At 42.9% G+C, this 124,466-nt stretch overlaps 2 protein-coding genes and 1 pseudogene across 3 annotated transcripts; 2 read left to right on the top strand and 1 right to left on the bottom strand.

The window, feature by feature from the left end:
• Positions 1-17,034: 17,034 nt before the first annotated feature.
• Positions 17,035-61,000, top strand: LOC125903538 (1-phosphatidylinositol 4,5-bisphosphate phosphodiesterase beta-1-like). The gene is made up of 32 exons (XM_049600515.1): positions 17,035-17,496; positions 24,860-24,937; positions 25,778-25,846; positions 28,838-28,978; positions 29,061-29,140; positions 31,924-31,977; positions 32,547-32,622; positions 33,168-33,268; positions 34,928-35,091; positions 36,552-36,698; positions 37,626-37,783; positions 39,642-39,724; positions 39,852-39,936; positions 40,061-40,226; positions 43,513-43,568; positions 46,870-46,966; positions 48,762-48,846; positions 49,263-49,387; positions 49,642-49,796; positions 49,949-50,116; positions 50,202-50,301; positions 51,586-51,690; positions 52,581-52,693; positions 52,775-52,925; positions 53,036-53,089; positions 53,415-53,592; positions 53,815-53,947; positions 55,951-56,027; positions 56,459-56,548; positions 56,724-56,781; positions 56,979-57,065; positions 59,921-61,000. The coding sequence occupies exons 1-32, from the start codon at positions 17,398-17,400 to the stop codon at positions 60,071-60,073; spliced, it is 3,486 nt and encodes a 1,161-aa protein (XP_049456472.1). The 5' UTR covers positions 17,035-17,397; the 3' UTR covers positions 60,074-61,000.
• Positions 61,001-68,384: 7,384 nt separating this feature from the next.
• On the top strand, positions 68,385-83,169 carry napba (N-ethylmaleimide-sensitive factor attachment protein, beta a). Of its 2 annotated transcripts, XM_049600519.1 has the most exons (10): positions 68,385-68,636; positions 73,653-73,732; positions 74,259-74,375; positions 77,994-78,040; positions 78,183-78,260; positions 78,351-78,406; positions 78,780-78,864; positions 80,538-80,642; positions 80,735-80,803; positions 82,069-83,169. In XM_049600519.1, exons 1-10 carry the CDS (start codon positions 68,539-68,541, stop codon positions 82,219-82,221), a joined length of 888 nt encoding a protein of 295 aa, XP_049456476.1. In that variant the 5' UTR covers positions 68,385-68,538; the 3' UTR covers positions 82,222-83,169. The 2 variants fall into 2 exon arrangements, with proteins under 2 accessions (XP_049456476.1, XP_049456478.1); XM_049600521.1 differs by lacking the exons at positions 68,385-68,636; positions 73,653-73,732; positions 77,994-78,040 and having other exon boundaries at positions 74,268-74,375.
• A 9,025-nt stretch (positions 83,170-92,194) lies between these two features.
• LOC125903830 (NLR family CARD domain-containing protein 3-like) lies at positions 92,195-120,769 on the bottom strand (annotated as a pseudogene).
• Between the last annotated feature and the right edge of the window lie 3,697 nt (positions 120,770-124,466).

Genomic DNA, 124,466 nt, shown 5'->3' with positions numbered 1-124,466 from the left:
TGTGGGCTTTTTTGCTTTTAATGACAGGACAGAGAGTGAAACGCTAGGTGCACAACCTAACGCATTAACGGATTGACGCTGACCGGAAGTCATTCATTCCAATGGAGGTGAAAATGACGGGTAGTAACGGACTAGCGCGCAGCACGGCAGCGGTTCCGTTGACCATCGGACCGTGGATTTTTCCTACTCGGGCATGGACAAGATAGGAGAAACGGAGCGCAACGGTGCCGGAAGAAGGAAATAAATTGCAATCGCAGTTATAAACAAAAAATATCTAATTTTTTTATGCAAAAGAAAAATAAGCATAAGCATTTTTTCCATTATTAAAAGTGATTGTTGACCATAGGTTAATTTCTATGCGGTTGATAATTACTCTATATTTTCTAATTTCGCGTTCATTTCTATATCAGCTCTTTCAATAGTATACTACTCAACTCGCCTCAGTTCAGTTGGTACAGTGACAGTCAACATGAGAGATCTTCGCAGGAAGATATTGCTAGCTCTTCTGCTAGATGACTTTGCTCGCCGACAGCATGCTAACCAGCCACCTGCATCTGGCCAGGTCCGTCAACGACGGAACCTCGCGGCGTTGTTCTGGGGTGGGGAACGCACTGGGGAAACGCTCTGTTAAAAGAGGAAAAATAAGTTGTGCACCTGGCGAAATGGGGAGACAGAAAGTGGGGACTGACATGCAGCAAAGGGCCACGAGCCGGATTCAATCCCACGGTTGCTGCAGCGAGGCAATGCCTCTGTACATGGCACGCCGGCACTATCCACTATCCTACCGACGCCCCAAAACTGGCTATTTTAAGCCAAAAGATGATTTTTGTGTGATTAATTTTTTGCCAATATGCTGATATATAGCAACTCATTTGACTGATAACCAATGACGACATCAATATATCCACTTTTTCCCAACCTGAATTTAGTGATCATCATCAAGTCTCTGTAGTGGAATTAACATCTTAACGTTCTTATTAACATATTATATATACTCTCATCATGATGGCCCACCAGCAGATGGAGACATGAAATACAGTACTTTTGAGGGTATGTAATATTTATTCATTGTGCAAATTAAGAAAAAGCATGTTGGCCAGTTCCGAGAGTTCATTTTAAAGCCAATACCGGTGACGTGCTGATACTATCGTGCATTCTTAATAGTTTCTGAACCATTACCAAGTAGTATTTGGGCCTAAACTAACCACACATTAAACACAAAGATGTTGAAATGCATCTGCTTCAAAGTATCTGCTACATCGTAACGTGCAAATGTATCTGTGGTTCACAGAAATGCACAATGCCAACATTTTTGCTGCCGATTGGGTCAACGGAAAGCTAATATAAAGCTTAATTGTTGTTAGACGATGGCTGATGGTTGCAGGATTGCTTTACGTCCAATGTGTTCTGCCTCTCCACACGAACTGCTTACCTGCACTAAAACAGGATTGGTCAGTAAGACTCAGACAACAAACAGAAACTAAAACACTTCTGATACCAAAATGTTGTCCCGTTACATACAGATCCTGCATACATACACAAAAATCTGTTTTCTGGGATTAGTGTTTGACGTTAGTGTTTGATAAATGACTTTAAACAAGTCATTTCTGCCAGTTTTCTCTTCCTGTTACAGCACTGCCTCTCTTCCTCAGGTGCAGCACACAAATCTGAATCCTCTGCTTATTTCTCTGCTCACTGTTGTGATTATTAAAAGAACCACAAACGCCGCAGCGCTCCTTTCAAGCTCCTCCAGTCTGGAGATCAATAAGCCCAATAAGCCAGAGGTTATTTGGAGACAGCAGCCACTACTGGAGCTTTTTGGCTGAACTCCTCCGGCGGTTCTGTCTGACGCTGCTGCTTTTTCTCCCCCTCAAGAAAACTAGTGCGATGACGGAAAACGTGGCTGCGTAACCTTTTCAACTCCCCCACTTATTTACCAGCAATTTTCTGCACCGCTTGGGTAATGCTGTTTCATTACTGACCATGTGCCGATGACTGCCAGGCTTGTGCGAGTTGTTTTCGTGGCCTTGTGTGGGATGTCAGCTCATTATCTCCTCACTGAATAATTTAAAGAGTCTCATTCTAAAATGAGATATCCATCACTGGGAACAAATTGATACCTATGCTTATTAAACCAGTGCTTAAAGAACTTGTGGTGCTTTTTTTTATTAGATTTTATTAGATAGTTACTTAAGTCCATATTTGAAAACACAGATTGGGAGTGTGTAATTTGGAGGAACTGGATGATGCCCCACAGGCTTCTCATGTAGTGTTTGGGAAAAGCTCTTTAATTAGTATTGCCTCGGAGATGAAAGCTTAAAATAAATCAAACCACTCTTTTCTTTTCAAGCTCTCAGTGTGAACTCACCGGGCTGCGTGTGATTGTGATTGACAGATATTAACAGCTTTTATTTGTACAGTTTTTGTTCAGTGTCTGTAAAGTGATTTAGATGAACAGTCGTCATCAATATTAAAGGAATTTAGGACTTTTTCAATCAGAACAGTATGGAAAACATTTGAGCAGCCACCGGATTAAATGTACGCAAAGTTGACTTTTGACTTGATGGTTTTTCGGCTCTTTTGGTCGCTTTGAAAAGTCATCAGTCATTCTTAAGTAGGGCTGCCTCTAATGATTCTTTTCATTGTTGATTGATCAATTAGTTGTTTGGTCTTTAATTTGTCACAAAATGGTGAAAAATGTCAGTGTTACCAAAATCCCAAGATCACTAGGGGTGGGAATCGCCAGAGGACCCTTGATAGGATATTATCCCGATACTGCTGCACTTTTTTGTCTGTAGTGTTTGCTCCGGTGTGACTTTGGTGTACCGTTCTAGTTTGGAGACTGCTTTCTCCAGTCCTTGAAGGCGTCAAGTGTGTTTTTTACTAACTTGACATATTCGCGAGTCACTTTGGGTCCACGCAGGACGGACCAGTGACCCACCAGTTGGGAACCACTGCTTTAAAACATTACCTTAAAGTTATACCAGTAACAGTAGAGTCCTTCATTTGATACCCTTTGTTTTTTTACTTCATTCGACACCCGTCACGTCAATGGAAGCATCCCGGTGCGTAAAATGCCACCAGACGCCACAGGCGTGTTGCACAGTCATATTTCTTGATGTTTTGGTGCCATCTCAGCATGCTGTACTGTAAACTCCATCAAACACACCGTGCTCGACTACGACACGCCACAGACTGTGTTGTAGCTGCTGCAGTAGTGGCCCATTCCCGTGTCACATTAAATCGAGGAACGTTTGTGGTGATTGGCTGCAAACAAAACCATGCAAATATTCGTGTTTTTTCTTGATCTGCGTATAACAACTGTTGATTGTAGGTATGTTTTGAATGGAGAAGTTTCAATACTATGGGCTGTTGGTTATTTTGGTCATATTCAAAAAGGATCTCAGGAAATGAGATGGTCCAAAACTGTAGTTAACAAGTCGAAGATTACAGGGTGTACCATCGTCACTACACTTTAATGTTACTCACATTCAGCATTTACGGTACAGTAAAATGTTGTGATAGAGAATCAGACCTGATGAGTTCCTTTAAAGCCACGTTAAGATATCAATCATATAAAGTTTTGTTGACTTGAGTCCCTCCGAACCTTCATCCACAGTATTAAAAATGTTTTTATTAGAGTTGTACTGATACTGATACCAGTATCGGAAATGCCTCTGATACTGCCTAAAATGGGGTATCGGCGAGTACCACGTAATGCCTCACGTCATTACGCATAAGCACGCTATGGCAAACGTAAACATAGCGGAGTTTAAAAAGCATTCTACTGTAGCCTTTAAAATGTCTTTTTTAACAAATTGTTCGGCTGCACTTCAACCTGTGTCTTGACACTGGATAATGATAATAAAAGTTTTATGGCATTCATTCTACTATTATGTATTTATTTCTTAATATTTTACACAGAGTTTTAGGAGATGAGACATACAACACTTCATATCCCATCCATTTTTATTTTACACGCTGGTATCGTATCGGTACTCAGTATCGGCAGATACCTAACATTCAGGGATCGGAATCGGTATCTGGAAGGAAAAAGTGATATCAGTACATCTCTGGTTTTTATAGAGGGACCGAAATGTTAGCATAACCAATAGATTGTGATGCTGAGTGAAAGCCGTGTGCAGGATCTTCTTTTTAAGACTCAAGTGACACTTTCCAATATAGCTGCATCTGAGACAGTTGGATGTGCTAATGTCTCCCTTTAAACAAACTTATTTGACTAAAACAATATTGTTCCACTTGAGATGACAGCAGAATGTAGTGTGCACGTTAATCTTGTCATGACTGGTGCTGAATTCAGTCCGGTCTCTTCACCCTGCTGAGAGCAGTTTAAAGAAGCCACTGTAAGGCCTCTCTTAACCACTAGATGGAAGAACCAGATAGAAACACTTAAGATGCTTCAACACCAGTTACCTCATGGCTGTTTTTATTGGATTATACTGATTTAAATCATGTTCCATTACCAGGATTAAGGCTTCTGTCTGATCACAGCTACATAAAAATCAGTGTATAAAACTTTAAATAGAATATTATTTTCTCTGCACCAAACTTTTGAACACAAGTTTAATTGGTTATTATTTTAATACAGCGACAGTTATTCTTACAGTAGTCATTAATGCCAGTAATAATTAGTTTTGATGCTTCAGTGTTTGTTGAGGATTTTCAGGAATCATCAAATTATGAATTAATCTATGTGCAACTGCGAATGAACTTGAAATTCCTGTGGTCAAAAAAGGAGCAGCTGCCTTTGTCTCAAAAAGTTTTTATTTTGGTTTAAATGCTGTTTTTCATTTGTAGGTGAAACACAGAATCTCTGTTGGTTGCTCGTCCTGAAAATGTTCATATCTAAAGGTATTGAGTGAGTGTGCAAACTCTCAGCTGCTGGCAGTTTCAGAGTTGTGTTCGTCAATATCCCGTAACATGTTTTATTGACTGACTGAAATGCTTCAGAAGTGCAGTTTAGTGAGAGAAGCTGCAGGCGAACGTGCTGGTGTTAGACACGAGATCGTGAGAGGCTGAAGGTGGAGGGTTTAAACGGTTTCACAGAGACGTGTATGATGGTACATCTCTGTTCATTTTGTGGTTCAGTGGCTTTTATTTAGTTTCAGTCCTTGCTCTTCGTCTTTGTTGGCATCATGGAACATATTTGTGCTTCCACGTTCAACAAGACACATTCGACAAAAACCATTTCCAGAGGCTGTCCTTGTTTTGAGAACATGAGGGTCGGTTTAAAGTAAAGCAGTGATACAGATGATTTAGTGATGGAGGCGAGCGCCTTCACACTTCACAGCTCTCCGGCTCTCCAGAACCCACAGACAGGCTGAATCACACTAACAAGGACAAACTTTGGATCTGCGTGCTTATGTCAGCACGGCCCTCCAGCTACCGTTCACTGCTGCAGTCAGTCCTGCATCAAGTCAGAGAGTCCTGTCTCCACCAGAGCTAAAGACAGCTCAGGTCTGCTCAGCCATATCTCAGGATAGACCGTTTGTTTCCACCTTATTTTACTGAGCAGGAAATAAGATGGCATTTTATGTGGAAATGCCAAAAGCAGCAGGGAAAAAAACTCTTGCTCTAATATTTATACCTTTAGTTCCTCTTACAACTCTAAAAGCTGTTTCTGCACATCCTCCGATTGTTTTGTCTTGGTTTTTTATCATCCAGTTGTATTGTTGATGTAGAATTTTCTGCAGATTTTGCACACCGATAGTCACTTTACTTGTCCTGTCAACGTTACAGATCAGAAGCACAGAGAGTTGTTGACTAGAGATGATACGCCGTCTCATGGCGGTCACTTCCTGTCAACGTTACAGATCAGAAGCACAGAGAGTTGTTGACTAGAGATGATACGCCGTCTCATGGCGGTCACTTCCTGTCAACGTTACAGATCAGAAGCACAGAGAGTTGTTGACTAGAGATGATACCCCGTCTCATTGTGGTCTCTACTTGTGAACCGGCAGTTTTATACAACGTTGAGGAACGGAGCACTGCAAGTAGTTGCTTATTACAACTCGTCTCGTTGCAAATTAAGGAGCATTCTCTGGACACTTTGAAAATCCTATTTTGTCACAAAGAAGCAAAATGGCAGAAACGTCTCCAGCCACATTTTATGGTATGTAACAGTGCATTTATAGGTTTTAGTTTGAGCTGGAATTTAAAACAGTTCCTTTCTAAGCACCTTCAATCAATTTTAGTCCTTGACTGATTAACACCACAGAGACGGGTTCACCAAAGTCATTAAGGTCTGTCCTGTGGGGACCATTAATGTCTGAAGAAAAATTCACAGTTATCTGTCCAGTATATGAGGAGATACTTCACTGTGGTGGAATGACCAGCCATAGTGTTAGCATGGCTAAGAATTTACCCCAAGAGGTATACGTATAGTTTTGATTTGAAATAAGATTTCTGGTTTCACCCCAGAACAATACATTTAATTTGTGGTGATTATTGACCAGTTAAATTTCCAAAACTCTTTCTATCCCTCCTCTCTCTCTTTATATTCAGGAGAACATGCTTTGGGCAGATTTTATAGGGACTATTTCTTGAGTAGAAGTTGTGAACCCTTAAAATGCTTCCCGGAGATCTCAGGAAATTCAGAGGGGCTTTTTTTGGGAGAAGACTGCAATTAAAAGAAAGCTTTGGAAAGGCTTTTATCAGAGCTGTGAGGCAGAGGATGCTGCTGCCACAACATCCGGGTGCACTTGACATGTCTGTGGCTACAACAAGTAAACATGTAGGCATTTTCCAGTTGCTACGCAGCTCAGTGGGATCACTGCCTTTTAACTGTGTGTGCAGGCAGCTCCGGGGTGTGACTGAACGCGTCGTAGGCACAGAGACTCTCTGAGCTGCCAGAGGTTCTGAGCCAAACTTCACTTCAAACTTGACTGGTTATGAAACCCACTGAATCAGAGTCCTTATAGTCCTTGCAGCGGGCCTACACACACACACACACACACACAGCTGCACCAATACAAATCCATATGGGCACGATAGCCATGCACACACACACACAAACACACGCTCGCACACATGCACACTTGCGTCTTTTCTGGTCCTGAAATAGCTCTCAGCCTCCCACTCTCCCTTATATAAGCTCCCAGCACGGAGATCTGCTGGTGAAGACTGGGGTGTGTGTGTGTGTGTGTGTGTGTGTGTGTGTCAGTGCGTGTGCATGTGTGCGCCTCTGTCTGTGTGAGTGCCAGTGTGTGGGCAGTAGGAGTGTCTTGAGTCTTGTGTGTAAGTATATGTTTGTGGAAACATTAGTGTGTTTCTGTCAGTGGGTTTCTGCTGGTTATGCAGCGTGCCGCAAATTAGAAAACAAATTCTTGAAGGAGAAATTCCTGTTTTTATTCAGCGGTCTTGTTTTGGTAGTTTCGGTGGTTGTCAGTGACGACGCCGGGGGGAGATTCTGTGACGTCACCAGGATACAGTATGTCAGGATCAGAAACAGATTCAGACAGTGATACAGGTTGTAAACAAACACACAGCCTCATTCACCGATATCTTACCAAGTTTTTTCTTAAGAACGGTCCAATGAAAAGTCTGTGTCAGATTCATGACATTTTTCCACCTGTGTTCTTAAGCCCAGTCCAGACCAAAGTTACATTCTTGTGCTGCATTTAGCAGGAAGTCTGCAGTGTTTGCTCTGGTGTGACTGTTCTAGTTTGGAGAACAGTAGCCTCCAGTCCTCTGTCAGATAATATGCCGTAACAGTCTCATATGAATCCTCTGACCCTGAAGTCCCTGCTCTCCGTTCGAAGCTTCGATTAATCGTGCATAATTCTCACTGAAAATTTGCTGTTTAAAAACTGATATTTGAGACAGCTCTAACTTTCGATGTTTGTTAAAAAAAATCTGGGCAAAAAAGTGATTAAAAATCAAATTCCAGTTGGGAATAAATTTGGGTGGGGAAGAAAATTCATACAACGTAGTATTGTGATATTTTTTAATGGCAATATCGTACCATCAGTGCCAAGTATCAGATTTTCTTTATTATATAAAGTATTGTATTATTATAAATTATTATATTACCAGTCTTAGATTATGGTGATATTTTATACATGCACACCTCAGCTGCCACTCTGAGGCCCCTGGACTCTGTATATCAAAGTGTACATCACTCTGCCTTCAGGTTCATTCTCACTGCTGCGATGCAGAAATGCAGGACGGATTAGCAGGATATTCGCACAGCACTTTTCCGCGTTCAAACCATACACACAGGCGCAGTACGGATGCGGTGCAGAATTTTGCGTTGTTGTGTTCCAAGTCCGCGCAGTGTGAACGGGTGTGGGTGAACATGGACGAGAGTAGCAGCAGCAGTGAGCTAGCAAGCTAACGATTAACAAGCGTCAACATCAACTTTCTTTAGCACTTACAACTCTCACCGCAGCCACCAAGCTGGACAATGGACTGCCAGACGTTGTCCTTTAATTCATTGTTCATAAAATCACCCCATCTTTTATCAAAAAGGACGGGCTGCTGTGAAACAAGGTTTATCAACCTTTCTCCCTTACTGTCCTGCCTGACTGGATTTCGGACTTTCCCAGGTCTGCGCGACGTCACTATAAACAAACAATTTCATTGGCCCAGCTGTGTAGTTCCGCTGGCGAATTCCGCGCGGGTCAAAGTCTGGGTGGAAACTTTTTTCACTGCACAAAAGTTTCGCCCCGGTGTGCAAACTTCCATAAGAACCCATGAAATCAGCTTTTATATTTTTCACAAGAATAATCTGCGCGGATATTCTCTCTCAATGAGAATGGAGTTTAAGGATTCATCACCAGAGGTAGCTGCTAACACCCATCATTGTGATCTGAATGCTGAGGTTGGATGGCCCTGTCTCTGTGTGTAAGACGTGAAAGACACTGTGTTTTATTTATTTATAAAGCTCTATCAGTCTTTTACCTTCTTATATCAGATCAATACCTTTTCTTAATGTGGGCTCTTACCAAACTCAGTCCAGTGATTCGATTACACTCCAGGTGCCGGCTGTTTTTACTGAACTTTGAAAATCCAGTTTTCCATATTGTGCTCCTGCAGTGTAGAACAACATGCGCAACAGTTTAAAGCTATTTAGGCAATTCAAATCTTTGACTGTACCTTTTTTTTTTTTTTTTACATTTTTAATTGTGGTTGTATAATTGTGTTTTTTTACTGTGTCTAAGTGCTTCTGTTCTATATGTTTTTACTCGGCTATGATCAGTGAGGTCTGCACAAATACAAATTCAACTTAAGGTAGCCCACTAGAATAAAATAAACAGTTGCTTTTTCAGTCCACTAGATACATTTTGCTGCAACAAAAAAAAGGCTGAGGTGAGTTAATGAGACTGAAAACTTAATATTAAAAAACCAGATGATAATTTACAGTTGAAAAAAGGTAATTAATCGCAACATATTTAAAATCACAATCATTTTGTATTGTGACTGAAGTATCGTGATAATGTCGTATCGTGGCTCCTTTGGTGATTCCCAGCTTTAGGGGAAAAAAAGCTACGTACAGTGCCACGAGTCCAGATTTGATCTGTTCCACAGAGGTACGCTGGTGCATATCGACCTCTCCGGCTGTCTCTGCTGCAGAAGGACCTTGTTTATTGCAAGCTGTAATAACCAGTGTGTTCTTGAAGCAAGAACAACAAAATGTGTGTGCCTAAGAAAATAAAAACCTGTTTAAACAATCCGCTCTTTAAAAAAAAAATAAAAATTCCATTAAAGTCGGCAAAATCTGAAAAGACTGATCCTTAATTTTATTATCAGTGTGGGATTTAATTTACTGTACAACCTCTCCTGTACAAACGCAGTGTTGCTTATCCTAATAAAGACCCCACAGTGATATTCAGTCTTAAATTATGAATGTAGAGAAGAAACCCACAGGAGGAATCTCAGCTCCCAAAACTGCCATAAAAGGTAGCGTATGTTTACCTCGTTCATCCGACTCTCTGTATGCAAATTGAGCCGAAGCATCCTGAACTGAATCCATCCAAGACGAAACCTCCCACCCTTTCTGCAGGAGCTCCTCCGTCTCATCTCACCGAGGTGCAACACAGAGCACCTTAACTGCTCTTTTGTGCTGACAGCCATAAAACTGTTCAGTGCCTCCCCGGTGTTTACTGAAGCAAAGCGCCTGCTGTGTTTATGTGAACAATGCTGGATTGTTATCTGGACCAAACAGCGTTTGTGCTGGTTTGGTTTTGTAAAAGCAAAATCCCGTTTGTCCTTAATTATGATCTGGTGATGCCCAATGTAAAGACGACGCTCACGTCTTCTCTATATTTTCATCTTTTGGTGTTTTAGTTTGTGTTAGTCAATACATTGAGTATTTGCCAATAAATTTGGCTCTGGCAGCGAGTAACAGTTTCAGGTATGAACTCACAGTATCATGAGCCTCTGCACGTGTCTTTTAATGCATTAAAGTGTGTGTGTGTGTGTGTGTGTGTAGGAGGCTGCAGGCTGGTACAGTGGGCCTTGTAAGGCTGTATATCAATAAGTGATGTATTATATTTGTGTATGAGGCATTGTGTAGGTTACAGGGTCACACTGTGGCTCAGGCAGGATGCTGTGTGTTCCTGACTCCTGTAAAGTGTATATGTGGGAATCAATATTTTCCTGCATGCGAGTGTGTGGGCACGTGTGTTGGACAGACAGCTGTGTGGTGTGTTTGTAGTGCTGTGTGTTGTAAGAGGCTTGAATCAATCACAAGAGGTGATAGGAAGGAAAAAAAAGGGTTCATTGTTGTTTGTGTTATTGGGAAACAAAAAATGTGACGATAGAATGAGAGCCTTTTCTCGTCTGTGTCTGATGCAGAAATCAGAGAAAAAGTGGTATTAGTTGATGGCTTCAGAATGAGAATTAGAGTTCCTGTTTCATGGCGTATAATGTGTGCCATCGCCGCCTCCTGGGTGAAAGTCCGAGGTTTGTTGGAACCATCCAACAATTGTCCTATAGGGACTTTTCATGCTCCTTACATTACGTCGCTACTAGCAGCTTTTCAAACTGACGCCGTCCAGCAGTGTATTGTCCTGCCTCAACAAGTGCCGTTAAACTGCGTTATTAAAGGATGACAGTGTGCATGGGGTACATGCAACTCTGACACAAGGTATCCTGAGAGGCTGGGCGACCAGGTGTATTTTTACACTTTAAACCACATCTCAAGCGAGAAAAGTGTCTCCTTTGGATAAAGTTGTGTGGTAACGTTAGACCACAACATCAACTCAACGTGAATAAGATTAACAATGATGTCTACATCTGTTCTAAGGTAAGTCAACATTGTGTTTGAGGCAACATATTGTCACTTTGCTGGAAAGAAATATAAAGTTATCTTTAACATCTCTAGCTAACGTTAGCTAAAGTTAGCCTAACGTTAGCTCCTAGCTGCGTTGTTCATCATGTCACCTTGTTTGCTGGGAGTTCATTAGCCTATTTTGTTCTAGTTTTGTACTTTGGTGATGGTACATCATTGTTAGCTGTTGTCCAAAGGGCTCTAGTTAAGCTAACGTTAACTTCTGGAGCTTAGCTTCATTAACTTATCTGTAATGGCAGAGATAACAAAGGTTGGCAAACGTTATGCTGAATGATTCAGTGTAAATACTGTAGCACCAAACTAACGGAGAGACACTCTTGGTAAAGATGGTAAAAAGGCCGTTATCCTTTTCTCATATTCTGAGCCAAAAACCTTAACTTCAGTGGCACTTTAACTTGTTGTCTTTGATGGTGACGGCAACCAGATGCGGTTCACAAGCGTACACTGTGACCTGTAAATGTTGGCTTGTAATTTAAGCTTTTCATCGACCTTCTCAACAATAAAATGATGAATATATCCCTCCAATGCGTAGTTTAGGCCCTTTTGGTTACTTCTCAATGACATCTGATCGTTATGCAGGTCACTGAATGTTGACAGTTTGTCCAGGTGAGTGGAGGGGGCGGGGCTTAGCCATAGGTCAATTGGTCCAGCACTGAGGGAGACACATTATTGAAATCAGGTAAATAATCATCCATGACATCAGATGTCTTTTAGATAACACTCACACACCTCTGATTACTCTACTCTCTGCAGAACTCACAGGTTTCCACTGTTATCCACTGTATTCTGCAACAAGTGACATCTCATGATGTTTCAGAAAGACGAGGTAGTAACAAACAGACTAGATCAAGTGAAAGGTAATGAGACACTTATAATACCAATCTGAGCCACTCTGTCAAAAATAACCACTTATACTGGACATACAGTGACGATGTTTAATCGCCCCGTGTACCTCCATTACAGCCTGTTGTGTGGCTGCTGGTCGCTGTCGGCTCCCTCAATGCTGGAACAATTTCAACAATTGTTGTTCACATCAGTCTCTTTGATCAGTTTACATGGGGGAATAGGGTCCAGGTTGAAATATGCCAAAGTTCTCCTTTAACTGACGCCACCTGTTCGCATATCATACCGCTGTGTCAGGTGCCGTCCGGCCACGTTACAAACTGACACCACCCAGCAGTGTATCATACCGCCCTGTAAGATGGGTTTTAGGGTGTCTTTCAGTGTCTAACGTTGAAATCTCTGACAAAGTGACAGTATTGTCTCTGTTATTCTGGATAATCCACAGACCGCACTTTGGACAGTTTCACCACAACTACTTTCTCCAGAAAAAATCATTCCTAAGGGACCTGCAGAGTCTGTGACTGATCATTAGCTGCGTCCTACGGAGAGAGATAAATGCATCAGCTAACAGTGTTTTTTTTTTTTTTTGCCACAGACGTCCCTGTGATGTCACTGCCGATGCATTTTTCAGAGCGTTTGATTGCATGTATGTATCTATGTCGTGTGCTGCTCTGCAAACACATGACGACATGTTTTACTGGGATTGTTTTCCAGAAGACGTGACTGGACTTGAATCCACGGCTTATTTTTAAACATAACACGCAGGGCTGATATTACAGGCGTTCTCAGGGTCGTGTCCTTAAATGTCCTCATTACACACATACACTCTACACCGTGTTCTCTGATTCACCAGACTCTTCATGCACCAAAACTGTCAATTTCAGATGTTGTATTTTGAGGCAGGGACACATTGTCATTGACTGAATTTTTTAATGCAACGTTGCTCCGGTATGAAGTTATTTAATCTGCACTGTCGCCCACTCTCCTTCTTCCTCTGTTATAATCAGCTGTGTTTGTAAACATGAAAAAAAAAATCGAATTCCGACCTGTTTATTTTTAGATACACTATTTTGCCAAAAATATGTGGACACCATTGTACAGTTTTAGATCCCTAGCACTGACACGAGCGAGGATCCTGTTGAAATGCAACACATGAAACACATTTTGTGAGGAAATACAGCTGCTCGAAAACTCACCAAACTTGCACACACATTAGAACTGGTGAAAAATTCAATATTTTACGGGTTTCGTGCTTCGGTGTGACAAAATGGCTCTGAAGCACCCTCCACAGAAATTCAATAGACTGTACATTTCACTTACAAAAACTGGAAGGCACACATAACATCATAAAAGTCTCTTGGAGCCACACCCTCAATCCAACAGGAAGTCAGCCATTTTGAAATTGACTGCAATTTTTGTGTATTTTTTTACATTTGCAGCAGTCATACTTTAAATGTACATTTCTTGTGAAAACAAAGGTGGATTTGGAAAATATGCAGTGTATTTAGTGTCGTAAAATGACATGTTGTCCAGTAAGCTCAACAACAAACACAGGAGGATGCCTAGCACAGAATATGTAGACGTGAACGGCACTGACAAAGCAGCGATATTTGAAGGGTCAAGATGAGAATGTGTTCACTTTTTCTGTGAAAATCATAAGTTATCAGTATGACAGAAGTCAAAATGTTCAGTTGGAATCTCATATTTTTAAATCGGAAATTCTGAATAAACAAAATTTTGAGCTGTTTATTTTTTTTTTTTACTTATTTCTGCATTTTCTGAAAAGAGAAGTTTGATTGTGATTTTTCAGAGCTGAACAATGTCCTCTCATACAACATTTCGTATGATGTCCCACAAATTAGCGCCCCACACATGCGTTACGTAGTTAACATAAAGTTACTTTGGTTAGGCTTAGGAAAAGAAAAGCTTTGAACCAAGATTTGAACCAAACAGCTTCAAATTTTCTCTGTGCCATCTGAAGACCTTTGACATGAAAAGTTGTTACAAACTTGAGTGTCATTCGACGGTGTGGCCGTGGTAAGGTGGCATATTTCCATGTTTCACCACGTAACATGAAGTGGTTGTAACTCCAGTGTACACGGTCAAATCTGCCCCAAACTCACAACATGAACAATAATAAGTTATAGTTATGGTGCCACCTACTGGCGACAGGAAATAGCATGTTTTATACTTTGATTTACTCCTCCTAGCAAGTTGACCAGGTCCACCTCAAATTTGTTTTGAAAAGCCTGAAGACCTTGATGATGATTTTTAGATCGTTTTAGTCAAACGGTGTTGCAGTGGCGCGGCGACTATTTTGCATGTGAAGTCATTATAACTTGAACGTACATTACCCAGTCTGCCCCAGATTTCTCATGCTGTATAAGCGTCCCAACCTCATGACATGTATGTACAAATATTGAGTAATAGTCACAGTGCTACTGACAGGCAACAGGAAATGACATGTTTTCTACTTAACACGTCGACAAGATGCGACTCAAATGTGGTGAGAAAAGCCTCAAGACCTTGATGATGCTTTCTTGTGAAGATTGTGAGTTTTCATTGGTCGCCATTTCGATGGCGGGACATTATTCGCCATGAAACAGGAACTTGTCCAATTGTTGTCCAGTCTGCCCAGACATGACATGTTTGATAAGACCCCAGGCCTGAAGACATCAACATGCCCAACTTGTTCTCATTCCAAAGTCATCAAATACCACTGCTTTGTCAGTGATTTCCACATCAGGCACTGACGAGAAAAGGTATTCTTTCGCAGTAGTTCAATACACCACTGGGCAGCGTCTACTTGCTGTCTTTCTACGTTGGTTACGTTACTTTTTAAACAAAAAACATACATTTTACATGTGATATTTACTGTAAATGACACGATATAGCCAACAGCAAGTAGCTTAGCTTGTTATTAGAGAAGATCATTAGCATGGTCACAGCTAACCAGACTATGAGCTTGTTGGCGATCTCTCTACAGCCAGCTGCCACCATGTTTTTGTGGTGAGTAAGAAGGAATCATGTAGATAATTTTGGCATTTCAACTCAATGAATCAAGCCCTGCGACCTGTCCAGGGTGTACCCTGCCTCTCGCCCGATGTAGCTGGGATAGGCTCCAGCCCCCCCGCGACCCTCAAGAGGATGAAGCGGTTAGAAGATGAATGAATGAATGAATGAACTCAATGAATCAGCCTTTCTTCGTCCATTGTGGCACTTTCAAAGTGAACAACAGATGTAAATCGAAACTTTAGACAGTGCTGTGTCGCCTGCATTCACCTCTTTCGTCGGCTTCTAACCCAAAATGTTGTCATACTGCTGCAGTTTTCTTGAGAGAATAACTCTTGTCACCCCAGAAAATATGTGAACGTTTTGCCTCTGTTAAAATTTGATCTCTTTCATGTTGCCTGTGCTCAGCTCTGCGGTAAATTACATAAGGCCTGTCGGACCTTAGCGGCTCCATTCGTCTGTTTATAAACATAATGCTAAGTTAATCATGGTGTAGTATTTCTTATTGCTAATGTTGTATGAGTTGGATGTAGTGCTGTGACGCCTTCTGCATAGATGTAGAGTACTATTAATTTGTCAGAATGTGTGTCATAATGATAAATGCCAGTAAAGCTGGTTTGCCTAAAATCAACCGGTTTAAGTTTGTACATCAGACAGACACAACTCTACCATGTGTCATTAAATATACTGAGATGAATGCATCATTAATATTTCTGGGTATAGTTTTATGATGGACGACACAGTGGTGCAGTGGTTGGCATTGTCACCTCACAGCAACAGGGTTCCGGGTTCAAACCCCAGGGTGGGGGAGCTCCCCCATGTAGGACCTGCATGTTTTCCCTGTGTCACAGTTGGTTTTCTCCGGGTACTCGAGCCCAGGCTCACCCTGAAGTCGTCGACATGTCTCTATGTGTCAGTGTGATAGGCTCCACCACCCCACGACCCTCAACAGGATCAGAGGTTATGGAAATAAATGAATGAATAAATATAAATATTCAGTTTTACCACTCTCTGTGATTGGATTCATGTCAAAGGCAGTTTTGTAACAGTCAATGTTTAACGTGTGATATTTCTGAACTCACAGCCGCAGAGAAGCAAAGAGTGCACGGTCTATGAGGAATGATCCAACGTGGGATGGATCTATTTTTGTTGGTACAGATTCTATTGACGCGAGCATCGATACCCAAAACGAGGCCTAGTATCTGTAGCATCATCCTCTCAGCCCTAAAGAGATAAAAACCCGTCTCCCAGTTTGATGTGGAAGGACTTCACTGGCCTGCCCAGAGCCCTGACCTCAACTCCACCCAACACCAACGCTGACAGCGAGCCAGGCCTTATCGCCCAACACCAGTGCCAAATCTCACTAATGCTGGCCAAGAGCAAATCCCTGCAGCCAGCTTCCAAAATCTGATGGAAAGTCTGGAGGCAGAAGAGTGGAGGCTGTTGTAGCTGCAGATTGATGGTTCAGGCCTGAGAGTCACATATGGGTGTAGTGTTCAGTGTCCATATACTTATGATGATGTAGTGCAGATTCAAAAAGTGGCCTCATTTGACCGTAATCCTAATTTGGTTTGATTCGCCCTCCAACCAATCGCCCACTCTGTTTCCCTTTTCTCCCACTACCTCTCCATCCTCTGTCCTCTCCTTTTCCATCCTTCCTCTTCTTCTCTTTTCATTTCTCTCCCACTCTCTTCTTTCTTTCTCTCCATCCCTCTCTGTCGCTCCTGCTCTCCCCTCTCTTATCCCTCCCCCATCTGTGGGAAGCTGCCGTTGTGCGCATGTCGCCGATGAGTCAATTTGTGGAGGCAGTGCACGCACGCACACACACACATGCACGCACAAACACACACACACACACACACACACACACACGTATCCTGTCTCCCACGAAGGCATCTGTTTCAGTCTGTCTCTCTGTGAGATGCAGCACCAACAGAGGAGAGAGGGGGAGACAAACAGAGGGAGGCAGAAGGAAGAGGAGAGGTAAGAAAAAAGAGGAGACAGAGCAGAGAGGAAGAGGAGAGAGAAGCAGTGAAATTAAAAAAGAGTGAAGAGACAGAAGACAAGTGCAGCTCAGCCAGGACAGATCTGAAGAGGAGAGGATGCTGCTGCTGCTGCAGCTGAGCGTCTCTGCCTGACTTCTGAGGAGTTTGGGCTCGGACATGACGGAGATGCAGCACCTGTGTGTCTGAGCATCTTTCAGTTTGTGTGTTAATGTGTGTGAAGTCATGGCGAGCGCTCAGCCGGGGGTCCACGCTTTAAAACTCCAGCCTCCCTCCGTCTCTCAAACACTGAAGAACGGAAGCAACTTCATTAAATGGGACGAGGTAAGGACGCCGATTTCTTTCCTTGAGTATTTCCTGCTGACAAAAAGCAGAAACAATCTTCATTTGCTTTTTCATTTTGGGGTTTATTTTTATTTTTGTAATTTTAAATATATTTTGGCAATGTCAGAATTTTATCATCGTTATGCCAACTTGAACTGACTCTAGTTGGAGTGAGAGAAGAGGAGGAGGAAGAGGAGGAAATGTGCCATGTTGTCAGATGTGTTTACTATTCATTTGTTGATTGAGCTTTGGCAGTAAATACCTGAGGATTAGACGCCAGCAAGACACACAGGAGAGTGACACAGTGTGTGTGTGTGTGTGTGTGTGTGTGCGTGTGTGTGTGTGTGTGTAATGCAACTGTGGTCAGTTTCTTTTTGCCACCTGTTGGTATGGAGATCCATCAGTGTGCACACACACACACACACACACACACACACACACACACACACACACATAGTGTACAGTGTGTGATTGTGTATTTAAATATGTATAAAACACACACACATGCAGAACTCCTCCAGAGCTGTCATGTGCACACTCACACACAGTCACATAATTGTAGGTGTGTGTGTGTGTGTGTGTGTGTATGTGTGTGTGTGTTGGTATGCTGAAATACTGAGGTCTGACAATGAGAAACGTGCTGTCCGGTTGCCATGGTAACTGGCATGGTTACCATCACCTAAACGGATCTGATGTGTTTGAGAAAGAATGGATTAGTGTGTGTGTGTGTGTGTGTGTGTGTGTGTGTGTAAATCAATGCATTGAGCCATATGATATCATGAATCATACTTACGGAAGAACAGATCCAATATACTGTTAAATCTTCTCACTGTGATTGAACCAACTGAACTGTGTGTGTGTGTGTGTGTGTGTGTGTGTGTGTGTGTGTGTGTGTGTGTGTGTTTTGCTATTTGAATATTTTCTGAACACGTACAGCTGGGTTTTATGAAAAATAGAGTTGGTTGCCATGCCAACGAGTGACAACCAGGGATCTAGTTAACCATCTTCTGAGCCTCGTTTTTTTTTTCTTCTTCTAGTTTTTCTGCTTTTGAATGTAGGCTGCACTATTTATGAGGAAAGCAGCTCCGACAGCAGGATTCACGACCTTTTCACGAAACATGCAAAGTAATATTCAGAACTTTATGAGCGCTGACATCTCTACAAATATGTTGGCAGACTGTTTCCCCACCAGAGATCCTGCCTGGGCCCTGTACTGTGTGTCTAATGTGCACTTTTTCATGTATTTTTAATTTGCAAAAGTTAATTTGAAAACTCAAATTTTCTTCTCGACAGAGTACAGAAGCATTTTACAAGCTCTTCCCTTAAGAAAAGGTTTTAATGACCGTCCCCTCCAGAAATATGACAGGACTCATGATTTGTTCAAACAGCTTAAAACACTCAAACATGTTTATGTTCAGAGCCATGATGGGAATAAAGTCTTATCACACAATAAAAAAAAAGGTGCAGAAGTCCAAGGAGACCTGCCGTGTGTCTCAAATCACATACTTTGAACTAAACATTTGATATTTTGACTGCACTGAGTGCATTCACACTGCACAGTATGGAAATATGCAGTGTACAAAAGTTGAGTGTTGAATGATGGACACTTCTCACCCCCAACAGTCGCCATCTTTGAGACGTAGCAAACTTCACAACTTTTAACATGGCGGCTGGAGACAACAAGGAGCCTGATAGTTTTACGTGTTTTTTGCACAAAGTACCAAAACTTGTCGAATAGAAGCCGCCAGTAATGTTTAGGCCCGTTTCCACTGCAGGAACTTCAGGGTAATTTTACGGGGCCGTTGGTGCGTGTCTCCACCGCAGGAACCACCCCCAAAGGACAGAGTTCCAGAACTTTTACAGGGGCTAAACAAGTCCCTGCTTCGGAGTAGGTACTCAGAACGGCCCCGAGAAACTCCTGGCTGGGGCTTGGGGATTACTTGGTGCTGATTGGATATACTCAAGGCGGGATGTGACGTCAACAGAAAGCGACAAAATAGCCGGCATTTTTAAAACTCAGCAGACGAGGGTTAGCTCGTTCATAGCATCCATCGCCATGTAAACGAAGAGACACGCCAGGAACACAGCAACCACCTCAGCTCCTTCTGTAAAGGATAATGTATAGTGAGCCGGTGACTGTTGAAAAATAACTCCCGACGGGAATGGAACCCCGGCGCGCAGCAGAAGGGAGTTATTTTTCAGCTGTCACTGGTTCACTGTAGAGGAAATCGCCTTGTTGTTTACAAATACTTCGGGTAGAAAACCAGCAGAGTTTAGCTATATATCACATTTTTCACGTCACCATATCATCGTGTAGACTAATCTGATGATTGTAAAGTCTATAAACACAATGAATGAACAAACGTTACTGTGTGCACGTTTTGTAATTAATAACATGGTTATCATGGATTAGCTGGGCTAACCTTTAGCTGTTAGCTGTTAGCGGTGTCTGTAATAACTCAATAAACGGTCGTGAAAAAAATATTTTTTCTAGCGGATATCTTAGTTACAACATGATTGAGCTAGCAAAGCAGTTTTGTGTTGCTATGTGTTGTATTTATTCAGTTTTGGGAAATCACGATGTCTAGAAAGCATCAGCTGACAGGGACAGCTAACAGCAGCAGCAAAGCTAACATCAGGACGTCATCTGTTAAAAGCCTCCCGTTGTCAGATACGACATGAAACTACTCCAGTTAGCTCAATCATGTTGTAACTAAGACATCCGCTGGAAAAAAAAAAAAATTCACGGACCTTTCATTGAGTTATTGAGTTATTACAGACACCGCTAACAGCGTCCCTACGCCCCTCCATCGCCCCGGTCAAAATGGTCGTGCAACGATTACGTCACATCCAGAGCCCGGTAACTTTAAAGGAACCTTGCTCGTACTCCGCTCTCTCAGTGGAGACACGGACTTTGAGAGGGCCGAGCAAGAGGACGTTCCTGTAGTAGTTCCTGCCCCCCAAATAGTACCAGGAACTTCTTCAGTGAAATGGGCCTTTTGTTAGGTCTGTAATGATTTGGTACCGCCAACAATAATGGCGAGCTAGCTTGCTAGCTAACTTGCTGCTAGCTATGGCAGCACATTTTAAGCAGCATTGACACTGTGGCGTAAGTTTTGGTTGTGTGTAGGTGGAGATAGCGGTCAAATCGTGGCGATAATACTATACTACTATATATATACTCGTTACCTGGAGAGGTTGGATGGAGTGATGCTTTTCTTCCCAGTTTCAAAACTAAAATCAAACCCTGAAAAGTGTAGGGTTAGCTAGCTGAAGGTATAGCTCACTGAACATACACATGCTACTGTTGCTTTTTTTATTTAACCTTTATTTAACCAGATAAAAGACTCATTGAGATCAAGACCTCTTTCACAAGGGTGACCTGGCCAAGAAAGGCAGCCGCACACGTCATAATAAATACTACAGATGTAAAGACGGATAAAAACATACAACCATTGAAATCTAAACAATTTGACAAATAAAGTAGTAGTATGGTAGTTATGGTTTCAGTAACAGCTTAAGAACACAAACACTGTTTGATAGATTTCCGTTCTTGGTCTTTTAGGATAGGTGAAATAAACTCTGGTATTTTAAGTTCAGATTGGAGAGTATTCCGAGCAGAGGGGCCGAGAAACTGCATGCTTTTTTCCCATTTCAGTCTGAACACGAGGAGCAGACAGGTGCAAAATGTTGTCAGATCGTAAGGCAAATGGCTTTTAGTTCTCTGAAGAAAAGTGCATAAATAGGCAGGAACCAAGCCAAATGGAACTTTATAAATCAGAATCATCCAGTGTGTATACCTTCGTACATTCAAGGAGGGCAAACCAGCTTTAGCGTACAGTTCACAGTGGTGGGTGAGGCGGCTGCAACCAGTAATAAGCCTCAGAGCACAGTGGTAGACCGGAATCAAAGACTGCAGACAGCTGGTTGAAGCACACAGAACATCGTCATAATCAAGTACAGGCAGAAAAGTAGCCGATGTCAGAAGCTTCCGAGCTCTGAGGGAAAAACACGACTTATTTCTGTAATAGAAACCGAGTTTAATGATTATAACGCTGAATAAAGACCGACCCTGCTGTTAAAGAACCAGTGAAGGGAAGCACGGGCACTTTGCTGATATTGAACCAGCTGTGTGTCATCGCAGTGTGTGCTGATGAACGGTGTTTGGCTTCTGGCGGAGGATCTCGAGGTCTGACAGCTGGTGGCACAAGGGGGGAGCCTTTCATCTGCGCACACTGTGATGACACACAGCTGGTTCAATATCAGCAAAGTTTCCCTACTCTTGACATCTCACTCGCCATTGGGTTCAAGCGACAAGCCATCGTGGTGCAGCGCAAACCCACAGAAATAATGGGTCTCAGAGCACAGGGATGCCGGTGTCGCGATGTATCTAAAAGGACCACGCACAACACAGTGGACTTAAGTGCTAACTGAATTGAAACTTTACAGAGTCCTGTGTCTTTGTTGCATTGTGGGGTGTTTTTAATGACTCTGGATTCTTTCCTTCTTTTCATCAGTTCATTCTGACTTCAGTTTGTCTGCCAGCTTAAACACAACATTTACTGCAGCTCCTTTTATGGCTGCAAAATCAAGATTTTAATGAAATACTTTTAGGAACCCTACAGTTTAACATAGTTTACACCACATCTTATAACTTATTATTAGACATATATTCATTATCTGATGGCGTCTGTCTGTACCAGTCTGCTGAGCGGTGTCATTGTTTGTAGACTTTTCTCCAGTATAAGTATCCACATGATCCTCTGAAGTGTAAAAGCTTTTCAAACAGCAAAACATCAGGACACCTGCGATGCCTGAGTCCTCCTGGAGCCAATTAGAAACTGTCATGGTGGGTTACTATGGCAACAGGGACAATAGTTGGATGCCATGACGACTGAACAGAACTTTAGCTACTTTTTGTGTCCAACAATCAACCAGTGTCTGCTGTTTTAATAAGCACAGTTAAAAGTTGACACTGTAGAGAATCATCATCTTTTTGCACCACTGAAGGTGCAGTTGGCATTTCATACAATGAAAAGACAAATTCAGAGTCAGAGTCCAGTTTTAATTTGGCTCAGATTACTTCAGTCAATTATAGAACCCATTTTGTTCCATGGAAGCGAAGTGTGATGCAAACGATCGAACCTAATCAATAGTAAAAGCATTGGATTGAAAATGCACATACTGAATTTTGTAAAGGCATCCATGCAGAGCTTAAGTAGGCCAGTGTCTGTTATTACTGAAAATCCATAAGCTCCATCTAAAACAAAGTGACCCCTGCTCCTGCCAGCACAAAGCCCTGCAATTAGAAGAGATGATCAAAAACAGAAGTTGCCTCACTCAGCTGTTTCTGACGCTTTAGCCCAGTTCAGACCAAAGATTCACGACGAGATGAGTTGAAACAGGCAACTACTTGCTACGCTCCGTTCTGCAACATTGTAAAAACCTGCCGGTTGACAGGAAGTGACCACCGTGAGACGGCGTATCATCTCTAGTCAACGACTCTCTGTGCTTCTGATCTGTAATGTTGACAGGAAGTGACCACCATGAGATGGTGTATCATCTCTAGTCAACAACTCTCTGTGCTTCTGATCTGTAACGTTGACAGGAAGTGACCACCGTGAGACGGCGTATCATCTCTAGTCAACAACTCTCTGTGCTTCTGATCTGTAACGTTGACAGGAAGTGACCACCGTGAGACGGCGTATCATCTCTAGTCAACAACTCTCTGTGCTTCTGATCTGTAACGTTGACAGGAAGTGACCACCGTGAGACGGCGTATCATCTCTAGTCAACAACTCTCTGTGCTTCTGATCTGTAACGCTGACAGGAAGTGACCACCGTGAGACGGCGTATCATCTCTAGTCAACAACTCTCTGTGCTTCTGATCTGTAACGTTGACAGGAAGTGACCGCCATGAGACGGCGCATCATCTCTAGTCAACGACCCTCTGTACGTCGTTCTGATTTGCAGCTTTTCAGACTTATTTTGTGGCTGAATATGATTTGTAGCTTCTTAAAATCTGAATGTGGATAGTGATAGTGAGATACTGGCTACAGTGATGAAACACAACCAGCATCAGATGGACTGTATTCATAATCAATACGCCACAATAATATAAATAACCAGCACCAATTCATCAGTCAATGAGAATGTGTGTGTGTGGGCGGGGCATAAGCACATACAGCCAGCAGCAGCAGCGACCCGCGGTTTGACACCAGCACACTCAGACCGGCCAGTTCGCACTGCTGCTACTTTTCTCTGCAACGTTCTAAAATGGTTTGATCTCGTTGCGAATCTTTGGTCTGAACCAGGCTTTAGTTCTCAAACCAGTTCAAGCAGTATTCAGATGGCAGATCACAGAACGATCAGACTCAACTGAATGATAACACAACTGAAACAAAAGCACCTCACTTAATGGAGCATACAACTGCATGACGTAAAATGCGATGTCCAGGCGCAGACGCTTCCAGTCACCTCTCTGTGGGCTCTGCTACATTTAGGCTAAATTTAGGCTTGTGTCTATTTTGGACGTGCTGGTGGTGTTGTTTGCGGTTGCCTTTGGATGGTTCTGGCGTGTGGCTGCGAGTCAACTCACCAGTCTGTAAACTCTGCTTTCACCAACTTCTGCTAGCTCACCAGGTCGATGTTTCAAATGTAAACATCAAGGAAAGATGGATGGAATGAGCATCAGCTGAACAAGCATCCTGCAAGTCATCATACTTACGTTGGAAATAAAGTGGACGACCTTTGTGCTGCATCAGTTTCAATTGGATATCAGGAACTGTAATATCTTTCAAATCACCAAAATTTAGCCAACCCTGGACAGGTAGTTCCTTTTCTATGCCGATGTGACAGCACACAGTACTCTGGTGAGAGCAAGAGAGGAGGTGGGTAAGGACTGGTGCGTCGGTGGTAATGTGAGGTGCAGTCCGAGCCGGTCCTGCTGTGGATCTCCACTGTCTGTGTTCAGGGAGTGCAGCAATGTGACAGTCTTGCTGAGGTCAGGATGTGTGCACAGTTAAATCAGTCCACAACCAGAAACCATGGATCACCAGAACCATCCAGAAACATAGACGTTGATGAAGCGTGACATGTGACGAATAAATGATTCTAACAGGCATCCACATTTAATTAACTCAGCAAATAGTAGACTAGTAATCATACAGGAGGAAATGTAAGACTGTTGCATCCTGCAGGAACGTTTGTCTTTGTCTGCCACAACACAAGAGTCAGACTGACCTCGTCATAAATACACTTCATAAACTTTTCATGTTGTATATATACAGATATGTATATGTGAAGGTGCTTCTGTTTCAAAGCACTGTGATAGTTTTATGTTTTCACCTGTCTTTGTTTGTAGGATCTGTCCACCGTGACTCCGGTGACTCTACATGTGGATCCACATGGATTTTACCTCTACTGGACCGACCAGAACAAGGTTGAGCCCAGCGACACTTACACAGTCTTGAAACACTTCTACACATAGATTTTGATAACGAGCCAGATGATGAGGAGCAGGTTTGGCTTCATGCTGGAAAAAAAGTGAGATCATCAAGTCCAAATTTGACTCATCAGTGTTGCGATCTTAATTGTCGAGTCATCAGAAGTTGTTATATACCTTTTACCTTACCTGCTTAATTTATTCATTCCATATCTAAGCTATATCAGAATCATTTCAAATAAGACTCGGAGAAATTTTCTGTGAATAATTGTCTGTATTTACGTTTGACCTAATTACATATTAGTTATAATTAGGGAAGTGCAATAATAGCAGCTTGGTATCGGACAATATTGGCTTTAAAAAGAAATAACAGAATCGGCAAACATCGGCCACACTGGTTCAAATCTGCCAGTAACCTCCAGTCTCATGCCCCTCCTAGACCTTGTTTCAGGTATGTAACCAAAAACCCACTCAAATAACCCTCTGACTTCAAGACGAGGGAGGCGGATGTGCTAAAACACTAACTCAATCTGCGGTTTTGGAACCCATTCCTGCTCCAGTCTTTATATGTTAAAGGAAAACTTGCACAAAAACTAAATTCACTTTTGTGTTTTTTTGTTTGTATTGTAAATGCTCTACCTCAATGCAAGGCTGAAGGAACAGGTGTTACAAAGGACAGATGCACAGAGCAAAAGCACACAGACAACATGTGATCATTGATTGTTACAGACACACACACACACACACACACACGCTCTCCAGGTGGGATTAAATCCATAGCAGGAAACAGGATGAAGCATTTAGCTCCAGCTGACTCTGTGTGTGTGTTTTCTGTAGGAGACGGAGGTGTTGGACCTGACGTTCGTAAAAGATGTCAGAACGGGGAGAAGCACCAAAACACCCAAGGTACCATCACCGCTTTCTTGCACATCGTATTAATCTTTTATAGTGCACCAATCTCTCTCATGTGTGTATGTTTTATACATTCAATAACATTTTCTACTTTTATTTATATTTTTCTACTGTCATATATTGTTTTTAATGCTTCACTGTTCTGTCACTATGGTTTATCTTCCTATTACTGGGATGGTCTTTGTGCATGTTGCTTGAAAAGAGCTCTATAAATAACAAAGAATATGAATTACTGAGCGGCAGCCATATTAACACTAGTATCCTCCTGACTGGGGTTCTTGAATGATTTTGCATCATGATTACAGTGGCTGCTTCACAGACTTCTAATTATCTTCTGTCCTCTGTTCCGTTCACTGCCTCTGCATTTATTTTGTCATCCAGAAATTGATGTTCATATTGTGACGTTGTTGCTGTAGCAGCAGAAAAGCTCCTTGAAAGCTGGAGGATTCCTCTTTACTAAAGTCACTTTTAAAGAGAGAGAGCACTTCAGGGCTGCTATGATGTCCCTTCCTCATGCCACCTTTGCATTTTTACACAGAACCAATAACAATCATTTACTGTCCCTGTTCTCTGTTTGGTGGATAAGAAGCTCCTGGATCTCAGTTTTCCCAATTTGCAGACATTTTCATCTGCTTTTCCTCTTTTAAGAGTTAGCCACTAACAGCTACTCGTCACACACATGACATGTAGTCGAAATGTCACACCCGTCCTGCCGGCTGTCTCCTTTATAAAGACATTGTTTCGACACTGTTACTACCTCCGTTGCCAGCTCACAAGCGAGACAACTCAGTCCCCACATTCCACCATTGTACCTTATATACAGAGCACAGAGGCGGCAAAATGGTGCAATATTCCCGACTCGAACAGACAGTGAAAAAGGGGCACCTAGACCCTTGGTGTGTTCAGACAGTCCTCTTAAATGTGGGCGGGGTTGTTGTCACTCACTGCTCCGTCCAGCACTCGCTGTATTTCCTCATCAGCGGTGACACAGATGGAAGTCTGCACCTGGTTTATCGTCCACAGAACGAGGCTGCACGCCCACATTTTCACAACAAAATAGAACAGGCTGCAGTGAGAGTCTCTCTCCATGGGATATTTCAAAATAGCAGCTTTGTGCATTTAGTCCTTCTCAGGCAAGCTCAGGGGTTTAGTGTTGCTGTAGCCCACAGGAAGTGAGGATTAGAATATATGACCTTCACATAATCCGCTCCAAATGAATCTATATTTTTAAAGTCATTACTAAAAGTGTGTGTCATATAAAAACTAAAGTGATGGTCAAAGTTGTCACAGTGAAATTTAAGGTGTGCTGATGGATTCACGTCATCAACTCATGCATTGAGTAACATTACAAGTTAACGTTCCACCTTAAAAGTTGCCGGCAGTCGGCCCAGTGAATGAAGTTATTTTTTTCTCTTTCATTTTATAGTTGTAGTTTACTGATGTATGAACAGAGGTTACATAAAACCAGAGTGAGCGTCCTCTACTGACCAATCAGACTGCAGGGTTTCTAGCTCCACCTTTTAGTACCAGATCTGTGTGCTAGGTACCCCAACAGAGGGGGGACCAAACATGGGGACGCTAAGGAACGCTTCAGAAGAAAAACAAGAGTCAGATTAGTTGAAATTAGGTCCACTGGTAAAAGGCATCCTCAGAATATGACTCACGTGTGACTAATTTAACACCACTTTGACTTCAGTGATGATATTTGGGACATTCACGACTTTATTTGGATCATATTACACATTATTGGATCAGAGGTGTGTGAGATTGTTTTGTACATCATGACTAAATAAATGTTGTGTGTTGAACATGATGCATAGTGCAGGGTCAATCCTACGTGCACTCCAAAACCCAACACGTTGGCAGTTTGCAGGGGATCAGCAGATTTTCCACATGAAATGGCACGAGCCGCTCGTGCCAACTTAAACTGACACCTCCTTCAGCCAAGAAGCAAAACACCACGTGTACCATGAGGATGGTAAACAAGTATTTAGCACATATCTTTTAGATGCCTCGACTTGACTGAGTTCAAACGAGGAGAAAGCTTCATATATCCTAATAAACAGTAGTATGATTATTTATTTTCATTTATTTTTTGTTGAACCACCTGATAGTTAACTGATTTTTTAAAATAAATCAACAAGAAGCGTTACCACAGCTTCAACCAGACCTCCTACAACTGCTTAATGGCGGGAGGACAGCAGAACAGGAGGACTTATAGTGACTGATAAATTTCACTCAGTATTGTGATGTCAGGAATATTATTTAAATAGTGATGCTGCTGTTGTAAAAATGACTGTAGCTGCTCTGAAACAACATTTAGTTATATCTGACATATTCAGTAATCCAGTTCTGAATTTATTACTTTGTAAATTAATGTATTTTTCTAAAAAGCATTTATTTAGAAATGAAAAGGAACCGATAAGGAGTATCGATAAGAGCAGCAGTATCAATAAAATCTTCCCCGGTCAGGAGACGGTCCTTCAGCGCTGCGTCTGACCTGTTTAAGGACGGCAGGAGGGTGATCTGATGGGGGTGTTGGGCGGTTGGGGATCAGACTCCTTCCTCTGAAAGTGAAAGACGTCCACACACCAGCAACAAGGCGTGTTCGGCTCTCTCGTTAGCGTGCTGCTCATGGTGCTGCGCTTGTTTCTTTTCTTTGTCTTTGTGTTTATTGGTGACTTGTAAACCAACTTTAAAGGTGTATACTGCCACCCACTGTGTCCAGGTGTGTAGGTGCGGCAGTTTTGCTTCATCATATCAGCGCTGTTTGTCAGCTTCATCATCGCAATAATACATGAAAATATAAATGTCTCATTATCAGCCAGATTTATCGTGCACCCATGATAGTTTCTCATGCTCCACCTGCACCCAGTTGAAGCACATTTCCACACCTTCTCTTCGACATATCATCCGTCTCCTCTGTGCGCCTCCAGCACGGATCCATTTCGGCCCACTGCTTTTTGATTCTGTGTCATCCAACAGGAGGCCAAGCTGCGGGAGCTGCTGGATGTGGGAAACCTGGTTGGCCGTCTAGAGAACCGCATGGTTACCGTGGTTACGGCATCAGACCTTGTGAACGTGAACCAGCTTAACTTCATCGCTTCACAGGAGGACGAAGCTAAGGTACCGAACTCAGGACCGATGATGGTGATGGTGATGATAATGATGATGATGATGGTGATGTAGAAGTGTCTGGTTTCTGCAGATGTGGTGTGAGGAAGTATTTTCTCTGGCTTCCAACCTGCTGAGCCACAATCTGAACAGAGACCACAGTCTGTTGAAAGCGTGAGTACACACACACCTAAAGCCTGATATATCTTCTCCCTCTGTGCCGTAGAGCTCCACTGTTGTCATAAAAACACATCACTGAGCAACACTGTTGCGCTGGGTGATATGTTTCCTTTATGACCATGAACACACACACTGTAGTTCATTCACACTCACCATCCTGCTGACACAAATACTCTCTACATGTAGATTAAATGTGTGTTAATCCACATCTGAAAATAATCCCCAGCAAATGCACAATTTCCTCCTGTTTTCATGACGTTTGTTGAAAACCACAGCGCCCAGCTGTTTCAAACATTTTTAAAGATTTATATTTTCAGAAGCAACAAAGAGGCTTGGACTAACATGTTGTTGGTTGTGATCTCTTCCTGGGATTTGTTATAAATAATTAAAAATACATTAAAAAAAATATGAAATACTCAGGTTGTAGATGCTTTGACTGATATGTGACCCAGCATACGATGACCTGAGTATTGGTATTTCTGTAACTGTCACGTTGCTTGGTTAAAACTTTCTTTAATGTGCTGCTGTCTGTTTTGGATGGACGCTCTTGTGACGGAGATTTTTAATCTCAATGAGGCTTTTCTTTGTTAAATAAATAGACCTAAATTAGCATAATACAACCTAGTCGCCAGAAAAGAATGTTGGCATTGTAGGATTTTTGCAAACCACGGATAAGTTTGTGTGTTGAAACTTTACATTTCAGCAACGCTGTGGTAACATTTGGTTCAGTTTAGGCCAGGGGTCGGCAACCTTTACTATCAGAGGAGCCATTTTTGGACAAAAAAACCATAAGAAACTAGAATTACTGCCTCGTGGTTGTATGACTCCACCCACCAGTCCAGTGTCTCTGACAGTCTCCATCCATGTCAGTGAAAACATGGATGCTTCACACACAGAAGATCTATACAATCAGCACAGTTTCAAGATTAGAGTCACCAATTCAGTATCTGACCAAATGTCTCCCCTTCTGTTCCTGAGATATGACGTTAAAACATGATGATGTCACAGTCAAGCTGACCTTTGACCTTCATTATTTTATCCTGTTAGACATTTGTCATAATCAGCATATGAATCCTTGAGTTATGGACAAAAATACATTTTGTGAGGTCACACTGACCTTGACCTTTGACCTTCAATCACAAAATTCTAATCCGTCTGTTCTTTTATCCAAGTGGACGTTGTGTCAAATTTAAATAAATTCTATTCAGGTATTCTTGAGATATCATGTTCACAAGAATGACACAGGGGGTCACAGTGACCTTGACCTTTGACCACCAAAAGTAATTCGTTCATTGTTGAGTGAAGTGAACGTTTGTGCCTAGTTTGAAGAAATTCCCTCAAGCATTCTTGAGGTATCGCGTTCACGACAATGAGACAGACAAGGTCACAGTGACTTATGTCTACCAAAATCTAATCAGTTCATCTCTGAGTCCAACTGGACATTTGTGCCAAATTTGAAGAAATTCCCTTGAGGCGTTCTTGAGATATTGAGGCGTTCTTGAGATATTGCGTTCACAAGGATGGGACGGACAACCCAAAAACATAATGCAGCTACGAATTTTCTCAGTCGACCAATAGTTGTCATTTAGGGCCATTAGTCGATTAGTCACCTGCATGTTTCCAATATAAATTAATTATTAAATTCTATATTTTTACGGTGCAGCGTTGGCGGTGAAAGCAAACACAGCTGTCCGTGCACTGTTAAAGTGTCTGTTTTTCTCTGAGACTTTCCTTTGTTGGATTAGTAATCCATGACTAGGCTAGCTAGGGAGATTCAAGACGAGCCCTGGCTGTGAAGTTGGGCAAGATGTAGAGAAAAATGTTGACCCACATTTTAGTTGTAGTCAGTGTTTTTGCAACAAGAACAACAAGACAAGACCTCCAACAAACGTTGCTGTCTATCTTAACTGGTAAGTTACAGATACACTTGCTAACACTCGGGCTCAATCCTGAGCGAGGTCTTGCAGTCTCGTGTGGTCAGGCACAATCTGGCCTGACCTTGCTAATGGAGTAACTGAGCTCATGCCGGGACGCCTTCCTCTATTCTCAAACTCTTGTACTCTTTTCACACTTTAAGAGTACTAACTTAACTCATGTGGGGACCTCTGTCCCTGTCTCTTAGTCCTCTAAACCCTAGTTCCCAGTAAAGCAGTGTATATGCATATGTTAAAATCAAATTTGCAAGTCCCCCATGTCTCTTAATCAATTTACAATTAACTTCAAGGTTCTTTTTGGAGGATTTCAGACATCAGCCACTGCATCTCGACAAACTCTGGCGAGGTCACATAAAGAATTAAATATCAAAAGGTCTCCTCCTCGCACACAGTAAACTAGATGTCGTTTCCAGGGCCCTGTCTGCCGACAAGGCCAATTATGTTGTAGCATAAATGAGATTTAGAATAAGAGAGCCTCAGACATAGAGTTGCACATTTGAGGGTCTTTTAATCCTGAGAATTGGTACATCATTCACATACTTGACACTTGTACAAACTTTCCCATACACACATTCATTGGTGCTTCCCGTCAGTGAAGCTGCTGTTTCCTGAGCTTAGATCGCCAGTTGTGGGAACGTTTGCTTCACCTTACATACCCAAATTTGGTCAGTCATGTCAATTCATCTAAACCACACAGGGGGAAGATTGAAGGAGAATCACTGAAGTCTGTGGTCATGATAATTGTTCTCATATCCACTCTTAACCTCTTCCTCATCTTATGAGTAGCCATCGTGATCAAGGAAAAGAAGAAGGCTCTCAACTTTGGTCCACTCTTTGTTCCAGGTACGTCAGGTTAACCCTCCAGCCGAACGCAGAGGGGAGAATCCCCGTCAAGAAGTGAGTTCCTGATTATTATTACCTTCCTAATCTTTAATCATGTTAACTTAGAGGCACGTGTAAAGGTAGGTGGTGTAGAGGATGTGGAGAAAATAGCCCGCCGAAATCTGTAGAGACGCGTACAAACTCAAACTTTGCTCTTTCCTGTCCCTTGCTTCCAAAAATAAACTTAATTCCATGTGCACTTGGGAAAGCAAAAACAGGGACAGGATTCATGAAGGTGCTTAATTCAGCACTGACCTGGTAATCAACCACTGCCGGAGCATGAGATGGGATAATACAGCTACGACGGAAAGCTGTACTTTAGAACCAAAGCAGTATAATTAAGGTCAGTTGATATATCTTGGAAGTCAAAGGAGGAGGAGTTGAAAGTGACGTTTAGGGGGTTTTAGCAAGGTAAAGAAAGTTGAATTGGGTAGGAAGACGTTTGGGGTAGTAAGAGGAGTAAATTTGGGGTAGTTAATTAGAGGGAGGAGATATTTTAAGAAGTCAAACTGCACGTTTCAGCTTGGTGACATGCTGTGGTTAAGAGTGAGGTGATAATGTTGTGATGTCATTGTCTTCTGCAGCATCGTTCGACTGTTTTCATCAGACAGAAAGAGAGTGGAGAACGCCCTGGAGAGCTGCAAACTGCCCTACGGACGGGTAAGTACTTTGAATCTTAATATCAGTGGCAGTAGATAAACATGAGGTTTTATAGTTTATATATGCCATGGATACATGCTTTGAAAAGCCGTTGCCTTCCCTTTGGATAACTACTTCTTCTATCTCCGTTTTCTTTTTCCCGTTGAGGCTTTTATCTGATGCTTTTTGTCCAGAGTGACTTGCAGTGCACGGAGAGGTGGAACGAGCTCAAATATCTGGGTCATCAAGTTTTGAAGCAACCAGTGAAAAAGCAGAAAAGTCAGATTCCCTGCTCACACTGAATCTCACATTTAATATTCCTGTGAGCACAGAAAGCTTCTTTTTAATGGAGAAGAGTTGGGAAATACATCAAAGATGGAGAGAAATGTTTGATTATTTTTTAAGGTTTAAAAAACTTTTTTTTTTTCTTTTACAGCAATAGGAGGAGGATAAAACGTAAGGAGACGCTTGAAGCTGACACAGTGTCTCCGACGCTGGCAGTTCCAGTTCTTGCTAATTAAAAAACGTGTGGTTATGTTAATGTCCGTGTCCTATATATCTGACAGGGTGACAGCATCAAGCTGGAAGACTTTACACTTGAAATGTACAGGAGCTTTTTGGACAGCCTGTGTCCTCGTCCTGAGCTCGGCAACATCTTCAAACTGCAGTGAGTATTTAGAAAATCTCCTGATTAACAGCTGCAGTCACTGACCTGTGATCAGCTCAAAGACTTGTTAATGTTAAACAAGCTACTCTGCTTTTTAAGTGCGTTGTTTTTTGCTTCAGGCCACCGTCTTTGATATGGGAAGGATGATGAATAATGATTCATCTTCTGTCCCACTTGTACACACAGAGAGAGATTAAAGAGACAGGCTTCAACTCTGGAGTGTTAATCACAGTACTGACTATTATTATGTTCAGGAAATTATTGGCATTAAAACATTTTCTATTGATCTGTCTATAAAATGTTAGAAAATGCAGACAAATAGCCGTCACAAGTTCACAAGGGATTTCTTGAAGGTGGAGAGTGGTGGAGTATCTGATATATTTAGGGAGTGAGATACAGAGAGTGGGAGCAGCAATAGAGAAAGCCCTGTGCACCCAGGTGCGGTGGTTAGTCCTGGTTGGGGAGTACGGGAGGTTTGCATCAGCAGACCTGAGAGTGCGAGAGGGAGCGTGCAGGTGGAGGAGCTCAGACAGGTAGGTGGGATCCAGGTTGTGGAGAGCTTTTTTGAAGTGGATACGCTGGGGGATGGGGAGCCAGTGAAGGTTATGAAGGATATTCTGGATATATTGTAGAGTCTTGAGTGTTTTGGATGATGAACCGTAGAAGAGGTTAGTGCAGTTGTCCAGTCTGGAACTGATGAATGTGTGGATGAGAGTCTGTGCAGCTGAAAAGGCGAGGGATGGACAGAGGTGGGCGATGTTCCTGAGATGGAAGAGGACTGTTTTGGTGATGTGTTTGATGTGTTGGTCAAAGGAGAGGGTTTGAAGATGGGACCAAGGTGATGGACATGGGGGAAGGAGAGCACAGTGGAGCCATCAATGGAGAGGGAGAAGTTTTGGGTGGATTTGATGAGGTGATTTGAGGCCGATGATGATGACTTCTGATTTGTCACAGTTAAGTTTGAGGAAGTTGGTTTGCAGCCAGGATTTTATTTCAGTGATGCAGCTGGTGAGGATTGAATGAGTGGCAGGAGTGATGGCTTTGGTGGAGATGTGGAGCTGAAGTCCATAACGGCGGATTATTTGACCAAGGGGGAGAATGTACAGGATGAAGAGGAGCGGGCCAAGAGCTGAACCTTGGGGAACACCTTGGCAGAGGGGAGCAGGGGGAGGATTTGCAGTTGTTTATGCTGATGAACTGATATCTGTCAAAGAGGTAGGATTTGAGCCGGGAGGGTGCAGCGCTGGTGATGTTGAGAGCGGTTTCAAGGCAGGAAAGAAGGATGGAGTGGTTGATGGTGTCAAATGCTGCGCTCAGGTCAAGAAGGATGAGGATAACTATACAGTCACTTGATGCTGATGTGAGATAAAAATGACCAAAAAAAGTTGCAAATGATAGAAATAATTGGAGGGTAATTAAAAAGGTCTATTAATTTACCAGGAAATAGATATCAGCTTTGGAAATGTTTTTTCTACTTAACTTCTACTAATCTGTTTACGTGTAGTTTAATTAAAGGAGGCAGAGCTGATGTGAAAATAACCTGTGAACATACTGCAGCTGCACTGGACCTGATATATAATTCACTACTTTTAAAGTAAGATGTTTTGAGGATCTGTAGACATGCTGTAACCTCCGCCCCGACCCCGCTCTGTCCTGCAGAGGATGGGCTGACGGCACGCTGTCAGTCGATCAGATGACAGAGTTCATCAACAACAAGCAGAGAGACCCGAGGCTGAACGAAATCCTCTACCCACCTCTCCGTCCTGCACAGACACACGCTCTGATGGAGAGGTACCAGCATGACAAGGAACAGCTGAAGCAAGGTACACACACACACACACACACACACACATTGTCTTGTATTTGCTATTTTTCCTCTGTGTTCCAAAATAGCTTAAGATGCCGTGAGCAGGTCAGCTGTGTTTGTTCACCACATGTACTTTTATACATGCATTGATACCAAAATACTCCTCTAACCCTCCCACACACCCACAGAGTGGGAAACTGCTAAAATAAGCTCTTGAGGCGCTCACATTTGTGTTGGATCCTGCCAGAAGTAAATTTGGCACCAACTTGGAATCCAGCACCGTCTCCCTGAGGCGCCCCCCAGAAAATTCGATTACAATGTTGAAGTAGGCTAGAAGTAAACTATGTTAATATGGAGAGCCTTGGAAAGGAAGAGCACATTGATATACATTTCATTTTCGTTTTTGCGTAACTGCTTATCCTGTTGGGGTACTGGGGGGGAGCTGGAGCCTACCCCAGATGACACTAGGCAAGAGGCAGCGTACACCCTGGACAGATCGCCAGACTATCACAGGGCTGACACATAGGCTGCTGTCAGCCCTAGAGTGGTCTCCTCTGGTCTGAATCAGGGACTCATGTTGTCCCAAAGTTGTATAATTGCCTAGAGTTGGTTGGTGTTCTCACGGCAGCATTTACAGGAGGACCAGATCAAATGCCTTGTGTGAGAAAGCTGCTCTTGATTGGTCAGAATTTCCATGTGGGAAAAATCCAGGAAGTAAAGCAAACGTTGAAGAAGAGTACACTTGCAAGATAAAGACCATCTCTTCAAGAAGGTCTCGGTCCGGTTGTTTTGGTGCGCCCTCGAGTGCGATTGCCCAAACCGAGGGGGCAAGCGAACTTGAGTTCAATGGAACCGAACCCAACAGGGCAGTTATGAAAGCACCCAAGAGTCACCAGTTAACCTGCATGTCTTTGGACTGTGGGAGGAAGCTGGAGCACCTGGAGGAAACCCACGCTGACACGGGGAGAACATGCAAACTCCACACAGAATCAGGAACTTTCTTGCCGTGGGGTGACAGTGCTTATTGATTGAAAGGAACAAAATATTTTTCTTGGAACATAGCTTCTAAAGTTTTGGGACGACTCATTGGTACCTGAAGAACCCATTTTCATTCAGATATCTTGAGGTGAGAGTTCAAGGGACCTCTTGGAAAATGGTCATGCCTGTTGCTCCCTCGCACAATTTCGACATACTTTGATTTGATTTGATTTGATTTGATTTGATTTGATTGTTTAGCCCCCTTTCTGAAGAGACTTGGAGACTTGGTTTGCTTTGTTTAACAAGACACCACAACCTTCACACGAACTTTGAGCACCACAGTATCTGAATGAGAGTGACGTTGGCCTCCAGTTGTTTTTGAAAGGGCCATGGAGGGGCAGCAATAGTATCAGGGTGGTCATGGCCCCATGTCCACATCAAAAGTCAATATCCTAATGGGTTTTTTTGCGCGTGTGTGTGTGTGTGTGTGTGTTGTAGGCATCATCTCTGTCCAGGCGTTCTCCAGTTATTTGTCCAGTGACGAGAACGGAGTCATCCCTCCAGAGAAACTGGATCAGTCCGAAGACATGAGCTTCCCCTTGTCTCACTACATCATCAACTCATCACACAATACATACCTGACAGGTACCTTCCACCTGCAGTGGATCCATTACTTTGCATTAAGACATTGATGTATTCAGTGTCTGTCAGGAAACAAAACAAACTTCACAGAACGTTACAGCAGTGTGAGGATGGTTGTCGACATCCGTCCAATAAAATTAACTGTGTTCAAACTGCAGTCAGAGCTGATTCTGGTGCTTCGCCATTTTCTCATTCGGTTTGTTTCATTTGTTTAGAAGTTTTTATTTGTTGTGACTCTGGCACATCCAAAATCTCTGAACAAGATGACAGTTTGAACAAAGCAGAGCGTCAGGGGAACATTAAGCTCAACTCTGTGAGCCGTTACAGCTCTTCAAAGTGACACTGAACTCAACGACACCTCAGAAAATCACCTCCATTAAACACCTGCTGTGCATTTGTGGCAGTAAGAAAAAGACTTTAGAAGCAGAGCTGGGCCTAGAGAGTGAGGTCTGGGTTGTGTTCTGGGGGCTCATTTATAAGACAATGCATGTATCTATACTAAAAATGTACGTACGACAATATCTACAATCAGGCTTCTGCCTCTCCATCTGTGTCGCCAATTTCCCGTCTACGTATGCAGTGTTTATAAATGAGACCCCAGGTATTAGGAAGGTGGGCAGTCACGTGTCTAAAGAACGTAAAATCAGACAATTAGGTTTGGGGCGTTAGGTTTGGTCTATGTCCTGCTTTTTGCTTGTAAATCTTGTTTAAATATGCCACGTACACAAAGTGAATCACAGCTCTCCCACTTTGATAAGAACAGGAAAACCTCATGTTGTGACTTTGCCCTAGAGTACACAGTCTTTACAGTCCTTATATGATGCTCTGCAGCATGTAAGTGTTAATTATCACTGACAGTGTAGAAGAGAAGTAGCTTTGAAGCTGAATCTGTCATAATATCTGATTTCATTTCCTGTGCGTGTATTTCAGCGGGCCAGCTGGCAGGAAGCTCCTCGGTGGAGATGTACAGGCAGGTTCTCCTGGCCGGATGCCGCTGTGTGGAATTAGATGTCTGGAAGGGACGAACTGCTGAGGAGGAACCCGTCATCACACACGGGTTCACCATGACATCGGAAATCCCTTTTAAGGTGTGTGTGCACAGCGTGGTATCACAAGTCTCTGAAGCTTCCTGTTGATGGTAGCTTCACATAATGAACCAGGTTAAACAAATCACTGTCGATTCAACATGTTGAGTGGACTTTTTATGTTTGATGTCTCACATTGTTGAAAGTAACTTAGTACCTCAGTACTCAGTACTATTTACATATCATGCTAGTTGATGCTTCTCTTTACTTCACTTCAAACTTTTTACTGCACTTCATTCATTTGAAAACTACAGTGACTTTGCAGATGATTTCAGACAAGAAAAAACATAGTGAGCATGTTAAATACATTGATCAAGATTAAGCTTCATGGATTCCAAACCTTTTTGCTTTGTGACCTCGCACGCCAAAGCAGTGTAAATGTCATGTTCCAGATGTCCAGCAGTTGTCAACAGTTTCATCAAAGAGTCTACATCACACCTGTCATTAGGGTGACCAGACAGTCCCGAATCCTCAATCCTGAATCCTGAATCCTGCCCTAATTGTCCCAAAAATGACACTAGAGCAGAGTCTGGAGGAGTTATTGCCTGATAAAACATTAAACACTGATCATGGTGGTTTAGTCGTCCTGCAGCTCCTGCCAGCTGCACATTGGCTGCAGCAGTTCCTACATGAATTATGGGTGTTGTAGTTTTTAAATTGTGTACAGCAGTGGCGATGAAGTAGATGAAGAGAGCGCAAGTTGCAGCCGCGAGGACAGGGAAAGCGCAGGCAGCCACGAGAAGGAGTGATTTGCACGTTGCAGTGCAGCCTCTTGTTCTAATTGTTCAATACTGTTCTACAAACTGATACGGCTGTAACGAATGTACCAGGCGTCTTTATTTTGTTAGCTTTTATCTTTTATTGAGTTTAAAGGACAAGTGCACTTACACTGATCACTTCCATAAAATAAAACGAGGAATTAGAAAAGAGGAAAAGATTGAAAAAACTGTTAAAATTAAATTAGGGAGCTGATCACAGATGTCTCTGTGTGTTTTTACATCTATTTTTGCTTTAATTTGCAGCTATGCTTTTAATGAAGCTGACATGTCATGACAGTCAAGCGCTTTACAACAAGAAAATAAAATATTAAAAAAGCAAATCAAACAAAACAGAACAAACTAACGAAAAAAAGACGATTAAAAGTCAAAAGAATCAAAAGAAAGTAAACAAATAAAATAGGATGAAAATAAACATGGGAGATAAAATAAGGTAAAAAACAGTGGTTGACACTGAAAAATCAAGACTGTAACGTTTCTCCACTTTAAAAAGACAGGTTTTTAATTCAAAAACAGAAAGCATCCTCATCAGTTCTTTAATGGGACACCTTTCACATGATCGTACCAGAATCAGAATAAGATTTATCATCAAGTAGGTTTTCACTTACAAGGAATTTGCTTTGGTGCATACATCAAACAAACAGTAAACATAATAAGAGGAACAGAAAATGATGCAAAGTACTCTAACACAAATATGTAGAATATAGCTGTTTCAGAATAAGAGAGCTGTGCAGTTTTGTGCAGGATGTGGAGGAATATTAATCACAAGGATGTGCAAAAACTCTGTCACAGAAAGAGGTCAAATTATCCAATATATTCCCAAACAAAGCACAAATAATGAAGACAGATTTGTGAAGTAGAACTTTGTCTCTTTGACCCTTTGAAGGGGCCTTGACTCCCAGGTTGGGAAGTGCTCGGAGCGGCTGCACAAAAAGCCGGAGCGCTCTAAAAAGAAAGATGCCGGGTGCTTTCTCTCTCTGCTTCTTTCCTCACCGGGAACAACAGAAGAAAGACACTGGCACTCAAAGAAAATGCTTTATGGACACTGAGCTTTACTTTTTCTTGGTGTTTCTTTGATTTTCCAGGAAGTGATTGAAGCTATTGCAGAGTGCGCCTTCAAGACGTCACCTTTCCCCGTCATCCTGTCCTTCGAAAACCACGTGGACTCGTGAGACTCTCTGTCACTTTTTATTTGATTTATTAAGTGATTGATCTGTATGGATGGATTATAATGTAGGATGTCTATCTATCTATCTATCTATCTATCTATCTATCTATCTATCTATCTATGTCAGTTTGAAGCAGCAGGCTAAAATGGCTGAATATTGTCGATCTATTTTCGGAGAGGCGCTGTTGATTGACCCTCTGGACAAATACCCTGTAAGTGTTACACACACACAAACACACACAGGAGAGATGTCACATTAAATACTTAATATCTGCCGTGTTCTCAGTTAGATACAGCAGATGATTTTATTGTCATCTCCACTGTGTGTGATTGCAGCTGGAGTCCGGCGTCCCCCTGCCCAGTCCTCAGGAGCTGATGGGCAAAATTCTCATCAAGAACAAGAAATCCCACAAACCCTCCAACAACACAGACACCAAAAGACTGACGGACCAACCTGCCAATCAGAGCAACGAACCGGTGTCTCCTAGCAACAACACAGGAGGTAAGACACAAAGACAAAGGGACTTCTTTTTTTTCCGGCTTGTTAATCCACGTGAAAATGTGCTCAGCTGTGACACACTGACAGTCTTTGTATCAAAACACAAAACAGGATATCTCTAATGCCTGGTGGTTTTTCAGGATACAAGAATATTAACTCTCAGGCTGCAGAATATTAACACCAAAGAGTATTCAAGCTTTTATTTAGCAGCGGTAAATGTGAAGTTTTTTTTTTGTGTGTGTGTGGAAACTGGTTTCACATGCAGGAGACGTATGTCCTCACAAATATGAGTCACCACCAGATTAGCTTCAGTTTGAAAAGGGATAGTGATGGAGCTGCAGCTTCAGTGCTGCCGCTGCTGATTGGTTTATAGAGATGCCGATACAGCTAGGTTTATTTTTACATATTTATCAAACAAATCAAAGGAGAAGAAGACGAGAAGGGTTTAGAGAAAGGGGGCAGAATGTGACAAATGGTATGCAAAAGTTTGGGCGCCTCTAGTCAAAATTTACTGTGGATAGTTAAGTGAGAAGAAGATGAACTGATCTCCAAAAGGCGTGACGTTAAAGATGGAACGTGCTTTTCAGCATTTTCAGCAAGATCAGTGTTTAATTTTTGTTTTGTACAATTTTAGAATGAAAAAAAATAAAAGGAGCACCGTGCAAAAGTTTGGGCACCCCAAGACATTTGAGCTCTCAGACAAGACAGACCTTAATGAGCTTGTTAGGGCTCTGGCTTGTTCACAGTCATCGTTAGGAAAGGCCAGGTGATGCAAATTTCAAAGCTTTATAAATACTCTGACTCCTGAAACCTTGTGCCAACAATCAGCTGTCATTAAGAAATGGCAGTTAACAGGAACTGTGGAGGTCAAGTTGGAAACTTTGTGAGAGAGCTGCTCGTAGGATTGTTAGAAAGGCAAATCAAACCTCTGTTGAACTGCAAAAGACCTGCAGGAAGATTTATCAGACTCTGGAGTGGTGGTGCACTGTTCTACTGTGCAGACACACCTGGACAAATATGAGCTTCATGGAAGAGTCATCAGAAGAAAACCTTTCCTGTGTCCTCACCACAACATTCAGCCTCACAAGTTTGCAAAGGAACATGTGAACAAGCCTGATGCTTTTTGGAAACAAGTCCTGTGGACTGATGAAGGTAAAACAGAACTTTGAGGTATGTTTGGAGAACAAACTGTTAAGCACGGGGGTGGATGGATGATGCTTTGGGCTTGTGTTGCAGCCAGTGGCACGGGGAACATTTCACAGGTAGAGGGAAGAATGGATTCATTCTGGAAGCAAACATCACAGCATCTGTAAAAAAGCTGACGATGAAGAGAGGATGGCTTCTACAACAGGACAATGATCCTAAACACACCTCCAAATCCACAATGGACGACCTCAAGAGCAGCCAGCTGAAGGTTTGGCCACGCCCCTCACAGTCCCCCGACCTAAACATCATTAAACATCTGTGGATAGAGCTCAAAGAGCAGAGCATGAAGACGGCCCAAGAATCTCACAGAGCTAGAAGCCTTTTGCAGGAAGAATGGGTGAAAATCCTCCAAACAAGAAGTGAAAGACTCTGAGCTGGATACAAAGTGTTTAGAGGCTGTGATACTTGCCAAAGGGGGCGCTACTGAGCATGCAGGGTGCCGAAACTTTTGCTTTAGGCACTTTTTCTCTTTTGTTATTTTGAAACTGTAAAAGATTACAATTAAAAAGTAACTAAAAGTAAAGTTTTATCTATAACTTCATGCCTTTTGGAGATCAGCTCATTTTCTACTTAACTACTCGTAGTAAACAACATTTTGCTCAGGGCTGCCCAGACTTTTGCAGCCACTGTGTTACAAGTTTACTGAAAAGACTTTGGAAGAACATGAGACGTGTGGTAGTTACAGAGTTTATCTGACTGTAGCTTACAAAAAAACATGTTTAATTGAAGTTAAAACATTAAAATCACCAGAAGTTGAATCATCTGGTTATCACACAAACTTCTTTTAATATTCCTGCATTCAGACTCTCCTCTGTTGGAGGACATTATTCAGCCATAATTTCCTTCATGACTTTGGCCAAAGTTACAAATCTGCTCCTCCTGCTCACTCTGGTGTCTTTGATATTTTTTCTTGTGCGGCCCTCTGCTCCTCATCAGGGATGTCTCAGTAATGAGCAGGACATCCCAGAAGAGGCCAGAAGCTCAGAACAGCAATTAAACAGCGGTGCAGGGGGAAATTATGGAGCCTTATTGACACGTCTGATGTGCAAATTCTGAAAACAGGTCTGGGACTGAGAGCCCAGCCGTACACAAAGAGCAGACTAGTAGCCGTGCTGAAGTACATACTCATACAGCGGCCGTGACCCTTCAGTCAGTGGATGCTCGAGTGGGCTGAATAATCAGCCGCAGAGTTAAAGCAGTGGGTTGTTTACAAAACGACAGGCAGCTGTTGGTTTATATTGTGATGTTTTTATGTTTTCTACATGAAATGGCAGCACGGATTTAAATTTGTTGTGTATCATTCAGACAGTGAGCATAAGTGTCTTGTAACGTAAAGTATGCCAAACACACGTCTTATTTAGTGTTCGAATGATGTAAAAGATCAGCTGTTTACTTGCACCTACATTTTTTCCATGGATTGTTTTTTCTAACCCCAATTCAGGACTTGTCGCCAGCTCTAGAGTTTACTCTCATTAAATATGTAGAAATCTGACAGCCGTTCTGTGGGCCTTCCTCAGGGGCCGCACACATGCTGTGTCTTTAACTGCCAGGAAAAATGCGAGGTCAGGCTCTGGGCGCTCCTCTTGTGCCCATTCTGTAGCAGCTTTTACGAGCATGGCGGCAGGTTGCTAGTTGAGGTTGTTAAGCAACCTGACATTGCATCTTCTCAAATGTTCACATTTTATCCATAATTTCTCCTGTTCTGCATGTTAACAAACTGACTGGCATATCTCAAAATGGAGGTGAACTCCTGACCTTTCCATTGACACCTCACATGAGCCAATAGAAGCTTCTGGTGCTGTTGCTATGGCCACGATAGCCAACCAGAGCCTGAGCTGAAGTTCAGCTCAATGACAGAAGCATTTACAGTTATTCTGACTGATGAGGAATAAACGTCAGAGTGTTCCCTTGGAAATGAGACCACACATGTACATGTGCTAAAAACAGAAGAAGAACAGCTTTTAATTTCCTTCAGCTGAACACACGAGGTCAGGTTTCTGCTGCTCTTTGATATTTGGAGGATAAAGACAAGGGGCTGAAGACACGATGAAGATGAAGACTTGTTTAACTTTAATTTTAACAGAGATCGAGGCTGAGAGTGAGGAAGATGATGATGATGAAGATGATGATGGTAAAAAGGTCAGTGGTGACATCATATAAAGCCGAGGGGCGGTCACCCTCACCACTGTCGCCATTTGTTAATGTTTACAAGTGTTGTTTATTTTTGTTGTTGTGTTGTTTATTTGTTATGCCATCGTTGATCTTGTTACGTACTTTATATGTTGTTGGTGGTGGTTGTTGTTTATTCTTAATGTATGCTGTTGTTTGTGTAGTGTGTTGTTGTTTAGTCCTCTTGTTGTTGTTGTTGTTGTTGTTGTTGTTGTTGTTGTGTATTCTTAATGTGTGCTGTTGTTGCTATTTTGCTTACCTTAGTTTTCACAGTGGGCCTGAGATAACTGTTTACCTGTTTGATTGAGTTTCCATTGAAGGAACACTCCACCAATCTTTTCTTTGGTTTTGTTAGACCTGTCATTCATGGTGGGATGTAACTAAGTAGATTTACTCGAGTTCTGTACTTAAAGGGATAGTTCTTATTTTCTTATGTGGGGCTGTATGCAGACGTAGGGTATACCAAGTTGATTTTAAAATCAGGTCAGAGCAACACTGAAATAACCAAGGAAAAAAAAAAAAAGAATAAAAACATTAAAATAGTTACAGTTACTAACAACCCACCAGCGGTGTTGATAAGACCCTAATAAAAACAAAGAGTTAAAATATCATCATTAGAAAAATATAAAAGGCACATGTTAAAATGTTCTTACAAATGTCCAGGGAAGCAGCTCAAAGATTAAAAACAATCAACTGTCCTTATCTCAGTGTTGTGGGGCATTTGGCAGCAGGTTCCAGCCAATATGGCGTCGCGACACTGTAGCTCCACTCTGCTGTGTTGGAAGCCCACGAGTTCACAAGCAACCTGGCTTGTCTTGATACAGACAGTTTCAAACACAAGTACTCAAATCAGCTTCACTATAACTCGCAGCATTCACAGACAAACACTCGTCTTTATCTGGACACATTTCCCCCACAAATACAACATGCTAACGTTATTAGCACAAGCCAATGGCATTTCACATTGTATAAATTAGCTTAGTGGCTAGCAGACTTTTCCTCATCAGCAACATTTAACAAAGGTAACATTACAGAATTCAGCTCCATTACAACTCACAAGGTTCACTGACAAAACAACTGTCTTATACTAAACACGTTTTCCAAACAAATACAACATGCTAATGTTGTTAGCACAAGCCTATGGCATTTTACATTGTATAAATTAGCTTAGCGACTAACAAGAGAACTAGTGAGATTTCCTATTTACTATATACCTATATGAAGTCAGGATAAATCACACACAAAGCTTAAAATGCTATTTTGTTAATGCTTTATCATCTTCACCGTCATGTCACACACTGATTTCCAACGTGGAAATGAAGCTGATAGAGCACTTTCTTTAATGCCAGACTCCATTGAGAAAAACAGCCATTTAGCATCACTGAACACAGGAGCTGCTGGTCTACTGCTGCCTCCATCAGTTATCTTGTTTGTGTTACTGTTCGACTTTGGCATTTAAAAGGTTTAGTTTGGATTCACCAAAGTCACACAATAACACCAACTAACTAACCAATCGAAGCAGCAGTCAACCAGCAGCTCCGTGTTCAGTGAGCTAAAATGACCGTTTTTGTCAATGGAGTCTGGCTTTGACGAGATCATAGATTCATTCATCTTCTAACCGCTTCATCCTCTTGAGGGTCGCGGGGGGGCTGGAGCCTATCCCAGCTGACACTGGGCGAGAGGCAGGGTTCACCCTGGACAGGTCACCAGACTATCACAGGGCTGACACATAGAGACAGACAACCATTCACACTCACATTCACACCTACGGACAATTTAGAGTCACCAATTAACCTGCATGTCTTTGGACTGTGGGAGGAAGCTGGAGCACCTGGAGGAAACTCACGCTGACACAGGGAGAACATGCAAACTCCACACAGAAGGGCTCCCACGCCCGGGATCGAACCGGCAACCCTCTTGCTGTGAGGCGAGAGTGCTAACCACCACACCACCGTGCCGCCCCGAGATCATAGATGGGGAACTAAAATACTATACTTCCACACCACTATAATTCAGAGGCAAATATGTTTTTTACACCACTGCATTGATTTTACAACTTTAGTTACTTTGCAGATTCAGATTATTAATACAAATATAAGTATCATAATAAAATAAAACTGTATCAGTTCCTTAGTGAAATTCAGAAACTACCCAGTTCCAGAAAGTTGCCCACTAACTCTGTATTATAATGTATATTATTCTGAAATTGCCTGTTGGTCTGCATAATTAGTACTTTTACTTTTTGTACTGTGACTTTTAACAAAGTATTTCTACACATTAGCATTGCTACTTTTACTTAAATTAAAAATTTGAATACTTGACCACTCATGACGGTTAAAACATGATGAAAATCGATGTAGATATCGTCGTTTATTTCTATTACACACATTCTTCCTATGTGTAAAAAAAATCTGTTGCCTACATTACCCACAATGCAACTGACAGTTAGGTCAGAGATTCAGTCTCGTTTAACAGCTGATGTAGCCTGCAGCAGAGATGAGCCACAGAGGTCTGCTGAGCTCACGTCGTTCTGACTCCACACCTCCAGATTTATTATTTTGGAACCTCTAGTCTTCAAACAACACTGACTCATGTGACATCACTCGAGGCAATTTATCAGATTTTGTGTGGCTCCCTCTGAAGCCACAAAAGGCTTCATACGGCCTCTCTCACACATGCAGTCGTACTCTGTGCAACCTGTGAACACCTGAGCTCCCCTTTATCCTCACACACAGATGAGCTGAATGTGGAGGCGGAAAACAAGAAGAGACACAATCCGGTAAAACAAAGAAAAAGACCAAAGTGCTGATGAAAAATGTCGCCAGGTAAAAAGGAAATTAAACAGATATGAAAGAAATCAGAAGTGTGTTGGGCGTTGAAACAGAATTCACTGCAGAGAGGAGAAAAATAGGACAAAACAAATGCAAACAGCAAGAGAAGGAAGAAACAGGAGAGAACAGTGGGCCTGCTGTGAGCTGTGGCAGTGAGAGGAGGTTAGTGTGTTTGCACATGTGTGTGTGTGTGTGTTTTACAGTGTACATGGATGTCTTGTTGGAATTGGTTTGCTGTTTACTCTTGTTGTCTCAGTGCGTCGGTGTCTCTGCTCACTGTCAGATGATGATGCTGTTTTTTGTCGGGGTGCAGGACCAAAGCAAAGACACATAAATGAACCTGTTCCCTCCCAGCGTCTGTCCAGCAGACCTTTACACCTCTGATTTCAATATGTGAACCTTTTACTCTTTAAATTTATTCCTGTTGTCGTTTGTTTCAGGGCTCAGCGGAGCGGGAGGCCGTGGCTACAGAGGAAATGTCAACTCTGGTAAACTACGTCCAGCCAACCAAGTTCAACTCCTTCGAAGCCTCAAAGAGTAAGAACCCTGTTTTATGTTTCTCTCTCAGCAAGAAAACTCTGGAAACAGTTCTCCCACAATGCTGGGGAAAAAAGAAATCAAACCAGTTTGATATTGAAACACCAGACTGGTATACCTAATTTTACCAGGTGTCCCACTTGACCCTGGAACATAATGACACCGTGTCCCAACAGAAACAAGTGTCTATGGCTTAGCAACATGTCTTGTCAGAGTTGTTATTAGCCATGGTCATTTATTAGAAATGTTCAGCCGCCCAGCGATCTCCCTCCAGCCAGCCACAGTTAGGTTTTTGTAGTGAACTAAGGAATCATGGAGATACTTCCCAGTTTCAGCTTCATGAATCAGCTGTTCCTCGTCCATTGCGGCGCTTTAAAAAAGCAAGCAACAGGAATAACTAAAATGATGGCAACCAGTTAGGACGTCGCCTTCATTGGCGTTAAATCCAAAATGTTAGTGCAGTTTTAGTTTTAGTCCAATCTCACAGAAAGTATTTTAGCAGCTGGAGGAGGCTTTTTGCAACAGTTTATGATGAGAATGAAGCTTTTTGCTCGCTGTTTGCATCGTGACACACCTCGTGTTTCTGCGCTCTAGGCGCCTGCCATTTTTGCCAGAGCGCTCTGAACTCCTCAAGTTGAAAAAACTTAATCTTGGAGCAAAAAGGCACCTCACGTCATATCTGCTTTTTCCCCATTGTCCAATGTGATGATTTGAGGGGCGGGGCTTCTGTGGTGGTCACGACAACACGTTTACAGTTGGTAAACAATGGAGGAGAAACTGGTGGTAGTGGTTGCTGGATACCCAGAGCTATACGGCCTGATGATAGACAGCAGGTTGTCAAACTGCCCCTGAGTCATCCTAAAATCTGCCTGTAAACGTCCATGATGGAGGAGAAGCTCCTGGACCAACTGGTGGTACTCCCCATGATCCAGCCTCTTTTTTAGGGTCTCATGTACCCACACAGATCTCTGTTTATCTGCTGACAGCCTCTCACCCTCAACCAGAGCTACAGACAGCACCCTCTGCCTCAACATGGCAGCAACTACACACTGATTACTGCAGGATAAATACAATAAATAAACAGTAGACTGATTACACAGGAAGGTTAGGGTAAGGAGCTGATGGGGTGGTTGCCAAGCAACAATAAAAAGGCCTTACTCTGCAATGTCTCTTCTCGTCACACCAAAAAACACATCAAGTTTTAAGTAAACAAAGAGCGTGCGTCGCTCATCCCCCGCCCACCTGTACTGAAATTTAATTTCTTTCAAGTTTCCGTGCTCGGCTCACCGCCTGTCAGACACTAGTGGCTCCGTTACTCAGTTTATAAACACAATATTATATTAATCACATTGTCATATTGCTGATTACTAATGCAGCACAAGTTGTCTCTCGCGCTGTGGTGCCGTCTGCACAGGTTACTGATGTAGGCTACTTTTTAATTTGCCAGAACGGGTCATAATGCTGGTTCAGCGATTTGCATAAAATCAAATCTGGACCAACCAGCAAAATTGCAAACAGCCTTCTGTGGAAAATTCCTTTAATTTCTCAAAATCTTTGATCTTGTTGTTTCTTGAAATGACAAATCAGTTAACTGACGTGTTATTTTGACCTTTACCATGTTTAAACAGGAGGTCAGGTCGTTTGAACAGAGAAGCATAAAAATGATTTAAATACAGAAAGTTATTGTAACTGATGTGCAGAGAGAGTGTTGGGAATCATGTTGAAACCAAGATAATTGCTGAAAAATGCCTGTGTGTGTGTGTGTGTGTGTGTGTGTGTGTGTGTGTGTGTGTAGAGGCAGCCCGCTGTTACCACATGTCGTCTTTTGTGGAGACCAAAGCTTTGGAGCACCTCACAAAGTCGCCAGTGGAGTTTGTGGAGTATCCTTGGCAACAGTAACCACAGCTACACCACCATGACAACCGCTTCTATACTTTGTGCTCCTCCTCTTCCTCATTTGATGCTTGTTTTCTGTATGAAACATCCAAACATCTGTCTCAGTCACTGGAGCGATTTTAATTTTTATTTTTATTTTTATTTCAGTAACAACAGTATTATCTTTGAAAATCTTTATACCAGTGTGCAGCAGGTATAATACATGTAACATGACTATATATATGATGATGTAAGAAGTATATAAACAAATATATTTGACCTAATGCTCTGATTGATGTCTGGAAGAATTCTGGCTGTGTTTGTGATCTTTGAGATACAGCAGTGTCTCGGGTAAATGTTTGTCATGTCATGGAGAGAGAAAATGGTACTCTATAGATGTCCTTAACATTACATCAACCAGATATAATAAATCCCAGCTGAGTCGTATCTATCCGAAGGGAACCAGAGTTGACTCGTCCAACTTCATGCCTCAGCTCTTCTGGAACGCCGGCTGTCAGTTGGTCGCTCTCAACTACCAAACTATAGGTGAATATGAAGGTCAACGTTTTATAACACAGAGCAGTGATTCCTAACCTTTTTGGCTTCTCATGACACCGTAAATCGAAGCTAAGTCTACTTTCTTAAGGTGTCAGGTTGTGACCAGTTTAACTGATGTGATTCTTCCTCTTCAGATGGTTTTGTTTGAACTATGTAACACGAAGAAAGAGTAATAATTCTCCGCTACATCATGGTTGTTTATAATTTGTAGCCCTAAACTTAATCTTGACTTTTTGCTCCAGATTTGTCGATGCAGCTGAATCTCTTCATGTTCGAGTACAACGGTCGCAGCGGCTACAGACTGAAGCCAGAGTTCATGAGGCGGCCAGACAAACACTTTGACCCTTTCACAGAGAACACAGTGGACGGCATCGTAGCCAACACCCTTTCTGTGAAGGTACAGCAGCAGTTGTTTCCCTTTGTTAAAGCCTCGACATGTAGACACACGTCTCTTTATATAAATTTAAACTGTCCCTGCTGTGGTGTCTTTATTCCCTGACACATGTTTGTATCTGTTCGTCTGTTTCCGTGTCTCTGTGTGTGTTACAGATCATTTCAGGCCAATTTCTGACTGAAAAGCGGGTTGGTGTTTACGTGGAGGTGGACATGTTTGGACTTCCTGCGGACACCAGGAGGAAAGCGCTAAAGACCAAAACGTCCCAGAACAACAACTCTGTCAACCCGGTGTGGGACGAAGAGCCGATTGTCTTCAAAAAGGTGACGTGATGGGTCAGCAAAATCTGACCTCACACCACCTCCATCTGATCTGTCTGTTAATGCTGCGACTTCAACTCTCCGACAGGTGATCCTTCCGACTCTGGCCTCTATTAGAATCGCTGCTTTTGAGGAAGGAGGGAAGTTCATTGGCCATCGGATTATTCCAGTGTCTGCCATCAGACCAGGTACGGACTTCAAACTTTCTCTTTGAGGTTATCTGTAAGATTCAGGTTTCTCTGCTTGCTGCTGTGATGTTTGTGTACTGCAAGTCCCAGAGATCCAGTCAGTGTGGTGTCTTCATCTATTTAGTTTGGCTCAACACTTGTAATGGTGTACCCCAGGGCTCTGTGTTCGGTCCGCTGTTATTTTTAATTTATATTAATAGTCTTGGTCAATTTTCATTTTTATGCCGATGACACAGTGATGTATTGTGCCGGCTCATCCATCACAGAGGCTGTGGCCAAACTGCAGACTGTCTTTAACGTTATCCAGATTCATCTTTCACAACTAAAGCCAGTTTTAAATGCTGTTAAATCTATGATTATGTGTTTCTCAGATGTTAGGAATAAGCCTGTGAACACTCCTGATGTTCTAACTGCTCATGGACAGACGTTCAAGGTTGTCAGTTGTTACAAATATCTCAGTATTTCTCTTGATGACTTCGTTTGTTTTAAACCTCAGGTTGATAATCTTCTTAAAAAGCTGAGGCTTAGGTTTTATTTCAGAAACAAGTCATGTTTCTCCTTTGAGGCCAGAAAAACACTGGTCGCTGCTACGTTTTTACCGGTTCTGGATTACGGTGATCTGTTGTACATGAATGCATCTGCACATTGTTTGCACATGTTAGATACTACATATTATAGTGCACCGAGAAGGATGAATGAGTCGGTCCTTGTGTGTAGGTGCTCTTTTTTCACAACCATACATTCCAATTTTTCTTTTGTTTGTTAAAAAAATAGATTTAGATAAATTTAGTTTGTGTGAATGCAGCACTACGTCAGAAAAATCGACAGACAATTGTTTTAAACAGGCAAAACTTTTACCTGAACTGACATGATAAATTAGTGTCGTCAATCCATGTCCAAACATTAATACATGCATTCTCTGTTGTCCTTCGCCTTAACTGCCTGTGTGGACTCTGAATCCACTAATGTACTTGTCACATTGTTCAGAGCTGCCAGTCTTTCCTACTTTCCTCCTGAGAGACACCTGCCTCCCACTGTTTTTAAAAAGCCATTTAAAACACTTTGCAGAGACGCACTGCAGCTTTGGAAAATGTCACTCACCACTTTAAATGAAATTACTCTTCATTTTTCCTGCCTGTCATAGCGTCCATACAGGACTGATGTTTGTGAACTCAGCTGCATCTCTGACTTTTAACTTTTTTCACAGATTTCTGCATCATTGTCCACCGTGAATAATAAATGAATAAATGATGTAACTCTGGTGTTGGTAAATGTTTCCTTCAGGTTACCGTTACATCAGCTTGAGGAATGAGAAGAATCAGTGTCTGATTCTACCGGCTGTGTTTGTCTACATCGAGGTCAAAGACTACGTCCCGGACACATTTGCAGGTAAATCTCTGTCACGTTAGACTGTCCCCTCAAACAACACTTCAGTCTTTGAGTCTATATCATAGACATGAACAGCCAAACAAAACAAAGTGGAAATATAAGCCGGATTAAACGATTAAAAGGAAATACATTGATGAATATATCCTTAAAAACATCCTGACTCACCCTCCAACACATCCTCACTGCGACCTTGTCACATGTCCACGTTTGGTCATGGACTTTCCACGTCCACATATGACGTCCAAGGTACCCTGGGTGTGTTGGCTGTTGACGTTCTGGGACGCTGTGTCATCTTCAGCCTGTTACATGCATTGTCTGTTTTCAACATACACTTCTGTTTTCACAGGAAGAGAGAGAAAAAAGAACACAGTTTGGTTTTCAGTCTTACAAGAAGCAAACACCAGCCTCTCGGGTAAAAGTCGCTGGTTGTTGGACCCATCCACCACCCCTCTCGCCCACCCTACCCAGACTTTCACCACCTTTACTTACGTTGTTATCCTGCCGCGTTTCTCCAGACGCCGCCAGACGTCGTTAAACAATAATGGTGACCGGTGTCTGACGCTGGAAATCACCAACCGAGCGCCGTTATATTTGGAGCTGGAATGTCGTGGAGTAGAAGTATAAGGTAGCAGAAAATAAGATACTCAAGTAAAGTACACGCACTTAAAAACTTCACTGCTTTAGAATCTACAGTTTGAGTTTAGAATCTCAGTTTTTGAGCCACCATCTACAAACAGTACAACTGAAACTGAACTACTACCACAACCTCGACAAACATATCCACACTGTTTGTCCACACCCTAAATATAACCACGTCCATTAGACGAGCGATACACAAACCCTCTGACGCTCACTCTGTTTATATCTGTTTCTCTTTATCCCCTCTGCAGATGTGATCGAGGCTTTGTCCAACCCCATTCGATACGTCAACCTCCTGGAGCAGAGGTCCAAACAGCTGGCGGCTCTGACGCTGGAGGACGTAGAGGAGGACACGCAGGCCGAGGTCAGTCCTGTTCCTGGTGTCTTTTAATTTTAATCGACAGCAAAACATGTGGCTGTGACTGTGGTCTGTGTTGTTCTTCAGGAAGAGGCAGACAGCTGTGCGGAGCGTAAGAACGACCTGAAATCAGCTCCGCTGGAGAACGGGCTCAGCCCCGCCTCTGGACCTACAGGCCACACCCCCATCGCAACCACGCCCAAAGCCTCTGCAGCCAATCAGCAAACTGCCACGACAGGTAGCGTCCACAAGTGTTTACAGTGCATCTTAATATTAATAATTTAAACAGCTATAAATGTTTCTTTTATTGTTGTTACTGACGCTGATTTTGTCACCTCTGTGTTTTAGAAGCAGCCAAACCAGCAGCAAAGAGTGAAGATCTGGTTTTAAGTGTTTTGATAGGTCAGTATGTTGTTTTCTGATCAGCTTGCTATCATGTCAGTATGGACCAAAATCTCTGAGCAATGTTTCCAGCACCTTGTTGAATCTATGGCACCAAGAATTAAAAACGGGGTGCAACCCGGTACTAGCAAGGTGTACCTAATAAAGTGGCCGGTGAGTGTATATGTGAAGAAATATAATCAAGGCAACAAAAAAAGTATAATAAATGAAATTCAGAAACCCTTCAGTCGTCCGAGCTTCAGCAGAAATAATGGAGAAGAAAAGACACCAGTAAAAGACGTTAGATTTTTACTAAAACATGCTGTGTGATCCCTGGTGCTAACAGATGTTCAAGTGTGCGCCATGGAGAATCTGCAGCAGTCGAAGGTTTACCAGAAGGAGCAGAGGCGTCAGTTTAAAGAGCTGAAGGAGCTGGTGAGGAGGCACCAGAAGAAAACCTCAGAGCTCCTCCGAGAGTTCAACAACAAGTACAAGAAGACGGCCAGACAGTGCAGCAAAAGCAGGTACACACACGCACACACACACACACACACACACACACACACACACACACACACACACACACACACACAGTGTCAAAATATGTCACTGTGGTACAAATGAAAATGATCGTTATCCTTTCTTTAGCATGAAGTGAAATATAGTTAACCACAGTAATGCAAAGCTCTGCAGCATTTTTGTGTGTGTGTGATTTTCTGATGTCTGAATGTGTGTGCGTTCATCAGGGGCTCGTGTTCGGACAGTGAGAAGGACGAGCGCCTCCAGAAGCTGAGAGAGGAGCAGCAGCAGCAGCTTCTGGCTCTGAGGCAGGAGCAGTACTACAGTCAGAAATATCTGCAGAGAGAACATATTAAAATGGTAAAGTCCAACAAAACCAGCTGCTCCGATACTGCTGACGCTGCTCACCCAAGACCATGACTAAACTTTGGTTATCTATATTTGGATGAAGGAATTTAAAGCTTCTTTTCTGTGCACGCAGAATAGCTCGAAATAAAGCAAGTGTTGCTGAATGATGGGCAGAACTGATGTTACAGTACAATTAACAAAAACAAGATTTGAATACAAAGCTAAGATCCTGTGCTCTCAGATTAACGCATATGGCAGGTATCTGCACAGATAGACCTCAGCTGGTGCTCAAACACCTCCCTTTTTCCCTCTGCCCTTTTTTGCGAGAAATTTCTTTTCTATTTCTTTTTCTAATTCAATATTTTCATTTTTAAATTTGGCCTATGGCATCAATTCTCTATTTAAAACGTGTTGTAATGCCTGACAACTGCATTTGAGTTTTAATGCTGCCAGACCGCAGAGCCCCTGCTCCTCCCTCATCAATGTCCGTCACAGTCACCACAGTAAACACACTTAAATCAGGATTCCTGCAGAGCAGCATCACGTCATGGACAGCCAGGTAACGATAGTGTTCGCCCTCAGCCTCGGTGCTGTTTGTAACTGCTGTGAGATTAAACCATTTAAACATCTCAAAACATCCAGACTAATTTAGGCCATAAATTGATGAAGGGAATATAACTTCAAGATGACGACAGCTAGGCTTGTTACTGTGACTAAGTGCGATAAAACCTCTGCCAGCCAAGCCAATACTTTATCAATACATGTGATCAGCATGTAGAATATTTCAATCTGCTCTGTCCACAGTCTCTCATTCACCACTATTATGATTTACAATCGTGCTCGCGGTGCTAACAGCAAACTGTTAAAGACAATCTAAATGAAAGCTGTCTGTATGTAGGCTAACACTTTATCTGAACATGTACCTGAGGCAGCCGACCTGCAGACAGTGAGTGTCCTCAGTCGAGGGTAACAACAGTAACAGCGCCAGGTCACCATCGGTCGGGCATCCCTCCTCCTCTTTCAGCTCTCGCCAGCATGTGACAGCCGGGCCAATATTAATCCTTGTTCAAGCTCTTGTTTTATCGCTCTCCCGTTTTCTTTTCTTTGTCTCCTTGGACAACACCTTCACCTTCTTCCTTTTCTTTGTTGCTTCAGCCATGACAACCACGTCTAACTCAGTTCACCTCGGTTCAGCTACGCGACTCTAAAGAGAGGAGGGGGATATGACGAGGAGTGGATATGATGTATGCCATAAAGCAGCCAAATTATGTAGTCCTTTTTGTGTCTGGGTTCCTACCCGAACCCTGAAACTGCATAGTGCCAGTGCAAGTGAAACAGACTGACGGAGGTGTCATCCAACCTATTGTGAGGTGATGGACCATCACAAGGATCTTGGATATATATTTTAAGGGCTCAAAAACTCCATTGTGTTGCTTTAAACTTTATTTAGAGGATCATTTAAAATATAACTACATGACTTCTTAATGAAATCACAGCAGTTTTCTCGTCTACACAAACTTTATTCTTTACAAATTCTAACGTGGCGAATTGAATTTAAAAAAATGTAAATTTAATTTTGTTTAGGAACCAGCAGGAAATGAAGCGTTTAGCTGGAGTTGTGATTTATTGAGTCATTCCTGTGTTTCCAGCGGCTTGTCAGCCCCCAGACGTTGGTGTTTTTAGGCAGCCTGTTACTGTTTTCCTAGCAGGGCTAGCGCCACAAGAAGGAGTTATTTTTAACCAAGACAACGCTGCGTTTCCTGTCAGGACTGTGTCCCCAAAACCAGGTGCAAGATCTTTCCTAACTATGACCACATGGTTTTGTGCCTAATCATAAGCACACATTAACCACAGCGTTGTTAAAAGCTCCAACCAGTCCACTACACATCGTGCAAATGTAACATATCCATGGTCTGCAGACACGCACAGTGACAACATTTTTTCTGGTTGTACGTTGGCCCAGCATGCTTTGAACATCAGTGTGTGATGTAAATGTCGTGATGTGTTTGCTTCAGCTGACAGAGCGACTGACCAGTCTGGCTGAGGAGAGTCACAACACCCAGATGAAGAAACTCAAAGACATCTGCGACAAGTAAGTGACACATGTGAGACATAAAGGACGAGCACTACCGTGTTTAATCTCTAAAGACGAATTACACGAAGAATCACACTGTCACGAGCTGCTTTCATAACAACGTAGCTCGAAAAGCGTTTCATCTGAGTTGCTTCAGGCTGCGGCTGCTTGAGACTCCGCAGAGCATCTCGTCATGTTCACAGTAGGAACAAGTAGATACCATGAAACTGGACAAATCAGAACAAAGCCCTGATTTTAGAGATTTTCTCTTTACCTTCAACATTTGTGTCCTCAGTGTTTTTTCATAATAAATTGAAGCTAATCAGGTCTGCTTTTATTAAAGGAGGACATCTTAGGGTGACAACCATTTTCAGCACCAAACTCTTACTGAAATTGTTTTTCAGCAAACCCTCCCACTGTGAGCTCTGATGTTTTTCCTGCTGCTTTAGGGAGAAGAAAGAGTTGAAGAGGCTGATGGATCGAAGGAGAACAGAGAAGATCAACCAGGCGAAGACCAAAGAGAAACACCTGGCTGAAGAGTACGATCCATAACATATAGCCATCCACTGCACCTCAGCCTTGATACCTGCTGTAGCTCCTTTATCTCCTTCATACACTGATCCAAGCAGCTGGTCTTGTCAGACGAGAAAGCTCAGACTCATCTCTGTGTGTGTGTGTGTGTGTGTGTGTGTGTGTGTGTGTCTTCTCTCCCAGGGAGAAGATTGAGATCAATAAGTCCTACGTCAATGAAGTCGTCCAGAACATAAAACGGGTGAGCAGAGGATGAAGAATCTGGGTTACAGGACTTTTTGTTTGATGGGTTTTTCCATCGTCTGAAAACTGCCGAGACGATGATGAAAATTTTATGTGCGCAACAGTTTCTCTCTGCGTAGCCGAAGCCCCGTCTCTCTGCACTCATGAAACGCCTCATGAGACTCTTTGACTCTGTGTTTGTCTCTCTGTCTCCAGCTTGAGGAGACTCAGACAAAGCGCCACGATCAGCTGGTGGAGCAGCACAACGAGCTGCTGCAGGAGATACAAGACCAGAAACCAAAGGTAAAATAAACGGGTATCATCCTGTTTCTGTTTGTTATGAATTTCCTTTATTCTTGTCTTTCACCACTTTGCATACTTCACACTTGAACGCACCACACAGCAAGACATTTCTTGTCCACGGAGCTCCAAGCTGCTGCTGCTGCTGTCTGTGGCTCTGCACCCACACAGTTTAGGATCAGGACTGACGTCAACGCAGGGCGTTTGAGTGATGTAACGTGCCCTCTGGCAGCCATATTGGAGCTGCTCAGCTGCTGGCAGTAATGGCTGACAACAGCTGGTTGCATCTCTGAATGTACCACCCGTCTGTCCCAACAGTGGGAAATAAACCAGGCACATTTTTTGTGTTGTTTTTGACTGAGTCATCACCAATATTCACTGATTTTGGTTTACATAATCTCCGTTTTGTTTGCAGCAGTAGCTAATCATTAGCTCAGTTCAGGACGAGATGTGACAGTCCCTTGATGCACATCCTTGAGACTATGAGTGGGAGTGATGGTGCTGTCTGTTTCCGACTGGGAGCCAAAGGGTTAAGGTTAGATGGAGAGAAGAGTAGGAAGGAGAATCGGGAAGGCAGACCCAGGAAGAGATGCTTGTATGGACCGGGCCGTAGACTCTATGTCCCCCTCTCCCTTTAGGTTTAGGAAGGGTAAAAGGCTTCATTAGGGTCACCGGGTGGGTCCTCTCCTTCACTGGTGCTTCAGTGATAGGCCCACAACACCTGGCATCCCAGGTGCAGCCCTTTCTGCTTTTACTCCCTCATACCCTGCTGTCATTGGTGGCATTTCAGGGCCCAAGTCGTGTCTCTCCTCTCAGCCACCACCTCGCTTGTTCGGCTGCACCAGAGAGGGCTTTGATGTCCTGACGTTGGACTTGGCCTTGAATTCCCATTTCTTTAAGCAGCCTGGTAGTTGACTTGCCTACGAAGCCCAGGGTTTCTATCCAAGTATGGAAAGTATGGAAAAGTATGGAAATAAATTTGATCAATTTCCAGGTATTAAAAAGTATGGAAAATGAAAAATAAAGTACGGAAAAATATTTATGTTTTCAGACTATTACCACTGTTCTAAAATACTGTTTTCTAAAATAGAAAATTAGGTATTTCCAAAAATAATTTAATCAATCCGGATCTTGTTTCATGCCGGGCCAAGCACAGTTTGTGTGAGAGCAAACATCTCAGAAAACATCCCGCCCCTTTTACCTGATTGACAAGTGGTATGTCCAGTCCGCTGCCCCATGACCCTCCTCCAGCCCCCCAGGTATCAAGTTTCACTCCAACACTGCACGAAGACGAGTTTCACGTGGTTCACAATGGGTAGATGCAAGTTTTTGGATGGATGGCTTGACAATACCGTATATAAATACTGGTTGGCCAAGGATTCCCAATTCACACACAGAGCTAGATGCAAGCTTCGTGTGAAATCGTTTGACATCGCCAACATGGGGGAGAAGGCGATTCTGAGCCACATGAAAGAAAAAACACAGACGTCTCGTTACTGCATCGCTTGCACCCAGAGTCCCAACCTTTTGCCTCAGCCCAGACATTGAACTTACCTGAGTTTTTATTTGCATGCCATTATGGTACTTGGCTACAATCGCCTGTTAAGAATAATTAAATATGATGTGAAATATGATGCACTGATATATTTACTCAGATGTTGCATATTCTTTGGGGGGGGGACAACACGCTGAGAAGTCTGGAAATTAGGGTATGGAAAAGTGTGGAATTTTGAAATTCCAAATGTGTAGGAACCCTGGAAGCCATTATCTGCTGGAGGAATCAATCCAAAAGCAGTGTGTAATCACAGAGTGCTGCAGGGATGACGTTGTTTTGTAGGCCAACACAGACGTTAACATCACCAGGGTTCCTTCGTCAAATTGCCTACAGGATTTTTCCGTTGGATTTCTGCAGAAAATCAGCTCTGTGGCAAACATTTAGGATACTTACACATTCTGTTCGGCGAGATAATCTTCACATGAACACTGTTGTTACTTTTTAAGCTTCAGTGCAATCACCAGAAGTAAAAAGCTAATGTTAGGCTATAAATGAATGACACCACAGACGCCTGACTTAAACACTGCCACCACAACAAAGCTGTAAAGCCATCTTTGGCATGATGATGTTCTGTCGTACCCATACCCATAATACCCAGAATCACTGTAAGTGCTCCTGACATTGACTTCTATCAGTTTCAACACACTGCAATAACATTTTTTGGTAGAGCCTGTTCTACAAGATGAGCTCATGGGCGTCACAATAAAAGGTTTTTTAAGTCCCGTCTCCACCAAACCCTTTCAGTCCAGCGCCTCTGGAACCAGCAGTAAGCCTTCAGACATGGTACCTAGACCCTCGGTGTGTTCAGACAGTCCTCTTAAATGTGGGCGGGGTTGTTGTCACTCACTGCTCCGTCCAGCACTCGCTGTATTTCCTCATCAGCGGTGACACAGATGGAAGTCTGCACCTGGTTTATCGTCCACAGAACGAGGCTGCACGCCCACATTTTCACAACAAAATAGAACAGGCTGCAGTGAGAGTCTCTCTCCATGGGATATTTCAAAATAGCAGCTTTGTGCATTTAGTCCTTCTCAGGCAAGCTCAGGGGTTGGGGCCATATCATGAAACCTCACATAATCCAAATTCAAAGTAGATACAACACAATAGTACAGTATCACAGAATAAAAACATTCCTCAAGTTTTTCTGAGGTTTTGTCCACAGATCTTATTTCAGGCATCTAAATACAAACCCACTGACTTTGAGACGAGGGGGCCAGTAGTGCTGAAATGCTAACTCATTTCCAGGTGTTAGGACTCACTGCTGGAGCCTTCTGTCACTCACCATCTTGTTGTGTTTCTCCAGCTGCAGGGGGCCGTGGAGGCCGAGTTTCAGGAGAAGTTCCAGTGTTTGCCCGGAGAGATTGAAGACTTCCTGCAGGACAGGAAGATGGAGCTCAGAGGTCACAGCAAGTCCCGATCTTCGACCCCACACGAAACTCTGTCAGAGGAGGACTGAAGTGTGCCGAGGAGCGAAGAACCAGAGTCTGTGCGGAGCGAATCGATCAACGTACGAGGAAGTAAGAGTGGAAACGATGATGAAGGGGTGGTGAGAGGAGAGCTCAAGACCATGAAGACTGTTACCTTTGTTTTTAATGGAAGAATGCTTTAATGATTTATTTTTTAATTCCATTCGAGCATGCACTTTGCTGTACTTCAGCGTTTCATCAGAACCCATTAAGTCTTATTTACTGTCATGTGTTATTTTGACAGACAACTGAAACCCAACACTTTGTACTGCATGACAACCCGATCTATCTATCTATCTATCTATCTATCTATCTATCTATCTATCTGTCTGACAGTTTGTGTAGTGAACATATATTTTATATGCAGATGGAGAGACGTTATACAGTGGCACACAATCGCTTCAGCAGCAGATTTCCAGCAGCTCTTTTATCTTCTCATTAGTCAGTCAGCTGTCGGCGGCCATGACAGCTTCTACAACGGTTAAAACTACAATAATACCACATTTACAAAGAGCAGCTGGAGGTTATTTTACTTTGTGTGGTGATGAAGGAGGGACCGTGCTCCTCTCCTCCTCTTTTTCCTCCACCCACGTATATCGAGCACGTCTAAAATAAAGAGGTAAAATCGATTACAATCAGACATAATGTTGCACACTATAACAACATGTGACGATGTGCACAGCAGCACGTGATGACACACACACACACACACCAGTGTAATGTGAATACTGTATACTGTTTCAGGATGTGGGCAAATACACACAGTGGTTTTTACCATCTTGGTTTTATGTTACATCAATGAATCTACTGTCATATAATATTTCAGAGTATTATTGAGCCTTTTTTGTTTTTTTGTGTTACTTTTTTACACCATAGGGTGATTGTTCATCCATATAATACATAGGAACTGGGATGAAGTCCATATTCAGGATGTGAAAGGATAGATCGGATCTCTTGAGGGGGGGTAGTATGAGGTACTTATGGTGCGTTCCATTCGTATTGGGAAGTCAGAATTTCTGGATTCCCAATGAGGCATTTCAGCTGGAATGCCCGATGAAGTCAGATTTCCAATTCAAGCTGAAAACACACCGGCGTTGTAGCGCATAATGTGACGCTCGTCAAGTGCCACCCCAAGCACAAACGTCAACATATGCCCACGCAAAGTTGTTACTACTTTTACTGACAGATGTGTTCTTCCTCCACCTCTGTGTTAGCTTGAACTCATGTGTGGACAGCCACTAATTAAACTTGATTTCTCACCTGAAGAGCCAATCTCCAGAGCTATGACTCACCAGGCAATATCTTTTTGACCATTGTCTTTATAATGACGGGACTGTCGGTTGTTTGTTGTTGTTGTTGTTGTATAGATCTGCTGTGTGTGAAGCATCCATGTTTTCACTGACATGAATGGAAACTGTCAGAAATACTGGACTGGTGTGCAGAGGCATACAACCGCAAGGTGGTAATTCTAGTTTGCTAGGTCAGTGGTTCCCAACTGGTTCAGCCACAGGGTCCAGATTTCTCCTTAGTCAGTAGCCCTTTTAGATAGGAATTGTGCAAATTTGCAGGAAAGCCCAATCAGTCTTTTTTCAGCATTGACAGTATAAAAACAAAATCGGGGAGTGCAGCAAAATGCCGCCTACCTACTTTTGTTTATACAGAATGTGCCTTTTTCGGGGCAATGGGGGGCGTGAGCAAGTAACAAAACGTGTAGCTCAGCGTGTGATGTAAACAGTGACGTGGGAGGGAAGCCGCGGCTGGTCAGTCCTTCGGTGATTCTCTCATAAGTTGGCCCGTCCTTCACCGTCCCCGTCATCTGGCGGTTAATGGCCTCTTCGTTTGCGAGGACAAGGAGGGCGCGCAATTCCTTGTCTCCCCAGTTGTTCATCTTTACAGTGTCTGTCAGGTTTGTGTTTCCCTCTTGCTACTAGCTGCTCGCTAATTCCTGCTATCAGCTGTTTCCTGTTTATCCACCGCCAGTGGCTCGCACGTGCAGCGTCACCAACAGCCCCTCCCACAAGTCATCAACAGCTCCTCCCACAAGTCATCAACAGCTCCTCCCACAAGTCATCAACAGCCCCTCCCACAAGTCATCAGTCTGTTTAAACTAAAAGATTCTGCCAGTATGTCTACCCTACGAGGCGGAAAATTGGGCACCTCGGATCAACTCACCAATCTGGCTCTGTGTGACTAAACGCTCGCAGACTCACAAGTCAGTCTTTAGACGCTTTGCTTAACTAAAGACTGATGTCTTTCTCCCTGATTTTGTGTTTAGATGGGCGGATACAATTTCAGAGTTTTAAAAAACTCCCTACGTTGCAGAACCAATAGTAAATCTGCAGGGCGGTCCTTCGGTGGCTCGCTGAACTCTTGTGCTCCTAAACATAGTCCCACTAGAAACACCTGCAGCGGTACAAAATGGCTCAAGTCCTTCATTTCCACAATCTTGTGGACTGAGCACACGTTTGATAAAACGGAGTTAAATCTCTCGGCATCCATTTTCAAGCTCTCTGTGTGTTTGTTTCCTTGCAGACGAGAAAAGGAGGAGCGCACATTTCCGGGAGGGCGTGTCCTTTTCAAAAATGCAAGAGGCGTTGCTTTGTTGCTGGCCGTTTTCTCCGGTGTGTTAAACACACTTTAGAAAGGAGTGTCCCCAGACTATCAGAAGGCGGAGATCTCTGATGGTCTGGTGGCGAGACTAAAACGCTCGCAGCTTACCGGCAAAACGGCCCAACATTCGCTGAAAATCTAGCAGTGTAAAAGGGGCTTTAGTTCAAGGTCCATAAAGTTTAATATATTCAGCGTCATACTTGTGTTCGGCCTTGTTGTCAAGCTAGTTTGCTGTCTCTGTCAAGTAGTTACTTACTCTACGGCAGGAAACGGCACTTCAAAATAAAAGCTCTGTGCCAGAAATTCACTGTACTTGAAAAAAAAGTGTGTTTTTTACAAACTTGACATGTTCGTGAGTCACTTGCTGCCCATTCAGAAGGACCCGCGACCCACTTTTGGACCGCCACACACCAGTTGGGAACCACTGACTATAATGCGTTTTGCTGCTGCCCCTTCCACAGCAGTGATTTACTTTGCCTCCTGATCAGACTCCAGTCTGCTTCTCCAAACTGCAGACGTGCTGACTGACATTTACTGTTTATAATACACTGACGATGGATACATACCTTATACAACTGCAACCCCACTTCAGAGAGATCCAAACTATCCCTTTAACGAGAATGTTGACACACTTGATTTGAGTGAATAATCATCTGACTGAGTTCAGTGTGATTTCAGAGGATACAGAAACAGGCTCAGTAAACTGTTCTTTGTATTTTACCAGATTTATGCTAGACTTCTGCTGGATCATTTATTGAGTCAGAAAATAGTTTGATTATGCACTTATTTATTTATTCATGAGATTTTGGGAGAAAGATGAATCTCAATAGTAATTTCTGTTAAGATATTAAATTTATATATCATAGCATGACTGTTAGCCTAAGACATTTATGGACCAACTTTTACTTTGCGTAAGGGAAGGAGGAGGATGTGCACTGACAGATTACAGGATAAATACGTCTTTGTAAATTTTTATTTTAAAACAACCAGATTTTTCTGAGCAGTAGCAGCAACGTCCAATCAGCTCCCTCAGACTGCTACACACACCGACTGACAGCTGGACGTCCTGTTCGACGTGGAGGAGCCTCAGAGTCTGCCGCCACTGCATGATTTATTTGATTTAATGTGCAGGTTGTTTAAACACGGTTATCGTTCTGATGATTTATTAATTGTTAATTAAGGATCAAGAACATTTATAAAGCTGTTGAGATCATTTCAGAGTGCAAAGTTGACCTTTTTGTAAAAATGTAAAATGACCGGAGCTCGTCTCTCTTTGTACAGTGATCTTCCAGAAAATATTGGTTGGAATATTTTCCATGTTTTGCTTTTCTTCTGTGCTAAGGCTCACGCTGTGTTCAACAATCTTTTTGCAGGGAACCATTTCTTCAAATTTAAGCCGCTGTTGATTGAGATCGAACAATCTTGGCCACGACCTGCTCCTGACCTCGTAAAGGTAGCCTACACTGCAGTTTTAATGGCAATATTTTAGACTCAGCTGCTAACGCTAAAGTACCTCACTATTCTGTTTCCACATAAAATGATCTGTTAAGAACATGTTGAAGTCTGCAAAGTGGTTCTCCAACAAAACACCTTGTTGAACGCACCTGTGCGTTAGCGATTAAACTGAGCATGCTTTATCGTCTTGGATTTCTCCGCCAGTTCAATTGTTTATTGGGTTTTACTGAATGCTATTTTAAGACCAATTGAAAATTAAAAATATTTGATCTAAAAATGAGCTGTGTTCAGTTTTTATGGTGACTTGTGTCTCCAAAAGTCTCCTCGTAAAGGAGCCAGAGCCTTCAGCAATCAGACTCCTCCTCTGTGGAACCTTCTTTCAGTATCCGAAGCCGGGTCGTGAATGCAGCAGGCTGAGCAAAGTACTCCAGACGTCCTGGAGGACCCCGAGGTGTTCCCAGGCCAGACGATATATATATTTAATCCCTCCAGTGTGTTCTGGGTCTGTCCCGGGGCCTCCTACCAGTGGAACCCACGTCCCAACCCTCACCTATGAGCTCTGGGTAGTGACTGAAAGAATGAGGTCACAGATACAAGCGTCTGAAATGAGTTTCCTCTGTAGGGTGTCTGGGCTCAGCCTTAGAGATAGGGGGAGGAGTCAGACATCTGGAGGGAGCTCGGAGTAGAGCCGCTGCTCCTTCATGTTGAGGTGGTTCAACATCTGATCAGGATCCTCCTGGGCGCCTCCTGTTAGAGGTGTTCCAGGCACGTCCCACTGGTAGGAGGCCCCGGGGCAAACCCGCAAACTACATCTTGTCCAAAATTCCGCTGCCAGACTTCTTTAGCTTCTCTTCATTGGCTCACGGTAAATTTCAGAATTGATGTTAAGATTTTAACAATAGCCTTTAAGGCCCGCTCTGGACTGGCACCTAAATACAACTTAGATCTTTCGACTCCATACATGCCCGGTCATAACCTCAGGTCCTTAATGAAGGCTCTGCCGACTGTTCCACACTCCAGGCTGAAAACCAAAGGTGACTGAGCCTTTCATTATTAGAGCCCCACTCCCTGGAACAACTTCCCTGAGGAGAGCCCGGTGAGTTCCTTATCCACTTTGTGAAATCCCTCTTAAAACACACGTTTATAAATGTGCTGTCACAGGGTTTGTGGCCTGAATTCACTTTTGTCTCTAAGTCACTTCTCAAAACTGATTTATATATGAAGGTATTCTCTTAACTTTAATTTAACTGATTGTTTTATTTTAACTATTGAACTCTTTCTCGTGTGTAGCTCCTGTCATCTCATGTCAACACATCCTCACTGTGACCTCGTCACATGTCCACGTTTGGTCATGGACTTTCCACGTCCACATATGACGTCCAAGGTACCCTGGGTGTGTTGGTTGTTGACGTTCTGGGACGCCGTGTCAACTTCAGCCTGTTACATGCATTGTCTGTGTTCAGTGTACAGTTTGATACAGTCTCTTTCAAAATAAAAGCACTATGTTAGTACAACACCACAGATTCACGTTTTTTTTTTCCTTCAACATACACACACATGGTTGGGTTTAGGAAAAAAGAACAGGGTTTGGCTTTACAGTCTTACAGGAAGTGAACACCACTCTCCTGGGTGAAAGTCAGTGGTTGTTGGTTCCATCCACCACCCCTCCTGCTCACCTACCATACTCAGACTGCCGCCGCCTTACGCCGGTCGTGTCCCCCTGACTCCGCCAGGCACCGTTAAACATTAACAGCAACCAGCCGTGTTTCATGCTGTACTTCTTCCACCACTGCTGAATACCACTCAGAGGAATGGGAGAAAATATAAATGCAATTTGGGGTCTTTTCTTCGACTAGCAGAAAGTTGTCTTTCCTGTACTTTCACAAAGGTCAATGGTCAAGGTCAGTGCGACCTCACGCAACATGGTTTTAGCCATAATTGAAGAATTTGTCGCTAATTATGACAAAACTTCACAAAAATGTCCACAAAAAGGATAAAATAATGAAGTGATTACAATTTATATCCAAAAGGTCAAAGGTCAGCTCCACTGTGACATCATAATGTTCTGCAAAAACACTTTTCTGGCCATTATTCAACGTCATACCTCAGGAATACCGTTGGTGAATTTTTTCAAATTTGGCAAAAACATCCACCTCGACTCAAGGATCAACTGATTAGATTATGGTGGTCATAGGTCAAAGGTCAGTTTGACTTTGATGCCGTCTCATTCTCCAGAATGCAATGTCTCCTGAACACCTTGAGGCAATTTCTCTAAATTTGGCACAAGGATGAACTGATTAGAATTTGATAGTCAAAGATCAAGGTCACTGTGACCTTTCTCATTTCTGTAAACACAATATCTCAAGAACACCTTGAGGGAATTTCTTCAAATTTGAGACAAACATCCACTTTAAGTCAAGGATGAACTGATGAGAATTTTGTGGTCAGAGGTTAAGGTCACAGTGACCTTGTGTCTGTCTCATTTTTTGTAAACGCAATATCTCAAGAACACCTTGAGAGAATTTCTTTAAATTTGGCACAAACATCCACCTGGACTCAAGGACGAACTGATGAGGTTTTGCTTGTCAAAATGTTTGGGGCCATAACTCACGGATTCATACGCTAATTATGACAAAACTTGACACAAATGTCTAACAGGATAAAATAATGAGGGTCAAAAGGTATTTATCAGTAAAACTGAGTTATATTCTGAGTGTTAAAGTCCAGCGTCGCAGCTGTATTAACATTTTGGAGCTGATGCAGTGATGAGGCAACTGAAAGGAGGTAATTACTGTTGTCAGCCACATCAAGACAAACCCACTGCATTTGTGTCCGAACACAAAACTGAGTGTGTGAGCACGATGCTGTGGGCTTTCACAGAGAGGCAGTGTGCTGCAGTTATCACGGGGGAGGAACACGGAGGAGGGTTTTCAAGCTAAGAGATGGTCTGTCAGTATTCTGCTGCACTACGATGAAGTTTCTGCCTCTGATTTCACCCACAGATTGAAAATTTAACGAGTAGTTTTGTGTGTGTATGATTTTCTGTCTGTCTTACTGTAGGCGGCTGGTTTGTTTGTCTATTTATTAACCTTGGTGGTAAAATCCTTTCTTACACAATGTGTTGCTTTAGTTTTCTCATTGTATTTGCATTTTATTCCTCCTGTTTTTAATCTTTCTTTAAGTATTTATAGAACTATAGTTTCTTTAAATTGTCTTAATTGCTGAAACACTGAACTTATTTTTTTATTTCTATTCGTGCTCACAAGGTTTCTAAAGCTTCTTCAAGGTTTCTTTCTTTTGGTTTTACTGCAGTTACTGTGACTCAGATTCAGTTCTACCAACCAGCCACATGGGGGCAGCAGAAACAAGCTGTAACCAACACTGACACAGAGCAGTATCACCTCTTTGGTCATGTCTGTACAGGAGTGCACTGCAGTCACTGAAACAAAAGACACCTTATCTCAATTACAAGATAAGAACAGAAGCAGAATAGCAAAGATGTTCCCAGGGTTAGATAAGACCCGCCCCTGCTGTCATCACGGTGAAGCCAGGGTACCTTGGACGTCATATGTGGACGTGGAAAGTCCATGACCAAACATGGACATGTGACGAGGTCACAGTGAGGATGATGTTGGCTTTTGCTGCCGATACCTAATCGTGTTTTTTTGTCGACATCTCAGCATCGGCTGTGGCGTCCCAGAATGTCAACAACAGATGCAGGAGGATACCTAGCTCATAATATGTAGACATGAAAGTCCACTGACAAAGCAGTGATGTGCGATGACTCAGGATGAGAACGTGTTGAAAAATCTGCAGTAAAATAAATGAAAGGACGGCTTTTTTCGTCTGTGTCTGACGCCGGAAGTCACTGACCAAGCACCGGATTTCGACAACTCTGAAGTGAAACCAGGTTGAATAAATACAAAATGCAGCCATTTAAATTTGTATGCCCCTCCCCAAATGCTTAAAATTATTTGACATGCCTCCCCCTTTTTGCACCACCCCCCTTCTACCTCATAAGTAACGAACAGTCCCTAACTTCACTTTAGGATGCAGGACCTTTGAAACATTTTTACAGTGTGGCGTTGCTGAATCCTTCCTCCTCCTCTGCGGGACACCACTCAGAGGTTAGTCAGAAAACATAGATGTATTTTTTACCTCTCCTTGAACCACACAGCTGCCTTTGCTGTAACTTTCCAGCAGGTGGTGCCATTGAGCCATAGATGCCGCTCCTCTCTCGCCGTAGAAGAAGAGCTGCAGCCCCTCTCAGCATCAGCACCACCAGCAGAGACGTCTCCCTCCTCCGATCCTCTCCTCCTCCTCTCCGTCCACTGCGGAACATCGGCCTGTTCTCCTCCCGTCCCTCCGCCAGCGGCACACCCGGCCCGCCATGGACAACTCCGGCAAAGAGAAGGAGGCCATGCAGCTGATGGCTGAGGCCGACAAGAAGGTCAAAGCGTCCGGATCCTTCCTCGGGGGGATGTTCGGGTAAAGGATGCTCTCATCCTCTGTTTACCTCTCTCTCATTTTGGATATGGTGGTGGGGGGTCCCTGCACGCGGGGCCTATCGCAGCCATTAAATTCTCTAACGGAGCAAATCGTTTTAATAATCGTATAATACAGTTATGAAACCACTGTGTGTTTCTGTGGCGCTCAGTAATGACCGTCAGAGGCCTGATCAACCCCTGCATTCATCTGTTGTATATATTATTATGGGATGTTCCTATCATCTGCTCCATACATCCCTGCAGGAGCTGCTCGCTTCCTCTGTGACACCGTGTCCTTCTCACTCATCTGTCCACAAACTGTCACAGCGCATTTTATTTATTACCAGCCGTGTGCTGAGAATAAAAATGTGAGCAGTCATCGCAGATACTGTGGCCCGCTGCTGTCCCGCTGCTGTCCGCCTGTCACGCGACAGAAATGTGAAATGTGGCACATTGATGCAGCTGCGGGAGGAGAGCGGGCTCGCACAGAGCGGGAGGCCGGGGAGGGATGCAGGGATGCGGGGAGAGGAGCGAGGGATCAGGCGGTGGTGATGGAGGTGATGCGGGGGTGTGTGTGGGAGGGGCGGATGTTTACATGTAAAATGGAAACACTGGAATATAAATTTTGGTATGACGTAACCTGACATAGATAGATAGATAGATTAACTGATTGATCAAATGACTGGTCGACTGGTTGATCGATTGATTGTGGCCCCTTTCCAGAGTCATATTAGCCTGCATCAATACCTCCCTGTCATTCTGTTAAGCACTTTCAACCTTACTAAAACCTTATATTTTATAAATGTACAGTGTGTTTTGGATGTTGCATGTAAATGTGTGTAAATGCACAAAATACAACAAAGGGAATATTCAGTGTTTCAAAACCGCCCGATGTCCAAGGCTCATTTTAGAGCTGAAACAGTTCAATGACTCGACACACAGAAAATTAATGGGAAGCTATTTTACAATCAGTTAAACAAAAATCGCCCCAGGGCCTCATCTCGAAAGGGCCCCCCAACAGCCCCCTCTTCTTCTGGTCACTGTTAGTATTCAATGGAGGTCCAGCAGGGGGCGCTGTGTGCTGTGAGCTCTGTGTCATCACTGCAGCTGATTGTATGTTTTATTAGACATTATAGGTTTGCTTGTCTCAACAAGAGAGACATTGTTCACAGCGCATGGAGATATCTGCCGAGTTAGTCACAAGGGCCCCTGAGGAAGCTCCGCCCCCACTGTGCTGAGAGTCTAGCTCCGCCCCTGAAAACACGACATTTGAAGACGTCACTCTTTTTTTTACGTTTCCTGATGTTGTGTCATGGCACATAATTAATGGAGAAAATAATCCACAGATTTACTGATACTGAAAATATGTCTTAGCTGCCTGTCGCCCCGACTGAAATTATTCAAATTACAGTTTATTCTCATTTCATTTTATTTTGATTTAATTTAATTTTTATTTGATCTGATCTGATTTATTTTATTTCATTTTTTATGTTAATTAATTTAATTTAATTTAATCTGATATCACCTCATTTTCAGAATTTTTTTTGAATTTTTCTTACATCCCAGGACGTCAACTGTTTCACATAAACACATGTAAAATACAAAAATACAAAACAACATTTAACCAAAAAACTAAACCACATAACAAATACATCAAATTACATCAGACATTACGAAAAGTGGACGCAGTGCAACACATTAATAATTGTCATTCAGTGATCGACCCAAGCACACCAAGGGCCAACTTTTATTTCAGAAAACATGAGATCTAAAAAAAACAAAAACAAAATCTATTTCACAAAGAGACAAAAGAACTGTTAAAACATCAACCATAAAAGAGCCATTGAACAATAACTATCACTTGTCAGTTTGATTAATACTCTTGTAACCAGTCTGATCCGACAGGAGCTGAAAACATAGATACACTGCGGGTCTCAAATGTTTCTCTTCATCAGGGAGAAAACTGTCAGACGAAATAAGACACAGTTAGTTTGTTAGTTTGACTTCTGACGTTTTACATCCAAATTTAAATCTCGTCGCTCCCTTCAGATCCACCCACCACCACGCTGTGTCCACATTTTACATCTTCACCATATAAAATCAATATAACAGATAAACAACATCCATCAGTAACAACTCTGTGAGCAGGCAGCTCCCTCTAACTTCAGAACTCAAATGGATCACATCTGTTTCCCCACACGGGACCAGCATGTGTTATTAATGAGCTCAGAGTTAAGAGATGAAGAAAACTCATTTGGGGTCATTTGGTGGTTTTGGCAGGTTGAGACGATCCACTGCAGAAAACATGAGATTCATTTGATCTATAATGTTCAAATAATGTCCCTCTGAAGAGGACAGGTGCTTTGAAAAGCTGGCATAAGATACGTAGTGAAGACAAGATCCTAAAGTCTAATGTGATCAATCAGTCAGACTGAATCTTATTGATAAACAGAGTTCTGGTTTGTGACTCTGGGACAGTGTGCAGGCTCTGCATTATCAGCTTAATGAACTTGATTTAATATCTCTGTTGTTGCCCAGTTTCCTGCAGCAGCAGCAGGAGATGCTGACTGTCACACTTATACCTGAAGTGAACAACAAAATGGAGGAAATCCACTTCCTTCATCCGTCCACAGCTGCACAGAGACTTTAACTTTATTGATCCGATAACAGCATGAACATATTCAAGTCTGTTATGGCAATGAGATTACACACTTGTTATGCCCTTAATGTATTGCAGTTTGCATCCACGCTCTCTATGATTGATTGCTTTTTATTTTGTGTCATGCACACTTACATGTGCCCCTCAGGGGTTTACAAGACACAGTTACAGTGATGTTGCAGTAAACAATCCAGAGTGCATATTATTTTACTGCTCAGTCCAGGAATTGAAGACACTGCCTTCTGGCTCAGGCCTGGCAAAGAAAGTCAGAGGTCATATTACTGAAAAGTACATTCTTTAAGTCTTCATATACGGGACAGTAAAACAAGAAATAAACCCCATTCTCAACTTCATTCTGGAGTGGTGTTAAACCTTCTCTAAAGCCCCGTCTCCACCAAACCCTTTCAGTCCAGTCCCTTTGGAACCAGCAGTAAGCCTTCAGACATGGTACCTAGACCCTCGGTGTGTTCAGACAGTCCTCTTAAATGTGGGCGGGGTTGTTGTCACTCACTGCTCCGTCCAGCACTCGCTGTATTTCCTCATCAGCGGTGACACAGATGGAAGTCTGCACCTGGTTTATCGTCCACAGAACGAGGCTGCACGCCCACATTTTCACAACAAAATACAACAGGCTGCAGTGAGAGTCTCTCTCCATGGGATATTTCAAAATAGCAGCTTTGTGCATTTAGTCCTTCTCAGGCAAGCTCAGGGGTTTAGTGTTGCTGTAGCCCACAGGAAGTGAGGATTAGAATATATGACCTTCACATAATCCGCTCCAAATGAATCTATATTTTTAAAGTCATTACTAAAAGTGTGTGTCATATAAAAACTAAAGTGATGCTCAAAGTTGTCACAGTGAAATTTAAGGTGTGCTGATGGATTCACGTCATCAACTCATGCATTGAGTAACATTACAAGTTAACGTTCCACCTTAAAAGTTGCCGGCAGTCGGCCCAGTGAATGAAGTGATTTTTTTCTCTTTCATTTTATAGTTGTAGTTTACTGATGTATGAACAGAGGTTACATAAAACCAGAGTGAGCGTCCTCTACTGACCAATCAGACTGCAGGGTTTCTAGCTCCACCTTTTAGTACCAGATCTGTGTGCTAGGTACCCCAACAGAGGGGGGACCAAACATGGGGACGCTAAGGAACGCTTCTGTTGGTACCATCCACAACTTTCACTGTGGAGACAGAAAAAATGAACCAAACTGAACTGAACCTTTGTCTTTTGTTTAGATTAAACTTCAACATAAGGTTCCACACTGTAGCTGTTCTTTATGAGGCAATACGTTCATGGTTTTGGTTTGTACCATGAGTCAACAGATCGTATTTCTCTAAACAAGAGAAACATGTCACTCCTAATCTCCTGAATATCACACGTTAACCTGTTCTGGAACATAAATGACAAGTTGTTTAAATAAAATAATGATTTCAGCTCATTAGCCCACAGATGACAGTGGGAGATGTCCTGATTAAATATGTTTTGGCGAGTCTCTGATCCAACATCTTCAAATCTATTCCAAAGCCGAAGCATTTGATGTTTATGTCTGATGTTTGGAGGTTCCCATCCCATATCTCTACTTATGGCCAAAACTGAAGTAAATTTAAGGACTGCCAGGAAGAATCAAATAGCTCTATAATGCACCGTGTTACAGCGTGTATGTTCTCAGAAACCCCAAAGCTGACTGACTGAGCTGCAACACTGGCAGGTCCTGTAAATGTCATGTGTTCATCCAGTGTCAGGGCAGGATATTTATACTAGTCAATTAAAAAAAAAAGAACTTCTTTCCACTGATTCTGAAACGTGGTATTTGTCTTGATTTACCACTCGTCTCTCTGTCTGCTTGACTCGCTGTTCTCCGTGTGTTTCGTCTTCTTCAAATAGACGCCGAGCTGCAGAGCCAGAGCTCTGTCCCATATACAGAGACGTAAACACCATGTAAACTAGTTCATGCTACAGTCACGTGGCCACGAATCACATATACAGTCGGCTACGTGAGAATCAGATGCTCAAAATCTGAAACTGGAGTTTTATTTCTGGTCGTACAGCGTTAAAAAACAACAGACTTTTGCCTCATAGGAGGCGAAATGTGATTTTAGGGAGAAAGCTGCAGGGTGAACGTGTCCTCAGCTGACCTCCACAGTGATGTCATACAGCTGGACGATGCTGCGTGTGAGTTTATGTTCGTGCTTCATGTCAGAGTCAGAGTCAGACGGTTTGTAACGTTGAAGTTAACGTTTGTCTTTTTAAAAATATATCACTGATTCGTATGAATAAAATAAATTATGTAAAAGAGAAATGATTCATCCTGATTGTTTTTGCCGTGTGTGTGTGTGTGTGTGTGTGTGTGTTATAGGGGGAACCATAAGGTGGAGGACGCCTGTGAGATGTACGCCAGAGCAGCCAACATGTTTAAGATGGCAAAGAACTGGAGCGGTACGTGACACACACACACACACACACACACACACACACACGTGTCACACACTCGCTCTGCATGATGAACAGAAAACACACACATGAATCTGTGCACCGATAAACAAACTCCCACACACACACACCCACATACGAGCACACATTCACATTTTAACAGGATATAAATGATTCAGCCGCAGAGAGACTTACATTACCACATGCAGCAGTAAAAGCTTCACACACACACACACACACACACACACAGCTCATTCAGGAGTGTATCGATAATAAGTGAGACGTTGGTGGCTGCAGAGACCAGTGTGTGCATGAGATAGGACAGCTGTTCCAATAATAGCTGGTGCTGTGCAGAATTTAGCTGTTTAGATGTGTGTTTGATGGTTCTGCTGCCTGAAGTGTGTCGACAGAGAGAACAGACAGTGAGAGGGACGATTAAAAATGAGGAGTGTTTGGTCAAAAGCAGGAGACTGAATTTCTGTGTGTGTGTGTGTGTGTGTGTGTGTGTGTGTGTGTGTGTGTGTGTGTGTAGCTGCGGGGAATGCATTCTGTCAGGCTGCTCGGCTCCACATGCAGCTGCAGAACAAACTGGACTCAGCCACCAGCTTCGTCGACGCCGGCAACGCCTACAAGAAGGCCGACCCACAGGGTGAGCGTCACTGTCTGACACACACACACACACACACACACACACACACACACACACACACACAGCTGATTCATTCAAACATATTAAAGTCTATAAATCTCACATTGCTCCTCTTTCTTTCCAAAAAACACCACTGGTACCTGACACATGTATGACGTTTGTTCTGGTCATGCTTGGCTACAAGCAAATAAACCAGTGGATACACATGGTGCCGTGCACAGACATTGTGCAGGTCAGGTGCACAAGTAGAAAAAAAGGTATCTCTTCCATCTTTGGAAGTGATGGTGCAAAAAAATAAATAAATAAATGTGTTTGCACGCTGCTGGGAGGTTTCTATCTGCCAGCACCAGAGGGTTTTTAATGCCCAAATACATACAGTACATTTGTGCACAGTCATGAGCAGGGAAATGTCAGAACAGCGCACATATGAGGTGTCTAAATATCTATATTGTACACACTCAGCTGCTGCTACACATTAGTGTTCTAACAAACAACACCACACTGTGCACACTTTAGTCATCTTTAAATTAAGGCTGCTTTCACACCTGCCCTGTTTGGTTCGGTTCAATCAAACTACAAACAAATGAACTCTGGTGCGGTTGGTTTGTGGTGAGAAGGTGTTCCGACCTGGATGTGAAGCAACTGCAGTCACACGACACATTGTTTGGGTTAAACATGAGCATGTTACAGTCCTGGAGGATTATTAATGTGCACCTCCTCCTGTACTGCCTTAATATGCACATTCAGCACATCCAATGCATCAAAACATTGTTTTCTAGTTGGAGCCGCGTTTGCCTCGTTTTCAAACTGTATGCTTTGACTAAAATGAACAATGACAGCAATATAGTCCACGATGAGCAGCGCTAAAATCAACCTGCGTAGTTGTCCCTCCATTGTGACATTAGAAAGTGTCACATTTATCTTGCAAGTGTACTCTTCTTCAACGTTTGCTTTACTTCCTGGATTTTTCCCACATGGAAATTCTGACCAATCAAGAGCAGCTTTCTCACACAAGGCATTTGATCTGGTCCTCTTGTAAATGCTGCCGTGAGAACACCAACCAACTCTAGGCAATTATACAACTTTGGAACAACATGAGTCCCTGATTCAGACCAAAGGAGACCACTCTAGGGCTGACAGCAGCCTCAATAACCATCACGATCAACAAATCTTGACATGAAACTGAAAAACACTCTTCTCTGGATAAATTAATTAATAAACCAACCTACCATCTGAACTAGGCCTGTGTTCACTTGCAACAATCAGGCTGAGCACATTCTCCTCTCCCTCCTCACTTTATTTTCTCTCCTCCCCTCAGTTTGTTCTCCTCCTCTCCTCATGTGCTCATTCTTGTGTTCTGAGAGATGAGACGTGCAGCTCTGCACTGCTCTCCTTCTCTGTGTCATTTTGTTTGATGTAATTATCAGAGACACAACCTTGGAGACATAAACATTATTTCAGGAAGTGGAAAAGCAATTCAGCATCTGTCTCCGCTCACACTGGACAGCTGATGGAGCAAAATCTGGCAGAGTGACTTCACACCAGACTAGTTTACTTATTGTTAAACTTAACGATGGGTTATTGCCTAAATCAGCCTGGGTGTATCGAGGTGTTTTAATAGTGGTTTATTGTCACAGCAGTGACAAACAGAACTGAGGCTGAGGGCAAACACTGTTGTTACCTTGCTGTCCATTAAGGCAGGTCAGGGAGATGTGATGCTGCTCTGCAGGACGCTTGATTTGTGTGCGTTAACTGTAGTGGCTGTGACAACAAGTGAAGAGAGAGGAGGGAGGGCCTGAAGCTCCTGCAGTCTCACAGAATTAAAACTCAAATGCAACACGCTTTTAATGGAGAACTGACGCCATGTGCTGAACTTAAAAAAAAAAAAACAACAACATGGAATTAGAAAAAGAAATGGGGAAAAAACATCTTGCAAAAAGGTCACTTATTTTAACAGAGACCAAAAGCGCAGGAACTCGAGCACCACTTGGGGTCTATCTGTGCACGTGCCTGGCAGCAGCAGCAGTTGATTATAATGGATGTGCATCAGGAAATGTGTCATGCTGCAACCGTGTCCCATGTATTTTGCCCAATAGGTTTAACATAGACTGTGCAGAATACAATACGTACTTGTCGGTGAAGATTCTCAGTCATCCAGGTCATGGTAATCGTAAGTGCTAATCAGAGCGAGTGAAAATTTCCGCTCCTCGCTCGCAGACCTGTCACTTTGCACCGCTCGTCCACTCCGCTTGGTTCTGCGCATTCTTCGCTCCGCTCCACTCCACTCCATCATAAATTTTATCCTGCTCCACTCGCTCACCACTCCGCTCAAAAAAACTGCATCCTACTACTCTAACCTGTAATCTTCTATTCACAAATAAAACATGAGCTTGGTAGATTCTCTGGGGAAGCCCTCTCCCCTCTCCCTGCAGTTAGGGACCGTTCTCCATGGTACCACTGCTGGGCAGGGTGGAAATAAGTCAAAGTGTGGAGGAGACGGACCGGGTTAAGCGGCCAACCTCCGGGGAAGCCCTCTCGCCTCTCCCCGCAGTTAGGGACCGTTCTACAAGATACCGCTGCTTCTCTTCTCAGTTTCTTTTCTGAAGTACACAGTAAACTCCATAGTTTTGAAAGAAAATAATGTGGGTGTGCGCAGGTGCAAAGATGCATTCTGGGTGGGGCATGAGCAACCGGAGCGAAATTGGAGCGAGAGATAAGGTTCTGCTCCACCTTTTTAAAAAAAATAGCCGCTCCTCGCTCAACACAAAATCCTTGCGCTCCCCACTCCCTGCTCAGCTCTGCTCACATGCTCATAGGCAACTGGACTTGCTTGTGTTTCTTGAAGATGTTTCGCCTCTCATCCAAGAAGCTTCTTCAGTTCTAAATGACTGGTACGAAGTTGCAGATTATAAACCCTGCATGGGTGGGAACCCCACACAGGGTGTGAGAACCCTGCACAGGGTTTACCATGATGTCACCCATTGGATTGTGGACTGCAGTTTTGAACCTTTGAGTTTGCCGTCTTGTTTTTGGGAGCCAAAGGGGACCATATTTGGGCGAGAGTGTGGAGCTGTGGAGGAGCGAGGGGTGGATCTGACTCTATAGACTGTGGTGATGTCACTCAAGCAGCCCCGCCTCAGTCTCAGCCTGTAGTGGCCCAAAACGTAATATATTACTGTAACGCGTTACGTCTGCAGCATGTTACCCCCAACACTGATAGTGAGTACTTTTATGTTTGGTTTTTTCATATTCTGATGCTGATACTTTTTGAAAACATTTTGAATGCAGTTTTTTCAGTATTTCTACACTGTAGTATTTCTTCTGTTTCGTGACGCTGGCTGCCTCACATGTTGAAAAAGGGAAGCCTCTGTATCACAGTCAGAGTCGGGACCCTGCGGAGGTATCGCTGGCTGATTAAATTGGGTCCCTGGGTTGCTCTTGAAAAATTGATATCTGGGTTATGCTGCAGCGGCCCTCCTGCCTCCCTGTGATGAGCTTAATACAATAGTGAGGGTTAGCAGGTTAGTCGTCACAGTGGGAGGAAACTCAGTTTTAATTTGACTCAGTTTTTTTGTGTTTGTAACATCCAGCGTTCCTCTCTTATCTGTTTCCTTCCAGAGGCCATCAACTGTCTAAATCAGGCCATCGACATCTACACTGACATGGTAAGATCTGCCTCAAACATCAAACTGCTCCCTGTGACTGATCTCTCAATAATAACCCTGGATGTGTGTGTGCGTTTGTGTGTGTGTGTGTGTGTGTGTGTGTGTGTGTGTGTGTGTGTGTGTGTGTGTGTGTCGGTTACAGGGTCGGTTCACCATCGCTGCCAAACATCATATCACTATAGCCGAGATTTATGAGGCTGAGCTGGTCGATATCGAGAAGGTATGTAATTATTTTCAGCCTCCTGTCCTCAGCCTTTTTCATTATGTTTGTTGTTGAATATAAATTATTATTTTCTTGTTTTGTTTTCAGGCCATCGCCCACTACGAGCAGGCAGCAGACTACTACAAGGGAGAAGAATCCAACAGGTACATGTGCTGAAACGAACACACTCATGAACTCAGCTGAAAAGAATTAGTCAAATAATCCATCAGTCTGTCAACAGAATATTAACTTGTCTCGCAGTGAAATCTGACGGTGGTGGTGCAGTAGATTTTGTGCACAGTGGTGCAGTGAGTCAGAGTTAAAGGTGCAGCCCTGTAACACCCTGATGAGGTGGTCAGTGAATGATGATGACTCCCACTCCCACAGATTTATTTCAGCAAAGCCTAACGACCTTTAACACATAATCCATCATCTAAATGAGCTCGGCATGGACGATATTACTCTTTCTACTTTCAAGAGCATAATGGTGGAAACGTATCAGCCGTTAACTTGTTGGTTTCTTTGTGTTTGTTGCAGCTCAGCCAACAAATGTCTCCTGAAGGTCGGACACTACAGTGCTCAGCTGGAGCAGTACCAGAAAGCTATTGAAATCTATGAACAGGTAACAGAGATGGTTTATCAAGTAATGACCACACATGTATACCATCCATCCATCCATCCATCCATCGAGGCCAGATGAGATATATAATCCCTCCAGCGTGTTCTTGGTCTGCCCCGGGGCCTCCTACCAGTGGGATGTGCCCAGAACACCTCTGACAGGAGTCGTCCAGGAGGATCCTGATCAGATGTTGAACCACCTCAACTGACCCCTTTCGACATGAAGGAGCAGCGGCTCTACTCCGAGCTCCCTCCAGATGTCCAAGCTCCTTACAGATAGCTCCACAAGTCCAGACACGCATTAGAGGAAACTAATTTTGGCCGCTTTGGCCCAAGGCATCCCCCAGGGTTCGGTGCTTGGTCCCCTCCTGTTCATCCTCTACATGCTCCCCCTTGGCAACATCATTTGCAGTCATGGTCTTAACTTCCACTGCTATGCTGATGACACCCAGCTCTACATCTCCACTACATCCATCACCACTGAAACTTAGTCCACTCTGACCACCTGCCTCAATGACATCAAGTCCTGGAAGCAGGCCATGACATGATCATCATCGGTCCCAAATCCCTCACACTACCTCTCACAACTTCTGCCTCACCGTTGACATTTCCATGCTGCGTTCCTCCCCACACATCCGCAACCTTGGAGTCATTTTGGACAACAACCTCTCTTTCAAAACATATCACATCACCAGCACTGCCTTCTTCCACCTTAAAAAACACAGCTCGTCTCCACCCATCACTCTCCCCCTCTGCTGCTGAAACTCTCATCCATGCCTTCGCCACATCCAGAATTAACTGTAACAGCATTTTAATGGAACACCATCCAAACTCCTAAATAAACTCCAAAACATCCAGCACTCTGCTGCCCGTCTGCGCACCCATTCCCGATCCAGCGATCACATCACCCCTGTCCTTCGACATCCAATACAAAGTCCTCCTCCATAACCAGGCCCCCTCCTACCTTACGGACCTGCTCCACCACCACACTTCTTCCCACAGCCTCCGCTCCTCTGAGGCCAACCTCCTGACTCCACCACTCAGGACCAAGCACCGAACCTGTGGTGACAGAGCCTTCTCCATAGCTGCCCCCCCCCCCCACCCCCCCCAAAACCAATTCAGTCCATCGACCTGTCCTGGTTCAAATCACTCATCAAAGCTCATCTCTTCAAAACGGCATTTAATGTGTGAATGATGTTGTTTGTATTTTATTGTTGTCTGTTGTCATTTTTAGGAAACCTTAAGGAGAAGATTTGAGGATGTTTTGTGCAACCAATTTTATTTTTCAAGGAAGCCTCAACTCAGACTTCAGGAGTAGAGTCTGCATGTCTTGCTCGCTGGTCAAGATACTGAACCCCAAATTGCTCCGACGGCTCGGTGTGTGACTGTGTGTGAATGTTTAAGCGGAGTGGCAGGTGGTACCTCAGCACAGTAGCCTCAGCCACCAGTGTATGAATGAGTGAATGTGACATGTAGAGTTAAAGCGCTTTGAGTGATCGGCCAGGGGCTATACAAGTGCAGGCCCGTTCACCATTTACCGGGCGGTACTGGGCTGGAATAATATTTCAGAAGGGGTTTATGATTTTAAAAAAGTTTGCAACAACTGTCCAACCTGATCACACGCTGCCTTAAACCTCAATGACTGTGTGTGTTTGTATTTCTGTGTGTGTGTTTCAGGTTGCTATGAGCACCATGGACAATCCTCTGTTGAAGTACAACGCTAAAGAGTATTTCTTCAAGGCCTCACTGTGTCACTTCATAGTGGATGAACTGAACGCCAAGGTACACACACACACACACACACACACACACACACACACAGACTGTCAGACAGCCACGTATACACACTGATGTACCAATGCCTTGTATTGCAGTTGGCCATAGAGAAGTACGAGGAGATGTTTCCAGCCTTCTCAGACTCCAGAGAGCTCAAACTCTTAAAGGTACTTTTTTATTTTTTCATCTCTGTCTCTACATTTTTATTATATTTTTTCATAAAAGGAAACTCACTTGGCTCAATTGGCACTTGACACACACACTTCAATATTAAAATATGATTTATTATTATATGATTTATTATTTAATATTCATAAAGAGCTTTTATTAGAAAAAAAACATTTATTTTTCCCATATATTGCATTAATATTATATTAAAGGTCATGTTTTGGTTTAAAATACCCAGTTTTGGTGGCAAAATCACGGTTGGAGAAGGGTCGCTGTCTCGATAGAAAACAATCTTACTAAAAAGCAGTGATATTTGATGGCTATAAAGCCGCTGGGAACAGAACAATGAGTCGCTGTTTCTCTTGAGCTGTGGTCTCTCAGTGACAGCTGATTGGCTCCGAACTGCAGTCGGCAACATGCTGACTTATTAACATTAATTTTAGCTTGGCTCGTTATCAGCTGGTAACTAGCACCTAGTGGTCTGGTGCACTCTGCAGAGGGAAGGATGGTGAGGCGTTCAAGACTTGATTGCAGTCTTCACCACAAGACAACAAACATGTCCTTCTCATGAGGTTAAACATTAGCTCTGAGCTCATCTCTGACTATCATCACTCTTTGCCACCTGCTGTCTTCACCATGACACCTCATGAGCTGCTTCCCTCCACTTACACAATGAAGTACACGTCACACCCTCTCAGGTTGGGATAGTGCACCCAAAAATGAAAACTCAGCCATTATCTACTCACCCATATGCCGAGGGAGGCTCAGGTGAAGTTTTAGAGTCCTCACATCACTTGCAGAGATCCAAGGGGAGAGGAGGTAGCAACACAACTCCACCTAATGGAGGCTGACGGCGCCCCAGATTCAAACGTCCAAAAACACATCATTGAAACCACAAAATATCTCCATACTGCTCGTCCGTAGTGATCCAAGTGTCCTGAAGCCCCGACATAAAAAGTCGTTTGGAAAAACGTCAGTTGAACTCTGTTTTTAGCCAACTTTTTATATTGGAGCTTCAGGAGCGTATTCATGATTTGCAGAAACGTACAATGCCAACATTTTCCTCTGGTGACTGGGCTGCTGTGATATAAACAGCTGGCACTTCTATGTCATAGCAAGGTTGAAGGTCATCTCAGTGATTTGCCGAAATATGACCATGAAGTCGAGTCCATGAGGGTTTAAAACTCTGTGTTCAAAACATTTTTGACGCTCACACACTCACCATCACTTGATGTTAGTAAAGTTTCACGTTGTGTCTCCGCAGAAACTCCTAGATGCCCACGAGGAGCAGAACAGTGAGGCATTCACGGAGGCCGTGAAGGAGTTTGACTCTGTGTCTCGTCTGGACCAGTGGTTGACCACGATGCTGCTCCGTATCAAAAAGACCATCCAGGGAGACGCTGGGGACCTGAAATAGACGAGTCTAGAGACGGGGGAGAAAGGGAGGGAGACAGGGGGGACAAGAAAGATCAGGGAAGGGGGTATTGGTTAATAAATGAAAGGAAAGAAGAGTGACATGGCGTTTTTAAGACGTGCTTTGGTGGAAGAAAGTGTCAAAATGAGGATAGACGGAGACACAGACAGATAAAGTGGGGGTATCAGGGAGGGAGGGTGGGACAGAGGGAGTTTACAGTTGTACATATCAGTCTGCATGTGACCCCCCAACTAAATAAGCATCACCTTTAAACCACCTTTAGATGACCCCGTGTCCCTGGTCCTACAGTATTGCTCTCCTAACACTGGACTGAACTGTACTTAAAGAGACAGAAATAAAAGGTGAGTGTGAGTGTGTGAGAGTGTGTGTGTGTGTGTGTGATCTCTGCAGTAAGGTAATTTATCCACTCTTTGATGGGAAAGTGTGCAGCTCATATCAGATTTAAGGATATATGTTATTAAAAAAGGAAAATAATGTTATTTATGAGATTACTGATATTTATTGTCAATACGGAAAATATTATTTATTGTTTATTCTGGTACTCAGTGTTACAATTCGTCTTAATATTTTAGGTATTAGCCCCTCCTCTCCCCTCCTTTATTCTCCTTCACCTCCTCTCCTGACCTGTTCTCCCCTCTCCTCCTCCTCTTCTGTCCCCCCTCGTCCTCTCCTCACCCCCACACCCCGTCAGAGTCAGTGATATCACCCATCGTGACCGGTTTGTGTTCTGGCCAGCGGTTGGTCGGTGCAGTTAGCCACCAGTGCTTACCCCCCGTCACTGCCTCGTTTGTGCATGTCTGTTGTCATGTTGATGTAAGTGTTCTCCGTGTCGTGCTAATGTGTGAAGAACATACATGTAGCCTGGTATCATTTGTGTGAAATCAGTAAATATGTACCTCAGATACCGAGTTGAAATAAAAACATCATCGCTCTGGATTTCTGACTGCTCTCTGATGCATTGTCAGGCGTGTGGTATGAATGTAAGCACGTGGTTGTTTGAGGTATTTAAAGCCAAGGTCACATCACGACCGTGGCACTGAATGCAACAACCAGCAGGCCGTGATGTCATCCTGCAGCAGCGACTCTTCCCAAAGTACAACATCAGTCTGGACTAAATCAGTACTTACAATAATTATAACATAAACTTTGTCTGTACCATTTCTGTACTCCAGTGTTTTTAACTTTCCCTCCAAAAATTGTATCTATAGGCAGAGAGGCTAAAAGAACTCAGAACTGCAAAATCATGTTAATAAAATGATGCAGTTGCTTAATTATGGAGTACCTGTGAGAGGTGACAGCAGGTCCATGCATGCATGCATGCACTAGACACTCTGCACTCCAAAATTTAAATATTCTGTGTAAACTCACTTATTTTGTTTTTTTGCTTTATTTTATTGTTCGTCATTTTATTTTATTTTATCTTTATTCAATTTTGAATTCATTTTATTATTTTATTTTTCATTTTATTACATTTTTGTATTTTATTCTACTTGTTACTGTATATTATTTATTCATTTTTTTACTTTATTTTCTTCAGTTATTTTTTTATGCATTATTTTATTTTATTATTGTTTTTTACTTTATTGTATTTTTTTACTTTATTATATTGTATTTTTATTTAATAGTATTTTACCTTATTTTATTATAGTTTTTCATTTTATTACATTTTAGTATTTTATTCTATTTGTTACTGTATATTATTTATTCAAAAACTTTTTAATTTATTTTATTATTTCATTTTATTCCGTTATTTATTTTATTTTATTTATTATTTTATTTTATTTTATTTTTTTTTACTTCATTTTATTATATTGTATTTTTATTTAATTGTATCTTACCTTATTTTATTATTTTATTTCATTATTTTTTTTTTTTACTTTATTTTATTGTTTTATTTTATTTCATTTTATTTTATTTCATACCACATAGGTCTCAGCAAATGTACCTGCAACTGTAGGTTTATGACACAACCACAGGAGGGAGCTGTCACATTTAATAAAGTAGGTTATTGAATATTGCAGTGGGCTAATTACAGAGAAGAAAATTATCATAATTAATCCGTGTATATCACTCCTAGTACAGCAACACAACAAGTAGCACATTACATTATTAAAACATCAGTGAGTCCTTTTAGTTCTATCCTCATTGTGCGTTCACTTGTGACTACTCATTTGTTTTTATTAACTTCATCACCTCAAATTGTGTCAACATCAGGCAGGAGCAATTATTTTTTATCATTTTTAACAAAAGAAAAATAAACACAAACAACATAAAGACAAGAGATAGAATTTATCAGCGATGGTGAAAAAGATGCACCAACATAAACATAAAAAAACAAACAGAGGAAACATCATAAGCTGGAGAACATTGAGAGAGACAAAGGGTATTTTTTTTTTTTAAATGAAAAGGCAACAAAAACAAAAGGAGACACCATCGGGTTAACAAATAAGGAGCACAAAAAGGGAGACACATTAAAAGAGTAAAGACCCAGATATAGATGTATTTGGATTTTTAGCTTCACTGGTCAGTTTCTCCATAGGATACATTTCAGGGTCATGGGAGGATGCCAATGAAGCAATATTACATCAGTTGGCCAAAGGGGGGCGCTATAGCAACCCATTGAAATGTCAAACTTTGAATGGGCATATCTCATGCCCCGTATGTCGTAGAGACATGAAACTTTGCACAGAGATGCCTCTCCTCATGAGGAACACATTTGCCTCAAGAACCCATAACTTCCGCTTATATAGATTTTCCACCATTTTGAATGTTTTGAAAAACACTTCAAATGGATCTCTTCCTAGGAAGTTTGAGCGATCTGCATGAAACTGGGTGAACATAATCTAGGGAGCAATATCTAAAGTTCCCTCTTGGCAAAAGTTGGAAAACTTACTAAAACTGAGCTTCTATAAGGCAATGAATATTGCGGAGGGCGTGGCTCATCACATAAAGGTGTAGAACATCTCAAGGGTTTCACCCATCACCACGCAACTTTGTAGGCATATGACCACACATAATCTGAGGGGAGCCCTCCATTATTGAGCCCATCAAACAAAATGGGGGCGCTAGAGAGCTCATTTCTTATCTAGGCCTAACCGCCATATGGATTTTTACTAAACTTGGTAGATATGTAGAACAGGACGCCTCAAGGTGACTGGACCGCACCTTTCCCATGTGAACTACCAGTGCGCCCCACTTTTAAGTCAATACAACATATAAACACTTTAAATATATATATATATATAGAGAGAGAGAGAGATACACTAGTCCATATATAACCAGTGGCCTAGTGGTAGAGTGTCCGCCCTGAGGGTTCGATCCCCGGCCGGGTCATACCAAAGACTATAAAAATGGGACCCATTGCCTCCCTGCTTGGCACTCAGCATCATGGGTTGGAATTGGGGGGTTAACTCACCACATGATTCCCGAGCGCGGCACCGCTGCTGCTCACCGCTCCCTCAGGGGATGGGTCAAATGCGGAGAACAAATTTCACACACTCAGGTATGTGAAAACTTTTTTTTTTTTTTAACTTAATATTATTTTGTTGGCAGAGATGGGCAAAAATACATCAAAATGTATTTTGATACAAAATACCCCTCAAATAAATGTATCAAAATAAAATACATGTATTTTGTATTTTCAAAAACAGAAAATACTTTTTTCCTATTTCTTTTTAGCAGCGACCCGCAGCTCTATAGGTCTCTCTGTCGGTGGGTCCACAAAGCAACTGCATTGTAACTGATCCAGATTTAGATTCAGACAACTTTATTGATCCCACGTGAGGCAATTCATTTGTAGCATACTCATCCCAAGCATCAACCACAACAACATACAATTTCCTATGTTATGCACAGTCCAGTAAAACAGACCACTAGGTCAGTGAAGGGCACATTGAATGGCCCAAGTTTAAAAAACATATAGATAAAAATATTTAAAAACAAACCAAGAAAAAAGTACAAAATATTGTTGCATCCAATATTATAAGAATGTGTAGCCTATTATTTTTGTTTTTTGATTTGTGGAGAAAGTATTTTGAGTATTTTAAATACAAAATTACTCCACTCAAAAGTATTCTGTTACAAATTACATTTGCTTTTTATCGGCCTTATCAAATACAAATTACAAAATACTCAAATGTAATTGAAATATGTATTTTAAATACAAGTAATAGAAATACTGCCCGTCCCAGCTTGTTGGGCCCTTCATGCAGCAATTTAAATCTGTTTTCAAAAACTTTGTAACACTGGAAAATGAAATCATAAATAATAAAATCATGTTTTTAAAAAAGATCTGAGTGTGTCGTCATCACGTGACGCTGGCTGGCAGGGTGCATGCTGGGCAGCGCGAGCGCGCGCCGCGGCGGCTCGTTGAACTTCAGAGTGTGGTCAGCAGTAGACAGCTCACACTGAGGTGAGAGAGAGAAGATGGATTTTAAAAAGCCTTTAAGCGGAGGAGCAGAAAGGAAGAAAGACAAGCGAGAGAAGCAGCGGTGATTAAAGATGTCCCGCCTTTTACAAAAACTTACAGATGACGACGAAACGGAGTTGGCTAACATGCTAGCTAGTTAGCTAGAGCTAGCTAACGCCTCTAGCCCTAACGTTAGCAGCAGCAGGACCCGGAGGATAGGCTAACTGTTTCTAGCAGCGGAGCACTGGAGCCAGTGCCCCTAACGTTAATGGTTAGCCCGGCCAACACCAGCAACAGGTCCTCGGAGCTGGAGGAGGAGGTGATCCAGTGGATCATTTATAAATATACTGTGCTGTGCTTGCAAAATGTTTTCAGCACATAACACCGCATTTGTATCAGGAAACATGGAGACGGGACCCGAACACAGAAAGTGCATCGTGGAGAAAAGGAGGGAACTGTGGACGCTTGGCTCTCCGTCGTTTTCTCACCCTACCTGTATCAAACTGTGAAGGAGAAAGAACATTTAACTGAAGGAACTGAGGAGCACCATGAAACAAGAGCGACTGTCAGCACTCTGCCTGATGGCCATTGAACGTGACCTGGTGAAGGAGCTGGGTTTTCTGGTGGCAGACTGTGTGTTCAAGTTAAAGTCCAGGAAGAAGAACTCCTAAAGGTAAGAACATTGATAATGCTGTCAGTGCACTGAGCACAGTGTGAGGATGGTTTATCTGATTTGCTGTTTGTCTGTGTCAGCCTTGACACACGTGCACACACCTTCATTTTGACATATTATCTCTGCCCTGCACACACTCTCTCTCTCTGTCTCTCTCTCTCTCTCTGTCTCTCTCTCTCACACACACACACACACACACACACACACTCACACACACACACCAGTCGCAGCTCATTTGTTGGCTGTTGCATTTCTGCATGGTGCCTATGAACCCCTTAATTTGAAACCCTCCATTCAGCTGTGTTGTGTGGCTGTTATGATGCACTGATGTCACATTTCAGTGGTGATTATTATCTGTGAGTCAGTGAGTGTCTATTGGTGAGCTATTGATCTGCTGTTTGTGTCAGCCTTGAGTTAAGTGTGTGTGTGTGTGTGTGTGTGTGTGTGTGTGTGTGTGAGAGAGAGAGAGAGAGAGTGAATAAGGTGTTGTTCGTATCATCAGTGTTGAAATCAACATTAGTTGCTGGTAACTGGTTAGTATGATTTGTGTGTTAATTGGCGTGGTGGTGCCGTGGTGTGGCATAGCATGGTGTGTGAGGTGGTGACGTTGCATGTGTACAAGGGCCCTTTGAGACCTGGTGGCCAGGGGCCCCTGGGGTGCTAATCCAGCTCTGGGTTGAAACGTAATATTTTAACAACAAAAATACAGTAATGTGTGCAGACAGACAGACATTTTTTTTTTACAACAAATCCGATTCACGATTTAAATTGAGCCCCTTTTGATCGATCACAAATAATTTTGATCAGTCGCGGCGGCTCGCCGGGCCTAAGAGACCCCCCGCCAGACCTATGCCAGGCAAAAAATCATAAACAGGCTCTCATCGCTCTCCAAAGCCTTGGCGGCTTCCCATGAGGCCTCTGAAAACAGTACGCCGCTGAAAGAGGTTTTGCTGAAAACTGAAGCCTATAACCTCTGGCTGACAATGGTTGTAAACACCCAGGGGTGAACTGCGCATGCATGCCATTCTTCCTCTTTGGCCTGGGGGGTTGAAGCTCAAAACTGGGGCAGCTGCGCTCTCTTGCGGCGACAGTCTGCACTGCAGTCTTTTGTTTTCTCTCTTTTGAAATACTCGCTTATCAATTAATTGATAATTGATCGTTAATTTTTTTGATGCTCGAATAATGAATTTTGATCATTTGCCCATCCCTATTGCTCGCTGCCATGTTGTTTGTGTATCAAGCACACGGGGGGAGGGGGGAGCACACTCTGAACTACGGGAGCCCAGCGGGGAGCATCAGTGGCAGATGTTAAAGAGAAAATGGATTTTCTTTGAAACAAATCAACCTCAACTACAAATTCGAATTAATCGATAAAATCGATTTATCGCCCAGCCCTACTTCCTCCACAAATTAGGGTCAGGGTATATTTCTTTGATGATTCCAATCCATTCCTCTTTTGCTGTGGCTCAGCATTTAAATTACTCAGATTTGATGGTTTAGTCACAGAGTTTCCTCTACCCACAAAGTGTTATGTTTTTCTTTGACAGATGTGGGAATGATGGTCTGAAATTGCGTTAAAATGTACAAAACAGTGAAATGTCTCTTGCCTGGCCGGCCAGCACTCTGGGTGCTCAGCATCCCTAAACCTCTGATCCTAGAATCGCCCCTGGCACAGAACATGTAAAGCTGTGAGAGTGTTTAAATACTTTTGGATGGAAATGGGATGTGTCTAAGGCCTGGTCTTTGTTCCTGACCTTAGTTATAAAACTACATTAGTAGAGAATGTTAAAAAAAGTCATAGTACAGTTATGTTAAAAATGTAACACTCTGAATGAGTGTTCTGTGGGGCAGTGGCACAAGAGGCCTGAGTGGAAAATCTACTTTACAATTACTCCTCATTAAAGCCATTGTTTTAATTTATGATTTTTAAAAAGGCGTTTAAAGCCTGTTAAACAATATTATTAGTTCAAATTATTTAATTACAAATAAACTTTTCCGTGGACAATGAATGACTTTATTTCGAACCAGAGTTTAAAACAATGTTGTGACAACAAGAAATGAAGAAAAGGAGTAGGTAGAAGTAAAACTTATATGTTCCTACCCCTCTTTCACTTTTCTTCTATTAACTTAAACTATTTGCACAATTTCTTACATGTATATATAGTTACATACAACAATTAAGATATTTTTACAACCCAATCTTTTTAATTTTTTTTAATTTTATTACATTATTAAATTATTTACAACTTGTGTTATGAAGATATTTACACTGCTCAAAAACTGAAATGAACACTCAATGGTCACAGTGTAACAGGAAGTCAGTTAAACTTCAGGGATATCAATGTGTCCATTCAGGAAGCACAAGTGATTGTGAATCAGTTTCAGCTGCTTTGGTGCAAATCAAAGTGACAACAGGTGAAATGGAGAGGCAAAAGCAAGACAAGCCCCAAAAAGGGAATGGTTTTACATGTGGTGTCCACAGACAGTTGCTCTCTCCTTATCCTTCCTGACTGATTCTTCTCTAGTTTGGTCTTCTGCTAGTGTCCTTGGCACTACTGGTAGCATGAGGCCATACCTGCAGCCCAGTCAGGTTGATACCAGATACCAGGAGACGGGCCGTTACACCAGGAGAGCTGGACAGGGCCGTAGAAGGGCATCAACCCAGCAGCAGGACCGCTATCTGCTCCTTTGTGTGAGGAGGAACAGGAGGAGCACTGCCAGAGCCCTACAGCATGACCTCCAGCAGGCTACTGGTGTGCATGTTTCTGACCACACTGTCAGAAACAGACTCCATGAGGGTGGCATGAGGGCCCCACGGCCTCTAGTGGGACCTGTGCTCACAGCCCAGCACCGTGCAGCTCCATCATTCACCAGAGACAGGGCTGTGCCGCCCATAGGGCAGGTTAGGCAAATGCTATAGGCGCCAGCATGCCAGGGGGTGCCAGGGAGTGAGGTGTTTTTTTTTTTATGTTTTTTTTTTCCTTCCCCATTCTATTCAGAAAATTAGACAAGAATACACTACAAAATAACAGCACATATAGCCATACATCTTTAAATAATAATGAAATAATATTTCTAATTTAAATTTCTGCCTGCCTGGCAGGCAGCACCAATTTCGCCACGGTCCCTAACCGCGCCCCCCCGCTATCTTCTGTAATGTGATGCCGCTGAGTGACAAACTGACAGTCGGGTGCCATCGTCATGAAGAGGTTAAAGCCCTCTGGGGCGCAGTCATAGGGAGCAGTACAAAACAAAACAAAGAAGACAAGGAGAAACGTGAAGAAGACCGAGGTAATGCTGTGATGTGATGAAACACTTCATTCAAAATGGTAGAAACACAACGTAAGTTACAGTTACTGAAGCACTTGCAAGCTAACATCAGCTCATTAGCCGCTAATGGTTAGCGGTTAGGCTACTATTACATAACTTTAATGTTACTGTGACTTCATTAGCCACTTGTTTTAGGAATACTTTCAGCATTCAGCTCGAGTTAATGTCATTTAATGTTGCTCCCATCTTAGAGAAAGTTGGAAAGAAAGACTCAAGTGTTTGGGGGAATGAATAAGCAACATAATTTAATATATTAGCCTATCTTTTCTTTTAATGTTTAGTGTGCTGCTGCACAAACCACTCACTGTTTACCAGCCAGGCATATATTCATATACTGTATATTTATGTTTTCTAATTTTCAGATTTGTGTAATTTGTCATGTTACAGTTGCATTTTTTATATTTTGGCTGTTTGCTGTGTTTAAAATGTCATTAGATCAAAGCAGACTGTAATGATAGGTGCTATTATGGTTATGCCATGATGGTTTCACAACAGCTATTTGATTAATATATTGTAAAAGCCCAGTTTGTCAAATATATGCATCTCCTCTTTTTAGATGCCCTTCTGAAGTATTTGTGCCCACCTCTGCAAATCCTGGACCTAATAATGTAACTGCTGCCACCTCATCCACCTCAGCACCAAGTGATGCAGCCTCAAGTGCATCTCCCTCCCACACACAAACTGCAAGTGGAGAAATAAGATTATTTAGAGAATGTAGACTGTTAAGAGATTAACAAGTTTTTTTATTTATTGTGAACTGTAAGTTAATATAACTTAAGTAATGTTCATGTTCTTTATTGCAATGCAACATTTGTTTAATAATTAATAAAATCCAGACATTTTTTCAGGAAGTTTTTGAAATGTTTCTTTCGTAGTTTTTGAAAACCGAGGTTTGAACCGAACCGTGGGGGTGCCAGCAAATATCTTGCCTAGGGTGCCAAATTGGTCAGGCATGGCCCTGACCAGAGAACACCAGAACTGGCAGGTCCACCATTGGCGCCCCGTTATCTTCACAGATGAGAGCAGGTTCACACTGAGCACATGTGACAGGCGTGAAAGAGTCTGGAGACGCCGTGGTGAACGTTATGCTGCCTGTGACATTTGTAGGGTTTGCACAGACCTCCATGTCATAGCCAACGGTACCCTGACTGCTGTTAGGTACCAGGAGGAAATCCTCAGAGTGATTGTCAGACCTTATGCTGGTGCAGAGGCCCCTGGGTTCCTCCTGGTGCAGCGGGCCCTGGATTCCTCCTGGTGCAGAGGGCCCTGGGTTCCTCCTGGTGCAGAGGGCCCTGGGTTCCTCCTGGTGCAGAGGGCCCTGGGTTCCTCCCGGTTGCAGTGGGCCCTCAGTTCCTCCTGGTGCAGAGGGCCCTGGGTCATACAGGCAGGCGGGGGCCGTACACACTACTGAGTCACATGATGAGTTGATGATGTTTTACTTTAATTTTTTGGTGTGATTTTGAATCCAGCCCTCAGTGGGTTGATGATTTTGGTTCCCACTGACTGTTGTTACGTCATTTTGTTCTCAACAAGTCCTGACTGAACTATCTGTTCAGCAGTGAGAAAGTTTCTCTAACAGGAGGAGACTCTCCCTCCTACAGAGAACACAGAGACACTGAGGAACCAGGTGACCAGAGCCCAAACCCAGGATAAAGAGGTTCAGTGAATGTGGTGTTGAAGGTGTGGAGGTGGATCAGTGTGTCAGAGGAGACTCTGAAGAAGGACAGGGTGCCAGCAGGACAGTCCACATACACTGCTACTCTACCAGAGGAGGAGGAGGAGGAAGAGGAGGAGGAGGAGTAGGTGTCTCTGTTATTGTGCCTGACATAGTAACGACCATCATAGCAGATCAGACTCCAGGACTGATCATTCCATCCAAACAAACAGTTAGCTCTGTCTCCTCTCCTCCTGATTCCTCTGTAACTCACTGATATATCAACCCATCCACTCCACTCGACCTCCCAGTAACAGCGACCAGTCAGACCAGTTCTATACAGCAGCTGAGCCCAAGCATTAAACCTGTCTGGATGATCAGGATATGACTGATCCTCCTCCACATATGTCACCTTCCTGTTGTTGTCAGACAGTTTGAGGTGTCTGTTCACTGTGTTTGTGTCGATTGTGAGTTCACAGGAATCTGATGGAGAGAAGAAGACACAATACAGCTGCAGTTATTCATCTATCATCACTCTGATGATGACATCAGAGATTTGAATGAGTGATGTCACAGTTTGAAGATCAAATTAAAACACACTTACACTTCCTCAGACCTGGTGTCAACCATCGGACTCCAGCAGGCTCCACCCTGAAAGGAGGAGGGGGGTCAGAGCAGCACTTCCTCTTTCACCATGGAAACATGGACATTACATCACTCTCATACACACAGCTTTGTTATTGTCTCCACATGGACTGACATGTTCATCACTTATTAATCAGCTGATATTGTTTTAGTTCAGTGTACCTGAGCAGGTGGTGTTTCAACAGTTTACTGTGGGTTCATCACCACCACACAACACTTGACCATTACAGTCAGCTGATCCATTGTCAATATACAAGTATTGATTATTGGAGCTTTGAAACCACCTGTTTTACTCCTGATGAGTGACCTCCTTTGTTTGTGTCATAATGACTGTTGTCTGTCACAAGTAAAGGAGACACAACCTCTGATGGAGGAGGTCGGGGTGGATGGTTGGATGGGTTAGGGTTGCTGTTCACATCCTGTCTCCTAGCAACAGTCAGCACTGGTTTTTATCATCTGTAATCTGGATATCAAATATTCCAGTCAAAGTCCATCTGCAGCCACAGTGCACTGCCTGTTTCCCCATAATGTTGGTCCAGTTCTAAATAAAGCTCTTTGGTCTCTGACACACCACGTCCACAATCAGCTGTTAGTTCTTCATTGAGCGTCTGTGGCTGACTGTCACCTTTAGTTTCTGTGGTGAGTCCCACTACAAGTCGATTCTTATCAGCCAGGGAACTCTCTGTCAGTGCAAAACAAACCAAATCCAGGTGAAGCTAAACTCCTTTTAAATCAGGAAACATTCCCATTATGATGACACCCACTGGTGGCAGATGATGAAGACCAAAACATCCCCCACTATTGTTTCATATGAGCCCACAAACCTGCAGCATGACCACATTGACACACGTCAACCCACCATGAACCTCCAACGTGTCAGGATACACCACTGTCCTATTATCCAATGTTGAAACAAGACAAGGCTCCAGAAACATTTCATCACCTTCCCTCCCTGTTTTGGCCCATCCTGGCTACTGTTCCCTGACTACTTGTGTCTGTATTGATGGTCTGATGTGGGACACAAACAGTTTGATGAGTCAGTGTTTATCAGCTGTGGTTGTTTGAGGTCAGCTTGGTGTGTCAGGGTCATATGAGCCAGGCTGACAGTGTGACAGAGACAAAGTTTCCAGCTCTACCTCCTCTATCAGACTGAGTGTGTGTGGCTGCAGCAGGCCTCTTCATACCTGAGAGTGTCCAGTCTCCAGTGTGGATCCTTCAGTCCAGCCGACAGCAGCTTCACCCCTGAGTCTCCTGGATGATTGTAGCTCAGGTCCAGCTCTCTCAGATGGGAGGGGTTGGAGCTCAGAGCTGAGGCCAGAGAAGCACAGCCTTCCTCTGTGATCAGACAGCCTGACATACTGCAAACACACAAAACAACACACATGTCTAATAAGACTTTTGTCCTTCATGACTTTTGTAACTCCCATGCTCTGGATTGAATGTTTATCACAGAGACTTGGATGCGTGATGGGGAAGTAGCGCCCCTAATGGAACTTTGTCCTCCTGACAGCAGCTTTTTCAGCTCCGCTAGACTGACTGGAAGAGGAGGGGGAGTTGCCTCACTTTTTAATGACAGTTTTAAATGCAAACTGATTTCTTATTGTGAGCCCTACACCAGCTTTGAATTACAGTTTTTCACGATAAACAAACCTTAGGTTGTTTTGATTGCTGTGATCTATCGTCCACCAAAGTACAATGATAACTTCATCTCAGAGTTTGCAGACTTCTTATCCAGATTTATTTTGCAATATGACAGGATATTGATTGTTGGTGACTTTAATATTCACATTTGTTGTGATGACAAGCCACTGGTCAAAGACTTTTTAAATGTCATTGAGTCTTTTAATCTCACACAGTTTGTATCTGGACCAACACATCAGCATCATTACTGCTAATTTATTATGCTGATCAGTTCTGTATGACATCTATTGCACGTCTGTCCGTCCTGGAAGAGGGATCCCTCCTCAGTTGCTCTTCCTGAGGTTTCTACTGTTTTTTCCCCGTTAAAGGGTTTTTTGGGGGATTTTTTCCTGATCAGCTGTGAGGGTCATAAGGACAGAGGGATGTTGTATGCTGTAAAGCCCTGTGAGGCAAATTGTGATTTGTGATATTGGGCTTTATAAATAAAATTGATTGATTGATTGATAGATCAGCATGGACATACATTAGATCTGGTGTTAGGTTATGGCTTGTCTGTGTCAATTAATGAAATTTGTGTTCTGCCAAGCTTGGATCACTCATTGATATTATTTGATATTTTTATCCCTCACCTTCTTGTTCCTGGAAGAACATTCTCAATTCTGAGGTCATCCCGTTACATTGGCCCCAGAGCATTAAATGATTTTAACTTGGGACTGCCGGATGTGGTCGACTTAGTTTTTAGTCAATCTTTTTCAGTCAAATGTCTTTCTGAAAATTTTAATAATGCTCTCCGGGTACTATTGGATTCAGTTGATCCAGCAAAGACTCGGAGGGGTCCTCAGAAAAATCCTATGCCCTGGCTAAATGACGACTTATTACTTCTCAGAAAGAGCTGTCGAAAACATGAACGCCAGTGGCGTCACTCTAAGCTGGAAGTTCATTATCAAGCATGGCACAAAAGTCTGACCACTTACCAGTCTGAGATGTCTGCGGCGAAGGCTGCCTATTATTCTATTTTGATTACGAATAATAAGCACAACCCAAGGCTTTGATTTGACACTGTTTCTAGACTAACACAGGATCAGCAGCCAGTCATCAGCACTGACCTCTCTGCACAGGATTTTATGGAGTATTTTAATGATAGAGTAGAGGATATTAGATCTAGAATACCCCAGTCACTGGCTGGGGGATCAGACTGTGTTGCCACTTTTCCCTCTTTTGCAGGACAAGGTTTCTTTGAGTTTGAGTCTATTTCTCTGGCTGCTCTAATTGAGGTTGTTATGGCTGCAAGAAGTACCACTTGCTCTCTGGACCCGCTACCAGCATGGGTTATTAAGGAGCTTTGGTCAACATTAAGATCTTAGGTTTTAGCTATCCTTAACCTCGCTCTGTCCACTGGAGTTTTTCCAGCTTGTTTTAAGTCTGCTGTGGTTAAACCCTTATTGAAAAAAACAAATCTGGATGTAAACTCTCTTGCCAATTATAGACCTGTCTCAAATTTAGCTTTTTTATCGAAAATCTTTGAGAAAGTGGCCTCCAACCAACTTTTAAAATTTCTGTCATTGAGTGATTTATTTGAGCCACTGCAGTCTGCTTTCCGTGCTAACCATTCTACAGAAACAGCACTTACAAAAGTGGTGAATGACTTATTATTGGCATTAGATTCAGACTCAACATCTGTTCTACTGTTCTTGGACCTTAGCACCGCATTTGATACTGTGGACCACTGTATACTTTTGGACAGGCTCGAGAATTATTTTGGCATCTCGGGTCAGGTGCTAAATTGGTTGAGATCTTACCTGTCAGAGAGATCTCAATGTGTTCTTTATAACAACGTGTTATCTGACTCTTATTCTGTTAAGCACGGGGTCCCACAGTGCTCTGTCCTGGGTCCACTGTTGTTTTCAATGTACCTGCCACCACTAGGTCAGATCATGCGCTCTTTTGGGATTGTTTTTCATTGCTATGCTGATGATTTGCAATTATATATGCCAGTCATTGCAGGACATGGGTCTGTTTCTGATAAACTTACAGCCTGTTTGGCTGCGGTGAGGTCCTGGCTATCAACAAACTTTCTGCTGCTTAACTCAGCTAAGACTGAGATGATAGCTATTTGACCGTCAAAATTTAGTCACCAGTTCGATCATTTCACCCTATCTCTTGACTGTGCTGGCCTCTCTTCACTGGCTCCCTGTTCAGGTTACAGCGGACTTTAAGGTGCTGTTACTAACATACAAATCTGTAAATGGTCTGGGACCTCTATATTTAACAGAACTTGTGGATATTTATGTTCCTACAGGGTCTCTGCGCTCCGAGGGGAGCAGCCGTCTGCTTGTCCCTATAGTCAAAAAGAAGACGGTCGGTGAACGTGCTTTTTCTTTCCGTGCACCGACTCTGTGGAATAGTCTTCCTCTTGACATCAGACAGGCCTGCTTGATTGAGGTTTTTAATGTTTTACGCCATTTGTACATGTACTGTTTTAATTCACCTGTACAGCACTTTGATTGAAAGCGCTTTATGAATAAAATTTATTATTATTATTATTATGTCACATAATGTGAGGGTGGGTACCACAGTACTGCCATACTGTCGCCTACTGTGGGGTTACATCAACATTATTACTGACTTTGTTCTAGTCCCAACCAAACACCCACTAATGTCCACCAACTATCTGACAACATTACTGATTCCTCTCTGATATTTCAAGTTCCAACAACAGAGAAAAAAACAAGATAAAACATGTTGATGGAAAGAGACTGAAACACAAAACACAAGTGGTTTGAAATCATATCAGCAGAGACAATCCTGTGATGGTTATGAGTTTATCAACTAATGTAAATCAGGATTTAAGTGGCCATCAGTTGAACATGTTGATGAATCCTGACCTGAGAGTTTCCAGTGTACAGTGTGAACTCTTCAGTCCATCAGACAGAAGCTTCACTCCTGAATCCTCCAGGTCGTTGTTACTCAGGTCCAGGTGTCTCAGACTGGAGGACTGGGAGCTGAGAACTGAGGACAGAGCTTCACAGCTTCTCTCTGAGAGGTCACAGTCACTCAGCCTACAGAGACAACAATCAACAAGAAGGAAAATATCTGTGTTCAAATGTAATCCTCTTTTGATTAATGAGTCTGGACTAAAGTCAAATCTAAAGGAACAAAGATCTCAGTTAGTACTTCAGCTAACAGGAAACTAACAGACCTGCATTTTAACACTGAGTCAATAACAAGAACACTTTAAATTTGTTCAGTAAAACTGAAATATCAACTTCATCCAGATGGTAACAAGTGAGGACCCACTAAATTTGGTGATCTACAGTATAATCTCTTCTGAGCACAGATTAAAATCCTTACAGTTAATCATAATAATAATAATAATACAGTGTATTTATATAGAGCTTTTCAGGATACTCAATGAGGCTTTACGAAGAGCAACAACAGCAGTTAAAAAAAACAAATTAATAGCAAAAATTAAAAAATCCATAAGGGGGTATGGGGGGGAAATAGTCCAGAGAGGGCGGGCAAAGTACACTGAATTTAGAGGTTGTAGGCAGTTTTGAACTGATGTGTTTTGAGGCTTTTCTTGAAGGTGGAGATTGAGGGAGAGTCTCTGATGTCTTCAGGGAGTGTGTTCCAGAGGGTGGGAGCAGCAATGGAAAAGGCCCTGTCCCCCCAGGTGCGGTGGTTAGTCTTAATAGGGGGGGGGCAGGAGGTTGGCATCAGCAGACCTAAGAGTGTGGGAGGGAGTGTGCCATTAGAGGAGCTCAGACAGGTTGGGAGGGGGGCTTTGTAAATGATGATGAGGAGTTTGAAGTGGATACGCTGGGGGATGGGGAGACCATGGAGGTTATGAAGGACAGGGGTGATGTGGTCACGGGTCTAGGACTGTGTGAGAAGACGAGCAGCTGAGTTCTGGATATACTGAAATTTTTTGAGTGTCTGGAAGTGATGAATGCGTGGATGAGAGTCTGTGCAGCTGAAAAGGAGAGGGATGGACAGAGGCGGGCGATGTTCCTGAGATGGAAGAGGACTGTTTTGGTGATGTGTTTGATGTGTTGGTCAAAGGAGAGGGTCCGAAGATGGGACCAAGGTGACAGACATGGGGGAAGGAGAGCACAGTGGAGCCGTCACTGGAGAGGGAGAAGTTTTGGGTGGATTTGATGAGGTGATTTGGGGCCGATGATGATGACTTATGATTTGACACAGTTAAGTTTGAGGAAGTTTGTTTGCAGCCAGGATTTTATGTCAGTGGCTACAGTTACATGATGGCTTCTAATTCAGAATGAAATAAATCTGAATGAAATCATTCTGAATTAAAGTGTTTCCAGGTAGTTTACATGAGAAATATTCATTCTGAGTGAGGGTTTACACAGAGATCAGTTTAATCTCCTTTATTCAGGTCTGCGCAAGGTTTGGGGCAGGGAAGGTTTCTGATTGGATAGGGGGCGGGGCAGATGTTACGTGTTTACATTTACCGGAAGAAAACACTGTAGTCCTCGCTCCGGATAACAGGATGCTTGACAACGTCGTTCTCAGTGCCTTTTTCAGGCTTGTTTTGCTTATATTCTTGAAGCAGCAGTACGACAACAACCTTGTTCTGCTAATGCTTAGTCTGTTGAGGAGGAGAAGGGAGGTAGAAGATCGAAGAAGGGAGGTAGAAGACCGTGCTGTGGCGAATGGAAACCGGTGAGTGCAACGAGTCCGACTGCTCTAACTCTGCCCGTTGCTATGCGCGCTATGTACGTCATGGCACCAGAAGGGCAGGGAAACGAGCATGTGCAGAAAGAACAGAATGAACTTCAAGAGAAATGAGTGTGTACTAGGGATGTCATGATTACTTGATTTTACTATTAACCGTGATTTTAAATGCCACGGCTCAACACTGTCACTCTCCAAAGATTATGCCGGGACGCGGAACCATATACAGTAGGTCAGCGCAACTCGCACGGAACGAAAACAGTTACACAAGCGGCGTCTCCGAGTGAGGAAGTATGGATGAAGAAGACTCCCTCCCCCCACCCCCCAAAAAAAACAAAAAAAAAAAAACAGATAAAGTCAGCCGTGTGGGATCATTTTGGCTATCGCAGAATGACCAAGGGGTCATTGTTGACAATGGCTTTCCAGTTTGTAAAACATGGTGCAAAAAAAGTCGCGACCAAAGGATCAAACACGAGCAACATGATACAACACCTGCGGGACAACCATCCGGCTTTACATGCGCAAGTAAAGGTAAATGCACAGTAACTGGGTTAAAATACATCAATGTTGATTTATCTAATGTAACACTGAATTAAAAATTATATGTAAGCGTGTCATTTGCAATTAATGGCGTAGTGGTATGATACAAGTTGGGCTTACAGTGCAACATGACAAGCTAAGGCACGTCTCAAAAACTTTTTTGATGGATAGTTTTGCAGTTTGTGTGCACACAGCGTGAGGTTGTAATGGTTTTGGGTCCGTGTAGCTCTTTGGAGTGAGACGACAGGCAGAAACTCACGTCCACACGAGTGCGGGATTTCACAAATGCTCATTGTTTATTTTTGCATCAACTTAAAAACACTCCAAGCTTACCAAGCCCGGTTGTAAACCTACTATATTTTCATACATGAACAAAATAGTCGCCACACATACTTAAAACCATCACTGTTGTGTTGAGAGATAAAAGAAAAAGCAGGAGCACATAAGTATACGTCCGACCAGCGTTGGGTGTGCTCAATAGACTCAAATCATAACAGGCGTTGCTTGATGACGTTGCTGCTCGGCGACACAGTATACACCATGTTAAAGGCACATTTCATATATTCAACTGTTACAAGTTCAAATCCTTTTTTCAGTCGTCAGACTGTTTCAGTGTCAGTGTGCAATGTGGAAGATAAACGTAATGTCTTCTGTCCTCAGTCAGTGAACATTTAGCATTAGTATTACTTCCTTTTGCTTCCCCTCATCTGTGTTGAGTAAATGTTGGACTTGTCCTTCCAGCACGATGTCTGTTTCATTTATTATTAACACTGCACGAGATATGCTCCCAATTTATTTGTGTAACTGTAATTTAAAGAGAACAAAAAGACACGCACATCCTAGGAAAAACTTAGACTGCTGGACCACAAAGAGGCATGTAGTAAAAGTAGGGTCCGCACACTACTTTTTGGTTACTTTTCTTTGTTGCCATATTATTTTTGTTATATGTTATATTATATTTGTTATGTTGGCATGGAAATAAATGAAACTTAAAGATCTATAAGGAGTGTTTATGTGATTTTACACATTTATAATGTGAGATTAATGAATGCATAATAATCGTGATAATCGTAAAACTGTGATTATTTCTCTGACAATAATCGTACCAAGAAAATCTATAATCGTGACATCCCTAGTGTATACAAGTGCAAGAAATTCTTTCATTCGGAATGACAAACGGAATAAACCACCCCTTTAATCGGATTTAATTTTCAATCGGAATGACCGTTTACATGACCACTTTTAATCAGAATGGCCTTTCATTCCGAATGAAAGTGGAATTAAACTGTCCATGTAAACGTACTGAGTGATGCAGCTGGTGAGGGCAGAGTGAGTGGCAGGAGTGATGGCTTTGGTGGAGATGTGGAGCTGAATGTCATCGGCAAGCAGTGAAACTGAAGTCCATGACCGCGGATTATGTGACCGAGGGGGACAATGTACAGGATGAAGAGGAGCAGGCCAAGAGCTGAACCTTGGGGAACACCTTGGCAGAGGGGGGGATTTGCAGTTGTTTATGCTGATGAACTGGTGTCTGTTGGAGAGGTAGGATTTGAGCCAGGAGAGTGCAGTGCCAGTGATAAGAGTGGTTTCAAGCCGGGAGAGAAGGATGGAGTGGTTTATGGTGTCAAATGCTGCACTCAGGTCAAGTAGAATGAGTACGCTGAGTTTGCTGGCATCAGAGGAGAGGAGAAGGTCATTTGTGACTTTGAGGAGGGCAGATTCAGTGCTGTGGTGGGTGTGCTGTGAAGTTTCAAATCCTGATTGAACATTTGTCAGATTCAGAAATGCTGACATGAGAGAGAATGTTTAAACTGTATGGAGTTTAGAGAAATATGTGAAATCATTTCAGATGGTCTGCAGCTTGATCTGACCTGAGAGTTTCCAGTGTACAGTGTGACCTCTTCAGTCCATCAGACAGAAGCTTCACTCCTGAATCCTTCAGGTGGTTGTTACTCAGGTCCAGGTGTCTCAGACTGGAGGACTGGGAGCTGAGAACTGAGGACAGAGCTTCACAGCTTCTCTCTGAGAGGTTACAGTCACTCAGCCTACAGAGACAACAATCAACAAGAAGGAAAAAAAAAACTAAAACTGAAGAGACAATAATGGGGAAAACACAAGCAATAAGTTGAAAAGACAACAGAGCATTTAAGTTATGATATATGAATCCAACTGTCTCTGTACTTACAGAGCTTTGTTGGAGGCTTTGACCACTGGCAGCAGCCTCAGAAGAGCCTCCTCTGAAGCAGAGTATTTCTTCAGGTCAAACACGTCCAGATCTTCTTCTGATGACAGTAAGATGAAGACCAGAGCTGACCACTGAGCAGGAGACAGTTTATCTGTGAGAGACGTCCTGAACTCAGGGACTGTTGGATCTCCTCCACTAGAGAACGATCATTCAGTTCATTCAGACAGTGGAACAGATTGATGCTTCTCTCTGCAGACAGATCCTGGTTGATCTTCTTCTTGATGTACTGGACTGTTTCCTGATTGGTCTGTGAGCTACTTCCTGTCTGTCTCAGCAGACCTCGTAGGTGTCTCTGATTGGTCTGCAGTGAGAGACCCAGGAGGAAGCGGAGGAACAAGTCCAGGTGTCCATTTGGACTCTGTAAGGCCTTGTCCACAGCACTCTGGTGGAGATACTTCAGATTCTGTTTGTCTCTGAAGACTTTAGACCACCGGGATGTTGTTTGTTGTTCTTCCATCAGATTGACTCCAGAGTTGATGAAGGTCAGATGGACATGAAGAGCAGCCAGAAACTCCTGAACACTCAGATGGACGAAGCAGAACACCTTGTCCTGGTACAGTCCTCTCTCCTCTTTAAAGATCTGTGTGAACACTCCTGAGTACACTGAGGCTGCTCTGATATCGATGCCACACTCTGTCAGGTCTGATTGATAGAAGATCAGGTTGCCTTTCTGCAGCTGATCAAAAGCCAGTTTTCCCAGAGACTTAATCATCTTCCTGCTCTTTTTACTCCAGTGATGATCTGTCTCAGCTCCTCCATCATACTTGATGTTCTTCACTTTGGTCTGAACCACCAGGAAGTGGATGTACATGTCAGTCAGGGTCTTGGGCAGCTCTCCTTCCTCTCTGCTCTTCATCACATCCTCCAGAACTGTAGCAGTGATCCAGCAGAAGACTGGGATGTGGCACATGATGTGGAGGCTTCGTGATGTCTTGATGTGGGAGATGATTCTGCTGGCCTGCTCCTCATCTCTGAATCTCTTCCTGAAGTACTCCTCCTTCTGTGGGTCAGTGAACCCTCTGACCTCTGTCACCATGTCAACACAGTCAGGAGGGATCTGATTGGCTGCTGCAGGTCGTGTGGTTATCCAGAGGCGAGCAGAGGGAAGCAGTTTCCCCCTGATGAGGTTTGTCAGCAGCACATCCACTGAGGTGGACTCTGTAACATCAGTCAGGATCTCATTGTTGTGGAAGTCCAGAGGAAGACGACACTCATCCAGACCATCAAAGATGAACACAACCTGGAACTCTTCAAACCTGCAGATTCCTGCTTCTTTGGTTTCAGTAAAGAAGTGATGAACAAGTTCCACCAAGCTGTACTTTTTCTCTTTCAGCACATTCAGCTCTCTGAAAGTCAATGGAAATGTGAACAGTATGTCCTGGTTGGCTTTGTCTTCAGCCCAGTCCAGAGTGAACTTCTGTGTTAAGACTGTTTTCCCAATGCCAGCCACTCCCTTTGTCATCACTGTTCTGATTGGATCATCTCTTCCAGGTGAGGCTTTAAAGATGTCTTCTTGTCTGATGGTTGTTTCTGGTCTGTCTGCTTTCCTGGATGCTGTTTCAATCTGTCTGACCTCATGTTCATCATTGACCTCTGCAGTCCCTCCCTCTGTGATGTAGAGCTCTGTGTAGATCTGATTCAGAAGGGTTGGGTTTCCTGCTTTAGCGATCCCCTCAAACACACACTGGAACTTCTTCTGCAGGTTAGATTTCAGTTTACGCTGACAGACTGCAGAACGACTTCCTGAATGAACACAACAAAGAAGATCAGTAAGACAAAGAAAATATTTCAACATGTCATTTCCTCAAAGAATGAGTATATGAATATATTTTGGTCCGTCTCTTGAGACATTAGTAAACGTCCCATTTATCCATCATGTTAAATCTTTATAGAAATCCTCTTACTGCTCTGCAGACAGTCAGCCAGCTCCTCCTGCTTCATTCTCCTCAGGAAGTTCAGTGTGATCTTCAGAAATGCCTCTCTGCTGCTCCTCCTCTGCTCTTCATCCTCACCATCCAACACCTCCTCATCCTCCCTCTGACTCTCTGAGCATTCTGGGTAATCTGAACTCAGAACCTTCTGGATCTTCTTCAGCTCGTTGTTCACAAAAGTGAGGATGTTCTCCTCCAGCAGCTGGAACAGAATATTATATGAATGACACACTCAAACATCAGATCCATGTTGGACACACTGACAATCCACTGGTGTAAAAAGTGCAGCATGGAGATGATTGTGAACAGAATAGATGTCAAAGTAGTTGTTGTACATGTACAGACCATAAATATGGAGTCCAGGTGTGTTTGATGCTGCTGGGCAGACTGAGCACTGGGAACCTCTGAGCTCTCCCGGTCCACTCTGTGGAGGAATTAGAAAGAATTAGTGCAGTGCCTGTTTGGAACGAGCCAACTGTTTGGCCTCTGGTATTGTTGCTTGCAGCTTTCTGTAGAAGACGAGATGCAAACAAATGATGCGCAACCAATTCTGTATCTGTCTCACATCAAATCCATCTGTTGAACCTAAATTAAGAACTTACAGTGGGTCATAAGAAGGACGTCCATCTTTGAAGTCAATGAAACGACCCACAGACTGAGCACTCTTCATGGACACACAGCTGGGTACAGGGGACTTTTCTCTCTGCTGCTGGAAACTGATAGAAACACTGACATTTACTGAACATACAAGATTTCTGTCTCTGATTTCACTGATTTTATTGGATAATAAAAGTTATTTTATCTCAATGCTTGTTTGTATTCAGTGTATGTGAATGTTTAACCAGTGTGTTGTCAGTCAGATGTGCTAAGACTTCACACTGTTGAGCTGCCACTCCAATTGAAACTGTGGCCTGTTTTGGGTTTTGGACGCAGCACATCTGAGTGCAGGGTCAGTTTCTGATAGTGCTAAATCTTTGTCTTGTTGATCTGCAGCTTGTCTTCAGACCTCTGCAGCTGGTCCTTCATACTAACAAGCCATCAAACCCTACCCTCCTCCTTTACCTCTGGACATTTAGCTGCCCTGTCCCTGGTGGTGTGGTCTTTGATCTGGGTCAAGACTCTTTTCTGTTCTGGTTCCTCTGTGGTGGAATGAACTCCCTACTGATGTCAGGACAACACAGTCACTGAACATCTTGACCAGCATCTTTAACACAATACTAGAGCCCTGCCAACACATTTCTCACTCCGACCATGTCACATATCCACTTTTGGTCACAGACATTCCTCGTCCACATACAACACACAAGGCACCCTGAGTGCGTTGGTTGTTTATGTTCTCGGACATCATGTCCATTGTCTGTTTTCACAGAAAACTTAATGTCTACATACAGTCTCTTTTAAAAAAAAACACACTACGACAGTACAACACTTTGAACTGACGTTTTTTTTTCCTTCAACAACAACACACATAGTTGGGTTTAGGCATCAAAAACATGTGGTTAAGTTTAGAATAAAGAATAGTGTTTGGCTCTGGAATCTTATGGGACATGAACACCGCTCTCTCTGGTGAAAGGTGGAGTTTGCTGAATCCATCCACCACCCCTCCCTGCCCATCCCAGGAGGACTTTCACCACCGTAACTTTGGTCTTCGTCCCGTTGCATTTCCCCCTGAGGTCGTCGTGCGCCGTGAAACTATAATGGCATCCGGCCCCATATCATGCCAATGGTAAAGGCCTTTTTTGGTTGGTTTTTGACACCACAAGTCACTGCCCAATTGCCGGATTTTGACGACTTTGGAGTGAGACCAGGCTCGCCCTGCACATCACTGTTTTCTTATTAGAGCTTCCGGCCACTCCTGTTGAATTTCCAACTACGACTGCCTGGCAGATCATAATTGGGTCTGGATTACAAAACGTAAGATGTCTTGATTGGGATCTATTTGAATGGACACTGTAAATAGTTTGCACTGTGAAACTGTTGCAATCCAGTGGGTGGTGGTGATGCAACAGTCTTAAACTCTACAGATTGAGAAAAAGAACAGGTGTGTTAACGTTAAAGCGTTTTCTTTATTTTTTTCTTTGGGGGTGATGATGGCCTCCAGAAGAGAGCTCGTGTTGACGGAGCAGCGAGCATGACGACTGACATGAGAGAAATCTTTTAGCATTAGGCCACAGTTGTCGGGACAATGGAGGGAGGCTAAAGTTACATGATGGATTTTGTGTTTTGAGTGGAGATTGACTGAGCGGGATATGGACCATGGAAGAGACTGTGTTGAGACTGTACTCGCTTCCTGAGTGATGGAGATGATGGAGATGATGGAGACAAGAGCAGTTAAACTGGGAAGCTGTCAGGTTCATTTGACATTTAATGTCAGCTTACTGTGCAGCAGAGACTTTTCGTCCTTTAACATCGATGCCATGTTCATGTGACTGGTCAGTCTGAAGGGACACACAGCTGGGATCAGGTTCAGGTCCAGGTCCAGGGGAGTCTGGTCTCTGATGGATCCTAGCACACAGAGAGGAAGAGCAGCAGGGAGGGAAATTCAGTTTTCAGTCTTCAGCCTCAGTATCAGCAGCTATCAACAGGAGAAGTAGAATCCTACAGGATGACAGCAGACTGACAGGAACACTGAGAGCAGCTGTAAACCTCACTGACCACCAGGGGGAGCTCACAATCCAAACCTCCACCCTGTGGACCTGCACACTGAGCCCTCCCACACTTCACTCACTCTGTCATGTGTTTAAATTCTCACTGTTAACACTGTGACACTGCTGAGTCCACAGGGTTAACATGAGGACTACAGTCGTTGCCATGGATACAGCATGACATATGACAAACAGTTGAAGCTGTGATTGATCTCAGAGTTTGTCTCCAACAGTTTTTGTATCAACAGTTTCTGCAACGTGTGTTCAGTCTGCTGCTTCAGACACTTTAACAGAGACACATCATGTAACATTCACTGTATATACAACACAAATCAAATCAAATCAAACTTTATGTGTTTAGCACTTTTCTTGCATTAAAAATGCAGCACAAAGTGCTTCACAGAATAAAAACATACAACAAAAATACATACAAATACATATTGAAAACCCGCCCCTCCCACCCCCACATATAAACATACACACACACACACACACACACATGGTTAGTATAGTCAGTAACATGGCTGGGCACTGAGGAACCAGGTGAGGAAAGAGCCACCTATGGGGAGCTCATCCACACTGAGAGGTGTCACAGCCTACGGCCATAGGGAGCGCCGCCACAGATACCACCCCGACCCAGATAAACTGGGGTGGACTCCACAGATGGTGCAGAGCCTCCCAGTCCTCTGGACCAGAGGGATCTCCAGGACGACGTCCCCGCGGCCAGATCGGGTACACCTCTCAGCGTGGAGGCCCCCCATGAGGAAACACTGGAGCTAAAAACTAAAAGACTAAAAGGCAATATAATAAGATAAAACATGTATGAGATAAAATAATAATAAATAAATAAATAAATAAATAAAGATTTAGAAACTTAATAATAATAAAATGCATAAGGATTTAAAAATAAATCATTTAAAAGCATTAGAAATTAAAATAAAATATAATAGAAGAATTAAAAGAGTAAAAGAAATCAGTTAAAAGCCAAACTGAAAAGGTGAGTCTTGAGCCTCCTTTTAAAAACATCAACAGTCTCTGCAGTCCTGATGTTCTCGGCAGGCTATTCCACAAGTGAGGGCCATGATGACTGAATGCAGCCTCCCCGTGGGTTTTTGTTCTAACTTTTGGAACAGTTAAAAGGCCAGTGCTGGAGGACCTCAGGATCCGTGAGGGTTGATATGATAAAAGCAGGTCAGATAAATAATATGGCCCAAGACCGTTAAGACATTTAAAAACTAATAAAAGAATCTTAAAATCGATCCTGAAACACACGGGGAGCCAATGCAGCCATTTTAAAACTGGTGTCCTGCTGGTGCCAGTAGTTAAAGATAAAACGGGGAAGATGTCCAGTACTGACAACTATAGGCCCATTGCTCTGGCTAGTGTATTATCAAAAGTGATAGAAAGAATCTTGCTGGATAGGTTGGATGAATATATTGTCACCACAGATGATCAGTTTGGATTTAAAAGTAAACATGGCACTGACATGTGTATATATGCTCTGAAAGAGGCCGTCAGTAGCTATAGTAAACATAACTCTACCATGTTTATGTGCTTCTTGGATGCTTCTAAAGCCTTTGACCGCATTAATCATGGGAAATTGTTTAAAAAGTTACAAGAGCGAGGGGTCCCTTCTTATTTAATACGGATTCTACATTATTGGTACTCATATCAAACCATGCAAGTAAGATGGGGTAATGTCATATCTGAGCCCTTCCTGGTGACTAATGGGGTTAGTATGTACTGTACTGTAGTACTGTATGCACAAGCTAATATGTTGGCACGTAAATTTTTTATGTGTACGGATGATGTTAAAATTGCTTTGTTTAAAGCCTATTGTATTCCACTGTACACTGCCCACCTGTGGTGCAGCTACAGTAGGGCTAAATATCGTAAGCTACGGGTAGCATACAATGATGCACTTCGAATTTTACTGAAGGTCCCTCGGTGGATGAGTGCCAGTCAGCTGTTTGTGTGTAGTGGTGTTCCCACCTTAGATGCTGTCCTCAGGAATTTTATGTTTAATTTTATGGCAAGGCTAAATGACTCTAAAAATGAAATTATTATGGCTTTAACCATGCCTAAAAAGAGCAGTACCAGATATTATTCTAGTTTCTGGAGACACTGGCGAGCGTGTTTGTATGTTTTTTAGGTGTGTTTTTTTTTTATGCTGTCTAGTGTGTTGTGTGTATGTCGTCTATTGTTTTTATATTTTATATGGACCTATTTTTGAGTCTGAAATAAAGATTGATTGTATTGATTGATTGATGTAATGTGCGCCCGCCCTCTGGTACCTCGTCAGCACTCGTGTGGCTGAGTTTTGGAGTAGCTGCAGGTTAGAGATGGTCTTTTTGGGAAGACCAGACAGCAGGGCATTACAATAGTCTAAACAACAAGAGATAAAAGCATGCATCAGCACCTCCGTGTTAGCCTGAGAGAGAAACAGGCGGACTCTGGCTATATTCTTAAGATGATAAAAACCTGTCTTTGTTACATTTTTGATGTGTGGAATAAAACTAAGCTCAGAGTCAAAAATGACGCCCAGGTTCTTCACACATTGTGAAGGTTTAAAATCTTGTAGTTTTGGTAAAAGTTTCTCTCTCTGGCCTTCAGGACCAATAATTAAAACCTCTGTTTTGTCCTGGTTGAACTGCAGGAAATTCACTGCCATCCATGACTTGATATCTAAAATGCAGTTAAAAAGGGCATCAATTGGCCCTGTGTCATCAGGAGACACGGCCATGTACAACTGTGTGCCATCTGCGTAACTGTGGAAGCTGATGCCGTGCCTCCTGATGACGTCCCCAAGTGGAAGCATATATAGATTAAAAAGAACTGGACCTAAAATTGACCCTTGGGGCACCCCACACCTAATTTCATGCCTTCTGGAGGAACATGTATCTATACTTACAAAGAAACAACGATCTGTGAGATAAGAGCTGAACCAGTTAAAAACAGTGCCAGAGAGGCCCACCAAGTTTCTGAGTCTGTTTAATAAAATATGGTGATCTACTGTATCAAAGGCAGCGCTTAGATCCAGTAGTACCAAGATTGATATTTCTCTAAAATATTATTTCTTTTTAAAAAATCATTTACTTGGTTAAAAACCAGTTTTTCTAAAATCTTACTTAAAAACGGTAAGCTGGATACAGGTCGGTAATTATTAAAAATGTTGGGATCTAAATTACTCTTCTTCAGAAGGGGCTTCCCCACTGCCGTTTTGAAGGCAGCGGGGAAGACACCCGTCTGAAGAGAGTAATTTACTATGTTTAAAATCTGTTCCTCAAAGAATCCATAAAATGTTTTTAAAAGTCATGTGGGAATCAGATCTAAAAGGCAGGTTGTTGGGGTTACCTGGGAGAAAACTCAACCAGGGCAAAACTCTTCAGTGTTTCCTCAGGTAAAAGCAATGATCCAGGTGTGTTAAAAATTATATTTTGTTGGTATAAACGACTGGATCTGATATCATATGATGATATGATATAGTGGTCTGCAAAGTCCTTGCAGAGGGCATCTGTTGAAATCTTGGATGGTTTGTTAAAATTGGTGCTAGTTAAAAGATCGAAGGTGGAGAAAAGGAATTTGGGGTTGTTTTTATTATCTGTGATGAGTTTTGAAAAGTGGGATATTCTTGCCTGTTTGACTGTATTATTGTAGGTTTTGAGTTGTGCATGTAATATTTCGTAATGAATGCAGTTCAGTTTTTCTCCTCCTCCTCTCTGCACTCCTGCATTTTCTTTTCAACTTTTTGATAGCATCATTTCTCCACGGGGGTGTAGGTTTTGATTTTATGGTTTTTGTTAAAAGTGGAGCCACTGAGTCAAGTGTTGACTTTAATTTACTGTTAAAATTGTCCACAATAAAATCACAGCGTGCAGGTAAAATTTCAGCAGTGCTCTGTAAAATCTGGATAAAATTTGTATGTAGCTTTATCCCTATCTTTATTCAAGAGAGTGGTCTATCAGTTTGAGAGCATTATTTATTGATTTCACGTTCAAAAACCCTGCCCTTTGGCAGAAAATAGCTATGCTGTTTATTCTGTGACCGTTTAAAGAGGCACGACTGGGTGTAAGTTAGCACATATAAGTTAGCACATGTCCCCACCAGCTAACGTTATCTTTCATTAGCTGATAGCTAGTTTAGCTCACGTTAGCTAACAGGCTAAAACGGTGGTGTTTTCATTTTATTTTCCCTAGTTGACGTTATCTGCGTATCTGGTTATCGTGAGCACTCGTTTTGGTTTAAAAGTGGAAGTGCCCGGAGCTGCCACCCGCGGTCCCGGGCAGGGCTCGAGACTTGGAATCCACTCACCTATGGTCCCGCCTGGGCCTGACCTCAGCGCCCCTCGGGCCTGACCTCCGCGGCCTGGACGGATGCTCAAGTGTGGGGAAGAGGAGCGGAGAGGACCGCGGAGGTCAAATAGTGAAGTTTAAGGATGCCTTCGTCTTCGATATGTTGTTAATGTGATTTTATGGGCAATTTATCAGTCGAGGTCTCCTCCTCTGCAAAACAAACTGACCCGGTAGCTACAGGTAATAGCGCAGTTTTGAAACCACTGTTTTTCCGAGATGAAGGACTGATTGTTGAGCTGCTGGTAACAGTTAACGGAGTTAATGCCGGATCCCATTATTTAACAGTTTCAACACTAAATTAAGCAGAGTGACGGACCCAAAGCCTTCAATCTGGCTAAAAGGCAGCTGAAATGCTGAAAATAAAGGCTGACGCCTCAGCGACGTCTTGGCAATGAGCAAACGCTTTCCCTGCTACGTCTTAACCATCCAAACTTGATAAATCGGGCCAACATTGGCCAGATGTGCTATCTGGGGTTAGTGCTGATATAGAGTATAACATCACTGGGACTTGTAACAGTAAAATCACTCCGCTCACAGGTGTTATAAACATAAATACAACCGTTAATTAACCAGCTGTCACACTCGCTACATTGATGCAAACTGACACTATAGCGTTACACCAAGAAGATGGATATTTTCCCTAAAATTACATTTGAATTAAATTATGAGTGGTCGTCAGGAGAGGACGAGGAAAAGGAAAGCCAGGACTCTTCTGTGCAGACCTCCAGGTGTGTTTGAATCCGGCCGTGCCAACATCCAGGTTTGCCAACGTTTCATCAGCCGAACTGGACGAAGTTACACAGTTGCAGATCAATGTAAATACAAAGTAGTTTGTGAGTTCCTGGCATGTGTCAGAGCAATAAAGAGAACATCTATCTATCTATCGCTCTGGCGTGTGTGTTGCATTGCCTGGCAACAGACTGGGGGAACTGGGGTTTTTCGCGGAGCTACATAACATACTTAAATAATTTATTTCATCACCTTTTGTTAACATTTCCTTACTCAGCATTGCTGTTTATGCGGTTGTTGAACTGTTGCACAAATGCATAATCACACTCGAGGTCGTGACGGTGTAATGTATATCATCACGGCTGTAACTGTCTTCATAGTGCCCATGACCGAATCACGGCCGTGACGATATACAGTACATCACTCCCTCTCGTGAGATATTGCTTAAATATATACATATATACAGTATATGTAAGGGATAATGTATAGTGAGCCGGTGACTGTTGAAAAATAACTCCTGACAGGGGAAGAGGGTGGGAGTGGATGAACCCGGTTAAAGAGTACCCGCCCGGATGGGACGCTCTAAAACTAAAGCGAGCGCGCCCACAAGGAGGCAGGGATCATTTCATTGGTCAACAAGTAAATCTGGCATTCTATTGGTTGGGGGATTTTAACAGGGTTGTAACACAAAAAAATCCAAGCGCAGGGCAAAAATCTGAGAGCAGAAATTCCGTGAGCGCACAGAAACAGTTTGAGCGCGAGGAGAAAAGCCGAAGCTCGAGCAGGAAATCTGTGCGAGCAACATGGTGTCTGAGTGCGAGCACACAGTTTGAGCAGAAACAGAGTAGATCCAAGCGCAAGCAGAGGCTATTTGAGTGTGAGGGCAGGGTTTTTGAACGTGAAATCAATAAATAATGCTCTCAAACTGATAGACCACTCTCTTGAATAAAGATAGGGATAAAGCTCCATAAATTTGCAGCCACTCCAGAAGTTAGGTAGCGTTTCCTCACCGTTCTCACCGGGGCCTCCTGATGGCTAAAACTGGTGATGTTAAAATCCACACAGTAGTGGTCAGACACAGCCAGGTCAACAACAGAGGACACACCAGTGGACAGGCCATAGGTTATGACCAGGTCCAGGGTGTGCCCTCTGTTGTGAGTTGGCTGTGTGATGTGCTGTTTAAAATCCTTGCAGGTTAAAAGGTTTAAAAATTCTCTTGACATTGGATCAGAGGTATTATCAACATGTAAATTAAAATCACCAGTTATTAAAATTCTGTTAAAGGTGGTGTGTATGATTGATAATAACTCTGAGAATTCACTGATAAAAGAGGTGGAATGGTGGGGTGGTCTGTAAACTGTGATGCAGAGAATAGGAGGGCTGCTAAAAACAAAGGCATGATGCTCAAATGATGTGTAACTGTTAAAAGAAACTTCATTTGAGTGCAGCATATTTTTGGTTCTAGATGCAGTTCCGCCTCCTTTTTTACCTCCCCTAGTAGAGAATAAAAAGTTAAAATGTGCTGGGCAGGCCTCGGAGAGAACAAGTGGTGCGTCAGTGCCAAGCCATGTTTCTGTTAAAAGAATACTGTCAGTATTATTCTCTAAAATCAGGTCATTTATAATAAAAGTTTTATTTAAAAGAGAGCGCACGTTCAGCACGTTGTAATGTTCGCGAACGTGCGCTCATCATCACCTGTGCGATGTATAGAAGTGGGGTGCAGGATGTTATTGTCACGAGGTTTGCTGTGTGGACGGGGTGCTCTGTACCTTATGATGTTCTCTATCGGGAATGTTTCTGGTGAGAGTGTTGGTGACAAATGAGACCGGTAGGGGGAGCTGGCAGGGGGAACAGTACTCGGTGCCACTACTGGCGCAGGTAGAGTTTCCGTGGAGGGGGCGTGTGATGTAAACAGTCAGTCATGAGGAGCAGATTGAACAGCGTGCTGAATGTTTGAGGATAGCATGATATGGCTACCCAACCTGTTGGGGTGAAGTCCGTCGGTCCTGAAGAAGGAAGACCGGTTCCAAAACAGATTAAAATTGTCAATGAAACCAAGACCACGTACATTGCAGGAGGACAGAAGCCAGGTGTGGAGAGAGAGGGTGCGCGAGAAGCGGCACGCACCACGCCCAAGTGTGGGGATCGGGCAGGAGATAAAAACAGACTTTCCACAGCTGCTTAAAAAGTTAAAAAGGGCACTGAAATCCTTTTTGGTATAAGCTCAGGGAGAGGAGTCCGAGCAGACGAGTGTTGCGGCGAGGCAGCAGCACCAGTCCCGTGAGGAGGATCATCTTACGCCGAGATGCGGAGGTCGTTGCCCGGGAAGACAGCTGCTGATGTGGCCCCTCGGCGGAGTGGAGAGCTACCGGCCGACCACCGCCTGCTGCCGGAGGAGAGGAAGCCATGCTCGGAGAGGGGTCCAGGTCGCGACGAGACGGAGCCGGATCATCCCCAGACAGAACCGCAGAGCGGTTGGAGAGGCTCAGGCGAGGAGGCGAAGCTAGGCTGACCAAACGTCCTCTTTTGCCTGGACATGTCCACTTTTCACGTCCCGTCCAGGCGTCCGGGTTTTTTTTTTTTATAAATGTCCGGTTTTCCGTGTGTTTGTGTGTGTGTGTGTGTGTTAGAGTGCGGCATGGGCCGCATATTTCTGTCCCAGGCCAGGCGTGCGCCGTGGGTGCTCAGCGGAGAGGGAGACATCCGTGTTTGAGATGGGAGCGGGAAGCGGGAGGTCCGACGCTTCCAGCGAGAGGAGAGGGAGAAATAAAACAAAATAAGATAAAATAGGAAAAACCTGTCTCCCTCTTTTATTTTATTTTCAGCGTTTAATCAAGGTGGAGGCGGGCGGCTGGAGGTCCGAGACTTCCAGCGAGGGGAGAGGTAGAAACAAACAGCCAATGTGTGTCTGTGTGTGTTATGTTCAGGTGTTGTCACGTAAATAACAGTGCCCAAGCAATAAACAGGACAGACAATAGGATTTTATTTATTTTTACACTACATTTTCACTGAAAGCTGACCGAATCCGACCCGAGCCCGAATACAGTTTATAGCTACATTTTTGACCAAACCCACCCGACCTGTCTGGTACCATCGGGCTCGGATCGCCACACTCTAGTGTGTGTGTGTGTGTATGTCCTATCTCTAGGGGCCAATCTGAATTTCTGTCTTTGAGAGATATTATTTTGTAATATAACTGAATTTTCTATCCATACATATAAACTTTAAATATATTAAAATTATAAGGCATCTTTGAGTAAACTGCGAGTATCATTTAAGTAGGCTATGTCGTGGCCGGGCCGAGTGTCCTCTTTTTTGGAAATGAAAATATGGTCACCCTAGGCGAAGCGGTCCCTTCCACCGCTGTCTTATGACCCCGGACCGCCACCTCGGCCCAGGACGACTGATGTCCTCTCTAAGCTCAGTGATCTTTTTGTTTGCTTTCCTCAGCAACAGATCTTCTTCAAAGGGCATAACGTTAGCTGTTCCGGCTAGCTTAGCCATCAGGCTAAGCTAGCTTGATGTGTTCGTGCGGCGGGCTTTCCAGTCCACAGGCTAGCTTTTGGCTGTTTATTTGAAAGCGTTTGTCTCTGCACACTGGTTCTTGGTGGTTCCAAAAAGAGGAGCAGCTTCAGTAGTGTGGAATACACTGGACTTCTCAGACTCTTTAGTGACTTACTGCTCAGAGGGAACTCATTCAGCGGCACTTCTGGCAGCAGCACGCACTGACAATCACTGAACATTACACACATACAAAGAATAAAGTGTGAACACGGCTCATATTATTCTGACATGAAACCGTGGGCTGATCGTCCTCACACTCACAGATGCTCTCATTTGTTTCTGTTGGATTCACTTTGAAAACTTTTGTCTCTGTGTAACCCCTGGTTAAAAACCCCAGAGTTAATACACGCACAGCAGCAGATAACTATTGTTGCTATCATAAAAGTTTGTCATTTTAAGGATGTAAATTCTATAAAAGTTCATGTCACTTTAAGTACGTTGCTTTTCTATAGTTTGTCTGAAGGGTACACCCCTTAACACGAGGTGTGACAGACTAACCTGCATGTGTTTTGTTAATCTGCTTTAGATTAAGCGGCGTTCATAAGGTCGGAGGTTCTGAGGTCCCGACCATTAACTGGTTATATTGACACATTGTGGCTCTTTGGGTACATTTACAGGTTTATTATGAGTCAGTGTTGAGGTGAGAGAGCAGAGAAACAGGAAACAGAGAGTTGATGAACATGTTGAAGGTGAAACAGGATCAAATGTGATGTCAAGTGTTGAGTGTGATACCTTTTCATGTTGGTGATAACCTGCAGCCTCCTGATGAAGACAGACAGACAGACAGACAGACAGACAGGTTCATCATTAGACTTTAAAGTGTTTGTTGTCAGATAAACTTTGTGCTGTGGAGTCTGGATCAAAGACAGGAGGTGGACACATGAACCAACAGAGACACATTAGAGACTGGAATCAATCAAAGGTCCACTTACTCAGTTTCTTCTCATGGACTTCATCACTCTGCAGCTCTCTGCTGTCTGGACCAGGTCTGTGGACACAAAGAGTTTTCTGTTGATCTGAGTGGGACCATGTGCTCCATCAGGACTCAGACTGGGTCTTTTAAGCCCTCTTCAGACAGGAAATATGTGACACTGCTGCCGTCATGGATTTGTTAAAGTGATATTTGCTCATTGAGACAGAGGAGACGTTTACGCTGATGTTTCTTACAGCTTCATTCACACATGGCAGCACATTTATGGACAGAGACTCCATGAGAGAGAGAACAACAGTGAGTGAAATGATGTGAAGGAAGAAGAAGGTTTTCTCAGCCTCTGTTAGAGTTCATAATGTGTCCTCTTCTACACCAGAGGGACACACTTCATGTTGCTTTGTCTTTGTCTGTCTTTGGGGATGACCTCACTTTTCACTTGTGTTTGAGCGACTCTGAAAAGCTCTTCAACATTTCAAATGTTCCAATGTGCTCGTCACATCATCCACAATCAATCCCATCAGCTCCCAGAGACTTTCTACCTTCATCTGTAGAGGAAACACTGAGAGCATCAGTCCAATCATTGATCAGCACGTCATCACTCATTCATCCTTTACATCATTTCTCCTGGACTCAACCTCCTGATTATCACTGATGGACTCTGAGTCACGTGACGTCCACCACTAATGTCTCCTCTCAGTCAGGCTGTTGGTGGATCTGTGGCCCTCTGGTGGCACAAAGGGAAACTGCAGCATGTCACTTTGAGCTGACACACTCAGTTCACCCAAAATAATAACAGCCATCATTATTTCTGTGCTGAATGAATATGGCTGATGTGCTTTGAACACCTTCTTTATGCAGACGCTCACTTACAAACATAAAACCACTTTCTCTCTAAATGTCATCGACCAGCAAAAACTTTCATGTCCTGATGGATCATCACCAGGATCACGTTTCTGTCTCAACATGAAGATTAAAGAGGGAAATTAATTCTTTTAAAACTGAACTCAACTTTAAAATAAAGTCAGAAACACCAACATGATAAAAACTAGATCACATATTAAACTCTATGATTCATGGCTCTGCGCTGGATTTCACTGCAGATGTTACTGAGAGGATGATTGTGGTGACTGACTGAATGGAGCACTATCACATACAGGAAACATGGAGACTGTCGGGTGTTCAACGGCTCCAGAAAAGTGAGTGGAAGTTAAAAAGAGTGGTCATGTGATCAGTGCAGGATGTTTGTGTTCACATGTGAAACTCTGCAGACAACAAACTGTGCGTTCCAGTCCCATCCTACCATACTGTTTAGTATGCCAGAAAAGATTTAGTGTGTCCCAATACACAGTATGTCAAATGCAGTATGCCAAAAATACCAGGATGTTCTACTACATCCTGTCGTGGTTTACAGTTTACAATCCAGCACGCTTTTCTGTTTATTCTGACCCACAATCCTCTGCACAGCGGACGATACGTCACATCGACTGAGCCGCAGACAGATGACAGCTTTACAGCTGTAAGGCAAGGCAAGGCAAGGCAATTTTATTTATATAGCACCTTTCATACACAAGGCAATTCAATGTGCTTTACAAGAGAAATACATTAAAATAAAACATTAAAGGAACAATAGATCATTAAAAACAAGAGTTAAAAGCAAGAAAAACAGTGCAGAAAATGCAGTAAAAAGCAAACATAAAGCAAAAGCAACAGCAGACAAATATAAAAACAATAGCTACAGATTATCCTAACAATAAGTTACATATCTAGTTCACTGGTAAGCTGCAGTAAATAGTAATGTTTTAAGCCCTGATTTAAATGAGCTGACAGTTTCAGCCGACCTCAGATATTCTGGAAGTTTGTTCCACAGGCGGGGAGCATAGAAACTAAAGGTTGCTTCACCTTGTTTGGTTTTGATCCTGGGAACACTGAGTAAACCTGTTCCAGATGATCTGAGGGGTCTGGATGCTTCATAACGTACAAGTAAATCAGAGATGTATTTAGGCCAGAGACCATTCAGTGCTTTATAGACAAGTAATTGATTTTAAAGTCTATCCTTTGACACACAGGAAGCCAGTGCAGTGATTTAAGCACTGGTGTAATGTGCTCCACTCTCTTGGTGTTGGTGAGGACTCTGGCAGCAGCGTTCTGGACGAGCTGCAGATTGATTTTTTACTCAGGCCTGTGAAGACACCGTTACAATAGTCCAGCCTGCTGAAAATGAAAGCATGAACAAGTTTTTCTGTATCTTGTTTAGACAGAAATGCTTTTATTCTTGCTATGATTTTAAGGTGGTAGTAGGCTGATTTAGTAATTGTCTTAATGTGACTATTGAAATTTAGGTCTGAGTCCAGAACTACACCAAGATTTCTGGCTTGATTTGTAGGTTTTAGTGTCATGGCGTCAAGGTGAGCACTGACTATTGATCTTTGTTCTTTGGGGCCAAAAACAACTATCTCAGTTTTTTCTGTGTTTAGTTGTAGAAAATTCTGGCACATCCACGTATTGATTTCGTCAATGCACTTATTTAGCAGATGTAGGGGACTGTAGTCATCTGGTGACACTGTTATGTAAAGTTGTGTGTCATCTGCATAAGTATGGTAGGAGATGTTATGATATTCCATAATCTGAGCAAGAGGGAGCAGATAGATGTTGAACAGAAGAGGCCCAAGAATGGACCCTTGAGGAACTCCACATGTGATCTTTGTTCGCACAGATTCATAATTGCCAAGTGACACAAAGAAATCCCTGTCTTGCAAATAAGATTTAAACCAATTTAGCACAGTGCCAGAAAGTCCCACAAACTTTTCTAGTCTGTTGAGCAGTATCTTATGGTCAACTGTGTCGAATGCAGCACTGAGGTCCAGTAATACCAGAACCAAAATCTTTGATGCATCACTGCTCAGATGAATGTCATTTAAAACTTTTACAAGTGCAGTCTCAGTGCTGTGATGTGCTCGACATCCAGACTGAAAGGCATCAAAGATATTGTTTTGCTCCAAGAAGGTGTTAAGTTGCTGAAAAACAACCTTTTCAATGATCTTTCCTAAAAATGGTAGGTTTGATATGGGCCTGTAGTTATTTATTACTGAGGCATCCAGATTAGGCTTTTTTAAGAGAGGTTTAATGACTGCAGTCTTCAGGGCCGCTGGAAAAAGGCCTGACTGAAGAGAACAGTTGACTATCTGCAGTATATCTGATGCTATGCAGTTAAAAACATCTTTAAAAAAGCTTGTAGGCAGAGTGTCAAGGCAGCAGGTAGTGGACCTAAGGTTTCTAACTATGTCTGTCAAAGTAGCATAATTTAATGGGTGAAAAAGTGCCAAATTAACTGGAGTAGTCTTATGAGGCACAGGTGAAATAGCCACTGTGTTGGAGTTACAGACTGTCTGTCTTATCTTTAAAATCTTGTCTGTGAAAAAAGAAGCAAAGTCATTGCATGCCTTGGTGGATAGCAGTTCAGGAGGGACTGACACTGATGGGTTTGTCAGTCTGTCAACAACAGTAAATAAAGTCTGTGCATTGTTGTTATTTTTGTTGATAATCTCAGAGAAAGGGAAGTGTCCTTTAAAATGACACACAGATATTACCCAGCTGATCATTATCTTGTCAAGTTGAAAGGCAGTCCAAAGATGCATCCCAGGCTTTCTGACTGGAGTTAAAAATCCTTTATTAATACAGGATAAACCAAAACGTTTCCACTAGAGTCTTCATCAGGGTGTAAAATGCATTGGAAACAGGTGTGCAGTGTGACAACTCATGTATAGCTCATGTGACACAGGTCACATGATATATTAATGTAGGGCTCATGTGACACAGGTCACATGATATATTAATGTAGGGCTCATGTGACACAGGTCACATGATATACTGGTGGAGCCCTACTAGACAAAAACCACACAGAAAGAAAGTGCAAATGAAAATGAAGTAAATGTCGTGTATACTGTGAGTAATTTACATATCTAGTAACAAGACAACAGGTTCAATGCCAAATAAAAACAAACAACAGTGAGATGAAGTACGAATTGTTCTATATTGTGACAAACCTGCACATTAAGTGACAGGAAATGAAAAATATGCATTTTTGGACTGCCTGCCTGTACCATGGACTTTTACACTGAGTGAGCTGGACAGTCCTTGTTTTTTATCTGTATGTGACTATTTGCCCCGTCCACCAAGAGCACCTGATGTTTTACAGCTAACTACATAGAGCCTTAACTTGCCCTTGCGTGGACCTGTAACTTTTCTTTTAGAGTGTAAACAGTTGGTGACAAACTGTGAGAGTAAGAAGTGAAGAGTGTTAAAGTCCGGACTGAAGAGTTTGTGTTCTTCTTCAGAGGGTTTGGAGGGACGTGTCTGTCCGGTCCTCACTGATCCTCCTCTCATGGTGGAAACTGAACTCCACTTTAACAAGTTTCTACAGGAAGTGAACTAACAAAGAGTCATTCAAGAGTCACACAGTGAAAAGTGTCAAAGCTTACAAACCTTTAGATGGAGACAAGAAGCTGCGACACGACGACGAGCACACAAAGGCCCAATCCCAAACTACTCCCTACCCACTACCACTTCTCTGCAGAGTGTCACTCCAAATCAAGTTACATTCGCAGCTGCGGAGGGCACTCCTGATTAAGGGGAAGTGTATGAAAGAGAAGCCAAACCATGGGACGCCCTCGCCACTCTACCAGAAAAAGGAAGGAGATGTAACCATGGATACCGACAGACACTTTGTGAAAGCAAAATAGAGCAACAGGCTACTAAAAAAAAAAAAATCAAATATGAATTAAAATTAGATAAATTAAAAATAAAGTGTAATAAGTCAGATAAGAGATACAGTGCAGTGTAATCAAAGTAATTCACTTGTTCATATTTTCTAGACACAGTTCACACATTCACAGATAAACTTCATTCATTAATCCGGGCAATCTTACCCCCATCCTGCTTTGCAGCATTCCTCTTTTTAGTGAAGAGACTCTCATTTTTAATTCATAGATCGATTAACTGCTTTGTTTTTTCTTCTGTCCCTGTGAACACAGAATTATGTATGTTTTTTTTAAATCATGAGAATGGGATGAGGAATTTCTTAGACAGTTTTAAATAGTTTATTTAAGCATATGGACATGTAGGTTTTCATCTTCTGACACCAAACACTCTGTGAGTTTGTTTGAGACTGTAAAGTCAGTGTGAGGAAAACAAGTGTGTGTGTGTGTGTGTTTGATCTAAAATATTTTACAAAGTAGAAAGACGGAACTCTTACATCTGTACATTGTTTCCTCCATTGTGATGTTGCGCTTCCTGCTGGGCTCATCAGAAGCCTGCACTGATGCACACTCGCTATTTAAAGGCTGAGCAGTCCACTCACACTCAGAGATAATTGGTTTGGGACGGCCATTAATATGGCGGCACTCCACGTGACCGCGCAAACGGAGGGGGAGTGAATAGGGCGAGGGGATAGGGGCCGGTTTGGGACTGGGCCAAAGTGAAACTAAAGTGCCAACAGGAAGGAAGGGGCGGTGACAAACAGCTGCTCTCACATCAGTCGAGTCAAGGCTATTCAAGAGAAGGCTGAGACACGGGGTCAAACATGGGGGGATTGCACATGCGCAGTAAAATCTGGTCTGCACTTCCTCAAAGGCTCAGTAGATGGCGTGAGCCGCCGTCCAAAAGGCCAAGCAGACCGCACCAAGCGCACTCTTTGATCACCTGAGCGGATCCTGCACTTTTTATCTAGCGCCCCTACTGTCACCCTCCAGCATCGCAGCTCAAGTTACACTGCGCATGTGCAATCCCCCCATGTTTGACCCCGTGTCTCAGCCTTCTCTTGAATAGCCTTGAGTTGAGTAGGGTAAAGCTGCAGTACTGGAGGCTGCAGTTTCAGGACCGCAATTTTCGGACCCTTCAATTTTCGTCACAGCGCCACCCACGGTTAGAAGGACTAGAGAGGACGAGATGAGAAAAAGTAAGTGTCTATGGTTAGAAGGAGTAACGTTAAAGAGGACAAGACAACAGAACGTGAGTACAGTTTTAATTGTTTAAGGTTAAAAGTTGTCTACTTTGTCTTTAAATGGATCTGTGAGTTACCATGGGCTGGCTTCATTATGCACTAATGATAAGTTTACCCTTCGTAAAGTCTGCTGAGTATGGCACTTTTATGATAGTTTGCTGCAACAACGTTAGCTTGTTAGCATGCTGGCTTACACGGATGCTACAACGTTACATGCTAACGCGTGTTTTTGGGGGGAAAATAAAAAAATCCTCTATAGCCAGTGGGTCTGTTCTGTTACTCAGAGAAACATCACAAGTTGGTTTAATTATAAAGGTTTTTGCAGACACATCTTATTAACTCCATACTGACAGTGTTTTACCAGGATATACTTTGATTGAGCACGTTTTCACAATACTGTAGCGCCCCTCAGTACAGAAGCTACTACAATCTGCTGGTTTGTGAAATAGATGTAAAGGGTTGATTCTGGATTTGACTAACTATGTTGTCTCTTTTTTAGGATGCTTATTTCAATACAAAGCGGGCGATCACTGCCAGACATTAAAAGATGCGGCACATGCTGCAACAAATGTCATTGTCCATTCTGCAGCTCAACAGTTTATCAACCCACAAAGCTGAGCAAAGCACAGGCTCATCTGGACAGCCACTTCACTCATGTAGCTGTCCATGAAGGTAAGATTTGGAAACATCTCTCAGAAAGTGCTAATAAAGTGACCATGTGTCTGTCTATGCATTCATACCAGATATGCACAATATTGACATTCTCCTGACAGATCTGAAGGTCTTGATGGCTGTCTCTCTGTTGACGGTGTTTAGGAATGTCAGTTGTGCACATATAACTTGTCCTTTTCCACATGTAGTAATTTATTTCAATGTTGTTATCAAGACTGGCCAGAGATTTGCCTTCTGGAGTAATGAGGCCAGAAGCTTGCTCCAGGGAACTCTTCAGCCAGTGTACAGAGTGCCAAAACGGAGAGCCCCAACTGAAGATGTTCCCGCTCACATGCAGGCAGTCAGTGACCGTACCCAAAATGAAAAAAGACTTGTGGACTTCATCGTACAGTCACAGGGAGCAGCGCAGCATTTGGTGCTACTTGGACAACTATTAGATTCTACATACTAAATAACTGAATTGATTCACCCTCTGCCATTTTTAGGATATTATACATAACATAATTATTTCTGTCCTCTGGTTTATTTACAGGATGTGCTTAATGGAAAGCCATCCAAGTGGTTTCCTCAGAAACCCTCATACAAGGTGCCTGTGTACCTCGACAGTGAAGAGCAGCAGGACACCCTGTTTGCCTGTCTTAAGGGCATGTTGGAGAAAACACCAACAACACTGAGCTTTACCGATGAAGTAGACTTCATATGTGGTGTTCTTTTTACTGAAGTAAGCATGACTGTGTGATGCATTTCTGTGTGGTTATTGATTTCCAAAGCTTCCCCTCCCTTGACACTGTCAGGGACCTCAGTAGCGTGTGGAAGAGCCATACGCAGCCACAACAGCTTGGCACCTCCTCCTCATGCTGGTCACATTTCGTTGTGGGATGGCATCCCATTCCTCAACCAGGAGTTGTTGAAGGTCAACCAGCGTGGTTGTGTTGGTCACTCTAGCACGTACAGCATGCCCAAGCTGATCCCACAAGTGTTCAGTTGGGTTGAAGTTTGGACTCCAATCAGGTGCCATACACCTGTGACTGACACACACCTAGCAGCACTTGAAGCTCAGAACAAGAGTGAATACCAACAGGAGAATGTTGCAGGAGATTTTGGCACATTGTTTTGGGACGTTACCCACATGTTTAGCTGTGTTGCTCATTCCACTAATGCATGATCCTTACAAGTTGTACCTCGTTGTAAAGGTGACTAATCAGGCTTTCCAACAATATAAAATACGACACCACTTGGTATAATTAAAGGGGAGAAATAATTGACTGAAATAACGTTTCCAAATGTTTTTTGAGGAGTTAAGTATAATGTGTGTGTGTATATTCTGGCAGTAGGCACTCATACATGGACTGACTGAGCTAAAGGGGCTGTCCTCACAGGAGGCTGAACAGGCCTATCTCTCTGGTCCAGTTTATGATCAAAGGTGAGGGTGGATAATTACATTTTCAAATGCAATCTGAAGTAAAATATCAACTTGGCAATCATTGTGTTCTCTGTTACCAGTTTAGTGAAGTGGAAGACTTCATACAGAAGCTTGCAAAGAGAAGGAAGATCGAGAAATGGAATTTCCATTA

The sequence above is a fragment of the Epinephelus fuscoguttatus genome, linkage group LG16, assembly GCF_011397635.1.
Source record: "Epinephelus fuscoguttatus linkage group LG16, E.fuscoguttatus.final_Chr_v1".
Taxonomy (NCBI): domain Eukaryota; kingdom Metazoa; phylum Chordata; class Actinopteri; order Perciformes; family Serranidae; genus Epinephelus; species Epinephelus fuscoguttatus.
The sequence above is the reverse complement of the archived record's forward strand: the minus strand, read 5'-3'. Positions and strand labels throughout refer to the sequence as shown.

Bases quoted from the DNA above. Each gene is read 5' to 3' on its own strand.
- LOC125903538 (XM_049600515.1), top strand. From the start codon at position 17,398: ATGGCGAGCGCTCAGCCGGGGGTCCACGCTTTAAAACTCCAGCCTCCC. The intron at 31,978-32,546 runs GTGAGTTCCTGA...TGTCTTCTGCAG, and splicing joins GGGAGAATCCCCGTCAAGAA to CATCGTTCGACTGTTTTCAT. The intron at 33,269-34,927 runs GTGAGTATTTAG...TCTGTCCTGCAG, and splicing joins GGCAACATCTTCAAACTGCA to AGGATGGGCTGACGGCACGC.
- napba (XM_049600519.1), top strand. From the start codon at position 68,539: ATGGACAACTCCGGCAAAGAGAAGGAGGCCATGCAGCTGATGGCTGAG. The intron at 78,407-78,779 runs GTACATGTGCTG...TGTTTGTTGCAG, and splicing joins AAGGGAGAAGAATCCAACAG to CTCAGCCAACAAATGTCTCC. The intron at 80,804-82,068 runs GTACTTTTTTAT...GTGTCTCCGCAG, and splicing joins GAGAGCTCAAACTCTTAAAG to AAACTCCTAGATGCCCACGA.